This window comes from Rhinolophus hipposideros (assembly GCF_964194185.1).
Source record: "Rhinolophus hipposideros genome assembly, chromosome: 21".
In the NCBI taxonomy this organism is placed as follows: Eukaryota; Metazoa; Chordata; class Mammalia; order Chiroptera; family Rhinolophidae; genus Rhinolophus; species Rhinolophus hipposideros.
Genome location: NC_138067.1, coordinates 40,712,783 through 40,825,499, shown reverse-complemented (window position 1 = coordinate 40,825,499; position 112,717 = coordinate 40,712,783). Strand labels below are relative to the sequence as shown.

At 42.3% G+C, this 112,717-nt stretch overlaps 2 protein-coding genes across 5 annotated transcripts; both read left to right on the top strand.

Moving 5' to 3' along the window:
• Window positions 1-39,991: 39,991 nt before the first annotated feature.
• On the top strand, window positions 39,992-56,300 carry ZNF180 (zinc finger protein 180). Of its 2 annotated transcripts, none has more exons than XM_081031098.1 (5): window positions 39,992-40,451; window positions 43,138-43,227; window positions 47,632-47,706; window positions 51,487-51,571; window positions 52,673-56,300. In XM_081031098.1, exons 1-5 carry the CDS (start codon window positions 40,251-40,253, stop codon window positions 54,409-54,411), a joined length of 2,190 nt encoding a protein of 729 aa, XP_080887224.1. In that variant the 5' UTR covers window positions 39,992-40,250; the 3' UTR covers window positions 54,412-56,300. The 2 variants fall into 2 exon arrangements, with proteins under 2 accessions (XP_080887224.1, XP_080887223.1); XM_081031097.1 differs by having other exon boundaries at window positions 51,445-51,571.
• Window positions 56,301-72,090: 15,790 nt separating this feature from the next.
• Window positions 72,091-109,294, top strand: LOC308489656 (zinc finger protein 112-like). Of its 3 annotated transcripts, none has more exons than XM_081031091.1 (5): window positions 72,091-72,181; window positions 89,404-89,447; window positions 92,055-92,181; window positions 95,873-95,968; window positions 105,888-109,294. In XM_081031091.1, exons 2-5 carry the CDS (start codon window positions 89,433-89,435, stop codon window positions 108,359-108,361), a joined length of 2,712 nt encoding a protein of 903 aa, XP_080887217.1. In that variant the 5' UTR covers window positions 72,091-72,181; window positions 89,404-89,432; the 3' UTR covers window positions 108,362-109,294. The 3 variants fall into 3 exon arrangements, with proteins under 3 accessions (XP_080887217.1, XP_080887219.1, XP_080887218.1); XM_081031093.1 differs by lacking the exon at window positions 72,091-72,181 and adding an exon at window positions 72,414-72,520; XM_081031092.1 differs by lacking the exon at window positions 72,091-72,181 and having other exon boundaries at window positions 89,363-89,447.
• The last annotated feature ends 3,423 nt before the right edge of the window (window positions 109,295-112,717 follow it).

Genomic DNA, 112,717 nt, shown 5'->3' with positions numbered 1-112,717 from the left:
GGCAAAATCTAGTGCAAGCTGACTGCCAGGAAATTAATCTCTGAGGTAGTGAGTTTAAGTAGAGACCTAAATGAAGTCAGCTCTGCAAATGCCTGGGGTAAGTATTTCAGGCACAGGAAAAAGCAAGAGCAAAGGCCCTGAGGCAGAAACGCTTGATGACGTGAGGACCAGCAAAGGGACCAGGATGGCTGGAAAGGAAATTGGGACAAATTGGGATTGTGATTGGGACAATAAGGAATAGTTCAAAGAGGCATGAAGGGGCCGGATAGCATTGGGCCTAGTCGGCTGGGGGAGAGGTTTGCATTTTATGAAGATGGGGAGACTTGGGAGGTTTTCAGTTGAGGATGTGATGGGGTGTGTGTTTGAAGAGGGTCCCTCTGGCGGCGGTGTGAGAAACAGACTGTATGGGGTGAGGGTTGACTGACATGGGGATGATGGCAGAAGCAGCAGGTTTGGAAGAATTATAGCAAGTTTGGTTGTGGACATATCTGCTTGCTTCTGTGTGTCTCTCCCAGTTAAGACAAAATTCCTGAGAGTTGGGGCCAGGTCTAGACATTTTTCTTCACTCAGGGCTGAAACATCTATTGAAAGAATAAATAAGTGAATGGATATTTCCAACGGGACTGTTAGAGTTCCTTGGAGTTCATCCCATTGACACCGTGATCCAATTTCTAGATCCAAAAGAATCACCTAGAAGCTTGTATAATGGAGTGAATATGAATATATTTCCTTATTCTTCTCTCCTACACTGAAAAAATAAGTAGTAGCATTGTTCCGTCTCATCTGTTTTTTCTTTTTCAATTACATTAGGTTGGAGCAAAAGTAATTGCGGTTTAAAAGGTTAACAACAATTGCAAAAACCACCATTACTTTTGCACCAACCTAATAGTTAACATTCAATATTATTTTATACTAGTTTCAGGTGTGCAGCACAGCGATTAGACATTCATATAACTTAGGAAGTGATCCCCCTGATAAGTCTAGTACCCACCTGGCACCATACATAGTTATTACAATATTATTGACTATATTCCCTAGTACATCCTGTGTCTCTCCCTGTTTTTTATTTAGCAACACAGCTTGGTGATATTTCCATGGAAGGACATAGCAAGCTTCTTAATTAATTAATTCATTTATTCATTCATTTATTCACAGCTGTGTAGCATTCCACTGTATGAAGGTGAACACATCATATATCATACTTTTTTCCCCCCAAAGATTTTATTGGGGAAGGTGAACAGGACTTTATTGGGGAACAGTGTGTACTTCCAGGACTTTTTCCAAGTCAAGTTGTTGTCCTTTCAGTCTTAGTTGCAGGGGGCGCAGCCCACCATCCCTTGCGGGAGTCGAACCAGCAACCTTGCGGTTGAGAGCCTGCGTTCCAACCAACTGAGCCATCCAGCCACCCCACATCATTCATTTTAAACTTGTCCTCAGTGGAGGGGCCTTTTGGAGTGTGCTGCCCCGCGTGATCATGTTCCCGCCATTTCCCATGTGTGTGACAGTATCAGTTCCATATGTTCCCAGAAGCTGATTTGCTGGATCCAAGGGCATGCGCATCTGTGGTTTGGGAGGCGATTGGCAAATTGTTACCTGGCACTCTTGCCAGGCAGTGTTTCCTACCCAGGGACACTCACGGTACTGAAGCTTTCAAAATTTCAGATGTGAAGCTTTGTCCCAAAGGATCTGATGTGGGAACCTGTGGGGTGGGGAGGCGTTCAGGAGAAAAGAGAAAAAGGGAGGGAGGCAGAAAGAGTGGAGGGGAGAGAAGGGAGAGGGGAGAGTAGAGAGAGAAAGACAAGAGGGGAGAAGAGAGAAAGAGAGAAGAGGAGAGGAGAGAGATGGAGGTTGGGAATGGTGGAGTGGGGGTGGGGGCTCCAGAGTGTGACTCCCTTGGTTCAAATTCTGGCTTCACCAAGTAAGATCCGATGACCTTAAGCAACCTATATAGATTCTCTTGCCTCCTTTTTATCATCCATTAAATAAAAACATGTGGTAATGGTTAAATAAGTTATTTGGAAATAAGGGATAGGGTTAAAAATTATTTATTTAGCTGCTCAACAAATGGCAGCAACTCTTATGGTCTACTGAGGCTTGTGACACCCCTTACGTTACCTTGCTGGGCACCCCTCACTAGGAACTACTGCCATGGGCAGTAGAGAGTCATAGACAATTTTATACAGGGCGAGGACCTCATTGCAGCTAAATTCCACGCTTCCCTTGTGGAAAACAGCAGTGGCAACCCCTGTCCCATACTCTTTATGGTGCCCTCATGGGGTTGGACAGAGAATGGGATGTGGGGGTTTGTGAAGGCAGAGCTTTGGTCTTCTATACTCTGAAGCTAAGCAGGAAAAAAACTGGAAAAAAGCCCCAAACAACCACCACCTGGCTGCCGTTTCCTGAGAGCTAGCTGCCTATCAGAGTGGGTACTTTTTATCTCTCGTCTCCCATCAGCTCCCCACCCCCACCCCCACATCCATTAGGGCCGTAGTGGTGTCTCAGTGGTTGTTCCCCTCCAATCTTCCCTTCTAAATCCCACAAGGCCCAGGGGAGGAAACGAAACCTGCCCTCTACCGTTCTACCCTCTGATGACTAATCAGAGCCATACCCTTCCAAAGGTCGTGGATGTCTGCAGGACAAAGTCCAAATTCTTTTTTTTTTAACAATTACACTTATTTCATTTTATGTTATTTAAAAATATTTGTATTAAAATATAGCTGGCATACAATATTATACTAGTTTCAGGTGTACAACATAGTGATTCGACATTTATATACCTTACAATGTGATCACCGTAAGTCTAATAACTGTGCGTCACTATATGAATTTATTACAATATTATCGACATATTCCCTGTACTGTACACTGCATTCCTGTGGCTTATTTATGTGATAACTAGAAGTTTGTGCCTCTTATTCCCTTTCACCTTTTTCTCCCATCTTCCCGTCCCTTCCCCTCTAGCTTCTCTGGCAACCATCAGTTTGTTCTTTGTATGTATGGGTCCGTTTCTGTTTTGTACATACACGTATATATAATGGAATATTACTCAGCAATGAAAATATGAAATCTGGCCATTTGTGACAACATGGATGGACCTAGAGGGCCTTATGCTAAGTGAAATAAGTCAGAGAAAGACAAATACTGCATTTGTCTTTCGCTTAGATTCACTTATATGTGGAATCTAAAAACAAATGAATAAACAAAGTCCAGATTCTTGAGCCTGGTTTCCTGGCTCCTGCATCACCTGGCCACGGATGACTGTTCTGACATCTATTCCTTCCCCCCTTCACCTGTCAGCCAGACTGAAACCCTTGCAGGATGTGTTCCCTAAACACATCATGTTTGCTCACCTTTTGGCTGGAACATGTTTCCTCTGTTCTTCACCTATCTGGCTAATGGCTACTCACTCTTCAGGTCATGGCTGAGCCATCGCCTTTTCCAGGAAGACTTCCTGAACCCCCAGGCTGGGAAATCTCTCCTCTGGCTCCGTCATCTCCCCTGTCCCTGCCCAGTCCACTCTGAGTTGTCACTTTCTAGGGCTGCGTCTCTGTTACCCACCGGCCTGTTAAGTCCCAAGGAAGTAGGGCCCAGGGCTGTGCACCTCACAGCTAGGCCATGACAGTCCAATTTCCTCATCTGTAAAATAGAGTTAAGAATAGCATCCACTTTCCAGGGTTTGGGGAAATAGAAATGAGGCATTGAAATCCTTTCACGTAATGTCTGATAAAGATCACCTTCCGGAGACATGACTGCTTTCATTATTAATCATCTTAATGTGTTCTCTGGTACAGGGTGACTCCTTCCCCAGGAAGCCCTCCCATATCCCAGCCCCGACTACTCTGGGTTGTCACTCTGGGGATGGATCTGTCTCCTCAACTGGACTGTGAGCCCTGGGAAGTCAGGTCAGTGGCTGTCATACTCACGTCTGGGCCCAGCACAGAGCTCCATACAGAGCAGGTACTGGAGGAAGGCGTGTTGAATGAATGAATGAACTAATGCCTTTAGCAATGATTTGATCTCTGATTGTCATATGCCCATTAGTCCTCTTTCCCAATCTAACATATACAATTATGTTTTCTGTATATACTAGAATTTAGAGGAAACTTACTCATGAAGGGGTGTGTGTGTGTGTGTGTGTGAGAGAGAGAGAGAAAGAGAGAGAGAGAGAGAGAGAGAGAGAGAGAGAAAGCTTGAGGAAGAGTTAAGCTGTTTGTAAAAAGGAAGAGGTTAGGACGGTGGGAAGGCGGGAAGGGCTGACGACTTGGGAAAGAATGGCTGGCTTTTGGAGATCGAGCTGTAAACTCTGTGAGGGCAGAGAGCATATTTGTGCTGTTCATGGCTGTGTCTCCAGCGCGTAGCACAGAACTGGCCCCACAGAAGGTGCTCGGTAAGTTATTTGTTGGGTGAATGAATGAACCAGATGTCTCTGAAGTCGCCTAGGCACCTTGCTGTGCCACTATCATTGTGAATCACAGTAGATTCTGAGTAGGCCTTGAACAGGGAGTGAAGTTCTTTTGGTCCCCTTCAGCGAGTAGAGAGTACCACGTTGCTGAAAAGCAGGGCAAGCAAGTCCGACTTACTACCGCTCTCTGTTCCAGGCTCTCAGCAGACCTGAATAATTGAGGCAGGCATGGCTTTTACGACCGCAGGACCTGCATCTGTCATACAGTGTGTGCTCAATAAATGTTTGTTGAGTGGAGTTTGGGTCCAGTTATTCCAATTAAACTCCAGCTTAGAGAAGGGTTTGAGGCTGAGTCAATGCTTCCATTTCTGAGCCTTTACATTTTCCTAGTGGTGTGGTTTTAGTCTCTCATTATTCATTCCACAAACATTAATTGAGCACACATTGTATGAGAGTCCTGCTTGCATGGAACCGACAGTCTAATGGATAACTGTTAAATAATTACATCGATAAATATTTAATGATACAATGTGATGAGTGCTGTAAAGCAGAACAGTGCTACGAGAGAGTCCAACCAGGGGACTGAATTTATAAAATGACGGCCAGGAGGTCTGTGAGAAAATCTGTACAGTTTTTTTTTAGTGGCGGGAGAAACATCATGATTGTCAGCTGTTCCAAAGGGCAAGGAGTATTTTTGCAGGCTGAGCCAGGGGATAGCTAGGTGCTGGCTGGTGCCTGAATTGGCTGCAGTGTCACCTCTGAGACCCAGCCAGACTCTGAGCAAGCAAGCTGGCTCCCTGTCACCACCACCCAGGCAGGAAATGACTAACTTCTCCTTTGACAGAAGGGGAAGTGGGAGGAGGACGCCTCAGGTGGGAAAGGAGCTGGTTAAATATTTAGGGCTTCTGAGCAAGTCTAGACCTTTGGACAGACCAGGGCAAGGACCCCAGAACAGCCACAGAGCCAGTGCTGGGGACTTATTGATTTTGAACAATTAAGAGGCAGCGTTGCACATGTCTGATACAACAGCCACTGGCCCCAGGTGGGAATATAAATGAAAATTCATTAAAGGTAAATACAATTTAAAATACAGTTCCTGAGTTCACCATCTGCATTTCAAGAGCTCAATAGCCACATGTATCGAACGGTGCAGATACAGATATTTCCATCGCCAAAGCGTTCTATTGGCCAGCGCTGCTCTAAGGCACAGGCACAGGAACTGGGCAGACTTTAGTGGGCGTCACGCCTGGCTGTTTGACCTTGGGCAAGTCACTTGCCCTTTCTGAGTCTCACTTTAATCCTCTATGCATGAGCACAATTACATCTACCTGACATAAGTGCTGGGGGCCCATGAGAGAAGGGGAAGGGGGCTCTGGACTCAGGGAGGGATCAGTAGGAGAGTGGGGTGATTGGAAAAACAGAAATTTCAGCCAGCCTGGCTTGGAGACCAACTCCACCATGTGCTACTCATGTGACCCTGGGAAAGTCACTTACCTTCTCTCTGAGCCTCACCTGCTTTGTTTGTAGAATGGGGGTGGATTCTCCTGTCCTTGAGGGGTACAGTGAGGATGACGTAAGATATGAATCACATGAGGTACACAGTGTACTGGCTGGCACATGGACAGTCCTCAACAGACAAGATTTGAAGTCAGGTCTGCTACTATTATTGCCCATCATAATGACATGGTAGATGGCTTTCCATTGGTCACAGAAGCACTGAATATTCCTTAAATGTTAGATATTTCCACACAGGCGTTTCATCCATGGTCATTTCCCCTTTGCCTGCCACCTGCCAATATTCTCCGGAAGCTCAAAACTGAGTGGTAAGTCTTATCTACAGATGTACCATGAATTTTGGGGGGTTGCGACCACTTCCCCCACCTTTCTGCATTCAGAAGGTTTTTTTTTTCTTCCTCAAAAGGAGCAAAAGTATAAAAATAAGTTATATGCGTAAAAAACCTATTTTGGGGTGTCTGCCCAGCTTATAAGGTAAAACCTCCCCCCTGTTTTCTGAGCACAGAATCTCTACAGAAAGGGCTGAGCGCCTGGGGCTCTGATTCTACAAAACATCCCTGCCTTCTCTCCAGCCACCATGGTGGGACCAAGGTTGACACCTGACCCAAGTAAGCCAATCAGGTGCTTTCTCCAGGGATTTCAGAAACAAGGCAAAAGGATTTTGGCTAAGTTGGGCTGTTCTCTTGAACAGCAGGGTCGTGAACTTGGAAGCTATGAGATGGTGTCTTTCCCCACATGGATGGAGAAGCATTGAGTGCCCATCTGTAGAGAGAGACACAGAAAGAGAACTGTGAATTGCATGTTCCTGGAAAACACGGTCACAAGGGTGAGGGATGGAAAGCTGAGAAAGGCAGTGAGCAACTCCTGCCTTTGGTGGTAGATTTCAAAAATGGCCACAGATTTTTCCCCTCCCAGTAAGAAGGGAAGTTAATCCCCCTACTCCTTGAATCTGGGCTAGCCGTGTAACTTGCTTTGGCCAATAGAATGTGGTAGAAATGACGATGTGCCAATTCTTAACCTTGGCACAATTCTTAACTCTTGACCCCATTGCCTCTTCTGCTCTCATTCTTGGAATCCCGCCTCTGTCGTGTGAACAAGCTTGACTCTGCCTGCTAGAGAATGAGAGATGGTGTAGAGAGGCCGGTTGTCCCAGGTAAAGCTGTCCTAGGCAACCTGCCAACTGACCATGATGCGCGAGTGAGCCCAGTGGAGACCAGCTCTAATTGATAACCCACAGAATTGGAAGCTAAATAAATGCCCGTTTCCAGCCAGTATGTTTTTTTTTTTTTGGGGGGGGGTGTTAGTTGTTATACAGTAAGTGCTGATACAGCCTTGGATTCCTGTAAATCTTCCTGGATCCTTATCTTAAATTCTTCCTTTTATTTTATTTTTTAAATAAATCAATCCTGTTGTTATTTTAATTAATTAATTAATTTTACATTTTTATTGGGGAGCAGGGTGTTTCTCCAGGGCCCATCAGCTCCAAGTTGTCCTTACAGTCGCCGTTTTCAATCTTAGTTGCAGGGGGCGCAGCCCACCATCCCATGCGGGAATCGAACCGGCAACCTTGTTGTTGAGCACTCGCGCTCTAACCAACTGAGCCATCCGGCCGCCCCTCCTGGAGCTCAACGACAGCTCATTGTCTTCAATCTAGTTGTGGAGGGCGCAGCTCACTGGCCCATGTGGGAATTGAACTGGCAACTCTGTTATTCAGAGCTCACGCCCTAACCAACTGAGCCATCTGGCTGTGCCTCTTCCTTTTATTTTTTATTGAACCACTTTAGTGAATTTCTTTTGCTTACAGCACATGAGTTTTATGAAATACACACTGCTAATTTAGGTGGCTTCCAGGAGTTTGATAAGATGGGCAGGTGGAGTGTTGGCAGCTGGTGAGAGGAGAGAAAAGCAGTCCTTGGGGCTCTCAACAAGATGGGGACATCCCACAGATCAGGAAACCAGGAGGGAGGAGGTCTGATTTGGAGCCCCCAGGAACTTCATCATGGCCCCAGGCTTCTCTTTCTGCCTTTCCTGGCAACAGCTCTTAGGCTGACAGACAGGTGTCCATACTTCAGCTTCATGTCCGTATTCTTTGCCTGTCAGTCCAACAATGGACGAGAGAGAAATTAGTAATCATAACAATAGAATAATATATGTGGCTGACACTTATTGAAGGCTTATTGTGTGCTAGGCTCTACTTACAGTGCTTTTCTCCCACCATCTTATGTAATCTGCACACCTACCCCTTGAGGTAAAGTATTACCATCATCTCTGTTTTACACATGGGACACAGAGTAGTTAAAGGACTCACCCAACAAGCTAGCATATGGCAGAGCTGGGATGAACCTAAGTAGCCTCATTTCAGGGTCTACGGCCTTAACTGCAAACAAGGATCTCTCTTGGCCGTTGGTGGGTGTGGTAGACATGTGAGGGGCTCCTCCCAGCCCACACCCTTCTTTTCTGAGGACTGCCCCTCTCCACTGGGAAGGTCAAGACAGCCATGTTTGTCCCCATGACCTCATCTCCAAGGCCAAAGCTTATTGGATGAGGCTGGCATCTTCTGGCAGAGGTCAGCATTGATCTGTTTGTTGTCTGCAACCAAATAGGTCTTGGCTGAGATGGTGGAGAGGACAGGAGGTGACCCCTCCTGCCTGCTGGTGGAAACAGGTCTGGGTGAAGATTTTCGTGCCAGCCTGATTTTTCATCCTCCCCTCTAAGATCGTGGCTTTGGAATTGGATCTGGGTTTTGTTCAGCTATGTGTCCTTGGGCAAGTTGATGAGTTTCTCTGAGCTTTGGTTCCATTCATTTGGAAAATGAGGACAAGAACAGGACACATCCCCGAGAGTCGTTGTTACTTGAAGGCTCCTGGCACTTACTGAGGGCCCAGGAAATGCTGCCGTGATGAAGACGATGCAGGTGATTCAGGAAGCAGCCTGGCCCTCCCCGGCCCCTAGAAAGTTCCACAGGGGACTCAGGGACTGGAGACCTGGTTCCACTCTTTCCTAGCTGGTCCCCAAGGCCTTTCTTTTTTTCCTTTTTTAAATTCCTCCCCCGTTTTATTTCGCTTCCCCCCACCACTCCAGTTCAAGCCGTTGTTTCTCAGTCTAATGTAGGACACAGCTCCCTGGCCCATGCTGGTATTATGAGCCTTGCGCTCCTCCCCAGCTGAGGCAGTTGGTTGCCAGTCATCGATCGATCGGCCGCTCACAGCAGCTCACGGCAGCTCTTGCCAGCCGCTCACGATGGCTGCCGGCCACCCATGGCGGCACACAGTAGCCCATGGCAGCATGCAGCAGCCCACGGCAGCATCCCAAGGTCTTTCTAAACCATTTCAACTTGCAGATTTCTCTTCCTCTATTTACGTTACAAAAGCTCAAAGTCTTGTATTATTATTGGTGGACAAAGAGGCAATGTAGGTTAAAGGCTAGAAGTAGGAGTGAGGCAGGGTTCTGGGTTCGAATCCTTTCTCTCCAGCTGTGAGATCTGGAGCCAGTCACTTCTCTCTGAACCTTAGTTTCCTCTTTGACAAAAATAATATCTTCATTCCTACCCCACCCCCCCCCAACCTTGTGGAGCTCTTGGGTAGATTAAGTAGAATAATGTTCAACAAGCACATGATTGGTGCTCAATATGTGGTAAGATATCATAGTATTATAATAATAGCTAACACATCTTGGATTAAAATATAAGTCAAATGTTGGTCAGATCCCATGCTGCCTCTGCTTTAAATCCACATGGCTCCCATCTCACTCAGAACAAAAGCCAATTCCTTACATGACTCATAAGACCTTACACCGTGTGGCTCCCCACTCTCTTCCCCCTCTGTTCTTCCCATTCCTCATGCCCCTCCATCCACACTGGCCTCCTTGTTATTCCTTGAACATGCCAGGCAAGTCCCGCCTCCAGGCCTTTGCCCTTGCTGTTCTCTCTGCCAGGTGTGTCCTTTCCCCACATAGCCACTGGCTCCGCCCCTCCTTTTCTTTGCTCAATGTTTCTCATGAAATATCACTTTCTCAGGGAGGTCTTTGCTGACTTAGTTCAATTGCGCCCCATCCCACACCATCTGTCCCCCTTCCAGCCTTACTCCTCTCCTTAGCACTCATCATCCAACATACTATTTTCATTTCATTTGGTCATCATGTGATCATTGCTATCTCCCACTAGGATGCAAGTTCATGAGGGAAGGGACTTTCCGCTGTTCATTCCCATCGTATCCCTAGCACCTGGCACATAGTGGGCACTAAACAGATATATGTAGAAGGATTGAATATGGCACTTAGCATATCCCAGGCACTGCTTTAAATGCTTTAGAAATATTAGCTCATTCAATCCTCACAACAGCCCTGTGAGGCATATGCTATTATTATCATCCCCATTTTGCAGATGGGCAGACTGAGGCACAGAGAGGGGAAGTGACTTGCCCATGGCCTCACTTTTGGTTAAGTAACAGAGCTGGGATTTGCACCCCGGAAGACTAGCTCCAGAACCCTTTTCTGTCTCTTTGTTCCCCTGGGGTCACTGTGTGAACTGACAAGGTGGACGAGCACATCAGAGGTCAATGCCATCTTCTCTGAATGAGCCTAAAGCTCCTTGGGATGAGGCTGTTGCTTTGGCTTCTGTCTTGCTGCAGAGACAGCTCTGTGCCTCCTGGGGCCTGAGAAGATGTCGGTGGGTTGACGGGGATGAGGGACAGGAGGTACCTTAGGCCCTGGACGATGGTGAAGCTTATGCCTGCGATCAGTATCGCAAACCCGATATTTCCGGCCACAATGAGGGCCAAGGCACCTCCTCCTGAAACGCGGAGAATGGGGTCCGGCTCGATGGGCTCAACTTCTGTGGGATCCACTTTGATTTCTGGGGACCAAGAACGGGTGAGATTAGAGGAGCCACCCTCCTTCTATACCCGCCACTCACACCATTCCACCTCCTGCATATCTCTTTGGTCTATCCCCTCCTCTCCATCCTTTGCGTCTCCACCCTGGCCTCCCTGGTCCCCTGCCCCACCGATCTCCCCACCACAGAGAAGTCAGGGGGGGTCTGTCTAAAGCTCAAACTTGATTCTGTTCCTCCTCTGCTCAGAGGTTCCCCAGAACCTGGGGAGGAAGCACCCTTCACCTTCGAGGCTCTGCCACCTGGCCAGCCTCATCTCTTTTTCTTTTCCCCCTTCTTCTGCCTCCCCCTACCCCACTCAGGATTAAGCCGTTGTTTCTCAGTCTAGTTGTGTAGGACACAGCTCCCTGGCCCATGCTGGTGTTATGAGCCTTGCATTCCCCCCGGCTGAGGCAGCTGGTCGCCAGTCGTCAGTCGGCCGCTCACAGCAGCTCACAGCAGCTTTCGCCGCCTGTGGGCAGCTCACGCTGGCTGCTGGCCACTCACGCTGGCCACCGGCTGCTCATGGCAGCACATGGTAGCCCAGGGCAGTACACAGCAGTCCATGGCTGCTCATGATCAGTCTCATCTCTTTTCACCTCCACCTTTATAACCCAGCCACACTGGATTCTGCATTTTCTAAGTTCACCTCTCTCTCTCCTATTTTCAGGACTTTGTGCCCCTGGAATGCCTTTTATGCCATTTTCTCCCCTTTGGCCTGGATAATTCGTAGGTATCCTAGTATTAGCTCAGATGTCCTCTCCTCCAGGAAGCCCTCCCTGACCCCCTTGTTGAGTCAGACACCCGCTTGAGTCCCACAACCCTCTGGGCTCCCCCACCTCAGCCTGCACACTCTAGTCATTACTGTTTGTGGACAGATATGTTCCCCCACTGGACTGGGAGTCCTGTGGGGACAATACCAGGGCTGTCTTCCTCATCGGAGTGTCCCCAGCACCACCCAGCATGAGCCAGTCACATACTACGTGTTTAGTAAACATTTCCTGAATAGTTGATGACTGAGTAAAGGGGCGTCTTGGCAATATAGTCATTCCCAATGAACATATCAGAGTGACCAGGTGCTACAAGCTTAAAAAATTTTTCTCCTAGTGAATTATCCTACAATCAAATCCTGAAGTTCTCAGCCAGAGAGGAGGCAGCTCTCTGGAACCCAGCCTAGCCAGGCTTTCCATCACCCTGCCCTTTGCCACACTCTGCATGTTTGCTCAGCATTCTCTGCTGTCCCCATGATAATTCACCCTGGATTATCAGAGTGAGCCCTGTAAAAGGCCGGCTGCTTCGTGTTCTTTTAGCCCGCTCAAAGCCCCTTGTCCTCTATGAATAAAAACAGGAAAAATTCTGTTCATGACAATTGTTACTATTTAAAGCACCTGCTGCTAACAGGTGTTCTGTTGGCCTCATACATGCATTATTTCAGTGCCTTATAACAATCCTGCAGAGGTATACATGGCCACTTCTCTTAGACATAGGAGGACACTGAAGCGCAGAGAATGGAAATAATGTGTCCTAAGTCACCTGGCCAAGAAGGCACAGGGGCAGCTTCCACCAGCTCCCAAACCACTTTTCTTCTCCCAACAACTGCCTGTTTTTGTTCTTCTTGCCTGGGGCTCCATGTCTTACTGCCTATGGTAATCGTCAAAAAATTAATAATAATACCGACAATGCAAATTGTAGCAATGATACTAGCTCATTGTTCATGGAGCACTGATTCATGTTCAGTAATGCAAGGCACTCTTCTATTAAGTCGTTCACCTGCTTATTTCATTGAATGTTCACAACTACACTTTGGGTGGGCTCTATTATTTTTCCATTGCAGATGAGGAAACTGAGGCACAGGGGAATCAAGGTACTGGTCCAAAGTCACACACCCAGGAAGTGGTGGAGCCAGAATTCAAATTCCAAAATCTGTGCTCGGAACCACTCATGATATCATCACCTGTATTTTTTCACAGGTATGTGCTGAGGCTCAGGGAGGTGCAGGGGTTTTCCAAGTTCACACGGCCAGCAAATGGCTGGAACCGGGACCCAGGCCGCTGGCTCCAGAGCCTGAGCTGAGCCTCCATTGGAGTGCATGTCTTTGAGCTGCAGCCTAGCATCTGTAAAATGGGCTAATAATGCCCACTCTGCCAGGTAGATGGAAAAATGGGTTGACGTCTTCGTTATAAGGGTTTTAGGGGGTACTCGTAGAAGGTGGCTCAATGGAACCAGGAAAGCTGGCCACTGACCAATTAGGGTACAGGGGTCTGGGGTGGGAGTGGGGACTCACGCGGCAGTGAGATGGTCACAGACTTGGAGGATAGCTCTTCCTGGTTGTTCTTGACCACACATGCGTATGTGCCCAGGTCCTTATAGGACAACTTCCGGATGATCAGGTACTCCCCGATGTCGTGGGGCTTCCCGTTGAAGGTCCAGTATATCATGGGTTTTCTGATTGAAGTCAGACACTGCATGACCACTGAGTAGTTGAGCTCACTCTGGATGACACCCCAAATATTAGACGGGAATGTCACTAGCAAAGGCTGGTCACGGCTGGCTGTGTGAACAAGGGAGCAAGAACATATGCATGAAGATCACTCAGAGAAGCTGAGCACTTCTATTGCCCACCACAGAGGCATGCATGCATTCATTCATTCATTCATTCATTCATTCATTCACCAACAGATGTGTTTGGAGTGCCTAGTCTGTCCTGGGTACTGCTCCAGACAACCCAGCCCCTCACCCTCACCACTTCCAACTGCTGGCACTGCATCTGTTGCTTGAGGGTTTTCGCTGGCTGCCAGAGCCCCTCTGCCCATTCAGGCAGCAGGACAGCATTCTGGGCAATGGGCATACAGGTGATGGCCCTCTACAATGACTGACATGGGAAGTATATAACTACCCCATCTCTCCTGCCTCAGTTGGACCTGCCTCAGGGTGAGGTCAAGGATTTGGGAGGAGTAGTTGGATTCTGGATTATTTTTGAAGGTAAAGCCCACAGGATTTGCTGATGGATGGGTGTGGGTGGGAGAGAAAGAGGAGTCAAGGGGGCGTCCAAGGCTTGGGGCTTGAGTCAGAGGCTGCTAGGGGTGCTCTTTACAGAGATGGGGCATACATAGTCCTCATTCTAGTCTTCTTTCCAGGATTTTTTTTTTCAGCTGAAAGATTCTGAGGTCTGGCGGTTCTTAGGGTCAAGTCTCATGGTCAGAGAGAGCACAGATGGGATTTGAACCCGGGGAGTGTGATGTCGTGGCCAGTGCTAAGGAACCTTGACACCGAGCTGATTTCTGATTTTAGTGCAATATAATAAGTGAAAAGAACTTTAGTCCAAACAGAGAGCTCACAGAAGGCTTTCTGGAGGAGGTGGTGCCTGAGCTAAGTCTTGCAGGAGGAGAAAGAGTCCACCAGGTGCAAAAACAAGAATCAATGTCACAGCCACCTAGACTGAACTCTTACTATGAGCCAAACACCGCTCTAAATGCATTAACTCACAGCTTGTTATATTACGAGAGAGACCCATGCTTGGGGGAAATCATTTAGTAGGTTATAATCAACATTTAAAACGTGAAACAAAATATAACAGGAAATGACAGGATGTATCACTCATAGCAATAATTGTTATTTTATGACACTTTTAGTTACTTGTGGTGTGCATATATGTACATATTGGGCCAGGATGTGAAATGCACTTCTTACTGTGGGTGGTGATTGAGAAAGCTCGAAAGGCACTGGATTTACTCATTTAATCCTCACCACAACCCTACAAGGTAGAGCTTATTGTTATCCCCATTTTGGTGGGAAAACAAAGGCCTGAAGAGGTTAATTCCTTTGAAATACTTGTGCCTAATATCCACTTACTGGTGCTAGGCGCCGTGCTAGGCATTTGACAAGGATGAACTGATTTGTTCCTCACAATAATCCTGTGAGGTAGGTTCTACTATGACCCCATTTTACAGATGAGGACACTGAAGCACACAGATGGGAGGTCCCTTTTAGAGGACACACAGCTGGTAAGTGGTGAAACAAGGCTTTGGGTTTCAAAGCCCACACAAGCTCCAGTCAGAGAATGGCACAGCAAAGGTGTGGAGGTCGGCCTTTATAAGAAGAATTAGCCTTCAAATAATAGAAAAGCAGCCCTTAAGTTTTCTGGAGGAGGTAAAAATCCCTCAGTACAAAAGTGGGGTTCCAAGCTGCCTCTCCCCACCTTTGCATTGTACCATAGACATGTTGCTGGGCTAGAGAGACAGTGTAGAAGGAGATAAGCTCCAGGATCACAGAGTTATGGAAAATCCCAGCTGGGTGGTGAACACACAATGGGATTTATAGATGATGTAATACAGAATTGTACACCTGAAATCTATGTAAATTTACTAATAATTGTCACCCCAATAAATAACAAAAAAAAAATAATCCCAGCTTGGCCCTTTGCTTTTATGTGACCACAGGCTATGGAAGTTACCTCTCTGAGCCTCAGTTTCCCACCTGTGCAATAGGGTTGGTGCTCAGAGCATGTGCTTTCATAGGTTGTTATGAAACCTCCCAGTGTTTGGTACATAGCGTGTGCTCAGTAAATTGGAGCTGTTCACTCATGCTTCCTGGTGTTTACTCTGGCTGGCCTCTCTGTGGCAGCACTTTTCCCCACTCTTCACCTGGCAAACTCCTACTCAGCCGACAGGTCCCAGCTCAGATATCCCTTCCTCTGGGAAGCGCTCCCTGGTTTCCTAGTGGGTCAGATATCTTTTTTGGTTCTCATTCTCCCTGATATGATGCCAGCCAGCATCACCCAGGATGGAGAAGGCACTGAAAAAAGTATTTGATGCATACTTAACAACCAGCATTGGTAAATGTTTTGTTGAATGGAAGTCTAAGTTTCTTCCTGAGGCCTTAGAAGGCCCTGCACATCTATTGACCCTCATCTCCATCTGTCTCCCTTAGTCACACTGAAAAGCCAGTGGCTCTATTCTCAATTTCTCTTATGGACCAAGCTCTCTCTCAGGCCCTCCAGGCCTTGCCCATGCTGTTCTCACTGCCTGGAGCAATCTTCCATATCATCTTCACTGGCTAACTTCTCTTCAGGTAGCGTTTTAAATGTTACTTCTTCAGGGAAGCTTTCTCTGATCCTACCTTTAGCATTATTCATTTCATATCGATCTGCCCTGATAGATTGGGAATTCCATGGTGGAAGGAATCAAGTCTGTGCCAGTCACTGCTGAATTCCCCCTCTCTGGGAAGCCCTCCCAGACCCTCCAAAGGAGAACACGTGCTCTCTGGGCTCCACTGTCCCAACGTTGCCTACTCTGAGTCATCCCTGTCTGAGGACCGGTCTGTCTCGCCCACTGGACAGTGATCCCAGGAGGGAAGGGCCAGGTCAGGGCTGTCTCAGTCACTGTTGTATCCCCAACATGGCCCAGCACAGGGCCAGGTACAGGGTAGGTACTGATGGCTTGTTGAATTAATGGATAGCAATGTAGTCATGCCCACCGCACGCCTTCCTCCAGAGTCCCAGCAATCCCCCCCCATATTACTGCTCCTAGGGGATGAATACCCTTTCTTTACACCCCCTCATTCACCCATTGTGGAGGTGGGAGCCCACAGGCATGCTGGCACAGAGATGGGTTAGGGAGTGGGATGAGCAGCAGGTGGCTTGTCTAGCTGATCTAGAAGCCAAATGCATCATAGTTGGAAGGACCACTTAGCTAAGCTGGGATGAACAGTTGGCTAAACTTTGGATGGGGGGAGTGGGTGAGACCCCCAAGGGCATCCTCAAATAACAACCTTGGCAGAAACTTCTGGATATCTCCCATCATCTCTTTTCCTCTTCTTCCTTTCGTCACAGAATCCCACATTTTAGCTAAGTAGATGATTGCCCAGGAACATTTTCAGCTTTTCTTGCAGCTCACTATGGCCATGTGACTAACTCCTAGCCAATGAGACCTGAGAAACCTCTACAGTGGGCTTTAAAAGGAAGGTATCTTCACTGCCCTTCTCTTTTCCCTGTGCTGGTTGGAATGAAAATGTGATAGGTGCCATATTGGACCCATGGGTAGGACAAAACCTAGTGATGATGGAACAACTAGAAGGCTCTTGAGTCCTGGTACCATGGAGCTGCCATATCATCCCTAAATTGCTTATGCCAGACTATTATATGAGGAAGAGAAACGTCTATTTTGTTTAAGACACTGTTATTTTGTGTCTTTATTAAAGCGTCAGAATCTGAATCCTAAGTACAGTAGTCTCCCCTACCTGCGGTTTTGTTTTTCATGGTTTCGGTTACCCACGGTCAACTGTAGTCCAAAAAATATTAAGTGGGAAATTCCAGAAATAGAGAATTCATAAGTTTAACATTGCACACCATTGTCAAAAGCATGATAAAATCTCGTGCCTTCCTCCTCTGTCCCCCGAGACGTGAATCATCCCTTTCTCCCGCGTGGTCACCTTGTATGCATTCCCCACCCCTTAGTCATTCAGTAGCTATCTTGGTTCTCAGATTGACTGTCGCAGTTTTGCGGTGCTTGTGTCAAGTAACCCTTATCTTACTTAATAATGGTCCCAAAGTGCAAGAGTAATGATGCTAAAATTCGGAGATGCCAAAGGGAAGATGTAAAGTGATTCCTTTAAGTGAAAAGGTACGTATGTACAGGAAAAAGCATAGTATATACAGGATCTGCAGTTTCCACTGGGGGGTCTTGAAACATATTCCCTATGGACAAAACGGGGACTGCTGTAATGTGGTCTCTGTTATGGACTGAACTGTGTCCTCCCCCAAATCCGTATGTGGAAACCCTAACACCCAGTACCTCAGAACATAACTATATTTGGTGATAGGGCCTTTTAAAGAGATAATTAAGTTAAAATGACACTGTTAAGGTGAGCTCTAATACAGTCTGACTGGTGTCCTTTTAGAAGAGGAGATTAGAACACAGAAAGATACAGGGTTGTTCACACAGGGGAAAGACCATGTGAGGACACAGCTAGAAGGTGACCATCTGCAAGCCAAGGAGAGAGGCTTCAGAGGAAACCAAACCTGCTGGAGCCTTGACCTTGGACTTCTAGCCTCCAGAACTGTGAGAAATAAATTTCTGTTGCTTAAACCACCCGGTCTCTAGTATTTGTTATGGCAGCCCTAGCAGATAAACACAGTGTCTAAACTACTTTCTCAGGAGGATGGGGCTGGTTAACTTCACGGCTTTGTTTTTTTTCTGGTTCAGACATGAAAGTTCAAGTCCAGAGCTGAATAGTTCATAAAAATAGAGGTGAGTTTGAAGGCTGCCACCAGGGACCCCTGCCTTTCCCCAAGTGATAAACAAATATTTAATGAATATCTATTAGAAAGTGTGACAGATGACAAAACATGGCCACAACACTGTGCAACTTCTCTCTTTAAGACGTGAAGCCTATTTTCCTACCGTTGAAGCTGGGCCAGTCATGTGACTTAGTTGGCCAATAAAATATGGCAGAAGTGATGGCATGCCAGTTCTGAGCCTGGGCCTCTTCTATTGCTGAGTATCCAAGCCCAGGCTAGCCTGCTGGAGGATGAGTCTATGTGGTCTATTCGGCCCAATTACCCCCATTGCCCCAGCTGCCAGCCAGGCCACTGCCAGGCCTATGAAGAAGGCTACCTTGGACCAGTGCCCAGAAACTCCCCAGCTGATCACAGACACATGAGTGAGACCAGAAGAACTGTTCAGTAGAATCATGAGCTAAAAAAATGGTTGCTATTTTAAGCTTTGGGGTGGTTTGTTAGTGAGCAATTGACTGAGCAATTGGCACAGATTGTGTCCTGATGGGCCTTGCTGATCAAGAACTCAGTCCCTCCTGCTATGGGGCCCCACTCACCCTTGATGCGTATCTGCTCTGTCTTGCTCCTGCGTCCCCTGCTGGTTTCCAGCACCACAGTGTAGCTGCCTGAGTCTTGAGCAGTCACATTTCTAATGACCAGGCTGCCTTGGGTGCCCAGTGTCTCCCGGCCAGTATGGCCAGGCCCTGGGAGGCCCTCAGGGGAGAAGATCATGGTTTCTGGTCGAGCCTCGTGCCCTCGGAACCAAGAAGTGGTGAGAATGCCATCAATGTTGCTGGGGACAGGAAGGACAGCAACGGCTCCTTCAGTCAAGAAGTCTGGAGACACAGAGGAGGGCAGCTCCAAGGAAGCAGAGCAGGTGCAGGATGCGAGGAGGGTGCCTGGAGGAGGTGGGGAGGGAGAGGAGAGAAGAGGGGCAGCAAGTGAGATCAAAGGCGAGATGCTGTCCCAAGTATCCCTGAGCTGGTAAGAATGAGCGTGGCACATCGAGAGTTGATGATGACAATAGAGACCGTGATAAAAATATTGTAGAAACAAAAGAGAACATTCATGAGTACCTCCCACCAGCAGACACTCTTCTAAGCTTGAAACATGAATTATCTCACTTAACCCTTACATCGACCCCACAAAGCACATATTACAATGGATGTCATGCTGGTCAGCTCTCCAACCTTCTCTGCTCTGCTCTGCTCCATGAAAGGCTGACTTCTCTGAGCTGCATTGTTGGACTTTTGCTTCTGGTTGGCTCCTGCCAATGGGAGTGACCTTGAGATTAGTGGTCTCATAGTTCCTTCCCTGCTCCATCAGAATGGGTGTGCCGCGTCCTTCTACTAAAGCTACTATTGGGTGACCCTCTCCATATGCCACTCTTTTGGTTTTGGGATCTGCTCTTCCTTTCACAGCTTCTAGCCCAAGGAAAGTAACCGCTTCCTGCTGTTGCTAGCCTGAGGGCTGCACAATCTCATGTCCTTTTCCTACACCCTGCCTACACCTCTGTAAATAGTCCCTTTATCAAACGCTCCTTTTGAGCAGACCACCTGCTTCTTGTCTCAACCCTGACTGACACAACTATTTTACCCCCACTATAGATGAAGAAATAAAGATTCAGAGAATTTAAGGCATTTTCCCACAATATCATAGGTGGTAAACAGCAGAGCTGTGATCCACACCGAGGCAGTTGAAATTCTCAGTTACTACCGTGTTTCCCTGAAAATAAGACCTAGCCAGACCATCAGCTCTAATGTGTCTTTTGGAGCAAAAATTAATATAAGACCCAGTCTTATGTTATGTTATGTTATGTTATGTTATGTTATGTTACATTATATTATACCCAGTCTTATAGTAAAATAAGACCGGGTCATATTAATTTTTGCTCCAAAAGACTCATTAGAGCTGCTTGTCCGGCTAGGTCTTATTTTTGGGGAAACACAGTAAACTATATTGTCAAGTGTGCCCTGTGTCCCCAGTTTCTCTCACTTCCTCTAATTAACCTTCCATATGGCTTAGAGCTTGGAGTCAAACCCTTGGAGTCCGGCTACGCACTTAACTCACCCCAGTCTTCTGCCTCTCACTGGAATGCTGACTGCTACGGTAAGAACACAGCATGGGTTTCAGGTTTCATTTGTAGACTCTGAGGTCGCTAGAACTGGATTCATAACCCTGACTTCGCCACTTATAATTTCTGGGTGCTAAGCTTTAGTTTGCCCATTTATCAATGAGGGGGGTTGACAGTAACCATTTCACAAGAGTGCCTGAGAGTCAATGATTTCATGAATTTTCAGGACTGAGGATAGTCTAACTTCTGTATTTTATACATAAATTAAATTAATAAATAAATATTAATACATTATAATATATGTATTATAATTGAATTATATATAATGACATGTCATATTGATGATATAAAATAACTTAATTATATATAATAATTATGTATAATTACATATTTATACATGATAATGTAATTATATATCAAATTTATAATTTAATAACAAGTGAATAAATACACAAAATATTAATAAATAAAAATATAAATTATGTTAATAAATATAAATGTTTTATATATTAAAAAGTATTTATATATTATATAGATAAACAAACAAACAAACAAACATCACCTGAGACCAAAACCGCAGGTGCCAAGACCCCACATTCCCACATTCCCAAGCGAGGTCTTGCAAACGGGTGTTACCTGTTACTGGTTGCTGTACCCTCCCCTACCCCAGGCCCTTGGAAGGGAGGCCAAGAGTTCATGGGCAGGAGGAGGGGGCGCAGATTGAGGCTTCCTAGGGGAGAGTTGATAATGAACAGAGAGTCCTCCCTGGGGGTGAGGGCTGGGGTTTTCTTCCTTCCTAGGGAGGGTGGCTCTTGGAAAATTAGAGGTGTCTCCTGGAGTTTGTGGGAACTTAGACCTATAGGTCTCCAGGAGACAAATGGAGTGGAAGAGGCCTTGGGGGCAGAGGAAATAGAGGGCTGGGGTGGAAAAGGCTCACACGTCCAGCATTTGGGAGAAAAACAAAGAGGTCCACATGTTTCCCATGAGCCAGTGGTCCAACACAGCTGGAGGCTGTCCTGCCAAAGGCCCTCATGGGAAAGGGCTTGCTGATGGGTAACCTTGGCCGAAGAAGCCTGGAGCAGGCCTTGAGATGGCGGGGGGACTTCTAGCGGGCCCACTTCATGGAAGCCTTGGGAATACATCCTTCAGAGGATCCCCAAAGTATCCCCCCACCCACAAAGATCCAGCAACTGTGCCTCAGCCACAGAGAACACCTTGTTCCTACCTTACAACTACAGCAGCCAAGTGAAAACTTTCCTGCCCCCTTCACTGCCTTCCTCCCCTCTGCCCATGGCCCTATGGTGCCACAAACCACAGCTCTAGGTGGGGCGAAAGGACACAAACAAAGAAGAGATGAAGGCCCACCATGTCTCACAATGTCCCACAGGCCTGACTGGGGATGAGGCGAAGCTTTAAACTGGATGGAGTTTGGGATTTTGAGAGGCAAATGTGTGTAGTCTCTGTAACGAGACCATCTGGGTTCAAATCCTCCTTCTGCCACTTTCAAGCTGTGTGGTCTGGGGAGGGCACATAACTGCTTTGTGCTTCGGTTTTCCCCTCTAAGAAATGGGGATCATATAGCCCTGGTCTCATAGGGCTAAGAATTAAATGTTACTATGTGAAAGCACTTAGAACAGGCCTGCACGTAGAAGTGCTCAATTGCAACCACCTCTTTGCATTAGGACTGTTGTTATTACTTTATTATTGTTACTATTTTTAAATTATGATTAGATATCGATAGCTGGGGTGAAACAGGGTACACTGGAGGAAAGAGGCTGCCTCTCAGATAATAAATTAATGCTGCCTTTTCCAAGTCTTAAAAAGTCCAGTTCTGTATAATTTCAAAATCCCAAACTCCACCCAGTTTAAAGCTTCCCCTCCCTCTCTGCAGCCTCCTAACCCTTCAGGCCGGAAGAATTATAAAGATGGAAGATGGGACAGAATTATCATCCCCACTTTAGAGGAGAGGAATGGCCAAAGGTCAACATGTAGGAGGTGGTTCAGCTCGTGCTGGCCTCCTGGCTTTGCTCCAGGCTCTATCAGCTCTGAGCCTCCGTTTTTCTCCTCTGTAAAATGAGAGTGTTAATACACACTAGGGCCTGCCCCAGAGCAGAGGGGCCCATGAATTCTGATTCTGTCCTTGCTAGCCCTTCGATCTTGGGCGGGTGCCCCCCCCCCCAGAGCCTCACTTTCCTCCTTTGGGTGTTAAACTGACCAGAGGCAGAGCTCCTAGTAGAGAACACTGACTAGATAGTGACTCTTCCTGGGGGGCCTCTCCTTGTCCCCAACCCATGGGTGGAACCACTGTCTCCCATGCACCTGTTAGAAGCAGTCTCTTCCAGGCAGGGCTGAGGCCGAAGCCAGTGTCCAGAGAACACGTCATGTTGCCTTCTTTCCATGCGCCACAGGAGTGAAGTCTCCTAGATGGTACAATCAAGTAAGTAGCCTCAGCCGCGCCCGGGAACTAGTTCTGCCCCTCCCTGGCCACAGCCTCCAGTTCCAGGTGCCAGTTGTTGGCTGGGAAGCCACCTCCAAGCCTCCACTCTTCTCCAGCACGGCATTAGTGGTAGTGATGGGTGGGAAGCAGGCTGGACCAGGGTTCCTGGAGAAGGGCTCTGGGGTTTCACTCCCCTCCCTGTCTGCACACTGCTAACCCTCCAGGCCGGCAGATTGATAAAGTTGGAGGGTAGGACAGAATTTTCATCCCACATCAGAGGCGAGGAATGTCCAAAGGTCAACAGGTAGGAGATTCTGCTTGTATGGCCTTCTGGCTTTGCTCCAGACTGTGACTAGGCTCTGAGCCTTTGTTTTTCTCCTCTGTAAAATGGGGTGTTTATACTCGTGTCCACCCGAGTCAGAGGGGCCCACGGACTCAGGTGCTCAGCAGAGTGGCTGGCAAATGGTGGTAACTATTAAAGTAATGTTGATTATTACCGTGTTGTTTCCCCCAAAATAAGACCTAACTGGAAAATAAGCCCTAGCATGATTTTTCAGGATGACATCCCCTGAACGTAAGCCCTAATGCGTCTTTTGGAGCAAAAATTAATAAAAGACCCGGTCTTATTTTCAGGGGAACACGGTATTATTGGTCTCTAGGATGTCCTGGAGGCATGTTCAGAAGCCCTATCTCAGGGCGTTGCTAATACTATATCCTGAATTTTGGATTCTGGAAGGATAAGCCACAAAAATCCTTTCTCTTATTCTTTGATACTCCAAGCCCATTCTTTTCTCCTCAAATTAACAGCTGCATTGCTCACACTAATAGCTGACATATGGTTACCATATGCCAGGCACAGCACTAGCCCTTTTGTGGTCATTCTCAAACTGAATCCTCATAGCAACCTTGAAGGGTCAGAATAATCATCCTCACTTTTTAGTGGTGCACAGAGACTAAGTAACTCAACTAACATCACTTTCACAGTGACTTTTTTTGTCAGTTCTTGGAGGAAGCCACCTCGGCCTTAGCACTTGTTTCTCCCTCTTCTTAGAGGCTTACACAAATCATCTCATGGCTGACTGCACCTCATTATTCCCGTTTCAAATCAAATATCAACTTCTCAGAAAGGCCTTCCCCAACGCCTGCTGCAAGCCAGGCCCCCAGCTCCTTGCTAGCAAGACACACTGTTTTTCTTTAAAATATTTACAACTATTTGAAATTATTTCTTTCTTTGTCCACTTGTTTATTATCTGTCTCCCCTCCCTCATGTCTACCTCTCTAACTGGAATGTTAGATCCAAGAAGAGAGGGATTTTGTTGATTCATAGCTATGTCCCCAGTGTCTAGAACAGTGCCTGGCACACCCATAGGTGCTCAATAAATGAGTGAATGAGTGAGGTATTGAGTATAATGGGAGTATTGGGAATTGAATGAAGATCTGTCTGACTCAGAAGCCCATACATTTCCCTCCCAGAGAGATCCAGGTTCCACCCTGGGGCAAAGTCTTACCCATGAATCTCTGAAAATAGTCTTTATCAACTATGACTTGGTTATGTCTTTAGTGGCATTAGCAATGCTGCCTCTTATGATTTTTCTGAAACCTCTGCTGAGGTGATTAGCCTGGCCAGGGGACCACTGATGGGTAATAAACAAATATTTGCAACACTATTAATAACCATCTTGTTATTAATGAGGACTCCGTGGTTTCTGCTCATCCAGCATTTATTCTCTTTTAATCTGGCTAACAGCGCCTGGAATTTCCTTGGAGAAACCAACCTCCTCATGGTTCCAGGGAGGTGAAAGACCCAGACCTGGCCAAGCAGAGCTCATCATCCCCAACCACAGTGATTGGGTGAGGGCTGGACATGTGACCCAAGCCTGGCCAATCAGAGTATTTCAAACCCATGCCTCAGTGATTGCTTGAGAGTTGGGCATGAGACCCAAAGCAGGCCAAAAAGGAGTAAAGTGAGGACTTTATTGGAACTTTGGGAGACAAAGCATTTTCTTTTGGCTGGGATGGCTAAGTTAAAGGGACCTAAGTGTGGAGCTGCTTGGGGCCCCTCTTTTTGTCATGAGTAGAGAGGTTGCCTAAGCATGAGGCCAGCATGGGAAGGGCAGCCAGGAGATGGACTAAGATTTCTGAACACATCATTTAAACACCTAGATCGAGCTGTGCCTGAAGCTAGTTAATCTTTCAGATTTTGTGTTATGTGATTTTATATCGTCCTATTAATCTTCCCCGGGAGAGTTTCATTTGGGATTCAGTTACTGGCCTCCAGGAGAACTTTGATTGCAAGGAAAGGTGAAAAACAAGAGTTTTGTGAGCATATGACGTGGTATCGGGCTAACATTGAGGAAAGGTAGGGGAAGGCCCTTGCCGAGGAGATGGATTTAGCAGGTTGGTGTTTCCAAACCTCAGTCTTTCTCATACCCCATCATAGTTCTTTCCCTATGCACACCCCAGCTGCACTTTTTGTTTATTCACTCAATATTTTTCTTTAAAACGACTCACCTAAGAAAAGCTCAACTCAGTTTTAATTTTATTTGTTCATTCATTCACTCATTCATTCATTCAGACTGCCGGCTGCTTGTTTATTTGCCATTTGGTGCAAGGCACACAGTTACAGGATGTCAGAAAGTCTCACATGTGGCTTGGATAGTAAAGAGCGAGGCTCTCTCAAGTTCCTTTTTGGTGTTTCGCTGTTTTGATATAAAAGAACCCAACTGCTTCTGCTTGCTGCAGCCTGCCTAGTCTGTGTGGTGGGACGGGGTGGGAAAGGGGGAGGGCCCAAAAGAGCCTAGCGCCTCTGGAAGTCTGGTGGCTGGTGGTGGCCATGCAGGATGAGGGCATGGCATTGGCTTTGCTAGGCTGGCCACCAGGCTGCTTCCTTGTAGCTTCCTGAGCCCGGTCACAGGTGGTCATGCTGCTGGAGGCCTGGGGTGATGGCAAGCACTCTGGGGACTCCAACACTGTGGCTATGAATGGCAGAGTGGAGTGGACTTGCCGAAAAGCAGCTCGTCTACCAGTGACCCGGATCAGCCTTGGGGAGACCGGGGTGGTGGGTGATGGCTTCTCCAGTGTACTCGGCACTTCCACAGGAGCTGTTGGTGGAAGTGGAACCTAGGCGGCGGCGGTAGTAGTCGTGGGTAGCCAAGAGCATTCCGCTGGAGGGGATGGCTGCCATGCTCTTGTTTGTGGGCTGCTGGAAACCTCAGCGGCGACTCTTCCAGCGCCTCCGTGCATCATCACCAACGGCCAGGACCAGGGGCGCTAGGCCACCCAGCCCATTTGCCGAGAAGACAGCGGGAGGCAGTCCACGATGAAGACGTGATAACATCCACAAAATTACATGCTAACATAGTAATTACATGAATGCGGATGAAAACAAAAACAGAATGATGACATTAAAACACAACTGTCCACATAACTGCAAAATTTTGGGTGTGTCACCAAAAGAACACAAGCCCCCATCTGTTGCACAACAATGTGAAGCCACTTAACACTACCGAATTGTACCTTAAAAAATGGTTAAGATGGTAAATTTTATGTCATGAGGTGTTCTTTTTTTTTAACTACAATTAATTTTTTTAAAAAAATTATTTAAAAACAGGGAGAGAAGACCAGAGAGTACATAGCTTGATTTTACAGTCCAACCAAGGTAGGACGGTGTTGAAATAAACCCTTGCTTATGCTCCAAGAAATAGCTAAGTTACATATGCAGAAATTATAACAAACCACTAAGTCCATAGATGACTTCGGGAAGGGACTGACTACTTAAGTAGGAAGAAAGAATGCAAATGGCAGATGTAACATCTGATGTCACTTCTCTTTCATTAGGGTCAGATAGCTTAACCAACTGAGCGAGTTTAACATCCCTAGTGATGTCATGTGGATATTATGTAGTCCTTGACATGACGTGATGAGAAGGGCACTTCACTTCTATGGTATTTTCCCCAAAACCCAGAACCTCAGCCTAAGTACGAGAAAAACTCAGACAAACCCAAATTGAGAAACAAGTCGCAAAATACCTGACCTGTATTCCTCAAAACTGTCACAGACATAAAAAACAAAGTAAGACTGTGAAACTGTCCCCAAAAAGACTCAGGAGACATGAAAACTAGAAGTAATGTGACGTCCTGGATTGGATCCTAGAGGAGAAGAAGGACATTAATGAAAAAATTGGTGAAAGTTGAATAAATTCTAGAGTTCAGTTAAAGAAAAGGGGGAACATGAGTCCCATTAGGTTCTGCTGCCAATCTCCTATGACAGAGAAGGAAACTGAGGCACAGAGAGGGTAAGTAACTTATTTGAGACCAAACAGCTGGTGGATGGCTGGGAAGACCCAGGTGTCCGGTTCTAGAGTCTGTGATCTTCAACATTATATACAACAATCTTTTAAAGGCGCTTGGACCTCTTAACATCCCTAGGTGGTAGATATTATTATTTCCATTTTTTCACATGAGGAAACAGAGATACATAAGAGAGGTTAAATAAATTGTTCAAGGTCACACTCATATAAGTCACCCTCACGCCAAGCCTGCCTCACTTCCTTCCTCCTGTCTTGGGACAATGCGTTTCCTGAGGCGCAAGCTCAGTCTTGTTTTCCTGGCTCCTTGAGTCCTTGTTGCATTATTCATTTCTTCCAGTGTGAGTTTGTGTGTGTGTGTGTGTGTGTGTGTGTGTGTGTGTGTGTGCTGATAGTGCGTTGGAAAGGAGCAGTAAAACAGCATTTTATTAACACAGGCCACAAGGCAAATAGCCAGTGCTGGGCGGCTCTGGACGAAGCTGAATTGTAAAAAGTAGTCTGAAGGCCAAAAGGACTCCCTGTCCCCTAGCAGCTACGTCTTGACGGGGGAGACTTACCCTACATGTTTCACTTTTCCATGGAAGGATGTCCCTATCATTGGTCAAAGACACCCCCATCCCCCTCCAGGGGGTTTACAAATATCTGCCTACTTTTTAGTTGTCACAATGCCTGAGTATGGAACAGTACTGACATTTATTGAGCTAAATACTGTCTGGTAATTAAATTTGTTAACTTGCCCCCGTGCACTTACATTGGCAGCGCTGTACAAACAGCTCGGTAAGGTTTCATAATCTTAGTATACCAGTGTCTCACAGCTGTGTTCATGTCGATGTGTGGCGGTGTCTCGCTGAGTGGCATTTATTATTGTTGTTGAGTGTTTTTGTGTGTCGTCACGAGAGTATCTGAGCTTGAATTAGAGCAACAAACAAACATTACATTTCTTGTTAAACTTGGCAAGAGTGGAAGTTAAATCAGGGACATGTTAGTCCAAGTTTATGGGGATAATGCCATGAAAAAAACGGCAGTGTACAAATGGATTAAATGTTTTTCTGAGGGGAGAGAATGCATCACTGATGAAGAGAGGTCACAGCGGCCAGTAACGAGCAGAACCGACAAAAACATTGCAAAAATTCATTGAATTATGCGTCAAAATCGTCAGCCTACTGTGAGAAGCTTAGCAAACCAAGTAAACATCAATAGAGAAACAGTTAGGAAAATCTTAACTGAAAATTTTGGCATGAGAAAGGTGCGTACAAAAATAGTCCTGAAAGAGCTCTTGCATCACGACAATATACCAGGTCACATAGCACTGTAGGGAGTTTTTAGCCAGTAAACAAATAACTGTATCGGAACACCCTCCCTACTCCTCATCTGGTCCCCAATGACTTCCTTCTTTATCCAAAGAAAAAGGAAACAGTGAAAGGAAGACATTTTGATGACATTTAGGACATCAAGGGTAATATGATGACAGCTCTGATGTCCATTCCAGAAAAAGAATTCCAAAATTGCTTTGATAGACTAGGTGCTGGCATCGGTGTATAGCTTCCCAAGGGGAGTACTTTGAAAGTGACCATAGTGACATTCAACAGTGAGGTATGTAGCACTTTTCCTAGGATGAGTTCACGAACTTAATTGTCAGAACTCTACCCTGAAATAATAGGCAACTGTTCTGTACAACAGAGACTTGTCTCACCTAAAATGTCAGTAGCGCCCCAGTTAGAAATCTGGAATTGAAGTAAGGCTCCTGGCTTTTGTCCCCACCTCCCTTTTATGAGATTGATGAGTCTAGGAGAGGAAACTGAGCTGGTGTGGTTTAGACCCTTTCTCTCTCTCTGTTTTTGATTCTGCCTATCTCTAGAAAGAGTACATTTGGTCTGTCCCTCCTGCCATGTGATAAAAAGCCTATTGGAGGTAAGTTTATATGGAAAAGAAACCAGTGGTGCCCCCACCCCTCTATCTAGTCACCCAACTTTCATAGTTAAAGAATTTTTAGCTGGGCACACGGTTGCCTGGAATAAACACTACACTTGCCAGCTTCCCTTGCAGCAAGCATGACCACGTGGCCAGGTTCTGGCCAATGGGATGTGAGCAGAAGTAGTTTTTTAGGTCTTGCCTTAAAAGGAAGGAAGGTTTTCCCTTCCTTCAGGTTAGAGTGGGGACATTGTGAGGTGGCATCTTGGGCCATGGGGACAAGTGTAACAGCATACAGATGGCCAAGAATGGGATGGAAGAGCTCAGGCTCTTCACCCCTTTATACAGCAGAGCTGCACATTGTTACAGCAGAGAAAGATACATTTTTATGTAATTGAAGCTATTATTATTTTGAATCTGTCACATGCAGCCAAATTTATATCCTAAATTGAGCTGTTCAGTTTATGGGCAGTGGAAAGGACCAGCAAACCCATTCGGCCACACAGCTCAACCATGTTTCCTGATATTGCTTATTGTTCAGATAAAAAGCTAACATGCTGCCCTCTTCTCTCTCTTACTCCTGCACCCCTCTCTAATTTGTTGTGCCTTCAGGCCAGGACAAAGGGTGTTATTCATTGAGAGCTTAAATCTCCATCCAGTTGCTGCGAGAAAAGGAGGTGCAAATCTCCAAGAAGTTATCTGGAACTTCTGAAAAGCAGGCCGTACTGATACGGGAAAGACCACATGTGGGTTTCCCCTGGGATCTAGGAAACTGAAGAGAAAATGTCCCAGGAGTTTTAGAGTTTAGATTTGTTTGCTTACCATCCGAGCCTTCCTCCTTCTGACGTGCCTTCCCGTATTGTAGAGGCTGGGAAGCAAAAACAATACTTCCTCACCTCTGTTGAAGCTAGGGTTCTGCCCATCTGATAGTCCCACGAAATTTGGAAAGTGGAAGTGAAATGGAACTTGTGCGTATACTGATTTTGGCACGCACAGTCATGAAGAGGCTGTGTGTTTCAAGAGGCTGTGTGTTTCTGAGGCTGGCATTGTGTGTTTCAAGAGGCTCTTATCTGTGAATCCAGCAAGCCTGGTATGGTTCTGGAACCAGCAACTCCAGTAACAGCAGCTTTTTGATTTCCCACCTTTCTATGATGGGGGAGGCAGCAGCTCCTCTTGTGGGTCAGTTCGTCAGCTTGGGGAACCTGATGGCGTTCGCTTTCTTTTCCTTTTCCATCAGAGGCCACCCAGTGGTCTTTCCCTGGGATGCATCTGTCCTCTTCAGGCTCTCAGAATTTGAATTAACCCAATCATAGACCAAATCAGGCCACACATAAGCTCAAAGTAAGCTAACACTACACTACCTCATTTCCCTTAACTCTAAGGTTCAAGAATGTAGAAAAACGCAAGAGCAATAGCACTTCCCAAATGCAAATAATTTTCTCACTGCGCTGTTTTCAGCCACAGCCCATCTATCAATAGGAGGGAAAACATTAAGTTACATGAGACAAGGCTGTCATTTGTCTAAATAAAAAGATCCAGCAGAGTCCTGGGTGTTCTTTTTAGCTCCGTGAGGACGGGAGAAGACAGAAATGCCAAAGAAAACTCACATTTTTTTGCACTTTTCAGGAGAAAGAGGTATCAGTATAGATGGTAATAGGATCAGGTTGTGGTATCAGTTAAAACAAGCCCAGCTTTGGGAGGTGTTACGGGCTGATTTGTGTGTCCACCCAATTTTATATGTGGAAGCCCTAGCTCCCAATGAGACTGTATTTGAAGATAAAACGTTTAAAGATGTCCTTAAGGTTAATTGAGGTCATAAGGGGGAGGGGCCTGATCCAATAGGACTGATGTCCTTATAAGAAAAGTGACACCATTGTGTCAAATGGTGGATCCAGGACAACTGAAAGGTCCCTCAGTGTATACTCATGTGGGACTTTCATATTACTCTAAGTTTATTCTAATTGCTGCATATAATCCAGCAAGAACTGACAAGAGGTTCTACCTTAAGCATCATGGGAAAATCAAGAAAACCCAACTTTCTAAAGAAACATGTAAAGACAAGCAATCATCTCCCTGGATCGAACCTGTTTCCACTGGATAATTAGCAATATTATATAGCATCATGGAGAGCGGAATTGCTCCAACAGCAAATATCTTTTCCCAGATCAATTCTCTCGTTACCCTGCAACTATTAACCCTGGTTGGCCATGACGATCAGCTTGCTGGACCACAGTATAAATGCACAGCATCTCTAGACTTCATCAGAGCTCTTGCTAGGACAGTGAACGGTGACATAATAAAATACTTGTGATTTTGGAGAGGTCTCCACCTGGTCTCCCCATCCCTCCATTTTTATAGTCCATCCTCCTCTTGCCTTTGGATGCTTCTTGTGGCCTGGCTGTGACCCTGTCATTCAGGCTGTAACAGTATCAAGCTAGTGTTATTACAGGTGACCCTCAAATAACACGGGTTTGAACTATGTGGGTCCACTTATACATGGCTTTTTTTCATTAAATACCTACAGTATCGTGAATGTATTTTCCCTTCCTTGTGATTTTTTAATACCATTTTCTTTTCTCTAGTTTACTTTCTTGTAAGAACATAGTGTATAATACATATGACATACAACATATATGCTAATCGGCTATTCATGTTATCAGTAAGGCTTCCAGTCACCAGTTGGCCATTAGTAGTTAAGTATTTGGGGAGTCAGAAGTTATACGGGATTTTCAACTGTGCAGGGCGTCCCTGCCCCAAACTCCCACATTGTTCAAGGGTCAGCTGTATTTTGCCCCATCCTGTTCCTCCTTACCACGCTTTTCTCTGGAAGCTGATACAAGGACATACACCCCCTCAATCTAGTATGCAAACCAGGATGCCAGCCTTACAGAACTCTGTGGGGTGTGCTCTGTGTGAATGGCTCCACCTGGCGGTGGAGATGTGTGTTTTTGCTGAGGACAGTGGTGGGATGGGCCTTGTGGGGCTGGGTCCGGAGTTGGGCCTTCCGCTGTGGGAGGGGCAGGAGATCAGGCACCACCCCATTTAGAGCTCTTGGGGATCACAGGTTAGCGCTTACTGTGGCTACCACATGGGAAGAACACAGTATGGACTAGTGTTGGCTCCCAGCGGGCAGGGCGGAGACTGCCCTGGATGCGGCTGGAGTAGTTTCCTCTCTTGATAACAAAGGTCAAGGCTGGGCTCTAACAGGAGATTAACAGCTCCTTGGCCTTGTGCCTACTCCAGACCACCACCTGCCCCAAGGGAGCTACTTCCACTGGCTAATTGTTGATGGTTTCTTTTTAGTGAAATTACCCTGTTTCCCTGAAAATAAGACCTGGCCGGACCATCAGCTCTAATGCGTCTTTTGGAGCAAAAATTAATATAAAACCCGCTATTATATTATATTGTATTGTATTGTATTATATTATATTTATATTATATTATATAATATAATATTATATAATATAATATTATATTATATTATATTATATTATATTATATTATATTATATTATATTATATTATATTATATTATATTATACTATATTATACCTGGTCTTATATTATAGTAAAATAAGACTGTGTCTTATATTAATTTTTGCTCCAAAAGATGCATTAGAGCTGATTGTCCAGGTAGGTCTTATTTTGGGGGAAACAGGGTAGCAGTGTTGTATTGGGATGTCTAGGAATTGGCCTCAAAGAGTTTTTCTAACCCCTCCTTCCTTTTCACTATTAACTGGAATGTGGATAGAACGGCTGGGGCTTCAGCAGTGGTATTGGATCGCAAATTATGCCCTGGAGAGCAATAACATGAAAGGAGACTGCCCTAACTCCAGACTCCATTTATGTAAAAGCAAGTTAAACTTCTCTCTTGTTTTGGCTATTTTTCTGTTACTTGCAGCTGAACCTAGGCTTGACAAAATGCTCTCTCAAGGAGGAGAAATGCAGTGTCACCCTGTCAAGGCAGGTGTTATCTTTTAAGGTTCTTTTGGCTCCAAATGGCAGGACTCCCAACTTGAAGCAGTTAAGGGAAAAAGGAAATTTGTTATAAGGGAATTCAAAGATAAGAGTGGGGTTGTACTTCTGGGACAAATAGAACCAGAGGCTCCAGACCCCACAGGGATTTTGTTTTTAACCTCTCTTTTTCATATCTGCCATTCTCTGTGCCCTGGATTCATTCTTCTCTCTTCTTCCATATTGGCTTTTTTCACAGAGGCCAGAACATGGCTGCTCATAGCCCCAAGTTCTCCTCTCACAGTTTGGGCCACTCAGAGGGAGACAGATTCCCTCAGGCTCCCCTGACTGAATCCTGAGTGAGCACAGATGCTGTCCCTCATTTCAGCAGGGGTCAGTGAGGTGCTGGAGGGGTCCTGCCCCGAAGGTTCTGGCCACTGGGAGGGTCCTAACTTTCCAGGCTTGTGACCTCCTGAGCTATACCTACCGCGACCTCCAGTATCTATCTCCTCTCCCCTCTATTCACTTTACCAGTGTAATTTGTCCTGATTGTCCCAACTGGAACAATCACTCAGGCATTAAATCTGGGGTCCTAGACAAGTTGAACAATGTCAGGAAACGTGGGTGACATTATATGGACTAAAATAAAAGCATGATAAAACTGTTTATCCCTGGAACCATGAGCTCAGCAGAGGCTGGAGCCTGTGAGCTGTGGGCTTTTAGGGCCAGACCCCAACCCAGGCACCCAGCACCAGAATCCTTGTGCCACTTCTGCGTAATAATCACAATGATAACAGCCGTTGCTTTCAGCACTTATTCGTGTGCCAGGTGCTCTGAGAACTTCACTCATGTGTCTCGGGCTGGGTTCTCTGCAAAGCAGACGCCAAGACCAAGTAGCTGTGTAAAAAGTTTGGTAGGGAGACACACCTGTGACGGGTAAGGAGGGGGGCAGCAGACCGCGTGCAGGCCTGACAAAGTCCCAGCCACCCAGTGAGGAGCTCTAGAGCCAAGAAGGCTCCGTAGGGACATCCTGCATTGGGCAGAAATGTCCAGTAGCCCAGCCATTGTAGCTCAATCATTGATGGGGGACTGTCACCTGAATAGCATAACTGCAGTTTAAAGCTGAGATAGAGCCTTCACACAAAGACTTAGGAATGAATGTTCCGAGCATGAATTGTAGCATAATTCATAACAGCCCCAACTGGAAGCAATTAAAATGTCCCTCGACAGGTGCATGGAGAAACAACTGTGGGACATCCACACAGTGGAACACCCCTCAGCCATAAAACGGAATGTGCTGTTGGTACACGCAGCAACGCACGTGAACCTCAAATGCATGATGCTGAGCAAAAGAAGCTAAACGTGAAAGACTGCATAATGTCTGATTCCATTTTTTTTAAATTAGTTTCAGGTGTACAAAACAATGTAATAGTTAGACATTTACACCCCTCACAAAGTGATAATCCCCCTCCCCCAATTGCTAGATGGGAGGGGGGTGGGGATGAGGGAGAAGGTGAGGGGGTTAGAAAGCACAAATTGGTAACCACAAGATTGCCAAGGGGATACGAAACACAGTTTGGAGAATATAATTAATAAGGTTGTAAAGATTCGGTAGGATGTCTGATGGACACTTGTCTTATTAGGGAAACCACTTCATGGACGGTGTAGATGCCAGACCACTGCACTGTACACCTGAAGCTGAATAATACTGAATGTCAACGATAATTTAATATATATATAGTCACAGGATGTGGAGTACAGCATAGAGAATAGAGTCAATGGAATAGTCTGATTCTATTTTCATGAACTTTCTAGAAAAGAGGCCTCTGAGTGTCCAAGCGTGTGGCATCAGCAGGCTTCAGGTTTCTGGGATTTAAAACCAGAGAGTCCGGCGCCCTCTGGTGGCTCACTTTGAGATACAAAAAGCCAGGGACCCATGGCAGCTGTTTTCACCACCTTTGTTGGAGACAGATTGTCAGTGAGACGGTAATAATAATAACAGCAATAATAAACATGATATATAATATATAATTATATATTGTGCCCATACATAATATTATACCATATATGTAGCAACCAACACAAAGCCACATTTAGTTCATGCCTTATGGCCAAGGAAATAAGGTGGGGATGACCCACAGCACAAAAGCTTGCGACTTTCTTTGGGGCTCTGTTACCTCAGAAAGCTCAAGTGGCACTAAGAGTTGAGTGGCTGTGACTTTAGCAAGCCCACTGGGTGTGACCACTCTCCTCTGGGACCTGAGGATCACTTCACACAGGTCACATGAATTCTTATCCTGTTTAGCTGGGTATAATAATAAAAACAGCTGTGCAAGATGCTCTCAGAGCTCTGCTCACATCCCCCGGACATCATTCCGTAGTGCTCTAGTGGACTTACAGTGTGCCTCTCAGTACCTGTGGGCTATTTTCTGGAACCACAGAAGGCCGATCTGCCTGCATGGGCTTGGCTGGGAGTGCCAGGGGATAAATGCCCTGTGGGAGCAGCCCTTAGGCAGTGACCAAAGGAAATTGGAGCAAAAACACCCCAGTGCCCTTGCCTCTCAGGTGTGTGTGCACTCTGTCCCACTTCCCAAAGTCTCCCTGTTGGCTTGAGTTCAGGTTACCTGCAGTGGCAGCTGGCACAGTGGCCATCCTTTATTATCTACCTTCCCTACCATGTTCCTTGCACTTCCCAAATTAACTTGGGAGTCTCAGAGTCATTTTCTGGGAGAGTCTAAACTAAGACAATAGCTAATACTTTTGAGATCTTAATGCCACGCCTGGTGCCAAGCACATGTGATTTTATTTAATCTTCACAACAACCTCAAAGTTAGATACTACGCTTACCCATGTTATGGATGAGAAAACTGAGGCACAGAAAGGCAACATTTCTCTGAATGTGGTAGGATGAGTAATGGCCCTAAAGATGTCCACATTGGCATCCCTTGAACCTGTGCATACGTTACTGTTGATGTAAGAATATTTGAACATATAGAGAATTTTTATAAGAGCTTATTTGAGCCAAACTGATGACATACGGTGGGGAGCAAGATCTCAAATGCTCTAGAGAATGACAGTTTACAGTTTCTTTAATGCATTTGAAATTGAGGAAGGAATATACGGAGGATTACATGAGGGTGGGGAGAAAGCGAGGTGGGGTCAGGTATTAGAAGGAGGGATCTGAAAGGGGGCATTTCAAAGGTGTGTTAACCTAGATGCACAGAAACAATGGACAGGGCTTGATTAAGGCAAAAATAAGCCTTTTAGTAAAGAAGTTATGTGCCTGGGGCATGACCACCCACCATGACCTGCCCAGTTAGGAATTTGTGATCAGACCATCCTCTGAGGTTACTTTCCATAATATCCCTTTTTTCTTTTTTTTTTCAATTTATTGGGGTGACAATAGTTAGTAAAATTACATAAATTTCAGGTGTACAATTCTGTATTACATCATCTATAAATCCCATTGTGTGTTCACCACCCAGAGTCAGTTCTCCTTCCATCACCATATATTTGATCCCCCTCACCCTCATCTCCCATCCCCCAACCCCCTTACCCTCTGGTAACCACTAAACTATTGTCTGTGTCTATGAGGTTTTGTTTCTCATTTGTTTGTCTTGTTCTTTTGTTGTTTTGGGTTTATATACCACATATCAGTGAAATCATAGGGTTCTCTGCTTTTTCTGTCTGACTTATTTCGCTTAGCATTATACTCTCAAGATCCATCCACGTTGTCACAAATGTTCCTATATCATTTTTTCTTACTGCCATGAATAGTATTCTATTGTGTATATATACCACAACTTCTTTATCCATTCATCTATCGAAGGACATTTTGGTTGTTTCCATGTCTTGGCCACCGTAAACAAAGCTGCAATGAACATTGGAGAGCACGTATCTTTATGGATAAATGTTTTCAGATTTTTTGGGTAGATACCCAGGAGAGGGATTACTGGGTCATACGTTAATTCTATTTTTAACTTTAGAGGAACCTCCACACTGCCTTCCATAGAGGCTGCATTCCTGCGGCGTCCAGCGCAACATGGGCAGTAAGGGAGCGAGAAGGGGCGGCATTGGGTTAAGTTTTAAGAAAGAAAGAAACAGAGACTTAATGTAGTTAAATCTCAGAAGGCCAGGAGGTCTCACAGCCTGACAAGAGACTGGAACCCAGAATCGAGCTGACTGGTGGCTTTTATTGATTATCATACAAGGAAGTAGCATTGTCTTTTCCACGGTCTGTGAATCTCATACATCATACCAGAAAAATGATTCAAACTAATCACCCTTGCCTGTAATCAGCCGAAACAGAAAGTCCCATGATGTCTTAACAATGGTGGTATGTGCCTTCTTAGGGACAGGTCTCTCATGTTGAAACTTAATTGTAGGGTTAGAAGGGAGAGCTGATATTATCGCTCTCATGACCTCTCTCACAATCAGGTGGGAGGGGGAAAGCCAGAGTCAGCAGTGGCTTTTCCCAGGCAGGGGGGGAGGGGAGGCAAGGCCCCTTCCCAGATCTTCCAAGGCAGCTCATTGGGGGTCCCCACACGGTTTCGCCTGGCTTGAGTTGTTGCCCCCATGGGGAATCTTACTCGTCATTAGCTGCAAACCATCTTTTGGGGACCAGACAGAGAGACATGAGGTGTAAAACATCAGGATAAAACAAAGTCCCAGAAAGGCACAGTCTCACAGACCCTTCTTTCCTCAAGGAAAGACATGGGGAGGGGGACAGTCGGCTAGGCTGCTGTGTGACAACACATGCCCACCAACAGTGTATGAGGGTTCCTTTTTCTCCACAGCCTCTCCAACACTTGTTACTATTTGTCTTGTTGATGATAGCCATTCTGACTGGGGTGAGGTGATATCTCATTGTGGTTTTTATTTGCATTTCTCTGATGATTAGTGATGTTGAGCATTTTTTCATATGTCTATTTGCCATTTGTAAGTCCTCTTTGGAGAAATGTCTCTTCAGGTCCTCTGCCCATTTTTCAATTGGGTTGTTTGTTTTTTTTGTTGTTGAGTTGCATGAGTTCCTTGTATATATTGGATATTAGCCCCTTATCGGAATCACTGTTTGCAAAAATCTTCTCCTATTCAGTTCCTAAGGCACCATTCCGGGTTTACTCATGAAATGCTCCCATCTGCTTCAGGAAGATGCTGTGTGTCTTAATCTTTCCACTTGAGAGGAAGAGAAAACTGAGGCTCAGAGAATCAGAGAGGCTTGACCAGGACCTGCACTTGACCTCAGAGGCTGCCTCACACTCAGAGACCTGGGTTCAAGTCCCTGCTTCACCACTTCTGGGCTTTTGTCGCCTTGGGTTAGTTCTTTAACTTCCTGGTCCTAGTTTCCTTATCTGTATATTGAGGCTGATAATAGGGCCTCCATCAGTGGGTTTAGTAGAAGGAGTTAGAATTGATTCTTGTCCCTGTGTAAGGGAAAATACAAATGGAAAAAAAATCTATTTAATGAATAAATTAACTATCTTTAAGTTAATTTAAAAATTAATTTTGCCCTCTGCTGAGCTGTTAGGTGTAGCCTCTCTCATTATTTCATTCAGAGGACGGTACCATGGTTACATCCATTATGCAGAAGAAGAAACTGAGACTTAAAGAGGTTCTGTCTCTTGCTCAAGGTCACACAGCTAGCAAATGGAGGAGTTGGGCTTTGAACCCATTTCTGTCTCACTTCCGAGCCTGGCCCCTTGTCCACTCTGCTGTAGGGCTCCCTCAAACAAGTGGAGACTGGAGGCGGGTGGTGGGGAGCTGGGAGTAAGAGGCCACGTGAGAGTAAGAGCTGGGAGTAAGAAGTACGTCCTGTCTGCGCATGCGAATAGACACCAAATAAGCTCCATTTGCTGGGATGGACCCCATCGTTACCAACCACGGTATCACGAGGCTTGCTCTAACTTCAAGGTTCTCAGGGACCTCGGGGTCATCCTTAAGTTAGAAAACTTTCCCTTTGTTTTGAAGATGGGTGGGTTTTACTTACCCACAGAGGCCCGCACCTTTCCCAACCTTGTCTTGAGATTTATACCTTCTCTCTAGCCCAGGAATCCTATGAAGTTCAGTTCATCAAGGTAAGGATGCAATGTTCTTTTAGAGAAAAAAGAGTCTCCAAAATGCATCTACTGTGTTTCCCCGAAAATAAGACCTAACCGGAAAATCAGCTCTAATGTGTCTTTTGGAGCAAAAATTAATATAAGACAATATAATATAATATAATATAATATAATATAATATAATATAATATAATATAATATAATATAATATAATATAATACAATATAATATAATATAATACTGGGTATAATATAATAAATATAATATAGTTATTTAATATAATAAATATAATATACTTATTTACTTATTTTACTATAAGACCGGGTATAATATAATATAATATAATACTGGGTATAACATAATAAATACAATATAATATAATACTGGGTATAATATAATATAATACCAGGTATAATATAATATATTATCAGGTCTTATATTAATTTTTGCTCCAAAAGACACATTAGAGCTGATTGTCCGGCTAGGTCTTATTTTCTGGGAAACACTGTGCAGTACAAGGATGGTGAGGGAATGCCTCATGAAAAGGTGACATCCGCTCAAAGACCAGAGGGATGGGGGAATCCTCAGAGGAGAGCCTGCTAGGCAGCACAAACAGCACATGCAAAGGTCCTGAGGTGGGAGCAAGCTTGAGTTATTGAAGATGGAAAGGCCAGCATTGCTGGAGCTAAGCCAGGAAAAAGTTCAGGAGATAAAAGCAAAGGGAAGGCGTACAGAATTTTTAAAGGGCTTGATAGGAGCTCCCTGGACTGTATGACGGGCTTGTAGCAACTATATTTGGCCTTGAGGACCGAAGGAGACGGTGCGCGCCAAGCTTCTGACAAGGCAGCAGATGCCCGGGAGGGGTCCTCGCTGTTTCCTTTGGATCCCGTTTTCACCGCCACTCCTGGGACTCAGTTCGGGCCCAGGGCCATCCTTTTCCAAGTCAGCCACTCCCTACGCAACGGTCCTTGGCCTTGGCCTCCCGGTCCCGCTATTCGTCTTGGCGGCCCACACAAATTCGGACACACACAGTCGCAGCCCCCAGCAAGGACTCCAACGGCCCCCTGCCAGTATAACCGTGTCCCCTCTCCCACCTCCCAATCGCCACTCGCGCAGCCGAGGCTTCTGGGAATTGTAGTTTCGAATTCCCGAGTCCAAACGCACTTCCGGGTTCGGCCACTGGCGCAGCCATTGTCCCCCGCGCGCGGACGCTTGCTGTCGCCGCGTACCTCGGCCTTCGGTGGTTAACCTCACTGGCCTTGCGGATGCTGAGTTCAGAAGGGGGCCGAACTAACTTAACGCGAATCTGTCTCGTGTAGAGTCGGGACAGAGGGTGGCTTCACCGAGCTCGTCCTGCCGCAGAGCCTGGCCGGATAAGGGCTGGGACAGGCCTGGCCTGGGTGGCGAGTCCGTGGACGCCCAGGTTGGTGAGGGGCGGGGCAGCGCTGGGTGCCCCATGCACGCATGCGCAAGTCTAGGAGGAAGCTGGGTTGGGAGCGTGGGTGGGCGATCCGGGACCTGCGAGGGCGGCGCTTCAACCTCGGGTCGTCGAAGTTGGTGGCGATATTGGTGCAGCTGCAGAGTCGGACTGTGCTCTGCGCGCATGCGCGGGTGCTTGGTCAGGTGGCGCTCTTGTTCCGGTGCTGAGGATGCCCAGGTGGGTGGGAGATAGTGGGCCATGTGCACAGGTTTGCAGGAGGACGTGAGAACCTCGCCCCTCCGCATCCAAGCCTGGCCCTGTTTAGTGTTGGATCTGAGGAACACTTGGTTGATAGACTACTCGGTTGCAGATTCGGGTTCCTGGAGGAGAGAGTCTGTGTCCTTGTCCCTATACTCTCGAGCAGGTGTTTGAGTAGGAAGCAGAAGGTGGGAGGTGAGATTCTGGGAAATTGGCTCTGGGACTTTGTAGCAGACACTGGTCTCCTCGCAGGCCTGGGGGCTCCCTGGGTAGTGGAGACACTAGGTGGGAGTTGCAGATTTTTGGCCGGGAGAGGCAGTGCTGCTTCAGCGAGCTCTCGGTGGGAATGGGTGATGGACTGCAGGCTCCCTGGTTGAAGGAGGGAGACCAGGGCCGAGAGGCAGGTTCTAAGCAGAGCGCTTCCTGCACTTGCTGAGGGTGTCTGAATGGGAAGCAGGAACTTGGACTGGTAATTCTGGGACCCATGTAGGAGAGTGCGGAGCCCTAGGGCATTCAGGTTTGGTGGAGCTGCTGGGTTGGAGGTACAGAATCTGAGCCCAGGAAGGAGAGCTGCCATCATCAAATGGACAGCTGTTCGGGGAGGAAGCAGGATGCTGCCAGCATGATTATGAAGTACATGTTCCCAGGACTTTTGCTCAGGGCCTACTGTGCAGACGTTAGCAAGCCCAGGTTGGTAGAGGAACACAGGCTGGGCTGCAGGTTTGGACCTGGGAGGCATCCAGGTGCTCACGTTTGGGCAGGAGGAAGTGGAAGGTCCCGGTTCCCATGGGAGCTGGTCTATCATGGGCTTGACAACCCCTAAGCGAGTGTCCAAGTCTTGGGGCTGACTCTGGAGCTCTGTGTGCAAGCTACTGTTTGGGTGTTGCGATGTTTTGGTGGCAAGCAGGAACTGGATGCAAGGGACCCCGCAGAGGCTTGTGGGTGCCTTGTGGGCCTCAGGTAGGTTGAGGCACAGAGTGGGAGATACAGATTCTCCTCTCAAGAGCAGGGACTACATGGGACCCACAGGCTGGATGCAGGTTCTTGGCACGAGCCCACTCTGTGTATGCCAGCAAGAGGGGGGATCCGGGGCGGGTGGCCCCTGTGCATTGGCTGCTGGAGTAGAGGCCTAGTTTGGAGCTGCAGGTTCTGGTGCTGGGGGGTGCTGGGCTGCTCCATCTGCACTCTGCATATGCGCTGGCATTTAGGTAGATGGGGCAGCACGGCAGCCCTAGGACCCTGGTACTGCCTGAGAACACCCAGGTGGGTGGAGGGCATAGCTGCAGACTCTGGGCTGCAGAGGGGTAGGGCTGCACCAGGTTTCTCTGTGCACACGCACAGGTGTTTGGGTGAGAAACAAGAGGCTGAGGTGGGTATTAGACAGAGGGTGCTGAGGTCTTTTTGCAGATGGCGCCCCAATCACAGCGTGATGATGCGCAGGTTCCTGGTGGAAAGCCAGGATCTCCTGTGCTGCACGTGCCCAGGAAGGTGTTTGGGCAGGAATCTGGGCAGGAATGGCTCAAGTAGGGGCCATGGAGGTTGGTTTGAGTGGGGGTTCAAGGTACAGCTGCATTGTGACCCTGTTTGAGTGAGAATCCAGTGGGAGTGAGGGGGTGCGTAGGGTGGGATTTGCCAGGGGTTGTTCTAGTCTCCAACTCAGAAACATCTACCACCGTGTTTCCCCGAAAATAAGACCTAGCCAGACCATCAGCTCTAATGTGTCTTTTGGAGCAAAAATATAAGACCCGGTATTAATATTATATTATATTATATTATATTATATTATATATTATATTTATTATATCATATCATATCATATTATATTAAGACCGGGTCTTATATGAATTTTTGCTCCAAAAGACATATTCGAGCTGATGGTCCGGCTAGGTCTTATTTTCAGGGAAACACAGTAGTTGGTACAAAGATAACTGAGGTACACATTCTGTGCCTGGGAGGGGCTGGCATGCGCTGGCGTTTGTCCGGAGCCTCCCCGTGCCATGCTGATGCCAGTTCAGGCCAGAGGACACCAAGTGGGTGGAGGGACCAGGTCACAGCTACAAATTCAGGGCCCAGGAGGGCTTTGGGTGCAGCTGAGCTCTGTGCATATGGTTGCCTATTTGAGCAGGAAGTGGGAGGCGATGGGTGACAGGTTGCTGGAGACTCAGGCCTAGCTAATGGAAGGGTAGGATCCTGGGAGCTGTATCACAAGCTTCCTGCATTTAGCCAGGGAGTGTAATTCGGGGCCATGAACCCCAGACCCCTGCTGCTTGCCGGAGGAAGAGACTACAGATTTCAGATTGGGGAGGAAGGGGTGCGCGCTAGGGCGTCCTGGGTGTGCTGGGTATGGGAATCCCAGGACCCAGTGGGGTAGGGAGGAACTGATTTGTGCTGCAGACTGTGGTGGTGGGTGAAGGTTGCCTTTGGGTAGGTGGTTCGGAGGCCCGAGGCTGTGGAGGAACCAGGATGGTGATGTACAGTCTTGGCCTGGGAAGGGACCAAGGGACTCCAGGAGCATGCACAGCTACTTGGGCCGGAACCTGGGCAGGAACCTCTAGAAGCACATTCGTCATAGGGAGCGTATCCCAGAAGCGGAGGCTCATCCAGGGAGAGGATGCTGCAGGGGAGCTGCCCGTGGATGCCGTACTCAGGGCTTCTCCCCTTGCAGCTCAGGACCTCAGGCCCCTGCCCGTGCCTGGAGGAGAGCATGGAAGAGCAGGATGAGAAGCCCCCAGAGCCCCTGAATGCCTGTGCACAGGTGAGTGAACTCCCCTTCCCCCGAGAGACCCAGCGCTTACTCCCACCCAGGCCCCACAGCTGACCCCCAGACTTGGGAGGCTTTTCGGGCTTTCTTTGCAGTGTTTGGGGGGCTTTTGATCCCTCCTGACCGGCAGGCTTCTAACACACACTGTACATTTAATGGCTCCCTGCCTTTCCTCACCCGTTTAACGCAGGTATGTCTTTCTGGGAGGAATTTGGCATCCTGTATCAAAAGCCCTTAGAGTTTGGATTCCCCTCTGGCCAGCCACTCATGGCATTGCTTGAGAAAGAGCGCTTGGAAAGGATGTTGGTGAATGTGCAATGCAAGAGGACAGTTCACTGAGTTATCTAGTAAGACCATGACATTTGGCGAGACCACAGATTTCTGAGAAATATTTTCTAAAGGCCTTTAATTTCTTAAAAATGTGAAATTGGAATTTCGCCTTCTCCTTCCTGAGCAATTCCATCCTGAAGCCATGAGGTGGGGCAGAGCTAGGTCGGCGTCTGCAATTGAGGGAGGGCTCCCAGCTGTGGGGTGTCATGGCCTCATCAGGAGGAGGGCGTCCAGCTGTGGGGGCATGAATGACCAAGTGGGGTGCGGAAGGTGGCATCGGAAGTCAGAGCCCAAGTGGGGTGAGGTAAGTGTCCATACAGGGGAGGGGATCTGGCTTGGGGTGACCAGGCCAGAGCAGGTGAGAAGGGCATCCACAGAGGGTTTGCCCCTGTATGGGCAGCCCAAGTGCAGAGAGGACGTCCATGCAAAGGCTGGTCCAGCATGGGGTGTCGGAGCCAGCATAGGTGACACGTGCACCATGTTGGCAATGGGGGCACATCCTGGTGTGGCGTGTCCTAGCCTGAGCAGGTGGAGGGCATCCACACCGGAGGGCATGGTGTGGGGTCTCAGAGCCCAAGCAGGATGTCGAGGGCATCACAAGGAATCCAAGGCCAAGTGGCACGAGAGTGATTCCATGAGAAGAAGCCACCTGGCCTGCAGAGTCAGCCCAAGCAGGGTGAGGAGGGTCCCTTGGCAGAAGACGGCCTCCCGTAGGGCCTCCGAGTCCAGATGAGCCGAGGAGAATCCGTGTGGGAGAAGGGGTGGTAGTGGAGATGGGAGATTAGTTACTTACAGGGGGCTTGATCAGGTCAGTAGATATAACGGGTCATGGGAGCCAGGGCTCTCACCATCAGACATGGAAAGAGAACACGGGGACGAACTGTGGTGTTCAGTGGGCACTGGAGGCACGGCTCATGGTTTTCAGCATATGTGTGTATAGGGACAGATAGAAGTGTGTGTGTGTGTGTGTCTGTAGACTCCATCCATTCCTTATCTCTGTCCACTCTGAAGGACTAGGCGCAGTGACATTCTGATACCAATGTACATACCTGGAAATTCAACTTCTGCCCAAATTTCAACTTCTAAATGCATGCCACAGGTTTTATGGGTTTACTGTTCATGGATATTTGCTGTTCAAGTGTTTTGCTGTTACAAATAGCACTGCTGTAAATGTTTTGGTATATGGTTCCTTGTACACATGTGGAAGAGTGTTCAAGGGAGTTATGCGAGCATAAATTTATATTTACATCTTTATCAAAACTACAGGTGCAGTGCGTTTTGATGAGACCCTTGGATTTCGACTTTAAGCGAGTGACTTTGGGTATTCCCTGGACATCTTAACGGTCCTTTTGCCCTTTTCTTGTATGCCATACAACTAAATTAGCAATCTGTTCATTATAATTTTTACTTTCATCACATATGTGTTGACTGCCTGACCATAATAAGGCCCTGTGTGAGGTGCTGGGGAGAAAGATGACTTAGTTCTCACAGGCGGAAATGCACGCCTTATCTATTCTAAGGCCACGTAGGAAAAGCAAAGACAGCTTCCTTCTTATATGAGTTTCCCGTGGTTGCATACCCCAAAACTTAGCAGCTTAAAACAACCAACATGTGTTACCCCATACCATGTCTGAGGGTCGGGAGTCAGGAAGCAGCTTGTCTGGAAGTTTCTGGAGGTGAGGGTCTCTGATGAGGGTACAGTAAGTTGTTGGCTAGGCTGCTGCCAGGGCAGGAGGACCCAATTGCAAGGTCACTCACTCACTTGGCTGTTGGCGAGAGACCTCAATTCCATACCACGTAGCCCTCTCTCCAGGGTTGCACAACACAGCAGCTGGTTTCTCCCAGAGCAAATAAATGATCTGGGGAGGGGGGAGAGAGAGAGAGAGAGAGAGACAGCATGTGCGCTTAATTGCACACAACCAAGATGGAAGCCACGGTGTCTTTTATCATTGGATCTCAGAAGATAGACCATCACTTCTCTGTAATCCTTTGGTCACACAGACCCACTCTGTACCATGTGGACAAGCGCTACATAAAGGCGTGACTACCAGGAGGTGGGGTTATTGGGCCCATCGTGGAAGCTGGCTACATCTTTCTCAAATCTGAACGTCCTCTAATTTGAATTGTTATCGGAAGATGCAGAGGTACATTGTTTGGGCCTGATGGATATTAATTAGAACCCTGGCAGGGAGCGAACCAAGGGAACCCAAGTCATTGACTCACTTCCCAAGCAGATTGTGGGAAGGAATATAGCCACAGAGGCAGAAGCTCTCCTTAGCTGGGGGAAAGTGGGGGGCTGTGCCCACCTCTATTGACCCCGTGAGTTCTTCGAGTGGGCCCCATGCAGCTGCACCTGACGGGTTGTCCCCCCCCCTTGGGGAATCTTACCCGTCATTGACTAACCAGCCATCCTTTGGGGCCAAACAGGGAGACATAAGGTGTAAGCACAAAGGTGAAGCAAAGTCCCTGAAAGGATCCGTCTCATGAGAGCTAAGGCATAAATACAGGAGACATTCCTAAAATAGTAATCCAGAGTGGCTAAAAAGAGTGGGTTGGTGTAGTCATATGTGTATTCATGCACTTTTGTAACATGATGGGTTTTTTTGATTTATGTTTTTTTATACATTTTATTGGGGAGTATTGGGGAACAATGTGTTTCTCCAGGGCCCATCAGTTCCAAGTCATTGTCCTTCAATCTAGTTGTGGAGGGCTAGCTCAGCTCCAAGTCCAGTCACTGTTTTCAATCTTTTAATTGTAGGGGGTGCAGCCCACCATCCCATGAGGGAATTGAACCAGTAACCTTGTTGTTGAGAGGTCACGCTCTAACCAACTGAGCCATTCAGCTGCCTCTCTGATAACTCAGCGGCAGCTCATTGTCTTCAATCTACTAGTTGTGGAGGGCGCAGCTCACTGACCAATGTAGGAATTGAACCGGCAACTCTGTTGTTCAGAGCTCATGCTCTAACCAACTGAGCCATCCGGCCGCCCAGACATGATGGTTTTCGAACATTTTGTTTGAGAGAGTAAGTTAGGAGTAGGTTCTGGCAGCTGATACTTTAAATTTTCTGAGAAGAAAGGGCACCCAAAGAGGTCTCTCTTCTAGCCAGAGGAGGGACTTGAGCTCAGCAATGATTTGGTGCCTTTGGCGACTACAGGGAGGTTCAGGTAGCACATTCTATGTCCTTTATCTCAGGGGTGGTTATATTGTCAACACACATTTATGAAGTGCCTACCATGTGTCAGTACTGATTGCAGCCCAGTGAAACCATGGTGAATAGGAGAGACGGGAGCCCAGCTTTTATGGAATACACACTAGTGGGAGTTGAATAAAAAAAACACAAAGGTATATGTGTGATGCGAAGAAATGATAGGGTAAAGTGGTAGAATTGACTGCTTGGGTGCGGACAGGGAAGGACTTTTGATGCAGAGTTGACCGTGGGTAGAACTCTTCTCCCAGTCATTTTTCCTGTGAAAACTTTTAAACTAAATGGCATTGACTGTGGTTTTGATTAAAGAGAAGGTGCACCCGCATTTCCCCAAGTAAAACTGTTTTAGCAGTTGTGGCGAATAGGGAAAACCTTGGAGTTTTCTTTCTACTGAGTACCTGCTGTGTTAGAAACGTTAAATGTTTTGTTTCTAACTTAGTTCTTTGCATCGTTTCTTAACTGATCTTAGCTGTTTCAAAACAAACAAACAAAACTGAAAGAGTGCATCACAATTTAAGCTACAGTCTAGTGTTTGTAAGTTTTCCTTTCTTAAGAAACTTCTCATTTCCCAGGTATTTTATTATCATCATCATCATCATCATCATCATCATCATCGAGAAAAGACATCTGGTATTGTCATTCATTAGGAATCTGATTTCTCATTGCAGCTAGTTTCCATGATGTGGTTGTGTCCTCCCTCCACATGGCTTGCTTGAGCTTACTAGTGGGTGGGAGCAGAAGTTTGGTTGGTGGGATGTGTTAAAAGGTGGTATGTCAAATCCTAGCCTCCTCACAATGAGAGTTTTGAGCTGTGACTTAGCACCCTTTATTTTCCTTTTTCTCTTCCGTTTTGCCCTCTCAGGACTCTCTCTTTCCTCGAGAGATTATCATCAAGGTCGAGAGAGAAGATGCTGGGTCCCTGGGCAGCCCATCCCAGGTGAGTTGGACGTGGCTCTTTACACTGAGGAATGCACGTGGCTGGTTGTCGGCATACGCCAGATTGAAATGAGCTGGGAAGTAACTAATAACTGAGGAAATGGAGATAAAAGTGGATGACTTTCATAAGAAATTTGTTTGTCATGTGGAAGATCAAAGAGATTGTTATCAGGAAATTTGAGGTTGAGGGCCTTTTTTTTTTTTTTTCTTAAAGGATTGGAAAATTTGACTTTTTAAGTGGTTACAGGAAGGAGTAGAGAAAAAGAAGTTAACAATCTGGAGAGAGAGGTGATAAAATTATAAAGTGGAGTCCTTGATTAGTGCCAGGGGAATTCTTACTCAGAGCATGTGTGAATAAACTGGCCCTATAAAGGAAGAAGGACTCACAGGAAGAATGAGGTTGAGGGAGTTATGTGAAGGCTTGGGTTTATCTCTGAGTAATCAGATGAAGTTATCTGTTGGACATGAGTCAGGGGATTGGGGTGGAGAGGTTTGACAACGGTGGAGAAGGCTTAACATAGTGATTTTGGACTATGGGTGAACATTAGCAGGAGGTATATCAGAGTTGCTGGTGGATCTGAAAGGATCATTCCAAGACAGTGATCATTAATTGATAACACTCTATCCAGATGCTTTTGTGGTTCCGCACCCCTACCACACCCCCCGGGAGCATACTGTGACCTACTCTCCATAGATGGCAGATTGACATTCAGATTCACTTAGTTGTTGCAGTCAGGTACATTCCATGGAAGTCCCAAAGGTCAAGGTAATATTTGAAAGAGAATTTTTAAATATATCAAATAGAAAAATTAAAATGAATGATCCATGGACTCCAAACTGAATAATTAAGATGGAAAAGATAAAGAGAACACTAACTAGAAAGGAAAAGAATATAGGCTAGTAGATAGTAATAGAAGGCATTTCAATAGAGCAATGGCCGCAAACCATCAAAGGACGAGAAGAGTAAAGGAAATAATTAAGTAGAGTAATCTGGTGGTGTAATAAAAAAAATAATAACCTGATGTTGTAGTAAAAAATAATTATAATCTGATGTAATCCAAGATTGGGCAGTTGTGTATGTATGATATGAGAGGTGGAGTACTTTGTGTTGATTAAGTATGGGGTCTCACCCGAAGAGTGGGGTGCTGAAGAGCAATTCAGGGGTCTGGGGATTCAGTTAGTCATATTAATTGATGACTGAGAACACAGCCTCTGATGTCAGCAACCTTGAGGTTGCGTCTGACATTAGACCTGTGTGTTAATTTCTCCAAACTTCTAGTTCTTCATCTGAAAAACAGTGCTGCTAATAGGGACCTTGTGAGAATTAAATGAATGATAAGTGGTGACATGGGTAGCACACTGCCTGACCCCCACACTCTTTATTAAAGTCAGTTGTTTTTCTATTAATATCCGAGAACTCTACAAGTGGATGCTATAGACAGTGGAAGACAAAACAAGACAAGTTCTCAAATTGGAGAATAAATCCTAGGTATTCTAAGTCGTCAGTGGGTGGGGGTGGGGGTGCCCGAGAGGTTGGTAGGACAAAGCTCTGAGAAGTGAGGTAAATGGCATGAGTCTCAGTGTAACTGGGAGGATTCACACCCTCCCTCTTTGAGGCTGAGACCCCTGGGATGGGAGAGCATGACCACCCTGAACCTGTGAGGACTGCAGAGGTGGGGGTCCCCAGTGGGAGGGAGCAGTTTCCATTAACACAGGGAATACTGGGTGAAGATCTTGGAGCTGTAGGATTTCATTATCGAAGATGAGTTCCCAAGGGCACTGCTGAAGAGTTTGGGAAGGAATTTGGAGGAGTGGGGAGTTGGAACAGGTGAGAGGAAGAATAGGATACGTGGGGATAGAAGCTCCGAAAAGCCAGTATCCACATGTTGAAGGACTGTATCAAATAGGCATTTGATAGGACCTGTGAGATTCGGGTGAGGAGACGACTTAAAGCAGAATTTGGACCAGGATTATTTTGATACATTACAAAGTCTATTGATACTATTGATTCATATATTGAGATAAATTACCAAATATAAATTTAGTATCTCCTACACACCAAAAGTATGCTAAGCACTGGGCTTACAATTGCAAACCATACATATCTTGTACCTGCCATCATGGATTATAACCTAATGACAAAGGTGACCATTATGCAAGTGATAAGAAAGCGTGGTGAATCTCACAATACAAGTCCACGGAACTTTGAGAACAAGTAGCCAGGGGTGGAGTGGGGGACGCTAATGTAGTCTGGTATTATTTATTTGATATTTGAACAAGCTTGATATTAAAGGTACCTACCTTAAAAAGCAGAGAGGAGTATTTACTAAAAAGCGTGGATTAGAGGTTGAACACCAGTACCTACAAATCCATGTTCAACACAGGCTGCAGTTTGCAAATGACATTCTCAATCCCATTTTGGCCTCATCATGAAAACCTTTGAGATTTGGCTGACATGTATGGGCCCACTTTGAACAAGGCAGGTACAGCAGCCCTTTGCATGGAGCCTCATGGGATTCATGGACCCCGAGCCCGGGTCATGAACCATGGCTTATTAACACTGGTCTGTTTAAAAAGCCATCCGTGGCAAATGGCATTTGACTGCCCTGGCTTTTGTTGCCTGTGTGTAAGGACAACTTACCCTCAGCACTTCCATTTGGGATCAGAATTCTTGCCCAACAGTCCTGAGAATAGGTCCTTTCTTGCTTACTGGAGGTGGTCCCCTTTCTATGGCAGTAATGACAGTGAATGTCTCCTAACGGAGCTACAGCAGCTCTGAGTGTGGACAAAATAGAACTGATGTCTGAAGACTAAGGGTTCAGGATAAAGGTCACATTGACTGTCACTGAATGTTTCAGGGTTTTCACACCTAATAATCCTGATAATAATTGCCAGCCTTTATTTTTTTGTTCCGTAAAGTCTGCTAATGTCTTTTCCTATATCATCATAATTAATTCACTCAGCAACCCAATGAGTTGGGTATGATTAAGCCCAATAAATAGAAATAGAGTAAACCCATTAAAACACAGATGGTCCAATTAGATTTTTTTTTTTCCAAAATTCAGATTTACGTTTTTTATAGGTGAGAAAACCCAGGTCTCTTTCCTTCCAAGTCCAGTGCACTTAACCTGTACTTTATTTAAGCCCACATTTCATCTTCTATCTCAGGCATCACCAAAGTAAAGCCTGTGGCTCAAATCTGGCCTGCCACCTGTTTCTGTAAATAAAATTTTATTGTAATGAAGCCACACCCATTCGTTTATGTATTTTCTGTGGCTGCTATCTTGCTACAGCAGCAGAGTTGAGTAGTTATGATAGACTGTATGTTTTCAAAGCCTAAAATATTTACACTTTGGCTTTTGACAGAAAAAGTTTGCTGATCCTTGATTTGTTAGTTTCTTGGGAATTTGGAGGGGATTCCTAAATGGGAATTCCATATTCACCAGTGCAAAATTCAGAATAGGAATAAGCATTTTTTTTAAGGTGATCAAGAGGGAAAATTGCTGTTAGTTCTTATCTGGTGTTCCTCTTTGGGGTTGTGAAAACATCTCCAGCCTCGAAAATCCAAAGGGGCTCACCTGGAAGACACCTGTACACCTTGACTAGAATCCTTTGAACACTGACTACCTCAGGACAACTCCCAGGCCATTTCTTTCTTGGATCTGTCAAACTTTTCTTCCTCTGTAAACATTGGAAGGAAATGACGCCCAGCTGAGCAGGAATGTGTGTCCTGTTTTAGGAAGGGGTGAACTTCGAAATTGTGACTGTGGACTTCACTCAGGAGGAAGAGGGCATTTTGAACCCTGCTCAGAGGACTCTGGACACAGATATGATCCTGGAGAACCACAGGGACTTGGTCTCTTGGGGTAAGAATACGGCCCCCTTGAATGAAATCTGTATATTGCAATTATTTCTCGTTTCCATTGATTAAGAGTTACGGAATTCAGAGGTAAGATTGACTTTGGCCACACATAGACGGTGTTTATGCTTTGTATTCCCCAGTGAAGACTTAATTGTATTTTGTAGGGTAGAAAAGGTACAGATTCTTAGGTTTGAGCTTGTTTAGTCTAAAGACTGGGCCAAATTCGGCCATAATTTTCTTTTTTCTCTAGCCTAGACACCCAAAGTCCTATATCTTTTTCTATCAGCTTTTCAAACCAGACAAAAGTTCCTAGTTGGAGCAAGGGGATGAGTATAAATAGAATTTCCCAACATACGTATAGGCATAGATATAGAAGGTTTGATTGAAAAATCCCTATTAGGACACGCCACATTGTCCTCCATTTCCCACCTCCTAGGTAATTGTATATATCACTACATTCTCAGGTACTCTCTCTATTGCTTGACATAGTAGCCACCCAGGTTCCTGCTTCTGAGCTAGCCTGCATTCTCTCTCACTCAGAATCACAGGAATCGTGGGGCCATATTAGCCTCCAAGGCATTTAAGAAACTCTGGGATAACAGTGTCCCCATTCTTTTTCCTGGTTCACAATTATAGTTTGCCCATGGCAAACTATATAGTTTTCATGGCAAACTATGCTAGCAAGTTTCATGCCTTTAGAAATTCCTAGAAATGTAGGCACGAATCTCTGTTTCAGTGAACGTGGGTTTAGCACTAAAGAGGGTGGGAAGGATCCTTTATTTCTTTGCTAAAGATTGCAAAATTGTTTTGAGATTCTGTAGTTCTGCATAGGTTGTCTTATTTTGGAATGTGGAGATTTGGATTTGGCATCTAGACTTACATATTTAGTAAAACTGAGATTAAATTGTTCCATTTTTAATGCTTTGTTATACTGTTAGCTGTGGTAGTTTTTTCCTTACTGCTTTACCCACGCTTTTACTTTCTCAATACAGTTTATAATAAAATATAAATCCACATATATTTTGCATGCTTTCTTGTCAGCTTTTTTCCACTCTTCCAGCACTAACATATTTTGGCTAGAATGTTTTATTTTGCTTTCTTTCAGATTCGGCAGCTGCACTTGGAAGAAGAGAATCAGCATCAAAGCAGAGCATTTTTGATGATGAACCATCCCATGGAGTGAAGATAGAAAGGTTGACAAGAGATGATCCTTGGTTATCTTCATGTGAAGAAGTTTGGGTTTGTAAGGACAAGTTGGAGAAGCGACAGGAAAAAGAAGAGAGACTTTTGAAGAAATTGGCAGTCACTCAAAAGACCACTATTACTCATGAGAGAGTCTGCAAAAGTGATGAACTTAAGAAGAGTGGTTTGAATTCCAGTCTTCTTTCACCTCATATGATACCCATAAGAAACCATTTTCACAAACATGCCACACATGTTAAAAAATTACATTGTAATTCTATCGTGAACAATCATCAGGTGATTAACGACAGAGAGAAACTATGTGAAAATAATGAATGTGGGAAACCTTCCCAGAGCATTCATCTTATTCAGTTTACAAAAACTCAAACAGAAGATAAATCCTATGGATTTAGCAACAATATTCAATCTTTCAGCCATGCTACACCCCTAAATATACATGAGAAGATACATGCAAGAGGAAAATCCTTTGATATTAAGGAATGTGGGCAAGTTTTAAACCATAGCATATCCCATAATGAACAACAGAGGACCCCTGTTGAAAAGAATCAACATAAATGTAGTAAAACCTCCCAGAGTTCATCTCCTGTTCAAAACATGAGAAATTCTGAAGAGAAACCCTTTGAATGTAACCAATGTGGGAAATCCTTTAGCTGGAGCTCTCATCTTGTTGCACATCAGAGAACTCATACAGGGGAGAAACCTTACGAATGTAATGAGTGTGGGAAATCCTTCAGCCGGAGCTCTCACCTTGTTTCCCATCAGAGGACTCATACTGGAGAGAAACCTTACAGATGTAATCAGTGTGGAAAATCCTTTAGCCAGAGCTATGTCCTTGTTGTGCATCAGAGAACTCATACTGGAGAGAAGCCTTACGAATGCAGTCAATGTGGAAAGTCATTTAGGCAGAGCTACAAACTTATTGCACATCAAAGGACTCATACTGGAGAGAAGCCCTATGAATGTAATCAATGTGGGAAATCATTTATCCAGAGCTATAAGCTTATTGCACATCAAAGAATTCATACTGGAGAAAAACCCTATGAGTGCAATCAATGTGGAAAGTCCTTTAGTCAGAGTTACAAACTTGTTGCCCATCAGAGAACTCACACAGGAGAAAAACCCTTTGAATGTAATCAGTGTGGGAAATCCTTCAGCTGGAGCTCTCAGCTTGTTGCACATCAAAGAACTCATACTGGTGAGAAACCCTATGAGTGTAACGAGTGTGGGAAATCTTTCAACCGCAGTTCTCACCTTGTTATGCATCAGAGAACTCATACAGGAGAAAAACCCTACGAATGTAATCAGTGTGGGAAGTCCTTCAGCCAGAGTTATGTTCTTGTTGTACATCAGAGAACTCACACTGGAGAAAAGCCCTATGAATGCAATCAGTGTGGGAAATCCTTCAGGCAGAGTTCATGCCTTACTCAACATCAGAGAACTCATACTGGAGAGAAACCCTATGAATGCAATCAATGTGGAAAAACATTCAGCTTGAGTGCGCGACTTATTGTACATCAAAGAACACATACTGGAGAGAAACCCTTTACGTGTAATCAATGTGGGAAAGCTTTCATTAATAGCTCTAAACTTATTAGACATCAAGCAACTCACACTGAAGACAAATCCTATGAGTGTAATTAGTTTGGAAATATTTTAGCCAGAGTACATTCCTTCCTTCCTCCCTCCCTCCGTTTCTTTTATAAGGGAGCACTTGTATTGGAAAGAACTCGTATAAAAACTGTGGAAAAGCTTTCAGTAACCCTTCGTTGTTGTGTAGCTGGAAATTTGTTCTGGAGAAAAGGGGAACTATGGATCACATATTTTCCTAGAAATTCCAGGTACAAAATTAAACTTAGCCCTTATGACACATTCCCAACAAAAAAATAATAAATATTGGCACTTTTCTTGCAGAAAGCACCCAGACCTGATTCTGAGAGAATTCCCATAAAATGGACAATATGCTGTGGAGTTTTTGCCAGTGAGGTAGACCTCTTTTCCAATAAAAAGTAAATGAGAATGCTAACACTGGTGGGCTTGTTATTGAGAAGGTTGGAAGATTGCTCTAGTTAATACAAATTAGGCTGGAAAACAGTAATTCAGTTTATCACCTTACAACATGATTTCCCTACCGTCTGCTTTACATCCTGTTTCATCAGCACTTTGTTTATGTAAAGATTTTGTAAAACTTATTTTGTAAAACTTAGGAAAAGTTGACATAAAGTTGACATAATGTAAAAAATGCAGGACAAGAATATAAAATATTCATTGCTAAAACCATTGTGATAAGATACTTGTATATGGATGAGAATTGAAAGGTATTCTAGGAGTGTTTTGACTTTTAGGTTTATGCCTGGTTTTCTTCTTTTGGGGGGAATGTATACTGTTTTGATATACTAAATTATATGGGTAAAAATTAGTCAAAAGCCGAAAGAAAAATACAAAGATTTTCGTCTCCTTTGACCATTTAGGAAAGACTGGACAGCACATAGCAAAGATCCCCAGGGTTTTGAGATTTCCATTTGGATTAGTATGATTGGGTCACTCTAGAATTTAGGAATATTCCTCATTGAAAATGAAATATTTCCATGGGAATGTGGAACTGGAAATTTAGGCCAGAAAGGATTTTATATGAGGAACTGAGAATGCATTAGGTAGTATAAGGGCAAGTGGGCTTTTCTTTTTTCCTTTATATATCCAAAGCAGTGTAAAGGAGTTTTATTTTTAAGGTGTTTTTTTCTCCCCTCACATAGATTGTCTTTTTTTTTTTTTTAAAGATTTTATTGGGGAAGGGGAACGGGATTTTATTGGGGAACAGTGTGTACTTCCAGGACTTTTTTCCAAGTCAAGTTGTTGTCCTTTCAGTCTTAGTTATGGAGGGTGCAGCTCAGCTCCAGGTCTAGTTCCAGGTTCAGATGCTGTTGCTAGTTGCAGGGGGCGCAGCCCACCATCCCTTGCGGGAGTTGAAACCAGCACCCTTGTGGTTGAGAGGGTGCGCTCCAACCAACTGAGCCATCCGGGAGCTCAGCGGCAGCTCAGTTCAAGGTGCTGTGTTCAATTTTAGTTGCAGGGGGCGCAGCCCACCATCCCTTGTGGGACTCGAGGAATCGAACTGTCAACCTTGTGTTTGAGAGCCCACTGGCCCATGTGGGAATCGAACTGGCAGCCTTCAGAGTTAGGAGCATGGAACTCTAACTGCCTGAGCCACCGGGTCAGCCCCTAGATTGTCTTTTTTCTGTGGGATATGTTCCCTAATGTGAGAGTCCTGTGAGTGGGAAGGCACTGCCCTGGCCAAATGCGCATCACCTAAATTAAGTTTGCAAGAAAGCTTTTAGTGAGGTAAGATTTGTAGCTTCTCATTGATTTATTTTATTTTATTAGATTTGTTTCACGTTTTTCTGGCCTTTGCCTCTAAATCATGAATTCTAATCCTGTGAATTATGGATCTGAAACCTCTGATCCCAGAGAGTTAATAAAAAATAATCTGAGAGTTGAACTGAGAGATAAGAGAATAAAGGTAAATCACCTGGAGGAAAAAAAAAACAGGCCAAAGTGATATAGGGAATACCCTTAGTAAAATTCTGTCCCCAAGAGATGACCCTAAGTGGATCCATCTCTGTTATGGTTAAGTCAGAGAGTGCAGCACCCTGGCAGTGACAAGTTCTAGAAGAACAATAGTTGATGGCAGCAAAACTGGCTTGCCACCTCAAAAGAATCTTCAGTCAGCCCATGAATACACAGATAGGTGGACAGCGGGGTTTCTCTATGCATTGCCCTTTGGGGAGGACATAAAATTGTGAAAACTCTAATTTAGCAATAGGACCCGATTAGGCTTCTTTTCCCCACAATTATAGATAAAATCAATGCCCATGCTAGGTACAGGTACATGATTTTCACTGGGTATGTTGAATCTCACTTTGAAGACAAGGAGCCATGATCTCACAAATAAGTGTAAAGCCAGATGGCTAAGGAGAGCTCTGAAGATTTCAAGTTTTGGAAGTGGTTTATTGCAAAGCAGTTTCTTCAGTAAATGTAAAAAATATTTCATGGAAAATGTAAAATTGATAAAACTGCAAAACAAATTTGAAGTGAGTGTGTATGTGCGTGTGTGTGTGTGTGTTCCTGGGCAGGCTGAATGTATGAGTCTTCTGTGTATACTCAAAAGTATTATATAAGTTCCTAGGTGGTGATTTATGGTTGCCAAGCGTTTTGAATAAGATAGATTCAATAAATAAACAAAAATGTTAATTTCTATCATTTGTTCAATAATTTCCTATTGTAGGAAACATACTCTTTTAATTAAAAAAATAGTCAACCAACAAGGAAGAGAAGTTAAAGTGACAACATGCTAGAAATATGTAATGAAACTTCTGAAGGGAAGTTTCTTCCCTTGTGATCAGAACTCTTAGTATTTACTCTTAGCAACTTTCAGTATACCACACAGCAGTGTAACTACAGCCATCATGTTTTCTCCCACACTGTTGCTCAGTCTTTACGGCTTCTGCACTCTTTCCACTTTATTTTGTGGTTTGTTGTTTCAGCGTATTCCTGGGCTCGCCAAAGAGCAATATGCTTTTATTGATGTTTATGAGAGATTTCAGCGAGGAGTAGGGGGAAATCCAGACTTTGTAATGCTGGTTTTTTTTATATACGTTTTATATTTGTTAATTTCTCCTGGCTTTTGTACTCAATTTCACCTATTCTATATATCTTAGTTAATATACTCAATGCGACCAGTTAATCTTACTTAGGCCTTTGAACTTTATCTTGAAAAATCAGTGTTGTTCCAGTTTGTTGATAGAGGCTGCACATGGACTCAGTTTCCCTTTAGAAGACTTGATGGGTCATATCAGTAAATAGCATGTCACTCTTTACAAATTGTAGCAGCCCGGGTTCTTAGTTGGAAAGCACATGAGCCAACTCTAACAAATTGATTCAGAAAAAGGAGTTCACTGAAAGGATATTTGGGGGCTCCAAGAACTGGCAGATGAGACCGAGTTTGGGCCTTATAGACAGAAGCAATTGCCAGAATCATGCTGCAGAGCCTTTGAGAGTTCCATAATGTTCCCAAAGTTCCTTAAGGTATATTAAATTCCTTAATACATCTCTGCATTGATTTCTTATTCCAGGTCTGGGGCAAGTGCCTTGGTCTGGAAACTATGGGGAAGGTTAGGCAGCCAGGGCCTTGAGTGCCTAGTGTTTCCTGGAGAGTCCGTAATGGTAAGGGGTCTCTACCTTACGCTCACACTAATTATGTGGGCCGTTTGTCATTCTTAGCATTGTTACTCATTGGCTAAGCAGCAGCAAAGGGAAAAAAGGCTTACAGCATAGCCCACTTTTGCCTGGTCCATATGTTAACCTTGTTTTTCACTTTCTACACTGTCACTTATTTAAATATATGTGTATCCTCCTTAACATATTACAGTTGTCTGTCTGTAACCAAGCACATGGGGACTGCCGTCCCCATGAAGGGATAGCCCAGAGCCACACATCACTGCATCCAGTTTCAAGTGGGATGTCTGGGTGGTGTCCATTCCTTGTGAAAAATTCCTCGTATAAAAAGATGGTTCAGATGCTGGGCATTAAAAAAAAAAGCGTAAAACCAGGTCAAATTACGAAACTAATATTTAGTAACTTTGGTGGTTGTCCATTGATATTCAGGAGCTTTCTAAAACTGCTTTTGTGAAACCACAAACAAGTTGGTGACAGATAGTTTTTACTGCTGTGATGAATTTCATCCTTGTCTGGATTCATTTGGGGTCTAATTAAATCAATGACTTTCCTATACTTTGCAGTAAAAATAGTATTGTTACATTTAAAAATATCACTTCTGGCATTTGCCAAGTGGATCTTCATGTTGGAACGATAATGTTGGATTTTCTGTCTATGGCCAATGTGGTATTGATTTGTAATCCACTAAGGATGGCATTCAGTGGACAGGTTGATAAATAGGATGATAAACCTTTCCGTATACTTACCTCACCTGTCTGGATTCTTTAACATCTTCTGTGTTCTATCGAGTGTTCTTTCTGAGGTCATGACAATCTTCATGATCATTTCCTGTCTTCTTCATGGAAGATTCCTGCAATTTAGCTGTTGGGTCAAGTTCTTGAACCGTGGATATTCCTCTTGGATATTATTCTTCTCTCTTGCCCAGGTTCTAGCTCATTCTCTGGCAGTGTTTGTTCAGGTCTGGATGGTTGACATCTGTGCCTTTGCTTGACTGCACCACAGATCCACAGGTTGGTGACCCTTCTGATCGTAAGCTCTTGCTCTTGTTCTATATCTGGTTTCTCCACATTTTCTCCACCGTAACTCGCTTTCTGAAAGGACAAGGACTGTCCGGCCCTCACAGGACATTTTGTGGCAGGCTGGAACTTGCTGTGGATGTAAGTTCCTGATTTGTCTATACTTTTGAAAAACTTCAAGGATATGCCATTAACCTGGGTTGGTTATTTTTTTTTAAATAATAATATGTAGAAAGCAATCATAAGTGGAATGTCCTGAATTTTTGGAATGATGTTTAGTTTATAAAAGAACCAAACCTATGGAAAAGCCAGAGAAGATTTTTTCTGATGAAATCGCAAAGCCATTTATCTGTGTTCTCTGATATTACTATTTTCTACTAATTGTTTGGGGATTCCGTCATTGATACTGGTGTACTCTCTGCTTTAGTATTTCTTTATGTTGCTCAGGGGTAAAGGGGGTTGAAATGTCTTTTCATAATCTAGTGCTTTAATTAGATATTGCTGATAGTGTTGACATTTTGTCCTGTATTCAATGCAGCCATTTCCAAGATGCGGCCCCAAGAAGTTGGACGCCCAATCACCACAGGCTACACCCATTCCTGGGTGTTGTAGCCTCTGCTTGCATATAACTGTCCGATTATGGCTCCTATGTCCAAATGGGAAGATGGATGACTACTGTGTTTGGGGTATTGTTGTGGTATCACTGGATGAAGTCCTGTTGTATTTCTTTTATAAAAGAGAAACTAAAGTTTCTAGCTTTAAAAGAAACTGTAAAATTGTGCGTGTGTGTGTGTGTGTGTGTGTGTGTGTGTGTGGAGAGGGCTGTGTTTATGAAATACTCAAATTAGACAACATTGAATGAAAAAAAATTTTAAGTAAAAGATGCAGATTAGGTGAAAACAAAGAGTCAAATTGGAAACAGCATCATTCGTTCATACTCTCAAAGGCTGAGCAGGCTCTTGGGTCACACAGATCATTCTGGGGATCCATCAGTTATGTAGCAACAATGTGGAACCAAGGCTCTGGTGAGTAGCTTATCTGAAGGCAGAAAAATAGAAATGGGCTTGTAATATCTTGTGGATAAGAAATAAAACACTTTCAGAGACACTTTTTTTGGGTGTTACATAGATCACGGGGGCTACTCAACTAAGTGGGATTCCTACCACCAGGAAGGAACACTTAGAGCATTGAGAAAACATTAGTCATGGACACCTGGACAAAGGTAGGTCTCTACAGAGCCTTGAGTTCATCATGAGAGGCAGTATCATGGGTGCTAAAGAAGGCACTGCCTTAGTCTGTTCAGGCTGCTATAACAAAAGTACCATAGACTGGGGGGCTTAAACAACATCAATGCACCAGCAGATTTGGTGTCTGGTGACCCACTTCCTGGTTATTAGATGGCCATCTTGCTGTGTCCTCACATGGCAAGTCACAAGAGATCTCTGGGGCCTTTTATAAGGGCACAGATCCCATTCATGAGGACTCCACCCTCATGACCTAATCAGCCCCCAAAAGCCCCCACCTCCTAATACCATCACACTGGGAGATAGGATTTCAACATGAATTTGGGGGTACACAAGCATTTAGTTCCTAAAAGACACAAACTCAACTTCTAATCGTCTTCACAAAAGGTACTTATATTGATTAGTCCAAATTGTCCTGCAAGCAAGTTTGTGACAAATTATTAAAATAGGCTCATATGTAGGTTCATACTTGTACAGGAAATGGAAACTTCACTAGACTAATGATCTGGACACTACTGATGATCTGCTTATCTCACCCTGAAAGGGCATCTAAAATTCCAGCTCGGGCTCCTCACTGATGGGCAGAGGTTTACCTCTTTATTACTTGCCTTTCTGGTGGATAGGCCATGGGCTGTGGAAGGATACACAAAGATGCCATCAATGAATGGACCCAACCCCAGGTGTATTTGGTCATGTTTATCATTGAAGGGAGCAGGTTTTTAAATAAAAATTATTGGGATTATTGACAATTCACCTTCAGCGAGAGCTCTCATTTGCTCTTTGTTAAAACAGAAAGGAAATGAAAAAAATGTGAATATGGTCCATCTCATCACATGGGGGTTGGGTGGAGCAGGCAAAATGTAAATTAACTATCCAGGGAACAAACCATAAAGGAGAAAAATGTAACTACTAACTTTAAAACAACGTTACACTTGGGCTGGCCTGGTGGCTCAGGCAGTTGGAGCTCCGTGCTTCTAATGCGGAAGGCTGCTGGTTCGATTCCCACATGGGCCAGTGGGCTCTCAACCACAAGGTTGCCGGTTCGACTCCTGCAAGGGATGGTGGGCTGCGCCCCCTGCAACTAACAACGGCAACTGGACCTGGAGCTGAGCTGCGCCCTCCATAACTAAGATTGAGCAACTAAGATTGAAAGGACAACAACTTGACTTGGAATAAGTCCTGGAAGTGCACACTGTTCCCCAATAAAGTCCTGTTCCCCTTCCCCAATAAAATCTTTAAAAAAAAATAGCTTCTGCACAGCAAAGGAAACCAATTGACAAAAAAAAAAAGGCAACCAATTGGGAGAAGATATTTGCAAATGATATTTCTAATAAGGGGTTAATATGCAAAATATATTTAAAAACTCATACAACTAAAACAAAAACGAAAACCTGACTAAAAAAGAGGCAGAGGATCTTAATTGATGTTTTTCCAAGGAAGACATACAGATGGCCAACAGGCGTATGGAAGGATGTTCAACATCACTAATTGTCAGGGAAATGCAAAACGCCAATGAGCTATCACCTCACACCTGTTAGAATGGCTATCATCAAAAAGACAAGAAATAACAAGTGTTGGAGAGGATGTGGAGAAAAGAGATGGTTGGTGAGTTTGTAAATTGGTGCAGCCATTATGGAAAACAGTATGGAGCTTCCTCAAAAAGTTAAGAATAGACCTATTTAATACCCAGCAATTTTCCCTCTGGGTATTTACCCAAAGAATATGAAAACACTAATTCAAAACAATATATGCACATTATGTTCATTACAGCATTATTCACAATAGCCAAGATATGGAAACAACGTAAGTGTCCATCAATGGTTGAATGCATAAAGAAGATGTTTTAAAAAATACCTCGTTTTATTGTGCTTTGTTTTATTACACTTTGCAAATAATTAAATTTTTTACAAATTGAAGGTTTGTGGCAATGCTGCATGGAGCAAGTCAACAGCATTTGGTCACTTTGTGTCTCTGGTCACATTTTGGTAATTATTGCATATTTCAAACTTTTTATTTGTTGTGGTGATCTGTGATCAGTGATCTTTGAGAAATCATTTGTGAAAGGAAAGGTCAATTTAGTAGACTTCATTGTCTTATTACAAAAAATCACCACAGCCACCCCAGCCTTCGACAACCATCACCTTGATCAGTCAGCAGCCATCAACATCAAGGAAAGACCCTCCACCAGCAAAAAGATTCTGACTTGCTGAAGGCTCACATGATGGTTAGCCGGGTATTTTTTTTAGCAACAAAGTATTTTTGAATTAAGGTATGTACATTTTTTAGACATAATGCCATTGTATATTTAATAAACTACAGTATAGTGTCATCATAATTTTTATATGCACTGGAAAACCAAAAAAATTGCATGACTCACTTTATTGCAATATTCACTTTATTGTGGTGGTGTGGAATCGAACCCTCAATATCTCTGAGGTGTGCCTGTATACAGATGAGGAAATAGTTCAGAGAGGATAATCAACTTGCTCAGTGTCACACAGCTACTGAGTGGGGAAGTCAGATTTCTAGCCTGACTTCCTAATCTTCCTTCTTTTCTAGAGCTGACTTTCTAATCTGCTCTAGAGGTTGTGATCTTAATCTTTACATAAGTTCTCTTAATGATATTAACTAGTATACCTAAAAGAATTTTATTAAAATTTGATACAAAAGTTCATCTTGAAAAACTGTGCAGTTAGACAAAACAGAAACAAATTCAGAGATACAGAGAACAAACAGATTGGGTAGGGGATGGGTGAAAAAGGTGTAGGGATTAAGGAGTACAAATTGCCAGTTATAAAAAAGTTATGGGGATGTAAAGTACAGCATGGGGAACATAGTTAATAATATTGTAATAACTATGTATAGTACCTGATGGGTGCTAGACTTATGCTGGTGATCACTTAGTAAGGTATATAAATGTCTAATCACTATGTTGTACACCAGAAACATAATATTGTATGTCAACTATTAAAACAAACAAGAAAAAAACAACTAGTAGTAAGTTTTTCATAAACTTAATTATATGAAATTTAAAGAATTTTCCCTAATTAAAAAAATAAATAAACTTTTGTTCTGACAAAACAACTAGGCAGTTAGGAATATAATGGTAGTAAAGACCAAATTTACAATTGCAACAAAAGGCAAAATACCTAGGAATAAACTTGACTTATGTGAATAAAACTTGAAACAATTGAGGGGTATAAAGAAGACTTGAATACACCACTGTTCTTGTATAACATATCTCAGTTTTACACAGCAGCTGGTTTTCACAAAATTCATCCATAAGTGTGGTAGGGTCCTACCAAAATTTCCAAAATAATTGTTTTTAACTAAACCTAGGTTCTAAAATTCTTGGGGTGAAAAAAAATCTTGCCAAAAAATATATAAAGCATTTGAGGAGATAAAAGGAATGGGACTGGGTATTTAACTGTATTGCAAAAGTTTGTTAGTTATAATAGTTTGCAACTAGGAGAATAAGAGATGGAAAATTCAGTGACTCTAAAGAACTCAAAATATTCACCCAACCATATATAAGAAGGTGTTGTGTGATGAAGATAGTGTTTCAATTGAGGTAGGGTTTATAAGAGGAGGACTCATCAGTAAATGATATCACAGGTTGGCCATTTGGGGAAATAAAGCTGGCTCCCTACTTTATTTCATACCTTTTGTGAGTGCCCCTGCTTGTGTTCATGCTCACTGACCTTGTGCTGAGTCAGAGACCTCTGGGAATCCCTCTAAACCCTATGGGACTGTCACAAGCTCCTGCTGAGAGTATGGTCTCCTGCAGAGTCAGCACAACCTCAGATTCAAATGGGCCTAGTGTGTTTGCATATCAAGTGCATAAAGGAGGATTTCTGGAAGCTCTGGTGGTCCTTTCCTCAGTAGTCATGAGACAAACGTCCCTCCCAATTCTTCCTTCTTTGGCTCAGTCTGGTTGAGGGGTTAACAAGTTTAACATGCCCAGGGTACGCCCACTCGTTTTCTCTGTGCCTGTCCTTTTGCCCATCATGGTCCCCAAGGCTCCTTTCATAGACTCAGACTCCAGTGTGTGTTCCAATTAAAAGTGAAGAAAAAAACCTCCAGTTTCTTTCTATGAAGCAACTATTCATATGTAATAAAAATGAAAGGCATGATTATTGGAAGGAGGAAAAATATTGCCATTATTCACAGGCAACGTGGTTGTTTGCTTAGGTAAAGTAAAAGAATCTACAAAAAGTTAGAATTTACACGTGAATTTAGCAAGTGAATAGATCACAAAATTACTCATATTCTATATAACAGCAATAAACAAACAGAAATAGATTTTTAAACAATTATAATAGTATAAAAACCTCAGATACCTTAGAGTAAATCTAATGAACATTGTGCAAGTCCTCTACATTGAAAACTAAAAACAAAAAAATATTGAAACAAATTTGAGGATGGTTGGTAGTACACAAAGGTAGATGTTGAGGAGGTTGGCTGTAGCTGAGGTGGGTTGTGGGGGAGATGAGTGGTAAGGAATACAGTTCATAGTGAGAGTGAGGTTGTATCCTACCAACAGGTTGATGATGTTGCCATTTTTTAGGGTAGAGGCAGACACTTAAGATACCTAAGGTGCAGGGTGGCGCTTCAATGAGTGGGAAGGTTCTCAGGATGGTACCCACTGACCAAAAGGAGTCTAAGAAGATCTTAAATGTGAGGCTGAACTAAACGTGGGTGTGGCAGGGTTGGGGCACAGTTAACCAGTTGTGCCACAGTGGTCTCTGCTGGCTGGACAGATGCTATTCCCCAGGAAGTCAGTAGGTGCGAAGTGGTGAACTGATGATACCACATTGTGAACCCCAGGACTCAATACATGTCTCTGACAGTGGCTGGGAGAGGAGGGGACAAAGAAGTGAGATTTCTTCTTGACACACCCTGATTCAGCTCCTGAGCTGTGAGTGTCTCATGCAGATCAAAAGATTCGAGGGCCCAAGACATGGTTCAAACCTCCTTAACTGGTTGTTAAAAAGAATCAAGATGCACAATTTAACATAGTCTCATTTGTGTGGGGGAATAAATATGCGTCCAGAGACATATCTCTATATACACACAAATACATAGAGTAGACTTGGGGACTTGGCATGGAAAGGAGACTTATTTTTCATTGTGCACACACATTTGTAACTATGAAAATTTTTAATTGTGCAGTTGGAAAAAGAATCTCACATATTTTTTAAAAACTACCTAAACATTCATTTCCATGCTCAAAATATGCAACCGTCAGGGTTGACCCAGCAATGTCACAAAAGGCAGCTGAGTTCTTCTGGGATCGAGGCATCATGGGCTATCAGATGAGGGAAGTACATACCTCAGGATTCCATCCAGCCAGTGCATGCCAAGTTCCACTGCCAAAAGTCAGGACATGATGACAGTCAAATGGCCTCACAAAGAACTTGTACCAAACAAGGTGTCTGGAAGACAATCTTAAACATATTCGCTTCCCAGATGCTGGCAAACCTGAGTACTCTGTGGGACTCTAGAAACCTAAGTCCAGAAGCTCAGTAGACTTTACACTGATTCTAAAATATCTGGAATCAGGGAAAATACACAATGGTCCCAATGGTGACAACTCTTTTGAGAGAAGTAAATACATTTTCTCCTCACAAAAGTGCTAGCGACTCCAAAAAGGCTAATTTACCACACACTCCTATATAGTCCAGTATGTATTTCTAAAAAAAAAAGACATGGATTAATGCGATTATCAATAATTTTTTGGTATCATCTAATACCCAGACAAAAATCAAATTTCCATGTTTAGCTCAAAAAAAAAAAAGCTTCTTTTTGGTGTCATTCAATGTGTCATCCTTTCACAGTATTTCCTATAAGTGGAAGCACTAGCTGCTTGATTAGGTTCAGATTCAAGCTTTTACTCATAGATGGTGCCTTGTGCTTAGGAAAAGATTTAAAAATTTTGTATTCATGTCTATTGGTGTATACATTTGCTTTGTTAATATTTTTGGACTGTCCTTGTTCCCTTTGAGGGATCCACCCAGCTGCAAGGGGGGGGCGGCGAAATGGGTGTTTTGTTTTCCCGGACTTTATGTTGAGGCCAAGAAGGGAGAAAGGGCCTAGGCTGGGTGAGCCTCCACTCCTAACCCCAGGCCCTACAGTGTCTGGTGCCACGTGGGCTGGAGGGTATTTGCATTTCCTAGCTCACTAGCTCCACCCGTTTCCTCCCCAGAATCCCTCTCGTGCTCCTCAGGGTCTGAGCCTAACACAGAGCCAGTTGTCAAATAAGACGCGTGATTTGCAGCCTCCCAGCTCCAGCATTACAACGTGAAGTTTCAAAGTGAGGGTTTGGAGCAGAAAGACAGACAGTAACTTACTGACTGGCAGAACTTCTAACTTTGCTCTTCTTCCAGCGGTCATTTGTGTGGCTAGATTGATGTGGCGTATGCTTGGTGTTTTAGGAAACTGTGACCTTCAAGGACGTGGCTGTGGTCTTCGCGGAGGAGGAGCTGGGGCTGCTGGACTCCGCCCAGATAAGCCTGTACCGGGAGGTGATGCTGGAGAACTTCAGGAACCTGCTGTGACTGGGGGAGGACAGTGACCCCATGGCTAAGCATCAGCCCACTGGTCCTTTTTCCTCAAATGATCAGCTTCAAACCAGATAGAATATTCCAGTTGGAGCACAAAGGGAAACTTTGGCCACTGGGGAGAAAACTCCTAAGAGATATATATGCACATGAGAACCCTGCAGTTAACGAGTTTTAACAGATAAATGTGAGCCGGTGGCCTGGGAAGGCTTGCTGAGGGAGCTCTCCTCTATTTTGCAGTCCCTGGCCTGTGGGCATGCGATGCAGTTAGGGAGCCTACCCTGACTCCCTCATTTGTTTAGCTCTCATTCTCTCCTCATATTTTTCAGAGTGAGATTGATAACGTTCACGCACTATCAAGGGCCTGGGTCTGGATGAAACACCAATACTTTAGACAAATTAGTGTTAAAGCAACCAAACCACGATCCACTATGTAGTACGTGAAATATAAGTGTCAGCTTATTTGCTCACTTGCTGATAAACATCTAACCTAATTTCAGTTTCTCAGAGGCCCGTATACAGGTATGCATTACCTCAGTTTAGTTTATGAGATAGTTGCTGTCGTCCCCTTCTTTTACAAAGGAAACAACTGAGGCACAGAGTGGATAAGTAACCTGTCCATGACCACACAGGTTTTAAGAACTAGGATTTGAACCCTTCCAATCTGGCTCTGGACCCTGTGTTTTTTATAATCAAGTGAAACTAAGTACTACTATGTCTATACCTTATAGACAGGGCTCCTTGGCCTAAATCTGCAGGATGTAACCCCGTTGGTGAGTCCTGGAGTCTTATGACAAGTTACCGTGTCATAACCAACAGTTTTTAAAAAGCAAAATAGATCACGGACTAGAACACAAAAGAATGTACCAGAGTACATTGCACCTAGTAAGGTACGTATCAGCGGATAAACTGTTTTAGTTAACAGTCTGTGTGTACTCATGCATACTGGAGCGCAGTGTAAATGCTTTTGTTGCTATGGGTACAGTCAAAATAATTGGGAAACCACTGCTTTAAGCCTATTCTGGGTCGTTCAAAGTCCCCCTTTCTCTGACACCACCTATTCCATCCAACGCTTTCTCAGTTACATTTTTATCATTTAGAAACTAATCTTTAACAAGCTAATTGTCCTGCCTAGAACCAAAGCTGTGCCCAACCAACAGGTCCCCAGTGCCACTACATAGTCCATTCAAACTACTCCCTTGATGACTATGATTCTAATTTCTGTGCCTACAATTTCTTCTTTTGCAGAATGCCGTATCAATGGAGTTGTAAAGTGTACAATGTTTTTTGATCTGGCTTCTCCCACTTAACGTAATACTTGAGAGTCATCCATATTGTTGCATGTGACAACTAGTTTCTTTTCACTGTGGACTAGTACTTCCATTGCATAATGTACCACAATTTGTTTACTCATTGGTGGGATTTTGATTAGAAAATATGAGAAACTCATCTTTTAATTTGCATTTCCCTATGACTTATTTGGAGCATCTTTTCAAATGTTTCCTCCATAAGAAGGCAATGACATTGGTCAGTTTTTTGTGAGGGTTCTGGGAAGTGTAGTCTAAAAGCTCTGTGTAGTCACTGATGAGTTCTCAATAGGATAAGATTGGTAATTGGAAAAGAGAGAAAAACTGATTCAAAATCCTCTCTTCCTTTCAAACTCATTCAACTTCGCTCTTTTTTTTTTTTTTTAAGATTTTATTGGGGAAGGAGAACAGGACTTTTATTGGGGAACAGTGTGTACTTCCAGGCCTTTTTTCCAAGTCAAGTTGTTGTCCTTTCAATCTTAGTTGTGGAGGGTGCTGTTCAGCTTCAAGTTGTTGTCCTTTCAGTCTTAGTTGTGGAGGGCGCAGCTCAGCTCCAGGTCCAGTTGCCGTTTTCTTGTTGCAGGGGGCACAGCCCACCATCCCTTGCTGGACTTGAGGAATTGAACTGGCAAACTTGTAGTTGAGAGCCCACTGGCCCATGTGGGAATCGAACCAGCAGCCTTCGGAGTTAGGATCATGGAACTCTAACCTGAGCCACCAGGCCGGCCCCAACTTCGCTCTTTTTCTAATAGACATTTGTATGCATGATTGAGGTATAGTGTCTGATGTAGGAAGCAGTAAAATTCAAAGATGTGCTGTGGTCTTCACTGAAGAAAAGTGGTGCTACTGAACAAGGGCAAAATTAACTTACCTATGAAGTATTCCTCCCAGAAAAGATGAACCTTAATTTTTTATTGTTGGAATTTCTGGATTTGAGTCCAACCCTTACCATGTCACTTTAATGAAAAATCATGGTCTCAATGGTTTCCGTATTCCTAAGACTCTTTATTGTATTTATAATGTCAATATTGGGATGGAAGTAGGTTATGTGATGCTTGAATCTGAAGAAAAATATATTTCACATTTTTATATAATATTTATCTCTTCATATTGTAATAATATCTCCACACCAATGCTGCTCCTTTCGTTCACCTCATGACCCACATTTCATAATGAGCAGTAAACGTCAAGGAAAAGCCAAAAGTTTTTGCTGCTTCTGCTTTGTATCTTAATAAAGCTTGCATCACTTTCTTGTGGGTTCTTGCATCTTGAAATGCAAAGCTAATACCAGATAACACTCTGAGTTCTAGATGCATCCAACACATATGGAATAAAGTAGAAAATCCAGTCAAAGTAGTGATGGGGAAACTGACCTTAAAATGGTTCCCTGCCACGCGGAACTGACCTAAAATGGTGGCCTGAGTGGAGAGAGAGGTCCCCAGCCTAAGCCCCAGCCCACTTCCACATAACCCCCTCCAGGCCACACCTTGAGCCAATGACCAGACGACACCTACCCCTTCCCCGACTCAAGAAAGTCCCCAATCCATAAAAACCTGCTCAAAACCTTGCTAGGGGCTCAGTCTTTGGGGAAGGATCCCGCTGAGTCCTCCTGGATAATAAAGCTGACTCTCCTAACTCTCTGAGTGCCCCTTGGGTTCTTTCCGGTCTTGGATTCTGCAACAGTAGGGTTGAGATAATGTGTTCAATGTTTCAATGATGTCTGCATTTTTAACACATATTTTCCCCTTTATAACGTATAACTGTAACGTATAACCCATAACTCAGTTTCCTTTCGCTTTTCAAGCTCCATTCTTCTCTATTAAAGGGATTTATTTTAGACGTTCATATTTGTTTTGTCGTAATGAAAGAAAAAAACTAGAAAAAGGAACTCGACCAACGAAATTGAATTGACTCAGAGTGAATCTAGCAATCCGAAAGAAAAAGGGAAAGGCTAAAGAAGATTCTGGAAACTGTGTTGTTGGGGAAAACAAGCATAAATTAGAATCTTGTGCTTTTGGAGGCATTTTCTTTCCAACAGGATGGGGCTAAGAAGTTTGTGCTCCACTCTGGAATCATGTGAAATATAATCCAAATTCTAAGGGCAGTAGCTCAATTTCCGCCCTAGGAAGGCAATGACGTTGTCAGTTCTTCGTGAGGGTTCTGGGAAGTGTAGTCAAAGAGCTCTGTATTCCAGGAGCTTCCTCTGCAAGGGGATGTGGCTGTGACAAACACCTCCTCGGGAACTCTGGGAGTGTAATCCAAGAACTGTTGGTAGAGTCACTTCCGCTCCAGGGAGGTGAGGTCCTAGCAATCAGTCATTGCTCTGGGGAAGATGAGACAGGCACGGAGCAGCAATGCTTATTCGTTCGGCGTGGGGCCAGCTGTAACACGTCCTAGGCCTTCTGGAAAAGAATCTGCAGCAGCGCCAGAGGCTGGGGTTGGGCTTAATTGTTCCACGGGTTGAGGGTCTCCTGTTTCTGTGCTTCCTGTTCCTACCTCCGAGGAGATGTGAGATAGGGCAAGATGGTTTTATTTTAATTAACTTATTTTAATTTCTCTAGAAGCCCCCAGTTACTTCAAAGCTTGTATTAGCCCAGGAATGAAGCAGAATTCCACTTGCAGTGTTCTGGCCCTTTTGTCTAATACCTGGAGGAATCCAGCCTATTCTTGGTTTCCTTCTGGGCTCCTGTTCTTACCTCTATTTCTTTTCTCTCTCTTCCCCCATCCTTCTCTTTAAGAAGTTGGGTGTGGGTGTGTGTGTCTGCGTGTATCTGCAAGGAGGAGGGAATGACCCTTTGGCTCCTGGCAGCAAAGCCTCACCTGAGGAGGGCAGTGTATGAGGATGTCCTCTATGATTCAGCTGAAGGGAGCCCCAGTTCTGAGTTCTCACAGCCTCTTTTCCTATCCCAGCAGCTGACTTCTGGATGAGGGCTGCAGGAAGGAGGAGGGAATGGCTGCTAACATCAGAACTTCGCCTGAATAGGACTTACAGCTGTGTCATCTCTCTTATCAGAGGAAAAGAGATTTTAATTATCACATTGTGCTACATGTTCAAATGTGGTGTTTTTTTTTTTTAATAAATATAGGAGTGGGTGGGAGGAATATTTGGGCATGATTAATAGTGATAGTTAAACTTTTAGTGCCAAGTAGTACTATTTACAATGGCCAAATGCACTACCATGTTTCCCCCAAAATAAGACCTAGCCGGACATTCAGCTCTAATGCGTCTCTTGGAGGAAAAATTAATGTAAGACCCAGTATTATATTAAAATAAGACGGGGTCATTAATTTTTGCTTCAAAAGATACATTAGAGCCGATTATCCAGCTAGGTCTTATTTTCGGGGAAACACGTTAATAGGATAATGTATTCCCATAGAACTATCACCAAGCTTTAACCTCTGTCAAAATGTGCTAATCTTGTTGCATCTTATCTCCGTGCCTTTTTTTTTTTTTTTTTGCTTTGTTTTGGTCACGTTTGAAAGGAAAAAAAGAACTTAAAAAGGGAGTGGGGGGCCAATCTCTCCCAACAGTATAGAATTCAAACTGACTGTTCCTGCAGAGAATACGACTATCCAAATTACCCAAAAGAGAAAGAAAGGGTTAGCCTTGCGGAAAGGGCCGCACCGCAGGAAATTCGGAAGTTGTCCAGAAAATCCACAGGGTGAGAGAATTACACTCCCGAAAAGCCCCTTTTCCTACGTGCTCGGCTGCAGAGAATATGGTACAAGTATACAATGGCGCTCTATGTTTGGCAGCATTTCGGCTCCAGGAAGGCGGGGTTATGGAATTCGCTCCGGACCCGCACGCGGGGAAACATCATCCTCACGCTCCGCGGAGCAGCTGCCACTTCCGCCCTGGGAAGGCGATCAGCTGGCCTCGGAATTCTGGTACTTGTAGTCCGGGGACACTAGTGGGATAACTTCCGTTACAGGAGTCTTAGCCGTGTCCCTGCTCCCGTCGGGATTTCTGGGAAGCGTAGTCCAGGAGGTCTCTGCAGGCAGAGTCACTTCCGCCCCAGGTACTGGAAGCCGCGGCCTTCATTGCTCTCGGAAAGGTGAGCCCTCCCCTCCCCGGGACCCCCTCCCCGCGTCCGCACTGACCTTTCTTCGCTTCGCTGTGCGCCGGTAGCGCACGGCCTTTGACCTCCGGGAAGAGAGTCCGCCTGCGGCCAAGGGCGGGGCTTGTGTTCTCTTTGAATGAGCTGCTGCTGCGCGGGCGGCGGGTGCGTCCCCGGCTTAGGGCCCCGGCCGCTCGCCCGGCGCTGGGGTTGAGGGTCTCCTGGGTTCCGCCCTGTCCCCGCCCTTTCCCCGACCACCAGCCCGCGCTGCCGCTTCCTTAGCAATGTCATGTGATACTCGGCGAGTATCTTCAAGTCTCTGCTTCTGTTTCCTCTGTAAGTTGGGGTTAGTGGCCACCTAACAGAGGTATTTTGAGAGGTAAATGAAAATGTAGACGTCAAAGACGGAGCTTGTCGCCAGTGCTCCGTAACTCCCGGAGACGCGCTCCGTGCCCTGACAGCCTCTGCGAACGCGGGGTAAGGTCGGGGCTCCTGCTGCAGGCCCTGGCCCTTCTCTCATCCTTGAGGGAGACGGAGCCGTGCTTGGATTCCTAATAATGTTTTTAGTTTTAATCTCTGGGGAGAGTCACTCGTGACTTTTGTCTGGAAGGTTCCCTGTAGGTGGTGCGGGAGTTCCGATGAAGTTCGGATTTCTCTCAGCCTCCTTCCCTTCCCAGCCTTGACCGCTTGCAAAAGGCTGCAGGGAACAGGGAGTGGCCCTTTGGCTCCTGGCAGCAAAGCCTCACCTGAGTAGGACTTAGCGTATTCTTCCTCTTCTGTTGCATCTTCTAAGGGGAGAAGCAGTTTCCTTCACTCATCGGCAACTTCTTCGACGCAGGTGCCCTGGTACTTGTGGAATAAATGCAGGAAGGGATGGGGGAGTCCTTGGGCATGAGTAATAACGACCATGTTTAAACACTGAATGCTAAATATTATTCTAGGAGTTTTAGATGAATTAAAATATTTAATCTTCGCAAGAGCCCTGTGGGGGTCAGGTGTGTTGTTATTCCCATGTTAAAGATGAGGAAACTGAGACAGAGCTCACCTGCAATTTAATTGTATTTTACTTGAAATAGTATTTATAGTTCCAATTTTGATTATAGAAGTACTGATTGCCTACTGTACAGAACTAAGAAAATATACAAAGAAAAAGATTTAATCACCCATAAACACAGGATTCAGAGATAATGGTAATATTTTAATATTTTAATAAATAAACCTGTTCCATAGGTTTATTTTGGGATTTTTACTTAAGTTCTACGAAATAGGGATCAAAAGTTTTATTTCCCCCTTAAGTTTTTCCTATGGAAATTTATAAACATAGCCAAATGTAATAAGAATAAAACAATGAACTACTATGGAACCACCACCCAAATTCAACCCTTGTTACCATCTGTCAGTCTTGTATTAACCCCGCCCTCCAAATTTCTGTTTCACTATTTTAAAGCAAATCCTTAACATTGAGTCAGTATGACAGTGATTGATTTATTGTCATAATTGCCAAAAATGGATTATCATACATTGTTTATATCCAAGACCAAGATGTTAGCCATTACTCTGAGGCACTTACTTGAGTAAGTGAGAATGGTACTTACTTGAGAAAGCTAAGGGACACAAGGTTTTAGTACTTTGGAGAGGAATGGTGATGGATTTTGTTTTCTCCTATACAGTTTGACTTACCTATGTCTTGGAGCTCTTTCTTTCTTAGCTCTTTCTAAACACTGAAAGTTCTTCTGTTGCTGGGACCACGTCATATTTTCCTCTGTGTGTCATCATGCAGTACAAGGTTGGCAAGAGTTTGTAGTTAGAGCAGGTACTCAACAGCCAACCAGCAGCAAGGGCTTACAGTGTAGAATTCCTGAAATTGGAATTAGGTGGCAAAATGGAATAGAAATAACCCATAGAGATATTCCTTCATCTCCCATTATATTGGTGAACTATAGAATCCACCTATTCCAGAGTATTGAAAAGTTGAGCAATTTTTCTGATAATCTAAAATTTCCTAAGAACCACATGGGTAGAAATGATAACAGCTAACAATAATAGATTGTGTCTTACGACTGAGGCAGTGTTTCCAATGGTTTACAGATATTAACACTTCTCATAAAAAAAACCTGTTATTACTTTCATTTTACAGATGAGGAAACAGGTTTCTTCAAAACAAGTATCACATAGTAAAATTGACTCATTTTCTTTTTAGGGGTATAATTCTATTAATTTTAAAATAGGTATAGATTTGTATAATCACCATCTTCATCAGATAACAGAACAGTTCCATCACCCCTAAAAACTCCCTATTTTCCTTTTACAATCACCCCTCACTGCACCTATAACCACCAGCAACTGCTGTAAACCTATAGTTTTATCTTTTTGAGAATGTTATACAGATGGACTCATACCAAATACAACCTTGTGAGGCTGGGTTCTTTCTCTCAGCTTAATGCCTTTGACATTCATCTAAACTGTTGTGTCAATACTTCACTTGTTTTTTATTGCTGGTTAATATTATATTTATGGATATACCATAGTTTATCCATTCTCCGGTTGAAGGATATTTGGTCATTTCCAGTTTTTGGCAATTATGAATAAGCTGCTATAAACATTTGTGTACAAGTTTTTGTGTTTATTTCTCTAGTATATGTAACCAGGAATGGGATTGCTGGATCATATGGAAAGCATATGTTTATAAGAAATAGCCAAACTTTTCTCTAAAGTTTCTACCATTTTGCATTCCCATTAATGATGTATGAGAGTTCCAGTTGCTTCACATCCTGTCAGCCCTTAGTATTGTCTGATTTTTGTAATTCTAGCCATTGTAATAGGTGTGAAACTTTGTAACTATCACATTGTTATCACATTGTAACTTTAATTTACATTTCCCTAGTGACTAATGATGTGCAAAGCTATATCTTGTCTTCGGCTTATTTACCATCCTTATATCTTCTTTGCTAAAGTGTTTGTTTTTATGTTTTGCCCAGTTTTAAGTTGGATAATTGGGTTGATTGTTGATTTTTGAGTTATTCATATATTCTGAATACAAGTCTCTTGTCAGATGTGATTTGCAAGTATTTCTTTTCAGCCTGTAGATTGTCTTTTCATTCTCCCAATTGTCTTTTACAGAACATAAGTTTTTAATTTTGATTAAGTCTGATTTATCAGTGTTTTATAACGTCTTTTATGAATTATGTTTTATAACGTCTAAGAGCTCTGCTTAACACCCAGTCAGGAAGATTTTCTCTTACATTCTTCTGGAAGTTTTACAGTTTTACCTTTAATTCTCCGATTCATTTTGAGTTAACTTTTTTATAATGTGGGATTTAGGTAGAAATTCATTTCTTTACATATGAATGAGCAACTGTCCCAACACCAGTTGTGTGTGTTTATTTCTGTACTGTCTTTTGTTAAATTGATCTATGTGTATATCCCTTCACCAGTACCAAGCTACCTAATTATCATAGCTTGATAGTAATTCTTAAAATTGAATAGTTTGATTCCTCCCATTTCATTCTTCTTTTTCAAACTTGTTGGGGCTATGCTGGTTCTTTTGCATTTTCATGTACATTTTAGAATCAGCCTTTTTATATCTACGAAAAAAATTCAGCTGGAATTTTGATTAACATTGTATTAAATCTATAGAGCTATCTTTACTATGTTGAGATTTTTAATCCATGAATACAATATGTCTGTCTGTCTATTTAAGTATTCGTTAATTCTTAGCATTTTGTAGTTTTCTGCATACAGATCCTAATACGTGTTTTATTTAGATTTATTTCTAAGAATATTACTTATTCTTGCAGAGCTGTTATAAATTGTATTGTTTTTGAATTTTGGAGTCCAGTCGTACATTGCCAATGTATTAGAACTATACATGACTTTTGTTGTTGACCTTGTATTCTGCAACTTTGCTAAACTCATCAGAAGTTTGTTTTTTGGTGTATTCCTTAGGATTTTCCACACAGATAAACATGTATGTGAATAGGGTCACTTTTATTTCTTCTTTTCTAATTCATATGGTTTTTTCCTTGCCTCATTGCACTGGCTGATTTTCAAAACAATGTCTGCCTTGTTCCCAATCACAGGGGAAAGAATTTTATAAGTTCCCTTACATTTTTGGTTTGTGAAGGTTTTATCATGATGGGATGTTGTGTTTTGTCAAATGCTTTTCTGAGTTGATTGATATGGGCTTTTTGTATGTGTTTTTTCATCTTTAGACTGAACATGGTGGATTAGGTTGATTAATTTGCAAACATTAAAGCAGACTTTCATTCCCATGATAAATCTCACTTGTTAGCGGTGTACTTTTTTTTTCTAAATTGTTAGATTTGATTTGTTGGTGTTTTGTTGAGGATTTTTGCAGTTGTGTTCACAAGGGATATTGGTCTGTAGGGTATTTTGTGGTACTGTTTTGGTCTAGTATCAGTAATTCTAGCCTTATAAAATGATTTGGGAAGCGTTCCCATTTCTCTTATTTTCAGAAAAAGATTGTGTAGAATTAATGTTATTTCTTTGTTAAATGTTTGGTAGAATTAATCAGTGAAATCATTTGGCTTGGAGATTATATGTTGGGAAGGTTTTAAACTGCAAATTAAATTTCAGAACGATTCATGTTACCTATTTAATCTTGGTATAGTTTGGTAGTTTGTAATTTTCAAGGAATTGATCCATTTCATCTAAGTTTTCAAATTTATACGTGTACAGTTCTTAGTATTCCCTTATTCTTTTAATGTCTGCCAGGTCTGCAGTGACATCTATTCTTTCATTCCAGATATTGGTAATTTTTGTCGTCTCTCTTTTATTCTTAGCCATTCTTGCTAGAGTTTTTATTATAAAAACTGCTTTTGGTCTTATTGATTTTAGCTATTAGATATCCATTTTAAATTGTATTCGTTTCTATTTTTACTTTATTATTTCCTTTCTTTTGCTTGCTTTGAGTTTATTTTGCTTCTCTTTTCTAGTAGCTTAAGTGTATTACATGTTTGTTTTAAGAAGGTGAACACACAATGCCAAATATAGATGATGTTTTATCGATATGTACACTTGAAACCTATATAATTTTACTAACCAATATCAAGCCAATAAATGTAATTAAAAAATTATTTAAAAAGACGAAAAAAGAAAAGGAAGTTGAGCAAATCCCAAAAAGGATAAACTCAGAGCAGTCCAAGCCCAGAAACGTCATAATCAAATTGCTGAAAACCGCAAAGAATGAAACTTGAAAGCAGCCAGAGAAAAATAATGCATTACCTTTATGCTCTAGTTGTCATATAGTGCATTATATACTTTGAAACCCCCATCAATGTTATAATTTTTGTTTCCAACATTAAACCATATTTTAAAGAACTCAGGAGAAGAATAATCTATTATACTTTCTGAGATAGTTACCATTCCGTTGTTCTTCCTTCCTTCTTGATGATCCAGATTTCTTCCTTTTTTTTCCTCTGAGGAATTTCCTGTGCCAATTCTTTTAGAGCAAGTCTGCTCACCATGAATTCTCTTAGCTTGTCTTAGAATATCTTTATTTCACTTTCATTCCTGAATATTTTTCTAAACTACATCCAGAGTATACAGTTCTGATTGACACTTCCTTTCTTTCACTACTTTAAAAGTATTGTACCGCTCCCCCCCGGCTTCCATGGTTTCTGGTGAGAAGTCCTCGTATCCCACTAGGTAGTGCATTGCTTTTCTCTGGCTGCCTTATCACCTGGGAGCTCTCTGTAAAGGCAGATCTTTGGTTCCCATCCTGAACCAATTTTTTTTCAGAATTTTAAGGGGGTAGGACCAAGGATCTTTATTTTAACGAGGACCTTAGGTGATTATTACACACTTTAAGGTTTGCTTATGGAGCAGCCTCATTGAATTTTCAAACATTTATTGCTTAACCTCCACACAGTAGGATGTGTTTCGGTGTACAATTCTACGAGTTTTGACAATTGCATCACACTATAAAGTGTGTGGGAATGGAGATCTTATTTCAACTTTTGTCAGCATTGGACAGTTATAAAGTAGCCTAGCATTATTTGTTTGTTTGTTTGTTTGTTTGACTCTTTTTTTTTGGCATTACTTGTGATTTAAGAAAATTGGTTGTCTTTGAAATGGCTTTACTGCAGTATAAGTGCTGTTTTGCCTACTACTTTTAGGTTAAATTCATTAAGAAACATGGAGTCTGCAGCTAAAACAAATTTCCAGAGTCATTCAGTATTCAATAATAGTGGGCGAGGGTAGTTTTTCTCATTCAGAAACCCTGAGATTAAAAAAAAACAACGCGCGCGCACACACACACACACACACACACACACACACACACACACAGGGGGTGGCTGGTTAGCTCAGTTGGTTAGAGGGTGGTGAATAACACCAAGGTTGTCCGTTCGATCCCCACATGGGCCACTGTGAGCTGTGCCCTCTTTAAAAAAAAAATGATTAGAAGCAAGAATGTACAATGGGGTAAAGACAGTCTATTCAATAAATGGTGCTGGGAAACCTGGACAGACACATGCAAAAAAATGAAGCTGGACCACCTCCTTACACCATATTCAAAAATAAATTCAAAATGGCTTAAAGACTTAAATGTAAGATCTGAAACCATAAAACACCTAGAAGAAAATATAGGAAGAAACTTCACAGGCATTACCTGGAGTAGGATTTTTACTGATATATCTCCTCGAGCTAGGGAAGTAAGAGAAAAAATAAACATGTGGGATTACATCAAATTAAAAAGTTTTTTCACAGCAAAGGAAACCATCAATAAAACAAAAAGGGATCCTACTGAATGGGAAAGGATATTTGCCAATGATATATCTGATAAGGGGTTAATATCACAAATCTATAAAAACTCACTTAACTCAACTCCAAAAAAACAAACAACCCAATTAAAAAATGGGCAGAGGACTTGAAGAGACATTTTTCTAAAAAGGACATACAGATGGCAAACAGACATATGAAGAAATGCTCAACCTCACTAACCATCAGAGAAATGCAAATAAAAACCACAATGAGATACCACCTCACCCCAGTCAAAATGGCTATCATCAATAAATCAACAAACGACAAGTGCTGGCGCGGATGTGGAGAAAAGGGAATGCTTGTGCACTGTTGGTGGGATTGCAAATTGGTGCAGCCACTATGGAAAACAGTATGGAGGTATCTCAAAAATCTGAAAATGGAACTACCCTTATGATACAGTAATTCCACTCCTAGGTATCTATCCGGAGAAATCCAAAACTCCAATTCAAAAATCTTTATGCACTCCTATGTTTATTGCAACACTATACACAATAGCCAAGACATGGAAACAACTGAAATGCCCATCGGTAGATGACTGGATTAAGAAACTGTGGTACATTTATACAATGGAGTATTACTCAGCCATAAAGAAGAAAGAAATCTTACCATTTGCAACAACATGGATGGACCTAGAGAACATTATGTTAAGTGAAATAAGTCAGACAGAGAAAGACAAGTACCATATGATCTCACTTACATGCAGAATCTAAAGAAGAGAATAAGTGAATGAACTAATCAGAAACAGTTTTGGAGACAAAGAGAAAAAACTGAGGGTTGTTAGATGGGTGGGGGAATGGGGATAAGGGGGAAGGTGAGGGGATTAGAAAACAGTCGGGGGGAAAAAAAGAAAAAAAGAAAACAATTGGTAATCACAAGATGGCCACGGGGTTTCCAACTATAATTTTATATATATATATATATATATATATATATATATGTATATATATATATATATATAAATAAAAGTAGTTATGGGGATGTTGGGTATAGCATAAAGAATGTAATCAATAATATTGTAATAAATATGTATGGTGTCAGAGGGATACTAGATTTGTTGGGGTAAAAGATGGGAGAGGGTCTAGGGGCAGGGTGAAAAAGGTGAAGGGATTAAGAAGTACAAATTGGTAGTTACAAAATAGTCATGGGGATGAAGGGTATAGCATAAGGAATATAGTCAATAATATTGTAATAGCTATATATGGTATCAGATGGGTACTAGATTTATTGGGGTGATTACTTCGTAAGTTATACAAATGTCTAATCATTGTTATACACCTGAAACTAATATACTATTGTATATCAACTGTAATTGAAAAATAAAACAATTATTTAAATTTAAAAAATGATTAATTAATTAATTTTTAAAAATCACAATAAAACTTTACTGCTGCTCAGCCATTGAACTGTTGTGTGGTAAGGCAAGTCAGGATATCCAGCTTCTGTCTCTGACAAAATTCATGAAACGGATGATGGTTAAGCCCACAAGAGTAAATGAAGCGCACTGTTGAGACTACCTGTTCGATAGCACATGATATATTCAGATATTTTCTGCAGTTTGTCTGCTGATGAATAAATACAATGAATAACCAACCACAGGCTTTAAACACATTTTTTCAAGCTTTATAAATTTGTAATCAGTTTGAACACATCCTAGCAGATTGCACTTTAGGTGATACTGAATTCGTATCTTTTCAGCAGCTTTGAAAATACTTTCACCTGTAGTTCCCTGAAGACTATTCCTAGAGGTTAGTCACTTTAAACTTGGCATTGATTCCTTAACAACTACTGAGCAATATCAGTGACATGTTGAATTATCAAGAGCCAAATAAAACTTAAGAAACCATCAGAATCATTTCCCTTATATTTTAATTGACTATAACGTTGTTCTCATTGTGTTCAAGTCTTTGAGTAGCTGTTTTTGCCCCAAATCTAATAATCTTAAACAGTTTATTTTCTGTGGACACCTTTCTTTGGCTGCTATAATGAAGCATGATTTAATTAACTCGTCATTGGTAAATTATTTGCTTGGGTCAGAAATAGAAGCTGAATATCTGGATATTCAAAACTTCCTTTAGTTCCAACCTCATTTTCATCATTTATTTTTGTTAAGACATTCTGCTCTAATGAGACGTTTCCTTTCAATTTTTCTAATTTTTCTGACCATTGCTTTCCTGTGAATTGAGGATGTTTGTGATGAGTGCTTAGTCTGCTAATGTTGACACATTGTATTCTCTTAGCATAGCTATGTTGTCACTGCATACTAAGCAAAAGACTTTGCCATCTAATTCAGTTACAAATATTTCAATTCCAATGTGTCTTACAAGTGTCACATTTAAAGTCTGTGTTTCCCTTCTTGTTTTGACATGATGCATATGTAACTCGTAATAAAAAAATTAAAGTGTTTTGGTGTGGCAATACTTGTGGTACTTGAATTGCTCTTGAGTTATGACTGGTCACTGTGACTTGTATTATGCTGAGCCGCAGTACAAAGAAATGAAAGTGGCACATACGGTCTCTGTGGCAACTACACAACTCTGTAGCTGTGTAGGTAAGCAACCATAAGCAATAAATAAGCAAATGAGCAAGATGATGAGCCAGTGAAACTTCATGGACGCTGAAATTTGAATTTCACATAACTTTCACGTGTTATAAAGTATTAATCTTTAAAAAAATTTTTTCTAACCATTAAAAAAAATTAGTGTTAGTCCATTATTAAGAATGGTAAAAACCAGTGTTAGCTCGCAGCCCATACCAAAACAAGCAGTGGGCCTGTAATGGCCGTATTTTGCCAGCCTCTGATTTTATGTAGTGTCTTTGTGTTTTCAACTGCATTGATTTATGCTTTATATTTATTTTGGATTTATTGATTTCTGTCTTATGTTTTTTATTTTCTTTTTATCTGTTTACTTTAGGTTTAATTTATTTGCCCTTTCTTTCCTTGTTCTTAGCTTAGATAATTGACTTACGACCCTCCTTTGCTAATGTATGTATCACTGAGTACATTTCTCTATAATATCTGCTGTAGCTGCATCATACACGTTTTGATATGTTACATCTTCGTTTTGATTCCATTCAGAATACGCTATAATTTTTTTTGTAACTTTTGTCCATTGGTTGCTATTTAATTTCTAAATGGTTGGAGAGTGTCCAGATACCTTTTTGTTTGTTTATTTCTCATTTCTGTTATTTAGAGAAAACACTTTATAGGATTTGAAATTCTTATAAAATTAATGTTTTATGAAAATGTAATATCTGAAATAAATTTATTTGATGGGCTCAATAACAGAGGTGACAAAGGAAAGAATCAATGAACCTGAAGATAGACGTATAAATACTGCAATCTGAGCAGGAGAGAAAAACACAATGAAAAAATGAGCAGACCCTTAGGAATTTGTGGGACAATATCAAAAATGTAGTGTCGCGTCCTGCCCAACATGGGCAGTGAGGGTACGAGAAGGGGCGGCTTTGGGTTAAGTTTTAAGAAAGAAACAAACAGAAACTTAATGCAGTTAAATCTCAGAAGGCCAGGGGTCTCCCAGTTCCGAAAGACTGGAGCCCAGAATGAAGCCGGCTGGAGGTTTTTATTGATAAGTATACAAGGGAGTAGCAGTGTTTTTGGCATGGTCTGTGGGACTCACTTATCACGTTATAGAAACAACCCAAACCAATTATGCTGATCTTCAAACAGCCGAAACAAAAAGTCCTTGAGGTGAGGTATGCAACTCTTTTAAGAGACATATATCACATGTTGAAATTGTTTCACAGAGCTGAGCAGAGAGAGCTTACTCTTATCACTCTCAAGACTTTTCTCCCAATTAGGTGAGAAGGAAAAGTCAGAGCCAGCAGCAGCTTTTCCCAGGCAGGGGGAAGGGGAGACAAGGCCCCTTCCCAGATCTTTCTAAGGCAGCTCATGGGGATCTCCATGGGGTTCCGCCTGGCTTAAGTTGTCTCCCCCCTCCACATGGGGAATCTTACTCATCATTGGCTGCAAACCCTCTTTTGGAGACTAAATAGAGAGAAATATACAGTCCCAGAGATGCACAGTCTCACAGACTATTCTTTCCTTAAGGAAAGACACCGGCAGTGGGGGCAGTCTCCTAGGCTGTTGTGTGATGACAACAGTCTAGCATTCATGTCATTGGAGTCTCAGGAGGAGAGGAACATTTGTGTGGAAGTACTAGCTGAAAACTCCCCAAATTTGGTGGGAGACATACATTTACAAATTCAAGAAGCTTGGTGAATACCAAATACAATAAGCTCAAAGAAAATCACTTCTGGATACATCATAATTGAATTTCTGAAAATTAAGATAAAAATTCTTGAATACACCTGAAGAAAATGATACCCTGTATGTTGTAGAACATGATTCAGAAAAAAGCAGATTTCTCATTGGAAACCATGGAGGCCAGAAAACATTGGAACAAAATCTTTAAGGTGCTTAAAGGAATTATCAATTCAAAATTATATATCTAGTGAAAATTTCCTTCAGGAATGAAGAAGGAAAAATGTCAATCCTGTGCTATAAAGGAGTTCTAAAGTAAGTTCTTTAGGCTGAATAGAAATCGTATCAAATGGAAACTAGGAACTTCAGAAATGAAAGAGCAACAGAAATAGTAAGGTTTTTGGTAAATATAAAAATCATTTTTTTCTCCTAGTAAAAATATGTTTAAAGTAAACATTTTAAACTGTTTAAAGTAAAAATTATAACTTTTTTTGGCTAAAGTATTGTATATAGAAAAACACGTACAACTAATGCATAAAGGGGGTTGGTTAAGGAAACTTTATGGTAAGGCTTTTCTGCGTTTTACTGGAAGTGGTAAAACAATATCACTAAGTACACTGTGAAAGGTTAAATATATATATTGCAACCCTAGAAGGGAAAAAAACCCAGGAGATGTAGCCAAAAGCTAATAGATAAATTAAAACGAAGCTGATAGATAAATTAAAATGAGTGGAATACTAAAAAAATTTTTAAAAAATTCAAATGACCCAAAAGAAGGCAAAAAAGGGGTGAGAGAGGAAGGAAAACCAGGGAGGTAAAACAGGAACAAAATAATAAAATGTTAGACTTAAATCCAACCATATTAAAAATTACATGAAACTCCAAGGGCCAAAATACATCAATCACAAGAGATTATAAGATTGGATGAAGAATAAGAACCGAGTATATGCTATCTAAAAGAACCCCACTTTCGGTAAGGATATAGATAAATTAAAAGAATAAAAAAAATGTACCATGCAAACACCAATCAAAAGAAAGCTGGACTGGCTATATTAATACCAGACAAAGTAAACATCAGAGCAGTGGCTATTACCAGGCCTCACGTTTACCACAGCAAGGGGCAGTTCACCAAGTCGACAGAACAATCCTACGTGTGTTCCGGAAACAACAGACCTTCACACGACACGAAGAAAACCTGAACTGGAAGGAGAAATAGAGAAATCCACAATTATACAGTATATGGAGATTTCAGCACTCTTAGGAATCAGTAGAACAGACAGACTGAGAAAAGACCTGCAGGGTACAATTAACCCACTGCACCTCATTGACAGTTCTGGAACATGCCATCAAAAAACAACAGAATGCGCATGATTTTCATGAGCTTCAGGTTTGATCATTTCGTTTGATCTGTCTTTGAGTTCACTGGCATTTCTACTCCTTGTTGTTGATCTGTCTCTCCCACTCAGTTGGAGGTGTCTATGCATTAGGGATTATGTCACGTTCTCCTGTGCTTATCACCACGTATAGGAATAGGCAGAGAAGCGATATTCAGTACCTGTTTGTGGTGGGTGGTGTTTTCCCACAGGCAGCAGGGAATAGGGACCTTCAATTCAGTGAGATTGTATTCAGATTTTCTGAAAACGCATGTGGGAGAAATAAACAATATAAATATTCCCTGTCCTTTATCTCAATCAGTTTTGATGATGCTGAAGCCATCAGCTTTTTCAGAATACTCAAAGGATGATATATACCTTTTGCTGGTTACTACCTAAAATAAATATGTTTAGAAACAAAAGCAGGCTACTGTGTGGCGTATTCATTTAATGATGACAACTGTTATACTAATAATAGTGAACCTTTATTGGGTGCTCATTACGCACCACACTGACTTTCCAATCCTTTGATGCATTAACTCATCTATTCCTCATAATAACCCCACTTTCATCTCCAGTTTACAGATGAAGAAACAGGTATCAAGAGGGTTAATTAACTTGCATAAATTTACTCTGCCAGTAAGTGGCAGAATCAGGATTGAAGTTTGGCAGCCGGATTCTGTAGCCTGGGCTCTTGGCCAAAACACTTTACTTTCATTAGACTGGCAACATGGGTTTTAGGAGTTAATGAGACTGCAGCAAAACCTGTTAAAAAGTATCCTGGAGCAGGGTGCATATAAACTGAGTGGCTTTTTTGTTTGTTTTATAAGCCAAGTGTTAAAAGCTAAGAGGATCTGGGATGCAGGTAAGCAGACTGCCTATGGCTTGTTTTTGTAAATCCCCTCTTCCTCCCCAGCCAAGAATGGTTTTTACATTTAAAGGGTTGTAAAAAGAAAAATAAAAGAACAATATTCAACCGAGACAGTCTGTGGCAGGCAAAGCTTAAAATATTTACTCTGTCCCTTTAAGAAAAAGTTTGCCAACCCCTGATCTAGGTGAATAGGGAAGGAGGATAGAGAACCAGCACATGCAAGCTTCTTGGTGAGATCAAGTGATTTACACAGCTGGAGATTACAGGGAAGAGAGGGTTTTGGGGAAGAAAATGAGCAAACAGACAGGAAGGTTCCTCTATGTATGGCTTGCTAAGCATCTAGATTTTACCCTCAAGGCATGGGCATTCGTGCACATGTTTTTGACCAAGAAAGGAACATAATCAGACTTTATCAAACATATGAAGAAACAAGAACACTCTGTAGGATGACCACTGTTTTAAATGCTTGTTTAATATGAATTTCCTTATATTCTGAATTCTCAAAATCCCTTGGATGATTAGTGACCCCTATTGCTTGATAAAGCTGATCAGGCAGGTTTAAACTGGAATCCTGTCTTCATGCTGAGTCTACAAAGATCCACAGCTCACAGTGCCACCATGTAGCGGGGAGCAGTGGGACCTAAATACATCTAAGGGCCTGAATACATCAATCCTCAAGGCATTGGGGACATGTTTGCAAAAACATGTGCATGGCTGCCCAAGAAGGCCTGAGCCCCAGGCCCTGCTGTGCTCCTGGCTTGTATGTTCTCCAGTCATTTCCTTTATTCACCGAGAGGCTGAATGGCCTAGTGAAATTCGCATGGGCTCAGCTTTGCAAACTGCCTCTATTCATCTTACAGTCTGTGGTTTGTGACCTTCTCTGTACCCTGTAGTCATCTGAGAAAGTTTCCATAAAAACTCTTCCTCCACAGATCCTGATTTATAGATCCTGGACTGAGGCCTGGGTGTTCGTATTACTATTGTTTTAGTTTATTTGGGTAAGATTTGTTAATAACATTCTATACATTTCAGGTGTACAGCTTTATAATACGACATCTGTTTACTCCACTGTGTGCTCACCACACGAAGTCTGGCTTCTTCTGCCACCTTGTATTTGACCCCCTTTACCCTCTTCATCCTCCTCCCACTGTCTGGTACCACCTTCTGTTGTGTGTGCATCTGTGAGTTTGTTTTGTTTGTTCATTTGTTGCTTTCTGTTTTATATCCCATGTGTGAGTGAAATCATATGGCCCTGTCCTTTTCCATCTTTCTTATTTCACTTAGTGCAATAATCTCAAGATCCAGCCATGTTTCTGCAAATAACAGTATTTCATCTTTTTCATGGAGGAATAGTATTCCACATCTTAGTACCACATCTTCTTTATCCAATCATAGCATTATTTTTTTTAACCCCCCAGTGATACCAGGGAGCAAGCAGATGGAAAGCCACTGTCCTAGTAATGAAGAACCCGGACTCTGGGCGAATAACCTTGGCTGCTCTGGACTAAATGGATAATCATGAGCAAACACTTAAAATCTCGATGCTTGAATAGTCTCAGCTATAAAAATTGTCCCGACCTCTCAGGTTGTTGTGAGGATTAAATGGGGCGGTTCCTCTAAAGTATGGGATTTGGCACATGACTTCTCACCACCTTTCTGTTTCTTATTTGCCCCAGGTTCCCTCTGACTGTCATTCTGTTGGAGCACCCTGATTAGCTCGGAGTGGCCAGGACAGCTCTGTCAACCTCCAGAGCTAAGAGCAAGGCCTCATTTTCTCCACTGAGCCCATCCAGCTGCCTCCCTTATTTGGGGGCCCCCTTCCATGTTCTCCCAAAGGACCCTGCTTACACTCTGCTCTGGCCTCAATTAGTGTTTAGTATAATTGCTGACTCCCTAATTGACCTCCCACACTGGGCTCTGAGCTGACAGAGATCTGGGAAGTATGAGGTGTAATCAAACTATGGTGAATGTTTAATTAAAAAATACGTATTACAATAAAAGATACATGGCCATTAATCCCCCTCAAAATACTCCCCCCCTCACTTTGAACACACTTACCCCATCATTCTTGTCACTTTCTGAGGCAGTTCTAGAAGTCCTCTTTCGTGAGTGTCTTTAGTTGCACTGTTGTGGCTGCCTCAATGACCTGAATCATTTTGACTTTGGGGAAGAGGCAGAAGTCGCTCCGTGCCAGATCTGGTGAGTAAGGTGGATGAGGACACATGATATTTTTCATTTGATTGAAATTGTCTTACCAGAAGCGATGTGTGACACGGGGCGTTATGATGGAGGGTGGTTTACGGCACGCTTTAAAACACACCTTTTCTCAATCATAGCTCGCATCCGACTGACTGTACCAAGCAAGTTGAAACTTGTCACACACACACTGTTACTAAGGTTCAACGTGCCACTTCCCATATTGAAGATCCCAGTCTTTCCATTGGCTGGCACTCAGCAGCAGCATTCACCATATGTTTTGATCACAACAGAAAAGCTCTGTGTCACACATCGCTTCTGGTACAGCAATTTCTGTCAAATAAAAACATTACGGTGTGCCCTCCTCCACCTTATTCACCAGATCTGGCACCATGCAGCTTCTGGCTCTTCCCCAAAGTCAAAATGATTCAAGACATCGAGGCAGCCACGACAGTGCAACTAAAGACACTCACGAAAGAGGACTTCCAGAACGGCTTCAGAAAGTGGCAAGAACGATGGGACAAGTGTGTTTGAAGCGAGGGGGAGTATTTTGAGGGGGATTAATGGCAATGTGTGTTTTTCTGTAATACATTAAAAAAATGTAAACATTCATTATATTTTTTGATCCCTTTTAGAGCTGTTCCATTAATGTTGGGTAAGTGAAAGAAAACTCACTGTTAATTATGCGGCCAAGTTACCACTCGTTCTCCGTGGTTGTGCATACATTCTGCGGACTCCACAGCGGTGGCCTTGTTTGCAGGGATGTGTGGGGCGGTGCGCTACTGGAGAAGCAGAAAACCTCTCTACCATGGTGCTAAAAGACTGCCTCATTCATAGCCCAGGATTAGCCCTTTCTTGAGTTCTTTCTCTTCCACAGGTGACTTTGAAGTTGCTTGGGAACAGTAAATAAATAACGGTAGATGTTGAGAATAGTGAACAACCTTGAGGAAGAACCTAAGGAATTGAACTCCTGGTCTCCAAATCCCGCCAAGGGTCATGCACTAGCCAGCGCTTTACACAGATGAGAAATACAGTAGCATCACGGGCGTCTTTAACCTTTCATTATGTCCAGGTGGGAAGAGGGCTGTACCATTTGAGACTCCTCTGGCTTCAGGAAGAATATTCACCAACCATTAAACCTTTCAGAAGAGTGGTCTCAATGTCTAAACATGTTATGACCCAGGCACAAATTATAAGTAAGTAGCAAGAGTCCCTGCCACCGCCACGGAGATGTCTTGTAAGACGCATTCGCATTTGCAAGATACAAGATAATAGAAGACATTCCTGTAGCTACAGCAGTTTTCCATTACTCATATAATCCTAGCAACAATCTTACAATGTTGTTACTATTATCCTAATAGTGGATCACAGAAATGAAGCCTAGAGGGGTTAATTAACTTCATCATGGTTAAACATATATAATAGCAGTGCCAATATATAGCAAATGTACAGGAAATATGTAGCAATGTCAGGTTTTGAAACAAAGTGTCACCAGAGTCCACTTTTAACCAGCACATTCACTGCCTCTCCTTTCCCAGGATGCAAATGAACACCTTAGGAGCCACGAGGTGTGTGAGGATTGCTGGGTACAGCTGTGGAGGCTGGCCCAAGCATGTGGGCCATAGCCTAGTGGTAGCTGGAACCCAGCCCACACTCTTACCTGCTAAGATGTGTGTGGCAGCGTCTGCCTGGGGGAAGGGACACCTTTTTCCAGTTTGCACAAAGATATTCCCTTTCATAGCTTCTTTCTCATTACCTTATTCTGCCTTCTCAGGTCCTGCCTTTCCCTAGGAAAAGGAGAAAATGACCAAGTTCCAGGTGAGTTGGATTTTTTTTTCTGTCACTCAACATACAATGTCATTTCTCAGCAAGTGGACCATTTTTTCTCTTCCTTGGCAAGTATAAAGAATGACAGCAGACATTTAATACCATTTATATGAGGTGTTTTTTATTTCATTTTTAACATTTCCTTTTAGTTTTTAGTTTTTATCGTATTTCACAAATAATAAGTGTAAAAGAGAATAGCAATTTAGAAAATGAAAAAACCCACATGTTATTACCTGCTTACAAATCACCTATCTTTTCCAATGGTCCTTTTTTATGTGCATTCCTAACCATACTTGCAATAATTGATACAATTTTCAGTTTTTATTTTCACTTGAAATAATAGCACTTAATTTTTGTCATCTAATATTTCAGTGAACTGTGGTAACCTACACACACACACACACACACACACACACACTATTTTTTTTAAGTAACCATTTTATTTTATTATTTATTTATTTGTTTATTTTTTTAAGGAGTGCACAGCTCACAGTGGCCCATGTGGGGATTGAACTGGCAACCTTGGTGTTATTAGCACCACGCTCTAACCAAGTGAGCTAACTGGCCACCCTACCCCCCCTACTTTTTAACTATTCCCCATTTACAAACTTTTAAGTTCTCAAGGATTCTTATAGTTCTACAGAACAGTATCAGTTTTCTTACGTATAATCTTTACTAAAAAAGCAATTCTGAGAGAATTCTAATATAATTTGGCCTTAATGTTCCAGGGGCTCAAAACTAAAAAAGTTTTGTTTTCCCTAAGTGGTGTCTCAGGTACTTGTGAAAAGAATACCTAGAAGATGGTTTTGTCTAACATGAGCAGACTGAAGCTGAAATCAGAAAAAAAATAGATGTTTTCATACAAAAAGAGTTAAATTCTTTCTTCCCAGAACCTGAAGCTTTCTATGTGTGTGTCTGTGTATGTTTGTGTGCCGTTGTGTGTTTCACCATTCGTGCATTATTTTATTAGAGTAGTAAAGGTACTTGGTTTAAAATTTTTAATCAGACCATAGGATGTGCAGGCACTTTCCATCTGTCACTTTGTTCACTGCTCTGAGGGGGACTTAGAATCTTCTGCACTGTAAACGTGAAGATTAGAAGTTCATGTAAGTTCAAGTTCACATTCCTCCAGCAGACAAGTGTCCGACCAACTCCAAAGCTTTGCCGTCTGGTTCAAGAGTATCAGGCCTACCGATTGGGTGGAAAGAGAAGCAGAAAAGCAAACCAGAGTTCTCATGCAGAGACCAAGAGTTGAAATTGTAATGTTTGGAGCTCCAGCCAGAATAAATGCTATGTTGAACAGGTCTTTATGTGAAAAATTTTAATTTCCCTACAGCAAAAAGTTACAAGACAAATAGCAAAGTAGTATAAAAAATATTCACAACATATATGGAAGAAAAGGACTTACTGCCCCCAAAATGAATATTACTATGAAACAAGAACTAGAGCTGACCAAATATATAAAATGAGAATGATCTTCATTACTAATCAACTTTGTGAAAAATTTTCAAAATAACTGGTTTTTAGTTTCCAAATTTACTTCTGATATTATCAAAGATTTTTTTTTTTAAGTATTCATGTCCAGTGTTGGCCAGGGTATAGAGGTTTAGGGATTTACACTTTCTTGGATGAAGAATAAGTTGGAAACATATTTTTGATATTTTTGGAGGAAACACCTACCATTATGATTTCAAAACTTCAAAGGTTATTCTTCAGTGTTACTATTTCTACTTTTTGGAATTTATTTTAAGGAGTTAACAGAATTCCAGGCACTAAGTTCTCTGTGAAAGGATTTCTTTGCAGCATTGTTTATAATAGATAATCTAAAACTCAGTGAGCAGCATTATTTGGATCAGTTTCATTATCTTCTAGATCATCAATTCCTTGAACTACTGTGCAGCCCTGAAACGGGATGACTGCTGATGGTAATAATCACAATAATAGCTAATATTTATTGGTTGTTTACTACTTGCTAGGGACAGCTCCTAAGTGTTTTACCTATAGTCACTCATTTTATTACCAGCACCTGAAGGTATAGGTAGCAGTATGTAAATCAGGAGCGGATGAGGAACTTGTCCAAGGTCATGTAGCATTCCAACATGAACACGGGCTGTCAGGCTCCAGGGCTGTGCCCGTACTACAATCCCATTCATGCAGACACTCCAGATGGGCCTCAGAGCACGGGCTCCACACTTGGACAGTAAGGGTGACGAACAGCCTGTGAGTTTGGCAGATTAAATATGTGGTGTGTGTGTGTGTGTGTAAAAGAGGGAAAACAGACTCCCTCACACACGGTCACAACTAAACCTTTTCTGTAGCAAATGGCATTATTAATAAAATTTAAAATATTAGCAGCCAATGATGCAACAGAGTTCCAGGGATTTACCTATAAGCGTGCTAACAAAAGGTGGCAATATAAAAGGCAAGGATTCCTTGCAGCCCTTTTGCGGGATGGAATTAGCAGTGTGGGAGGCAAGCAGAAGGCAGCTACTTAAATGTGACTCAGGCTCCTCAGAAGCCAGAACCATTTCCCATCCTTTACACTTTCTCAGTGTTGCTCCTCTTCCATAAACATAGTCTGTGTGTTTGGTGTTGTAGGAGCCATTGACCTTCAAGGACGTGGCTGTGGTCTTCACGGAGGAGGAGCTGGGGCTGCTGGACGCCGCCCAGAGGAAGCTGTACCGGGACGTGATGCTGGAGAACTTCAGGAACCTGCTGTCAGTGGGTGAGGATGGGTGTCCTCTCAACTCAATGTCAGCTTTCTGGGGTGCGTTTGTGTGCTCAGTTGTTTGAAGCTCTGGGATTCCTGAAATCATTCTCAGAGCTTGGGCACCTGAGAGTCCGAATAATCCCTGTGTAACAAAGACATGATGTTTCTGATGTTATTGTGCTGGCAAAAATCTGTCCTTTGAACTATAAATGTCCTTGAATTATGTATTGTGGTCCTGCCCCATTGATTCGTCGTGAAATCAGCTTAGTGAGTTGCTTAGAGCAACTTTCTCAGGGTGCCCATAACTGTTTATTAACTTGATTTTTTCCAGAGGTATTTTGTTTTTTTGCTTTAACAATGTAAGTAACAATCTGTAAGTAACTTCAAAGTTAACATTTATAAAAGTAAAAATATAGAACAAGCACACCCATATAGTTTTTACCTAGATTCACCTGTGATATCATTTTACCCCTTTACTTTATCATTTATTCTCGTGTTCTTTCTCTCTCCATATACTTTATATATATATATATATAAATATATATATATAATATTGCTTCTCGGCTTTTTGGCTAAGATCAAGTGTAGTATCTGTTCTTATCAATTTAAATATATATATTTGTAATATTTCTTTCTGAACTATTTGCAAGTAATTTCCATACACTATGGCCCTTTAGCTCCAAATGCTTCAGTGTATATGTGAGTTCAGAAGTCCCCAGGACTACACTCTCTCTGATACCAACTGCAAGTTCAGGGGTCCCCCAGGCTTGACAATTAGCTAGAAGGACTCTCAGAACTCACTGAAAGCAGTTATACTCATGGTTACAGTTTAGTACATGGAAAGGAAACAGGTTAAAATCAGCCAAGGGCAGAGGCACCTGGGGCAGATTCCCAGAGTTTCCAGCACGAACTTCCAGTTGTCTTCTTCCATGGAGTCGCGGACAGCACCGACTCTTCCCAGTAATGATACGTGACAGTACACACAGAGTGCTACACCCCAAGCCTTGGTGTCCAGAGCTTTTATTGGGGCTCAGTCAGGTCCATGTGGTTGGACACCTGTGTGACTGACCTTAGTTTCCAGCCGTTCTGAAAAATCAAGCTGATAGCACGTGGCCCAAAGCCCCCATCATAAATCACACTGTTCAGGGGCAGCTGGATGGCTCATTTGGTTAGAGCGGGAGCTCTCAACAACAAGGTTGCCGGTTCTATTCCTTCCATGGGATGGTGGGCTGCGCCCCCTGCAACTGGATTGAAAACGGCAACTTGACTTGGAGCCGGTGGGCCCTGAAAAAACACACTATACCCCAATATTCTCCAACTAAAAAAAATAACAAGAAGATACGTTTGACCACATTAAAATTAATAACTTTAAATAAATAAACAATAAAGCACACTGTTCAACTATCTGGTGTGGCCCAAGGCCTCGAGGTGAAAAAGACATGCTCGTCAAACAGGACATTCCAAGGGCTTAGAGATCCCCTCCTGAGAGCCAAGGGCAAAGACCAGACCTCTTTGGGCAAGGTTAATTCTTTACTGAACAATGTATTTGGCAGAAGGAGGAATATTCTCTTATGTATCCCCAGTATAGATATAATACTTTTACTCACTTTATCATTGATGCTCTAATTTTATCAACAGAGCCAGTTATATTCCTTACAGCTTATTTTTCTCCCTCCAGAGCAAGAGCTAGTCTAAAATCTAGTCTAGCGGTCATGTCTCTTTGGCCTCCTGTCATTAGGAAACTTCCACAGCATTTCTCTATCTTTTACGACAGTGACAGTTTTGACGAATACTGTTACCCCTCCCCCCATTTTTAATAGAACATTCCCAATGTTTCCTCCTAATGAAATCACATGATCCTTCCTGGCTAGACGACTGCGTTGATAGTGGTGTGACCTTTTGAGGCGATCACATCTGGAAGCACAGCATCTGTCTCTCATTGGCAGTATTACTTTCAATCACCCAATCAAGATGTCTAATTTCTCCCCTATAAAATTACTGCTTTTTTCCTCTTGCAGTCACAGGGCAACACCTTTTAAGACCACACAGATATTTTGCATCTAATGATGATTCTTGCCTTATCTGGTCTTCACCATGATATTTACAAAATGATGATTTTCTGACCTAGTACTTCCTTCACATTTAGCAGTCAGTACTTGGCATTCCGCAGTAAGCAGGAGCGCCCCCCCTGCCTCTCAGCCATTTGTTTGTTTGTTATTTGTAGCGGCTTATGTATTCTTTTTAAAATGGCTTATAATTTATTGCTGTAACTATTTGGGTGGGAAAATTGTCCCAAATTTGGCCCTTGTAATATGCCCCAACATTTTTTTTTTTAACACTTCCTTACTTTATGCTCATCTTTTACTTTGCCCCAGTTCTGGAACCATCCATTTCTTTTATTTATTGGAGAATGATATTTAACACCAAAGTCTGGATGTTAGGTATTGTCATTGCCAGTGTTTTTGTTTCTTGGTCTCAGGGGTTAAAACTAGGAGGTGTGTGTGTGTGTGTGTGTGTGTGTGTGTGTGTGTGTGACACACATACATATGTTCATATACATACACATATACAAAGACATGTAAATATATATACATATAAGTAGACATTCAGTTTCATTCAAAATAAGAAAAATGTTAATTAAAATTACACTGAAATACCATTTCTCACCCATGAGGTTGGCAAAAATTTTTAAACTTAACACAATCCTTTTTTGGGCAAAGCTGTGGGAAATGAAGCACTTTCATACATTGAAAGTAGGAATGCAAAATGGTACAACCCTTAAGGAGAGGAATTTGACATAGCCAACAAGATTGTATATTTATCCTCTCCCAGCAATTCAGTTCTAGGAATTTTCCCTAAAGATACCAAAGTGTGAAAGAGCATTAATAGCATACTACAATTTCTGTAAGAAAGAAGGAGAAATAAGTAAGTACATCTCTGCTTATCTGTGTAAGAAGAAACAAAAAGGATTAAAAATCACCAAGTTAGTTTCTTATAGTAGATGAAGGTAACAGTGTGGAAGGAATGTGGGAGAGAGCCACACCTGTCTATACCTTTTTGTCTAGTTTGGACTTTTGAAAATATGTTATTAATAGTTCAGCATATTATAAAAATTAAATCAGAATGCAAAGTGATAATAATCTAAAAGAAAAATGAAACAAATGATCTCAGTTGTATTTGAAATCAGTACCATAACCACACTGAAGAGAGAAAAGAAAGAACACACGAAAGTAGCTCAGGAATATAATATATGACTATAGACCCTTAGTTTTAGGTACAGTGGGAAGGGAGGGGAGAATGAATTGCAATATCCTGAACACTTTCCAGTGGGTTCGTTTATTGTAGTGATATGTGGAAGAAGCAATTCTGAAACTATTTTAGATATATTACAGGTGCCAAGGCAATTCAGTGAAGAAGGGATAGTCTTTTCAGCAGATGGTGTGGAAACCTTTGGTGAACATCTGCATACATCTCTATGTGTGCGTCACACTCACAAAAAAGTTAACTCAAAATGGATAAGAGACCTAATATAAATCTAAAAGTATGCAACTTCTAGAAGGAAACATAGGAGAAAATCTTCACGAACTTGGGTTAGGCAAGAATTCTTAGATAGGACAACAAAAGCATGATTCAGAAAAGAAAAAAAGAATGATAAATTGGACTTACTCAAATATTTAAGACTTTTGCTCTCCTTGCCTTTATACAGGGAATCAGCCCTTCAAACCAGACCTTATATCCCAGCTGGAGAGAGAAGAAAAGCTTTTGATGACGGAGACAGAAACCCAGAGAGATGGGTGTTCAGGTGAGAACTGTCCAGCAAACCCACCAGCCACAGAGTCCCTCCTCAAACACCAGTCCGAACACGTCACTTCTCTGTTGACAATCTCCAGTGGCTTCCCATTTCACACAGAGTCAAATCTAAAGTACACAAAGTGGCCTGTTAGATCCTACAGTGTCCGTCCTTACACCCCCCCTCGCTTTCCATATTCCCCCCCTATTGTTTATGTTTGCTCACTTGCTCTGTCCCAGCCACACTGCCCCAGTGCTGCCCACCAGACCTGCAATCATGCTTCTGCTTCAGGTACCTTGACTTGCTTTTCTCTCTGCCTTGAACGAATGAATTGGTGAATAGATGCTTGGTCTTCACTGTCACCTGTCCTCCCTGACATAGCTAGTAGGCCTAGAATAAATCAGTGTCATCAGAGGACACTCCAGAATGTTGTTTGTCATCCGGTGCGTGCCTGTCCTCATTCTAATTGTTGAGGTGTCCTTGAGTAGTCATAGACCGGTCGCCATTATTTCTAAAAGATTGAGAATCGCTAATCAGCTAGAATAGGTATCAAAAATGATCAGTGCCAACATTATAATTGACCTTCTCCATGCAGCCATTTCAAGTGAGACACTTTTGCATTGCTGGTAATTTCCTATTTCATATGCCCAGCTCTTTATCCAGTCTGCCCTCTCCTCTCACCCTCCCATCCTCTGACACCTAAATAGTCTCTTGACCGAGCTACAGTTTCGAAGTCGAATCTTCAAGTGGACATTTATGTGAACCCAAACATTCTAGTAATGTTTCTTCAGTTCTCAAGACTCCAACATCAAAAGCCACTGTCACAACCTTAGGATGCTCCTGGTAGGAAAAAGACTCAATAGACTATTTCTAAACAAATTGCGTCACTTCTACAATTTTTTGTTGCCATCTCAGTTAAGGTTCAGGGTCAGACATGAAGCAGTGCACTCTCGAGAGCAGAGGTCAGCAAACTTTCTCTCTAAAGGTCCAAATAGTAAATATTTGAGGCTTTACCAGCCACAGAGGGTATCTGTCACATATTTTTCTTTGTTTTTCCTTACATCATTTAAAAAACTATCAAAAATTATTCTTAGCTCCTGGGCTATATAAAAACAGACCTAGGGACGTAGTGTGCCACGCCCGCCTGCCTGAAGGCATCTGTAGAAACATAATGTCACATTTTAAAATATCTTATTTAATTTTTTACATATACTAACATTTCTATAGCTTATAGTAATGCAGAAATTTGATAATATACATTCTTATTTTTAAGATACTAATTTTTCTCTTTCATGATACCTTGGAGAAGTCCATCCCCGTCTAAGATTGTAACTCTTTTATTTATTTTTTGTCATGGCTGCATAATAGTCCAATATGTGCCTCTAACATGCATCCTTCAGCCATTTTCCATTTGCAATTGATGAACATAAGCTTATTTCTTTTCCTTTTTTTAAAAAAACTAATACAGAAAGTACAGCGATAAAAACTTCAGTCCTAACATCCTGGGCTACTAATGATTTATTTCTATGGAATAAATTACCTGGTGAGTCAGAGATTCATAGGAAAAAACCATTCCTTGCTGAGCTTTATCTTTGGAGACCAAAAGAGACATAATTATCTCCCATTGGCTTTTCTGCAGCTTATGGAAGCCGACTTAGTTGACTTCGGGGGAAAAAAATTTTTTTTAAATGAGGATTCTTATAACTACTCTCTTGGCTGGTCCCCTATAGAAGAAACACCTCCGTTTCCATTCACACTAGGAAAGAAAAAGATGTCAACAAATAATAACTTCTAAACTATTTTTATTTCCTTGCAAAGTTTTCCTAGTTGCAGCCCATCTATCTCTTTGGGGGTCAGCATCCACATTAGCAGCCATTAAATTTTGTCTTCTACTTGGAAAGTGATGAGAAAAATAATTTTACTTATAATTAGATTCCCTAGGTTCCCTTTTCCTGTGTTAGGCAAGGAAGATTCAATGTGAAAGAAACATGAATTGTAAAGAGTAGCACTCTTTTTTTCAAGTGCTAATTTGTTTCTTATATTTTGAACCTTCAGTTCATGTAGGCATGAAACTAAGAGGTACAAACCTACCTATTGAAATGTTTCTAAGTTTCCACATTTGAACTTTGCATTTAAGCCTTGTAATTGTTTAATTATGAGTTTTATACTTTCCTTAACTATTTTTTAAAAATTTTTTATTGAGGAATATTGGGGAACAGTGTGTTTCTCCAGGGCCCATCAGCTCCAAGTTGTTGTCCTTCAATCTAGTTCTGGAGGGCGCAGCTCAGCTCCAAGTCCAGTTGCCGTTTTCAATCTTAGTTGCAGGGGGCACAGCCCACCATCCCATGAGGGAATTGAACCGGCAGCCTTGTTAAGAGCTCGCACTAACCAACTGAGCCATCTTGGCCACCCCTCTGGAAGCTCAGCAGCAGCTTGTTGTCTTTAATCTAGTTGTGGAGGGCGCAGCTCACTCTCTAACCAACTGAGCCACCTGGCCATCCTGATACTTCCCTTAACTATTTATACCAGTGGTTTTCATACTTTATGGCCATGACCCTCAGTATGTAATGGAACCCAGTACAGATCTATGTAAGGTACACATCTGCACATCTGAAACAAACATTTCATGCAGTGATAAGCCTCACATGCAGTGTACCTCTGATATTTTCTGTCCTTTTTAAAAAATTGTGTGTCACAATATACTATATTGATTTCAAGCTTCACTAATAGTTTCCTGTCATTCATGTTTCCATGCTGTTAGAGGCCACATGTTCCCAATTTCTATATCCAATAATATCCCATAATCTGTTTTCAAAAGTGCACCCTTCCCTGGCAGCCATTAAATTTTGTCTTCTACTTGGAAAGTGATGAGAAAAACAATTTTCCTTATAATAAAACGGATGATTTGTCATGCACATCTACATGAAGTCAACTTGTCAATCGGCATAAGCAAACAAAATCTGTTTTCGTGGCATTGCCTTGCTAGTTCTGTCAGAGGTGCAGTCAGCAGGTGATGGAGCCCCCTGCAGCTGTTGCTGAGATGAGGCATCATGGTCTCCAGGGGCCTGAAAGATGGTCCTTTACCAGCACTGCACCTGAACACTGCTTGTCAGTGCTGATGCAATCACAGACTCCCAATAGGGGTGGAAGAAGTTTCTGGTCCTTAGGGCCAGGCAGGCATCTCTACACTGGTGAAAACATCATTGGTCTACAGACCAAGGGCTTCTGGGCTTTTCTTTTTTCCCCGTAACAAACTGTTTCTGTTTTTATTTTCCAAGGGAATCTCTAATTATATCAAATCCATCCACTTCTTTAGCTAGGAGATCCTTACTTGTAGTAATCTCCAGCTTTCAAGTAATAATATACAAATTATTTTGGTCTTCTATTTCCCTTTGATGGTTCCAGCTAGATCTGAATTCATGAAATTTTTCAGGAAAGTATTTGGCAATTGTTATTTTCTCCATGGGAAGAGACTAGAAAGCAGTAACTCTCTGCCTCAATGAGCACACAATATGAGCTTTGGCAGTATGGCACACCAAATCCACAAAGAGGGGTGCTCCTTCTCACCAGAGATATACTTTCATGTTCTAGTTAGCAAATCCTTATGGCCAAACAGATCCCAATCCTCCCCAGTTTGTATTCCTATCTACTATCTAGGCTCTTAGAAAGTCTGGGGACAGAATGACAAACTCCAACACAGATTGCAAAGTCATCAGATCCAACAGGAGGCTTGTTGTAAGGTTTTTACATTTCTTAATGACTGGAGAGAAACATCCGCACGCTTATTACCAGGAGCAACTTGGGCATGAGTGTGTGCACTCACGTATACGTGCACACACACCTCCTAAAGTGGCACAGTTCATCTGACGCTAATGACTCTTCCAGTGTCCTGAGGGCCCCTGAGAGTGGTAGCACTATTTGGAAAACCCAGAAAAGGAATGTTCCCTCAATTAAGACCAAAGTATTTCCAGAACATATATTAAGCTCTTTCAGTATTGACGATTCCCTAGCTTCATAGCACTAATCTAGTTTTTTTAATGCCGTGAGTCTACTGGTGGGTTAGATTTCTCCAGCATTATCTTTAAACAGTCTTTCACAGATACTGTTTCTACTACTCTGGTCTCTTCCTCCATCCCAAGTTGAATGTCACTCCCCACAGTGAAAAGGAGGAGGAGCTGAGATAGATGTTTTTCAAGACAGTCCGTAAACATTTCTCCTCTCTAATTCTGCTTCCTTTAGGGTAAAATTATCTGGCACTAAACAAAAAAACTTCCCATTCCTATCAATAGGTCTCAGACAGCTGTTCTCAACTATTTCCTTTAATAATTTTAATTTCTTTATGGCTTAATTAGAATATCAAACATCACAGTGTTAATAGTTGCTGCAATTATAACTTAACTTTATATGTTAACCTTAACTACACAGTATGATAAAAAAATATGGTGAATGTTTAAATTTTTAAAAATGTGTTACAGTAAAAGACACCTTCCCATTAATCCCCCTCAAAATACTCCCCCCCTCTTTGAACACACTTATCCCAACATTTTTGCCACTTTCTGAAGCAGTTCTGGGAGTCCTCTTTCGCGAATGTCTTTACTTCATCCTCCATCATGACAACACTCTGCCACACATCGCTTCTGGTACAGCAATTTCTGTCAAATAAAAACATTATGTTGTGTCCTCACCTACCTTATTCACCGGATCTGGCACCATGCAACTTCTGGCTCTTCCCCAAAGTCAAAATGACCGTGAAAGGTAAATGTTTTGAATTGATTCAGGATAGCGAAGCAGCCATGACAGCGCAACTAAAGACACTCAGGAAGAGGACTTCCAGAACTGTTTCAGAAGGTGGCAAGATGAAATAAGGATGTTCGAAGCGAGGGGGGAGTATTTAAAAAGGAATTAATGGCAATGTGTCTTTTACTGTAATAATTTAATTTAAACATTCACCATATTTTTTTATCACGCCTCGTAAACCTTAAGTTTTAACACAAACTTCCATGGATATTTTGTGATGTTGATATCTTACATGTACAAATCAGATGTAGATCTAGCATTACAATTCCTTGCCAAAACTTCCTTTTCAATAGATTTAACTATATTTATATTAAATAACTGCAGACATAAAGAACACATGACTAAAATGTCATGTTGCTCATAAAAAATATAACAAATCTGTTTTTTAAATTACTTATATTTTTAATCACTTTTTTCTTATAATATTTAAATGACTTTTTAATCATTAATAGTGGTTCTGACATCTTATCTCAGAACCTATCTCAGGTGTGATAGGCTGGCCAATTTTATGTTGTAATACAAAGATTAGTCTTTGTTTTCTACATTTCACTCCGTCTGCCCCCACCCCACATAACCTTGTTCTTGTTTTTATAACATTATATATTTTTCCTGTGGACTGAGTTAAAACTAATTTTAAAATGATAGCTTTGTGACATGGAGTTAGATGTTGGAGCATTGTTAATGTAGATTATTTTGAAAGATAGAATTCTCTTTCTCAAGCTCACATGAAATTGTCACCAAGATAGACCACATTCTGGCCATAAGATACACCTTAACACATTTAAGAAAATAAAAATCATAAACATCTGCTCTTAGACCACAATGGAATTAAACTAGAAATCAATAGATTAAATAACCGGAAAAATCCCAAAATACTTGGAGATTAAACAGCATAATTCTAAATAACACATGGGTGAAAGAAGAAATCTCCAGAGAAATTAAAAAATAATTTCGGGGTGGCTGGTTAGCTCAGTTGGTTAGAGCATAGTGCTCATAACACCAAGGTTGCTGGTTCAATCCCCACATGGGCCACTGTGAGCTGTGCCCTCAACAACTAGATTGAAACAACTACTTGATTTGGAGCTGATGGGTCCTGGAAAAACACACTTAAAATAAATAAAAGTTTTTAAAATAATCATTTGAACAGGTGAAAATGAAAATACAACTTACCAAAATTTGTGGGATGCAGCAAAAGCAGTTCTTAGAGGAAAATTGATAGCATTCAATGCATATATTAGAAAAGAAGAAAGATCTAAAATCAGTCATCTAAGCTTCTTCCTTAGAAAACTAGAAAATGAATATCAAATTAAATCCAAAGTAAGGAGAAGAAAAGAATAAGAATTGGAGCAGAAATCAATGAAATTGAAAATAGGAAATCAATAGAGAAAATCAATGAAACCAAAAGGTGGTTCTTTGAAAAGATGAATAAAATTGATCAGCTTCTGCCAGGCGCGCGCACGAGAGAGAGAAAGAGAGAGAGAGAGAGAGAGAGAGAAAGAGAGAGAGAGAACAATAATGCGATAATGGACACAAATTAATAATATCAGAAATGAAAGAGTGGACACTACTACAGAACCTATGGGCATTAAAAGGATAATAAAGAAATACTATGAACAAACTCTGGCCACAAATTTGATAACCTAGATGAAATGGACCGATTCCATATAAAACACAGTTTGCCAAAAGTCACACAAGAAGAAATGGACAATGTAAATAGGCCTATATCTATTAAAGAAATTGAATCAATGATTTATAACCTTCCAAAACAGAAAGACAGAATGTATTCCATTGTGACAAAAAGAAGTAGAAACAGACTAACTATACTCTGGTAAAGAGAGGTAAGACTCAGGTATGGTTAAAAGAGTAAGAGAGTAGCCAACACAGCAGCTTAAGTATTAGTCTGTAATCAAAATGTTGTTACTGTATCTTCTACTGTCCAGAAAATGTTTTGGTTTCTCTTACTTTCTAAAAACATAGTAAGAACACAGGGTACTATTAGCCTGAGTTGCTTGAGTTGATATTCTTGATTATTGTTTATTAAAGGAGAAGAAAAAAAGGGAAAATATGATTTTTTTCTCTTAATTCATGATGGCTAACTATTAAATTTAAAGGAATGATTTGAGATTTATGATAACCATAAAATCTTTGTTACTGAATGAATTGATATAGGCTGCTGGAATGATTGACTTTTTCAAACGGTAAAGCAGGATTACTAAGAAGATAAAGTAAGTTCTCTTTATTTCAGGTGAGGTCTTTCAGTGCTTTTTTGCAGTGCATATTTTCTCCATCAAATAAGTTTATAAAGTTGACTTGACACAATTTATAAATTTGACTTGACACAATTTCTCATCAGCACTACCATTGATGTTAAAACAGAACTTAAATGTTGAGCTATGGAAAAGAAATGACAAGTGTTTCATTATACACCATTGACTAAAGGAAATTAGAGTTAATGTTTTTTAAATGTGTGATCTTTTCCATAAGAGGCTAAAACTAAGTGAAAGGACCTTTTTTCTTCTTCTATCCCTTTAATATTAAAACCACTGGTCAGAAAGAAACTTTAATCTCTTTTATATATTTAAGAGATTCTTATGTTATAAGTTTGGTACAAATTTGCGTTGAAACAATTGTTTTGTAAGAAATTGGGCTTGACCAGTAAGCTCCTTCCATGTTCTCAAGCCACCATATTAAACTGTATCTTTATGAGTGTTTTTGATGATACCAAAACAAAACTATAAGCATTATGATTAACTCTAGCTGAAAGCTCAAAACTTCTCACATATAAGCTATTTACTGTATCTGACATGCCTCCTATAGTATGTCCCTTTATTCCATCTTTAGGTGATAAACTGTTAATGTAATAACTGAAAGATTTGCTTTTGAGAAGCCAGAGACATCATTAAGCATTTGTTCAAGGTACTGAGATGAGTACTTGTGGATTTCCCTGCGGTCAGTGCACTGACCCACAGTGCAGTCTCACACAATCATCAGTGTGACTTTCTAGTTTTTACTTTTTTTTTCACAGTGAAAATTTTTTTCTATTTAGATTTAGCCCGCTGGATTCAGTTTAGATGATCCCAGTCTTGTTGGCAACATCCAAAGCATCATAGTCAGGAGCCAGTCAAACATATGCCTTCCTGTCTCCATCAGGCCCAATCAGGGTGCTGCCCTTGACCACGTCAGTGTTCTAGAGCTTCTTCACAGACTGTCTGATCTGGTGTTGGCTTTGACATCCACAATGAACACACGTGTATTGTTGTCTTCCGTCTTCTTCATGGCTGACTTGGTACAGTCATGTGCCGTGTGATGATGGCACAGTGGTCAAGCTTGTTTCTCCTGGGGGTGCTCTTCCAAGTGTATGGGGGCTGCCTGAGCCACAGTGTCTTGGCCCTTTGGAAGGTGGGTGACATGCAGATATCTTTTTTTTTTTTGTTTTGTTTTGTTTTGTGGCCATGGATGCCTTTCAGCACTGCTTTCTTTACCTTCGAAGCCTTTGCTTTGGCTTTGGCTTTGGGAGGGGAAGGGGCTTTCTTCTTTGCTTTCAGTGCCATGTTCGTGAAAAGAGTTTCTGAGACCCATTCCCATGGGCTTATAGAGCCAAGTCTCCTATTTTTTTTAACTTTTTTTTAAAGTTGGGGATAGGGTGGGACTACAGGTAAGATTTTGTACAAGAAAAAACACACCAATTTAAAGGTTATTTTAAAAATTAAAAAGATTCAATCCAAGAGATTTCTGGGGCCTTTGCTTTTGTCATCAGCAGGTGATAGATACCCTGAGTGTATCCCGACCTCTCACGCAGCCTTTGAACTTTGCAACAAAATTGCCATCACCAGTTCCTTTCCCATGAAAAATAACTTACATAAACATTCCTGTTTAGTTCTGTGAGTGAGAATGACTATGATCTATGCTTATTGAGCAACTACTATTCACTATGAGGGTTGTAGGCTGTGAGAGTAAGGCAGTGCACAAAACAAAGTGCTTGTCCTTATGGAGAGTGTGTTCCAATGTGGAGAGACAGACACACACAGACAAGGAAGAATTATTATGTTTGAAGATAATATGTTATGGAAAAAAATCCTCTGGTACTGCTTTCTTTTCTGGATGCTATAGAGAATTAATGTACTGTCAAGTGTTAGAAGAGCACACATTATTACTTCAACCCTGTTGAACCAGTTATCCTCAGGAAGGATGCTTCTTACCAGATTATGGAGATCTGCTGTCTGCTTATAATATGAGCTTTAATAACTAAATGGCAAGCCATTTCCACCCAAACGTGTGTCTTCAACTCTTCTGGTTCCTCAAATTCCATAAACATTAAAGTAATTTTTATGTAAAATAATTCAAGCCAAAGTCTGTGTTCATTGAGTTTTGTTTGTTTGATGAGTTGCCTCAAAGGACACCTACAGCTGCCGTGAAACTTGGCTCTGCTTCCCTCCCTCAGCCTCCATCTTTCTGATGTCTTTGGAATTGAGTTCTGTCACAGTGTTTCACATTCTGACCTGTACCATGGCCCTTGGTAATTGTGAAAAGAGTTAAAACTGATAATGGCTTCCAGTGACTTAGAAGAGCTTATTATTCTCATGAAGATAAATAGCTCATTAGAGATAGACCATATGACGCCTCAAGCATCAATTAAAAGTCTATGTTTACCTTCGTCTGCCCAGCATTTAACACACAGTCTCTTTACAAACAAAAACATTACCATGCCCATGTGCCAGAGAAAAAAGAAAAAGTTATCAGAACAAAAAGCATTTGTTCACTTGAAAATATATTCTTTCCAATTTGAGAGTGTCCCCTTCTATTTTCTCTTTGGGATCTCCAGGCAACTCACCATCAACCCATGATAATATGTGTGTGGTTTTACTAGGCTGTGTGAATAGGACCACCATGTTTGCGGTCTACATTTTTACAAAGCCCTGATTTTGAAGCATATAGATAACCTCAATTCTATGGATTCCACTTATATTCCTGATGTAGCGAAAGAAGAGCTATTTCTAAGTATTCTTAGAGGTAGTAACATGAATTTTCCTTTAGTTCATTGACGTTTCATGTCACGACCTAAGTGCAACATCTTGAAATCTCTAAATAAAAGCATTCACTTGTGCACATGTCTAAATTATCTCTATCCTTATAGGAACCAAGAATCAGCATAATATGGAGAGGACTCAAGAAGTGGGATTGAGCTACCTTTTCCCCAAAGAGCTTTCCTCCTGGCAGACCTGTCAACAAGGCACGTTAACCAGGTGTCAAGATTCCATGAAAAATTTTCAAGGGGATACTATTTCTAAGTTGCAAAAACAAGGTGATTCCCCATGCCAGGTTTGGACAGGAATACCAATTCAGATTTCTGAGGATGGGAACTATATATTGACTCACGTAAGGGATGGTTCCAATTACACAAAAAATCAAGCATTTTCACCTTGGCGAGCCCAGAATTCTTGGAGGAAAATGTATCTGATAGAGTCACATAATCATCAGTGTAGATGTCAGCAAATTTCCATGAAAAATAATTTCTCTAAGTGTGACAGCGTCAGTTGGAGCTCACATCACAATCATAATCTGGGAGTACACAAAACAGAAAAAAACTACAGCTGCCATGACTGTGGAGAAGACATCATAAGGATTTCATTGCTTAACGAAGACTTCATGCAAAGAGGGCAAAAGCCCTACCCCTGTAATGAGTTCAGAAAAGCCTTCAGTGATGACTTTAGCTCTGAAGTTTATCAGCAGTTACATTTAGAAGCGGAGCCCCATACATACAGTCCACGTGGAAAGGACTGTAGTTACAGTTCAGTTCCTATTCATCAAAGTGTTCATGGAGGAGATGATTGTGTTTTGGAGAGTTCACATCTGCAGTCTCATCAGAGAGTACGTACAGAGGAGGAGCCGTGTAAATGTGAGCATGGTGAGAACTTTCATCAGTGCTCCTCTCTCCACACTTACAAACTTATTCACACAGGAGAGATGCCCTATAGATGCAGCATATATGAGAGAGCCTTAGATCTTAATAGAATTTTCAGGGTTTGTCCTGGGGAGGAACCCCATGAATATGAGAATAGGAATGTCTTTAACCCGAGTTCTTGTCTTCAAGTCCATCAGAAAATCCACACAAAAGAGAAACTATACACAGATGTGGAGTGTGAGAAGGGTTTCATTTGCAGCTCAACTCTTAACGTTCAGCATAGAGTTCACATGGGAGAGATTCCCTATAATACTGAGGACGGTGGTAATGGCTTCAATCTGGCCTCACACTTTCAGAACCTTCCGATAGTCCACACTAGGGAACAATCATATAAACATGTATGTGGTGACAGCTTCAACCAAAATTCATATCTTCAAGGCCATCAGAAAATTCGCATGGGAGAGAAACCTTATAAGGAGTGTGGGAATGGCTTCAATTGGAGTTCAAAACTTAAAGATCATCAGAGAGTCCACACTGAAGAGAAGCGGTACAAATGCAATGCTTGTGGTAAAGGCTTCAGTCATAGATCAGTTCTTAATGTCCATCAGAGAGTGCACACAGGAGAGAAGCCTTACAAATGTGAGGAGTGTGATAAAGGATTCAGTCGGAGTTCATACCTTCAAGCCCACCAGAGAGTACACACTGGAGAAAAACCATACAAATGTGAGGAGTGTGGGAAGGGATTCAGTCGCAATTCATACCTCCAGGGCCATCAGAGAGTTCACACTGGAGAGAAACCATACAAGTGTGAGGAGTGTGGGAAGGGCTTCAGTCGGAGTTCACACCTTCAAGGCCATCAGAGAGTCCACACTGGAGAAAAACCATTCAAATGTGAAGAGTGTGGGAAGGGATTCAGTTGGAGCTTTAATCTTCAAATTCATCAGAGGGTTCACACAGGAGAGAAACCCTATAAATGTGGAGAATGTGGGAAGGGCTTCAGTAAGGCATCAACTCTTCTGGCCCATCAGAGAGTCCACACGGGAGAGAAGCCATACCAATGTGATGAATGCGGTAAGAGCTTCAGTCAGAGATCATACCTTCAAAGCCATCAGAGTGTCCACACTGGAGAGAGACCATACATATGTGAGATATGTGGGAAGGGCTTCAGTCAGAGAGCATATCTTCAAGGTCATCAGAGGGTCCACACTAGAGTGAAACCATATCAATGTGAGATGTGTGGGAAGGGCTTTAGTCAGAGTTCACGCCTTGAAGCACATCGGAGGGTCCACACAGGAGGGAAACCGTACAAATGTGAGGTGTGCACAAAAGGCTTCAGTGAGAGTTCACGCCTTCAAGCACATCAGCGGGTCCACACAGAAGGGAGGCCCTATAAATGCGAACAATGTGGTAAGGGCTTCAGTGGGTTTTCAAGTCTCCAGGCCCATCACAGAGTCCATACTGGGGAAAAACCATATAAATGTGAGGTTTGTGGAAAGGGCTTCAGTCAAAGATCAAACCTTCAGGCTCATCAGAGAGTCCACACAGGAGAGAAACCGTACAAATGTGATGCATGTGGTAAGGGTTTCCGTTGGAGCTCAGGTCTTCTGATTCATCAAAGAGTTCACAGTGGTGATAAATTCTATAAAAATGAGTATGGTAAGGACTATCTTTCATCAGAGAATCCATACAGAAATGAAGTTCGGTAATATAGTGTTCTCTTTTGTTTTTGTTTTGTTTTGAAGTCCTCAAATGGGAGCTGAAGTTTTCCATTCACTAGAATTCTTACAGTAGAAAAAGAATTTCTTCTATGAAAATGTAACATTTCTACCCAACCTCAACATTACAGTAGTCAGGAGACCACACAGCAGAGACATCTTAACGAGAGGCATTCCATAAGGGATTTTTGTCAGAACTGTAACGTCAGTCATTGCACATGACTTTAACTAGTTGGACTAAGGCTTATGAAAAATAAAGAGTATGGTCAGAAATTTAACAAAAGTACAGTGGTGGGCATGCCTAAATACATGTCCTCTAGAATGTAAGCTTAATGAGAGAAGGAGCTTCATTCATTGCTAAGTTTATAAATCTATGACATTGCATAACTCACTGTAGGTGCTCAGTACTTTTTGCTAAGTGACTGTAAGTGTGTAAAGGTATCATGTTTGAAATTTGTGTTGAGCTCACCCCCCCCCAAAAAAAACCCATTAAAAATATATTTGGAAGAGGAATCCTGCAAGTAACCTTTACTATAATCACTTCAAATAGATAAATATTTGAAATATAGAACATCAAGCAATATTGCAATCTGAAATAACATGAATTTGGTTGTAACCTTGTTGGGATTGGTTTCTATCCTTTATCTCATCTTAAGCAGGGATGAACTGAATTTCTTACTATTTGGTCTCTTTCTATATACCGTTTAAGTTTGTGTGTGTGTGTGTGTGTGTGTGTGTGTGCACTTGAAATGACAGTGCAAACTGATAAGCAATGTTTCTGGTTAACCTTTGCAAAAATGGAACACTGCATTTTACATAGTTGAATTTTTACTCCTGCCCTGTGTGTTAAGGCAGAGTTTTACTGTAATATTAGGAAAGTGTCAGAAATGGTTACTAATGAAAAATACTTTCTTAATAAATGTCAAAATTAAAATACTTTGTTTTTTAGTCTCTCTGTTTCCATCAAAGTCCTTTTACTATGACTGATTTCTAAGAGTTATAACCTTTGTCCACTTCAAACCTCCTTAGGCAGGACCTATGACGAGTTTGGAGGACTTTAATTTTGGCAAGTTCTCCTTCCCCATACTTCTCCCACTCACATGGGGAAAGGAAAAATCGTGAATTTTTCTAAATATTTTATGAAACATTGATTATGAGGATTGGATTGCCTTTTACTTGGTAGTCTCTATCTTCAAGAACAATGTATTATTTTGGTGGGTGTAAAAAAATACAAGCTTGTTAGAGAAGAGTGATACAATTTATGTCAAAATGTAGAATGTGCATACCCACCTGGAAATCATAGAGTAATAATTTATGATAAACCAGAAAGGATGTGTACAATGAAGGTAATTTTTTAAACTAGAAGTAAATAGGACTTTGGGGAAATTTCTCTGTTTCTATAATATGGAACTCCAGAAAGTATGGAAAAGGATCACGCATAGTGTTTAGTGAAAACGTGGATTGTACCGTCATAGTACCCAGTGAATTTAAGTCTGTATACCTACATGTTCAAATACATGCTTAACAGATTATGTATGGAAGATTACTCACCATCATGTATACAGTGGTTTTCTCTGGCAAGCAGATTTTTGGCTTAGTCTTCTTTGTACTTCATTTTAAAAATTGACAGTTAACATTGACCTATTTTACCAAAGTAATAAACTACTGAGATGTTATGCGTTGTAGTTAGGAACTCATGCTGTGATTGCTCAATTTCATTAGATGACATTATGGCCAAAATTAATAAATAAATCCCTGAAGTTAATTTTCAAAATTCTCCAGAGTTTTGACACAGATAAATTAGGTGTCAGCAACTTTATCTTTCTGTGAAATTTCTTTAGGTCTCAAAGTCTGTGCAGCCTAGAATGTCCTAGTGCAATTCAGTAGTATTATAAATTGGTGCATCATAGTCTTTCTGTCAGATTTCCCCCATTGGATGAGTGGGGAGACCAAGGCCCTGGCTTGACCTGGCTTCCAAGGTGCTAGTCCGGGTTGCACAGTATCATCAGAAATCCAGGGCTTCTGTTGCATTTCTTTGCTACCATCATTTCCAAGGGAAAATCATGAGAGCTCGTGGTGGTGTTATCAGTTAGGATGCTTTTAATTGTACCAGAAAAATGTAACTTAGAGTTGCTTAAACCAAAAATATTTCTCAGTTCATATAAATGAAAAGATACAGGCAGAGTAAGACTTGGGTCTGGGTCGGTCAAGGGGGCTTTCTATTACTTTAATTCTCTCTGTCCTTTTGTGTGAACTCTTCAGATTGTTGACAAGATGGCAGTTTCACCTGCTTTTTTGTTCACAGCTGGGGGAAGAGCGCTGCCATCTCATTTTTAGTGTTATGTAGTCCTAGCTCCCCAAAATACATAAGATGTCTGACCTCTCCAATCCCCACTCAAAACTGAGACTAAACCAAGACAATAAATACCAACGCTGGTTCCCTTAAATAAGCTAGCTTGCTCCTGGTGACGGGCAATAGCAGTTTACATTGGGAAAATAGGAAGAAAATGGACACAGAATCCTGTGGCACAGGTGCCAAAATCTGGGTTGGAGTAAGAACACTGAGAAAAATCCTCCAGCATTCTAGCCCTCATGCTAAGCACCTAGGTAATATTAGAAAATTTTGAAGTATACTGAAGATAAGTGTTGAAACAACAGAATCCAATTTCAAGCTATTCCTGACCAGGTGAATTCAACACCCCACACTAAATTCCTAACAGAACAGATGTGCCATTCCAGGCAAAACAAAACAAAATAAAAACAAACAAACAAACAAAAAAGCTATTCAGTCTCTGCTCTTTGATACATGTTATCTGGCATTCAATCAAAAATTACAAGATAAAACAACTCTCTGCAAAGAGACAGCAGATTAATCAATAAAACCACATTAGTGATGAACATATCTTGGAAATAGCAAACACAGAATTTTATATGACTGACTGATGTGTTAAATGGTCTAAGGAAAAGGCTGGCAATATAAATGAATAGATGGGGGAATTTCAGTGGAAATTAATAAAGAATCAAATGGGAAATGCTAAAAGAAAAAATTTATCCCAAAGGATGCTTTTGAAAGACTCATGAGTAGGCTCAAGACAGCTGAGAAAAGTGTCAGAGAACTAGAATATAGGTCAATCAAAATTATCCAAACTAAAACACAAAAAGTGTGAAGAAAATGAGAGTATCCAAGAACTGTAGGGAAACTTTTTATGGTCTAATATATGCATAATTGGAAACCTAGGGGAACAGGAGAGAGAGAATAAGAAGAAAACTAATTGAGATAATGACTGAGAATTTCCCCAAAATAATAAAGGACTTCACCCAGATCCAAGAACCTCAGAATACCCAAACAGGATTTAAAAATACCCTAGACACATTATTGCAAACAACTGAAAATAAGCAATGCAGAGGAAATACTGATGGCAGACAAGAGGAAAAGGACACAGTGCATACAAGGAACAGAGGTGAGAAAAAGAACAAACTTCTAATACAAACACTATGCAAGCCAGAAGACAATTGAGTGACATCTTTAACATTCTGAAACAAAATACTGTTAATCAAAAATTCCAAGCCCAGTGGAAAAAATCTTTCATAAAAGAATGGAAAATAGGGCCGTTCTGGTGGCTCAGGTGGTGGAAGTGCCGTGCTCCTAATGCCAAGGTCGCCGGTTCGATTCCCACATGGGCCAGTGAGTTGCGCCCTCTACAACTAAGATTGTGAACAACAGCTTTCCCTGGAGCTGGGCTGCGGGGAGCAGCCGGCGGTTGTCTGACAACCGGCGACCGAACTCCAGCATGGGCCAGGGAGCTGTGTCCTACGCAACAAGACAGAAACAACGGCTGGAACTGGAGTGTTGGGGGAGGAGAATGCAAAATAAAGACATTTTCAGATGAACAAATGCTAATAGAATTCATACCAGCAAATCTGCACTACAAGAAATATTAAAGGATTATTTCTACAGGCAGGAAGAAGATCGTACCAGAAATAGACTTAGATCTACCAAAAGAAATAAGGAACTTTGGAAATGGTTAAAATGGAGGAAAATATAAAATATTTTTTAACTTGTAATCACTTGAAAATGTAATTTACTAAACCATAAATAGGAGCAAAGTTTTGTGAATTTGTAGCATATATAAAAGTAAAATGCAACAATACTACAAAACAGGGCAGAGAGAAATTGGATGTATGCTGTCGTACAGTACATGAATTAGCATAATATTATTAGGAGATAGACTGAAAAATTATGCATGCATATTATAAGCCCTAGAGCAACCATTAAAAAAAATTAAAGTGGAATCACACACACAAAAATAATCCAAAAGCTGACAGGAAAATTGAGTTAATAACAAA

Bases quoted from the DNA above. Each gene is read 5' to 3' on its own strand.
- LOC308489656 (XM_081031091.1), top strand. The intron at 92,182-95,872 runs GTGAGGATGGGT...GCCTTTATACAG, and splicing joins CAGGAACCTGCTGTCAGTGG to GGAATCAGCCCTTCAAACCA. The intron at 95,969-105,887 runs GTGAGAACTGTC...CTATCCTTATAG, and splicing joins CCAGAGAGATGGGTGTTCAG to GAACCAAGAATCAGCATAAT.
- ZNF180 (XM_081031097.1), top strand. From the start codon at position 40,251: ATGCACGCATGCGCAAGTCTAGGAGGAAGCTGGGTTGGGAGCGTGGGT. The intron at 40,452-43,137 runs GTGGGTGGGAGA...CTCCCCTTGCAG, and splicing joins CCGGTGCTGAGGATGCCCAG to CTCAGGACCTCAGGCCCCTG. The intron at 43,228-47,631 runs GTGAGTGAACTC...TTGCCCTCTCAG, and splicing joins CCCTGAATGCCTGTGCACAG to GACTCTCTCTTTCCTCGAGA.